At 36.2% G+C, this 144179-nt stretch overlaps 3 pseudogenes; 1 reads left to right on the top strand and 2 right to left on the bottom strand.

Moving 5' to 3' along the window:
* Positions 1-45014: 45014 nt before the first annotated feature.
* Positions 45015-52879, bottom strand: LOC105057881 (putative clathrin assembly protein At1g25240; annotated as a pseudogene).
* A 158-nt stretch (positions 52880-53037) lies between these two features.
* LOC109506604 (uncharacterized) lies at positions 53038-114607 on the top strand (annotated as a pseudogene).
* A 3798-nt stretch (positions 114608-118405) lies between these two features.
* On the bottom strand, positions 118406-119581 carry LOC140853794 (uncharacterized; annotated as a pseudogene).
* Between the last annotated feature and the right edge of the window lie 24598 nt (positions 119582-144179).

The raw sequence follows: 144179 nt of genomic DNA, 5'->3' as shown, positions 1-144179 counted from the left end.
TAGTTTTAGCATCAGAGCAAAAAATAATTATGTGCTTTTACAAAAAATAATTATGTGTGCCAAAGCATGTTTAAGAGTTGATTTGAAAAGTGTATTAGATCATTTTGAGTTTAAGATGTATCAGAGCAAGAGAAAAATAAATTTTGCAATGTATCAGAGCAAGAAAAATAATTTTACAATGTTATCAGAAAAAAATTTATAATGTATCAGAGCAAGTTAAAAAAATTTTAAGATGTATCAGAGTAAGTTAAATTTCTTAAGATGTATCAAGGTAAATAAAATTTTAAAAGATGTATCAGAGCAAGTTGGAATTTTGAAGTATATCAGAGCATATTTAAATTTTTAAAGCAAATCAGAGCATATGTAAAGAAGTAATTTAAAAGTTACTTATTTGCATTGTACTTAGCATTATATTTTTGATATTGTTCTTTAAATTCTCCAATTAATTTCTCATAATTTGTAGTTTTGCTTTTGATGGGTTGTTTTTTCTTAAATTGCTCATAATTTATGGTTTTGCTTTTGATGGATTGCTTTTTCTTTAATTTTTATTTAATTTCTTCCCCTTTTTGACATCATCAAACATGGTTAACTCCTCCTTTTTCTGAAATATTCTTTAATTTCTCCCCCTTTAGAGTTTATCACAGATGTTTGCTCCCCCTTAATACAGCAATTATTAACAGCAAACAACAACAAAGAGAAGACAATATTTCAACAAGGAGAATATATATAACCAAAATATGATCGACATCATTACAAAAGGTAGAAATATAAGTAAAAGATGATACCATAAAATCATAATTGTTTCAATACATAGTTCATAATATAAAAGTCAACCAGCTAATTGTCAATACATGGCCCCAAAATATAGATCCTAGAATAAGACACTAACACCTAGGATCTAGTAATGATCATGAGAAGTCATGGATCGGAGTCATCAGATATGGGATGAGAAGCTGATGGATCTCGATCAGAAGTGCATCCTCTACCCCGTCTACCTCTGGCACGAGCAGGAGAGTGAGAAGAACTGGGTGGCTGAGTACGCTGAGAGGCTAAGGACTGAACAGAAAGGGTGAGTCTGATGGAATCAAGTACGTTCAGTGCTCTGGAAACAGACTGAAGTAGAGCAGTGAACTGAGTGGATGCATGCTCACTCGATCCTCGGATCTCTCTCCTCAGTAACTCATATCCACCCTCCAGTGCTCCTCTGAGCCTGCCAGCCTCTGCAGTGAGGTCTATGACCTCAATAGTGGACTCCTGTGGCTTAGGATGGGCCAAAGCAAGGACTTGCCCCTGCAAGTCAAGAACTCTGCCAGTCAGTCTCCAGACGGTGTCTTCAAGCTGCTGAATCCGGATGGACTGATCTGATATCATCTGAAACACAGTGAAGATGTGGGGAGTCATGGTCTGATCAGAAGAAGTGGCTCCTGGTGCAAAAGTAGTACTGCTCCACTGACTAGACAGCAAAGAAGCCACACGCTGTGATATCTGCTCGATCTGATCGTCAGCCAGTCTGAACTCTAATTGAGGTGCTCTGCTCTCTGGCTGATACACTGGTGTGGGCATCCTAGTAAACTCTGAAGGGCCAGCCTCTGTATCAGGAATGAACTGGATATTTGGTGATGCTGCCCTGAAGTCATGGACAGGAGATGATGGACCTTCTTCTTCAGCTCTGTCTTCAACTCTGTCTTCAGCTCTATCTTCAGTTCTCTCCCCAGCTCTCTCCTCAGCTCTCTCCTCAGATCCCTTGATCCAACCACCATCAGTCTTTGTAAATCCCATTCGGTGCAGGGTGTGTTGGTTGAAAGTGTCCACATGAGAGAGCTTAGTAGAAGCCTCCCCCTCACAGCTAACTCCAAACCTCCTAAATACTCTAGTAAGGGCCATACCATAAGGCAAGTGTGCCTTGGATCTGTTCAAAGTCTCTCTCATGGCCTCTATCATAAGTGCAGGGAGGTTCAGGGAGGTCTGAGTGATGACATGAAACATGATACAAACATCTCTGCTGGAAAGTAAATCATGCCTACCACTCCTAGGAAAGAAGAGCTTCATTACCATCTGATGCAGGATCCTCATCTCAATGGACAAAATCTTTGCTTCCAATTTGCTTAAACTTTCTGAATAAGTTTCCCCTAGAATAACTCTGATCTCCTCTTCTTTTACTGGGAGTTCCATATAAGAGTAACCCTCACTAGGCAACTGAAGTATTTCTCCCAATATACTAGAATCCAAGCAAATATCAATACCCTTGACTGTTGAAGTCACTGACCCATTTCCATAATGTAGATTCTGGTAGAATTCTCTAACTAGATCAACATAGGTGACTTCCTTAAGGGAGCAGTAGAAATCCCATCCTTGGTTTTTAATCTTAGTTGCAAATGTAAAGCCCTCTTTTTCAAAGAACCGAAAATCTATATTCTTCCCGGGTTCGACTTTTCTATCAGAAAGAGGATTCTTACTGGGGCTTAGGAAGAATTGAGGGGGACCTTGAGCAGATACTGAAGCTGGAGTGGGAGCAGTGGAAGACTGACCAGCTTGCCTTTTCTTTCGGATAATTTCTTCAGGCTCACGGACTGACTTTCTTCTTTGGGGAAGCTTCATCTTCGGAGCCATATTCACTACAGTAGCAGGCAAGGAGACTTGGAGGAACAAGTGAATGAGTGGAGGAGGGATCACAAGAGAGTGAAGAGGGATTTTGGTGGAGAAAAGAGGTGGATTTGGGAAGAACGGTGGAGTGCTAGGGCACGCTCCAACCGTGCCAAACAATGAGAGAAAGCACAAAAATCCCTTTCCAAGGTGGCGATTTTTGGTGGAGAGGAGGAGGGAGAAGTGCCTCGAACTAGATCCTTGGATTTGGAGCAAAAAAAATTGGAGAAGTCAGCTTTTGGAAGGAGGAAGATGAGAGAATGAGTCGTCTCACGAACAGAATCCCGTATAAAAACAATGAGCCCGTGGGAAGTTTAAGGAAATAACAAGTTTGCCATTGAGTCGACTCATGGGGGTCGACTCATGAAGTTCAGAAATTCAGAAAAAATGTGAATAAATTCCAGAAAAATTTGAAATTTTGGGAGAAGAAGTTTTGCTCAAAGATAAATTTTTAGAATGATAAATTTGAGCTTTTTGGGACCAGAATAGATGTTGGAAATTGAGCTCTAAGAATTTTTGACATCAGTTCTTGGAAATTGAGAAAAATTTAGGCATATGGATCTAGAATTCCTAGATTTCTCCTAATTTCACAGAATTTATCCTCACTAAGGGCCTTTGTAAAGATATCAGCTAATTGATTTTCAGTGCAAATATATTCAAGAATTATATTTTTGTTTTAAACATGTTCTCTTATAAAATGATGTCTTATTTCAATATGTTTGGATCTTGAGTGTTGAATTGGATTTTTAGATAGATTTATGGCACTTGTGTTGTCACATCTTATTGGTGTTTCATTAAGTTTGATTCCAAAGTCTTCGAGTTGTTGCTTAATCCACAAGATTTGAGCACAACAACTTCCGGCTGCAATGTATTCGGCCTCAGCCGTAGACAGTGCCACCGAATTTTGTTTCTTGCTAAACCATGAGATTAGGTTAACTCCAAAAAATTGGCAAGTTCCACTTGTGCTTTTTCTATCTAATTTACATCCAGCAAAATCAGCATCTGAATATCCTAATAAATCAATTTGTGAGTCCTTAGAGTACCATAACCCTAGAGTTTGAGTACCATTTAAGTATCTAAGGATTCTTTTAACAGCATTCAAATGAGATTCTTTAGGATTAGATTGATATCTAGCACATAAACAAACACTAAACATGATATCAGGCCTACTTGCAGTTAAATATAATAATGAGCCAATCATACCTCTATAGTATTTTAAGTCTACACATTTACCTTCATCATCCTTGTCAAGCTTACATGAGGGACTCATTGGTGTGCCAATTGGTTTGCAGTTCTCCATTCCAAATCTTTTGAGTAGTTCCTTGGTGTACTTGCTTTGGGTGATGGAGATTCCCTCTTTTGATTGTTTGATTTGGAGTCCGAGGAAGAAGGTGAGTTCTCCCATCATGCTCATCTCGAACGCCCCCTGCATAAGCTTAGCAAAGTCTTGACAAAGGGATTCATTAGTAGACCCAAAAATTATGTCATCAACATAAATTTGTATAACTAGCATATCATTTTGATTTCTTTTAATAAAGAGGGTTGTATCTACATTACCTCTTGAAAAACCATTATTTAGTAGAAATTTGCTTAGCCTATCATACCATGCTCTAGGTGCTTGTTTTAATCCATATAAAGCTTTATTTAATCTAAAGACATGATTAGGAAAAGCATGATTTTCAAATCCAGGGGGTTGTTCTACATATACTTCTTCAGCAATATATCCATTTAAAAATGCACTTTTAACATCCATTTGAAATAACTTGAATTTCATAAAGCAAGCATATGCAAGTAGAAGTCTAATAGCTTCTAATCTAGCAATAGGTGCAAAGGTTTCATCAAAATCAATTCCTTCTTCTTGATTATATCCCTTAGCAACCAGTCTTGCTTTATTTCTAATCATATTTTCATGCTCATCTAATTTGTTTCTAAAGACCCATTTTGTGCCAATTATTGAATAATTTTTAGGTCTTGATACTAAGGTCCAAACATTATTTCTTTCAAATTGATTAAGTTTCTCTTGCATTGCATTAATCCAATTATGATTATTTTCAGCTTCTTCAAAAGTTTTAGGTTCAAGATGAGATACAAAAGCACAATAATTAACTACTTCTCTAAGTGAAGAACGGGTTTTTACCCCATGCATAGGATCACCAATAATTAACTCCTTAGGGTGGTTGTGAACATACCTCCATTCCTTGGGTAGGTCATTTGTACCTTGAGGTTGTTCTTGAATTTCTTCACCTCTCTCATCTTGTTTGTCTTCTTGATCCTTGTCTTCTGGAGTTGCTGAATCTTTCAGAGTGATCTCCTTCATACCTTCTATTAGTGGATCTGCATCATCAACACCCTCATTCTTTCTTGAAGGAAGATCGTTAGATTCATCAAAAACAATATGTATGGACTCCTCAACTACTAAAGTTCTTTTGTTGAAAACTCTAAATGCTTTACTAGTGGAGGAGTAACCTAGAAAGATTGCTTCATCTGATTTTGCATCAAATTTACCAAGTTTTTCTTTGCCATTATTTAATACAAAACATCGGCAACCAAAAACATGAAAATATGCAATATTTGGTTTTCTTCCTTTCCAAAGTTCATAGGGGGTTTTCTTTAAAAATTGTCTAATCAAAGCACGATTTAAAATGTAACATGCTGTGTTAATTGCTTCCGCCCAAAAATATCTTGGAAGGTTGCTTTCACAAAGCATGGTACGGGCCATTTCTTCTAAGGTTCTATTTTTCCTTTCAACTACCCCATTCTGTTGGGGTGTCCTAGGAGCAGAGAAGTTATGGCCAATTCCATTTTCATCATAAAAATTTTTAAAATCTTGATTTTCAAATTCAGTTCCATGATCACTTCTAATATTTTGAATTGAAAACCCTTTTTCATTAGTGACTTTTCGGTGAAATTTAGTGAAAATATGAAAAGTTTCATTTTTGTGTGCCAAAAAGAAAACCCAAGTAAAACGAGAGTAATCATCTATAATTACAAAGCCATATTGTTTTCCTCCTAGACTAGTGGTTCTAGTTGGTCCAAATAAGTCCATATGTAAGAGCTCTAACGGTCTAGAAGTTGAAATAGTATTTTTGGATTTAAATAAAACTCTAGTTTGTTTACCTAATTGGCATGCATCACAAATTCTATCCTTTTCAAAATTCAGTTTTGGCAAATCAAGAACTAATTCTTTCTTAATTAATTTTGAAAGAGAATGCATGCTAATATGTGCAAGTCTACGATGCCACAGCCAACTAGTCTCATTAACTTTAGCATTCAAGGATACTAGGCATTGCATGTCTAATTTGGCTAAATCATTCAAATCTACCATATAAACATTGCCATGCCTATGTCCTATTAATTTAATGCCATCGTTAATAGGACTAGTCACAATGCAAACAGATGATTCAAAAACAACTTTATACCCTTTATCACAAAATTGACTAATGCTAAGTAAGTTATGCTTTAAACCTTTAACTAACAAAATATTTTCAATGTATTTGGAGGGAGTGATACCAATGTTACCTATCCCGATGATCTTTCCTTTGCCATTATCTCCAAAGGTGACCATCCCTCCATCCTTAGCATCAAGCATGATGAATTATGATTCATCACCAGTCATATGTCTCGAGCATCCACTGTCAAGATATCATTTCCTGTTTCCTCCTTGGGATGCTAGACACACCTGCAAGCAAAGGTCAAGTTTCTGTCTTAGGTACCCAAGCTTTCTTGGGTCCTTTTAGGTTAGTCAAAATGGTTCCTTTTGGAACCCATATTTTCTTTATAGTTGTGTTTGCAGATTTGTTAATAAGGCATGTGTATGATTTATGTCCTATTCTACCACATTTGAAACAAGTAATATTTGTAGACTTGTTACTTGAATAATTTACATAAATATTCTTCAGAAATTTTTGTTTCTTCAAGGGGTTATAGCCAAGTCCAGCCTTATCATATACAGCTTTTTGATTATCAAGAATCATATTTAGTTTGTTTGAACTTAAGGTGAACTTATCTACTATAGGTTTCAGCTTGTTAATTTCATTCTTTAAGCTTTGATTTTCTTGAATCAAGGTGGATTTTTCAATTGAAAGGTTTTCAGCTTGTTTCACTAAGGACTGATTTTTCAATTTCAGTTCTTTGTTTTTCATCCCTAGTTTCTTTAATTCATCAATTAAATCATAGAATGCTTCATGCAATTCTTCAAAAGTAAATTCACTAGGAGATTCAGAAGTTACCTCATTTTCGTTGCCATAAGGCACAGGTTAGCTTGTTCTGTTGAGGTTTTCTCATCGGAGCTTGAGTCATCACTCGCACTCCAAGTCGCCATCATTGCTTTCTTTTTGAACTTTTTGGGACCTTTCTTCAGTTGTGGATATTCGGATTTGAAGTGTCCCAGCTTCTTGCACTCGTAGCATATAAAGGGTTGATCTTTCTCTTTCTCTTTGCTTTGTTCCCCTTTTGTGAATGACTTCTTTCTCATCCCCTGTTTCCTTTTTCTTAGAAACTTCTTAAATCTCCGGGTGATGAGTGCCATCTCTTCATCCTGTTCTTCATCTTCAGTGTCATCCGTTTCATCATCAGGCGAAGTTGTGGATTTGAGGGCAATGGTTCTTTTCTTTTTGACTTCATCCTCTTGATGTTGCTTCATGCTAAGTTCATGAGTCATCAAGGATCCAAGAAGCTCTTCTAGAGGTAGAGTGTTCAAGTCCTTTGCTTCTTGGATGGCAGTCACCTTGGCTTCCCAAGTTCTTGGCAATGACCTGAGAATCTTCCTTACAAGCTCACTGTTAGTATAAGATTTGCCAAGACTCTTCAAACCATTAATTATATCAGTAAAATGAGTAAACATAGCAGTTATAGACTCATCATGCTCCATTTTAAACAATTCATATTTATGCACAAGCATGTTTATTTTAGACTCTTTTACTTGATTTGTTTCCTCATGGGTTACTTTTAACCTATCCCATATTTCTTTAGCAGATGCACAAGTAGAAATACGATTAAATTCATTTGCATCTAGTGCACAATAAAGAACATTCATAGCTTTAGCATTCAATTGTGCCAATTTCTTATCAACCTCATCCCATTCTTTCTCGGATTTGGTTGACTCCTCACCATCTATAATCTTGGTGAGTGTGTGAGGACCGTTCACTATGATACTCCATATATCATAGTCGAGTGCTTGTATGAATATCTTCATCCGAGCTTTCCAATAGGTATAATTAGACCCATTGAAAAGTGGAGGTCGGTTTGTAGATTGCCCCTCGGCTAGAGAAGTTCCGACATGGGTTGCCATAGATCTTTGACTCTTTGATTGTTAGATCAAAGAAGGGCTAGAGCACCGGGCTCTGATACCACTTGTTGCCCAGCTATGCAACCCAAGAGGGGGGGGTGAATTGGGTTTTTAAAAATTTTAAGCTTAACTAACTACTTATGAAAAGTATTTGTTAAAAGCTTGATGAATGAGAAGAAAGACTTTAATTCAAGATTAATTACCTAAAGCAAGAATGCAAGGATATAATAAAGAAATAAAGAGAAACAATAAAGCACACCACAAACACAAGGATTTATAGTGGTTCGGTGCCAACCTTGGACCTACATCCACTCCCCAAGCTCCTACTTGGGAATTCCAATCCACTATACTTGTATTCAACCCGAATACAAACGTCGAAAACTCCGACACTAGCTATCCCAAGCTAGTCCACTTGTTTCCCGAGTACAAGCCAACTCAAAACACTCCGATTTCAGGTTCGGATCAACCTTCCCTTGTTTTGGAAACCCTCCAAAAACAAGAACAATTACTCACAAAGAGTAAGACAGTTTAGAGCACAAATAAGTACAAGAATAGCTCCTTAAATGAGCGAATATAACAATAAAAACACTTTACTCAAATGAAGAATCCCCTTTTTGGATTTCCTCAAGGTGGATGAAGAGTTGAATGAACGCTTGAGGAGAAGGTGAACTTTGATTGAAGACTTCTTGAAGGCTTTGAAAGAGCTCTTGATCAAGGTTGAAAAATTGGCTTGAAAAACCCTTTCTTTGAATGCTCTTGAATGTCCTTTTGAATGCTCTTGCTTTTCTCTTTCACAATCTCTCGTGTATATTGTAGATTCCTTGTCTCTCTCGTGTATATTGTGGATCCCTTTTCTTTTTCTCTCGTGTATATCGTTGATCTCCATTTTCTTTCACCTTTTGAAACCTTTTATAGCCTTAAGAAACAAGGGAAAACATTTTAGGCAGAAAAAGAGCCGTTAGAGCATTTTAAGGGAGCATAAAAGGCAATTAAAACGGACAAAAAACTAGCCGTTGCGGACGATTTTCGTCGCAGGGGTCGACTCATGAGTCGACTCATGCTTCAGGAGTCGACTCATGAGTCGACTTCTGCTGCAACAGCCAGAGATGTGGTTTCTGGATTTTTTGGCCCAAATCAGCAGAGGTCGACTCATGAGTCGACTCATGCCTTGTGGGTCGACTCATGAGTCGACTCACAGGTCGTGCCAAGCCAAAAAATCCAGCGTGCCAAGAAAAATTTTTGCGTGCCAATCAGCTCATTGTGCCATGAGTTGACTCATGAGTCGACTCATGCACTTCAAACATTCATAACTTCAAAAATATAAGTCCAAAAATAATGAAATTTTCATCAATAGATTACAAATCATTTGTTCTACCAAATGGTACTATCAAATCAGAATTTTAGTAAAATTACGATTTTGCCCCTGAAGAGCATAAAGACTTTTTCAATTTAAAAATATTTGTATCCCTTCAATCTGCTTTGTAATCATCAAAATCAATCTAGGAGCAACAAGATATTATTGACCTAATCTACCATCCAAACCAACACACCGTGAGTCAAAAAAAGCCCCCTCATCCCACCCCATCTCTATCATTCCCATCCTCCCATTTCTTTCTTCCTACCTCACCACCCACAGTTGTTCTCAAACACTCGATTTCCCTCCAAACACCTATATATATCCCTTCGCTCCACTCTTCTCCTTGCTTACAGTCATCACTTCTAAACTTTCATAGCTTGAATTATAAGCTTTTAAAGCTTTGAACCAAAGCCATGGCCACCTTGCCTGCTCTCTCTCTACCACTTGCTACCCTCACCCTCTCTCTCCTCCTCTTGTTCCACTCCTCCGCAGCCGCCTCCAGAAAGCTTATCTAGGTCTAGCAGCAGCTCTTAGTCCTTAAGTACCACAAAAGCCCCCTCCTCACCAATAACATCACCATCAACCTCCTTTGGTATGGCCGTTTATCCAACACCCAACACTCAATCATCGCCGACATCCTCCTCTCCCTCTCGACCACTTCTCTGTAGTCACCCTCCTTTGCAACCTCCTAGTGGCGCACCACCGCTCTCTACGGCGGCTCTGCCCCCCGCCTCTCCCTCGACCACCAACTCCTCGATGACCACCGCTCCCTTGACAAATTCCTCTCCCCCCACCTCTCCCTCTTAGTCTCTAGACCTAGCACCTCCCGCTGCAACCGTCGCAACCGCCACTACGATCGTGTGCTCCCTGTCCTCCTCCATCACCAACCTTGATGACCTACCATCATCGTTCATGGCCTCCGGCAATGTCTCCATCGGGAAGTGCTCCACTGACATGATCTCTAGCATCTCATTCCTCTTCGTCTCCACCTCCCTCTCTCTACCTCTGAAAATAATTAGACCCAGCTAAAGGGTATACTTGGTATTTTTTAAAGTAAAATGATGTCGAAAGGATATCCTATCATGGTAGGTCTAAAAGGAGGGACTGGGAGTTTGAGTTTTGGTCAACAGAAATTTTTTATTAGAGTGGTGTCAAAAGGGAGATCAGGAATTAAATTTCCATTTAAAGTAACATGAGATAATGAATTATTCGAAATACGAACCAAGAAGTAATAAGGGAATGATGGATTTACAAACAGTGAGTGCTGCCGTATATGCAATTAATCATGGATTCCCCAATGCATTTATGTTGGCAATTCTAAAAGAATGACATTTTTTTTTATTCTTCTTTTTCATTTGTTCATCAGAAAATTATGATTTTATTTTTTTGATTTGGTGTCTTTTTCTTAATTTATTCTTGTAGAATTTAGTAAACACAGTCTTTTTCCTACTGAACGACATTGCCAAGTTGCTAGTATCCGAAGGTTTGTGATAAGTGGTCCAATCTGAAATGCAATTGCCAAAACTATCTCAGAAGGTAATCACTAGACTAGTAATTTTGGTGCTCTCTATTCAAAACCAGATGATAACAAAACTGATACGCCATCTTAAAAGTAGAGCCTATGCATTGATTAGAGGCTCCAGGTTTTTGTTGCTACCTGCCCTTTTTTCTTGGGTACAATATCATGTACACAAAGAATAAATCTCCTGTACTTGTGACTCTTTCACAGCATATATTTTCATGATCCGGGTCCTTATGTTTTTCCAATTCTATTCTTGTTTAGATATTTAAACTGCTATTGCTGGGTCCCGTAATTGTTGTGATGTGCTTGATGAAGAATGTAACACCTTTCTCTTTATTGACTTAGCACATGTAAGTTTTATCAACTATTTTCATATTGTATCAGGGTGCAAAATCTCATCCTGCACATTGTCAGCTTCAAGAAATTGCATGACTTTGGACAAGGGACCAATAAGACACTTAACTTGGCATTTCACTGCAGAGACCAAGAGCCATGCCCTCACATGCCACTGGTGCTCTGTTTGATCTCAGTCTTGTAGCAAAACCCTGCAAAATGGAGGGCTGCTAATCTGATTGAAACTGAAACAGATATTTAGCCTCCATTCCAGAAGACTCAGATTCCAAAGAAACAGGAAGAATGTTATCTACATGTGAATCCAGCCAGTATTTAGTAATGCTTTATAAACTAATAATTCCACCAGTGTTGAAAACCAAGCTATTACTTCAGATATGAATAATTGACTATTGCAAAGAGAATGTCTAACCAGCTAGTTATGACACGTAGTACCAAACATTGAAAGGTTACACCTGGATTGTATCGACTACACACTACTTCACAGCTTGAAAATTTTGAGTTCGGAAAACACATTCACAAGTCTGACTATCTAATTATATGATGTGGGATATGGTATCTGACCAGAATCCACGTTCCTATCACTTTTTAGCATTAGCTTCTGATCAAGGCTTCAAATGTAATAATGGATTGTATTAAGTATGAGTATAGTGTTTGACTCTACTCATAGCCGTACTAACTATAATCTTGCTCACTGTAGTGTGCCTTGTTTTGTCATCATTAATTTTATATATTTTATTTTGCTTAATTGTTTCTTAGCACCCTTTATTATTTATTGTAATCATCTATGAACCACCTTTATTCAGGTTTCCTCATAGGCATCTTTATCATGATATCATATGTCCATATGAACATACACCATCCATACATATTTTTTTGCTTCCTAAATCTATCATAGCTTTATATCTTCTAGTTTCTAAACTATAAATCAGTTAGTAAACACAACTTGTAGTACAAGGATTCTATAGACAAAAACATCGCAAATTGATGATTGTGAAATGCATACTGTACTTCATCTACGCACTATAACAAGGAGGTTTGCCCTCACATTAGGGCTATGCAACTATTGCAGTCAACAAAAATAGGAGGGGCAAGGGTGGTGATGATGACAAACAGTGAAGCTGACTGCTTTCAGGTAGGAGGTAAAATATATGTGGTCAGCCACTTATTCTTATAAAATGATCCAAATAGGTCTGAGCCAACTATCTGTGATATATGGTATATTATTCTATAGCCCTCCGATGGCTATTTTACTTTGAATGCAATGGACTGGTGATGATTCTGGTTATTATTGGCTTCAGCAGTGATTTTTTTCCAATTCTGGCCATATGTCCCTTTTATATTATGGATGTTGAATGATTTATGGCTTTTGCTTTAGTTTCTATTGCATCTCGGAGAGTAGTATCAGTCAGTCTTCATTGTTAAGTATCGAAGGATGATTGTCTACAGAGTTTCCAATACCTTGCATTATTCTGTCATCATGGTCATTATTCTAATAAATTGATTTCTTTAAAGATCAATATTGATTTCTTGTTGGAACTTTGTTCAATATTTCATGAAGTTTTATTGGGATGATTACCACATTTCTTTAGTGGGTCATTTTATAAGTTTTTATATGCATGGACAATATCTCAACCAGATTAATGGCTGTTATGACATTTTACATTATATTTTTCATGATTGACTTCCATTTGAGAGTGCTGCATACAATTATGACTATTTGACAACCATTGCAATGCTAATTGACAACCAATCATGAAGTGAAGATGTCACACTAGCTTTTGATGGCTAACACCTAACATGATTGATGTTTCATTATGGTTATGAAGCTAATATGACTGAATGATGTTGCCAATCACAACGATCGGTTTATTCATCAACTACCAAACATTATGATTGGGTTGGCTGTACATTGGTGCAGCCCTGAACAACATGAAAGACTTGAAACAAATGCAATATGAACAGTGTAAGTTTTTTGTTTCCTTAAAATTTAAAATACATAATGATATCCACATTTAGGTGTTCTTTCATTTCATTATTATCTTCAATGATATAGTCCAATTATTGATTGAGTTGGTTAATTAGGCAGCCTTGCATGCTTATATAATCCATCTTGCGGGCATGCGGCATCTATTACAGTCTTGGTTTGGGGTGTGACACATGTTAGCTTGCTTATTGTTGTTGCTTGGTCCTATCAATTATGATAGTTGTTAGGAAAGTCTTATTAGCTATTTGATCCACTGCTCCTTTGAATACTTCAATCTCCCTTTTTTTGTTATTGTTTTGTTCAGCAGGATTGCTTACATGGTTGAAAGATGCAAGAAAGTTACAGTGAGTAGGGTTGTGAACAGTACAAAGAGACAGAGAAATAAAGTAACCCCTCCTTGCATCAATAAGAAGAAATCTCCAAGCTCCCTAGGCTTGTTTAAGATAAAGTTCTTCCATGTGTTCTAGAATCTATAGGTCCCATTTGTGCTAGAAGTGATTAGCTTGCATTAGAAGAAAAATTGCTGTACAACAGCCACAATGCTTGCAAGTTATATATATATATATATATATATATATATATATATATATATATATATAAATTTATTTTTCTATTGTAAATGATAAAAGGTACATATATATATATATATATATATATATATATATATATTTCTATTGTAAATGATAAAAGGTACATATATCATTTTTGCTATATAAAGGGAAGAGATTATCATTTTCTATCAAATATTGATATCATCTCCGAATAGTCTCTCTTCCTTTTAAACTTTTGTGGCTCGGTCTAGACGGTAGAGAAGTGATTTTTTTTCAATACAAGGATAGGACCTTTCCAGTTTGCTAATTTTGAGTCTCTATTTAGATGCTAGATAAGTAAAGAAAAGAAATGATCAAGAGATATATGGGGGTTGACAACTTATTGAGATGGTTATGCTCAGATTCCTTTGCTCATTGACACAAAGGGCATAAGAGCAAAGGATCTTCTGGGTTGACAACATTGCTAACCAATATGATGCCTCGATCACTTGCTAACAGTGACTTATGCCATTGAAATAAACAAGTTGACAGATCAATAGCTGTTCACCTATATATGTCTATGAAAATTCAACCTGAACTAGCATCTCAATCAATGCTGATAGTTTATAAGTTATCATAGAACTTTGCTGATGAAAAGAAAAGCAATGGACTGAGAAAGCACATTGGTTCAGACCCAGAAGCATGACAGATGCTGGGTATATTTAAGAATTTAAATATAAGAAAACAGCCCTTCATGAAAAAAAATCCTTTCAGATCAATAAATAAAAAAAAAATATTTCAAAAGCAGGAAGATGGTGCAGGGATAATTTTCTTCCATAAGTTGAAGTCTCCAATTTTTAAGGTACAGTATGAAAGATTCCCTTGCTTGAATGAACACACATACAATGTTTATAAGAAAAATGATTGACAAGAAAATCAATTTACTACTGGACATATTTGAGCGAGTTACCTGTAACAGGCTGTCTCAAAGCACCAATACTAATGGCAATTGTATGTAGATAAAGAAAGAGGTGTTGGTAATGTTAATGAAATTAAATGCTGCAACATAATTCACTTTACAGATCAATTGTTGGGGTGATATGCTCAAAATTAATGGCAAATGTGTGGATTTCCATTGGACCTAGCTCCAACACCAGCTTTGAAGGATCTAGAGGCCCTCTCCTGACTATAGTTTCTGCCCTCGAGCCCTCATATCTACATTTCAGCCTCTTTTCTGCATTGCAGTCCTCTCTTGATTTGCAATTACGTTTATTTCTGTTACTTTGTTGATCTGATGATATGTAAAATAAGAAACTCATTAGAGTAGCTCTATCGAAGATACCAATTAGGTTTCTAATTTACCTTCTCGCCCAAGGACATTTTCTTGAAGTCTACATTGGCCATGACAGAAAGATCTTTGTCCACCCCAACCTTTCAAATTATAGTGCAAAAAGATAGTCCTAGAAGTTATCCACAAAGAGAATAACAATCTCAAAGGTCATTCTTCTCCTTGATACCTAGGTCTTAGTTAACAAGCAAGGCACATAGTTAATATGACCTGGTGCACGGTTAGTGCCCTCTGACCATTATTGAAGAAGTTAAAAAAGAAGAAGAGATATACAGGAGAAAGTGGAACAAGATTTTTTTTCTTTTTTTCTTTCTTACTTTCAGCCTTAGGGATCCTCTCCTTTTTATACATGATTTTCATTCTTTACAAAAAAAGAAGGTGACAACCCATTCTTGGTTCCCCTAAACTACGAAAGACCATTCATGGCTATTACGTAAACTGAGAAAGGCCATGGACAGAAATCAGGGCAGGCTAGGCTGTCAACAGAAGAAGATGATAACTCAAGTTTCGATTTCAAACCACATATAAATGTAAAAAACCCCACTAATTTGACTCAGCCATTACATTGTCTTCAAGAATTTTGTAGTTTTCCCAACTTATGGTCAATGGCATCTTCTAAACATGTCTTCTATGGAGCATATAAAACTATGCAAAATAAGGACTCGTACCACTAAGTTTTAAAGCTTTCATCTTCTTCATTTTCCTTCCACGCTATGTTTTGAAAATTGAAATCCTTTATTCAGGTGATATCTGTGAGGTCACCGCAACTTCAAGTTAAAGTTCAATAGCAATTGCTGATTGAAGAAAGGATGGCCTAACAAATTGTATTGAGAGCTATCAAACTGCTTGCTGATTGAAGAAAGGATGGCTGTCTTCTAAGCAACTATCAACGGTCCACTGGCATTTCAGACCATTCTCAGTTGGCAGGACAAGGGGCTCTGTTTGTGAGATCTGTTGAACTAAAAACTTGTTGGCATTGATGTTGCCGTCATTATGGATCGAAGGTTGGTCTGAACTTGGGTGAAGATGCAGTTGGAGCCTGCTCAAAACTTGGCATATCAGGGGTGTTTTTCAGACATAGTAACAACCGAAAAGGCATGAATTCAGCTAGTATCAAGATTCAAGGATGTTATTCCTGCCCCCCTGGTTACATGGTTGTCCTTTAAAATATTGTCAACCAAATTATCTTCCAAAGTTCCCCATCTTCTTGGAACATTAGATGGTGCTCAATTTGAACATAAAAGACATCAGCGGATTACTGGGATGGAAATGAATCTGACCTTTTCATTGATTAATTCAAGATCAAATCACCATACTTATATACATATTGTTTTCTTGATAAATCTTGTATAAATACTGTTCATATATACAACCAGGTAGAAAGATAAAGAAATCAAATACAAAAGAAAAAAAGAAACTAGTTGGCAGTGGGCATGTGGTATCTGCAGATGGGGCAAGGATGGCTTTTTTCCAGCCAGTGGGTGATGCACCGGCTGTGGAAGGAGTGGGAGCACGGGATCGTACTAACTTCCGCTCCGGCAACGAAGTCCTCCAGGCATATCACGCACTCCTCCTCCCGAACGCCCTCTCCTTGACCATACGGCGACCGCCCCAGGCTCTCGATGAAAGATTTGCTCGCCGGCACGCCGCCAAATCCACCGTTTTCTTGTAGGTTGTAATCCTGCACGAAGGCCATCTCCTGCACCTGCAGAGGCATATAAAGCATCCACTCGTAGATCAGTTCGGTGTCTGGGGCAGCGCAGCCGGGTGCCAAGAACGTGCCGATGTCCACAAGCAGCTCGAGCGACGATCCAGCCGCCAACTCTACTGCGGACTGCGAAGCAAAGCGCAGCAGGTGATGCTCGCAGAGTCGCCGAATCTTGGCATCGAGGTTGGATGCCACGAGCGAGATGATCCTCGGCACAGCTCGGGGCAACGAGAGTTGGCCCAGATGGAAGCGAAGGGAGATCATCTCCGGAGAGATGGACAGGTCGTCGAACGCGGTGACACGAAGATGGACGACCACCAGGGGTCGGGCTTGCCGAACTCCACGGGCTTGAAGCTGGATGACGGTATCATCAAGATGGTGAGTCTCAAGATTTGCCTTCTCTCCCTCTGTCTCTCTTTCTTCTTTTCTCCTCTCCGAAATCTCAAAGATCACTCTCTTCTATCTTCCTTGTGTCGCTCTCTGTTTCTTGTTTTCTCCTCTCGGAATTGCTCTGAGAACCTCTCTGTTTAGTAGAATCAGGAGCCAAAGGGCATAGACTCTCTTTTCTATCGTTTTTTTGAATGTATTCTTGTTTACTTTGCTGATCCTTAAGTCTGGATTCTTGTTTCATCAATTCTAGTTTTATTTTTTTATACATAAAAAAAAAATAATAATAAAAAAAATATGAGATATATTAGCTCAGTAAGTAGATTTCTATTTTTTTACCGGATCAAACATAAATTTTCTATGATAATACATCATTTAGCAAATAATAATTACCGTAAAAATAAACATTTCATAGAACATATAATAAAACAAGTTATAAGCTCATCATGCATGCATAATATGAGCTACACTAGCTCAGTAAGTAGATTTCCACTTCTTTACCGGATCAAACATAAATTTTCTATAATAATACATCATTTAGCAAATAACAATTACTGTAAAAATAAATATTTCATAGAGTATATAATAAAACAAGTTATAAGCTCATCATGCATGCATAAATCATGTATATTTCACATTCATGAATCATAATTCGTGTCATGTTTCAAAAAATTACTCACAGATATTCGTGCTAAAGCCACTATTATACCCGTGACAGTGCCATATATTTTTAATCGATAGAGTTCTTAATTCATGTGCTAACTTTATATCCACTGGCAGGGCCATATTTCGTGTGGATGCTAGCTCCGGATGTCGACCTTTCCAAAGAGATTCATTCATAGCTATCTGAGAGCTTTTGAAATCTTTATATCTTTTTCTAAAAACATGCGTATACATAGATGGAAAGAAACAATGAAATTCATGCTTCAGAATCATGCTATTTTCATAAAATACATTCATGAAATCAATACTTATAATAAAACATGATTTTTGACTTCACATATGCTGATCCTTAATTTATGAAAAATATGATTTCATCAATAACAATTCTTTGCATGAAAATATGATCATTTAAAAAAATAAATAAGAAGCATAAGTTTCACTTACCTCGATCGTCCTAGACCTTTTAATTTTTTTTAAATGAATCAGACAGTCCTATTTAAAATATTAAATCATCATTAAATTTTATTTCATATATTTAATAAAATTACATAATATAAAAAGATGACTGACTTGATGATCAGTCCAATAAATCCCTCCCTTCGGCTCTAAATCGATTTAAGGTCATAGGTCCCTAGGAGTGGAGAAGATGGCCTAATAGGAGATCCATAGGGCTTCTTAGAGAGAAAAAATTTTTAGAGAGAGAAAAATTTAGAGAGAGAAAGTTCAATTCTAGAGAGAGAAAGCAATGGTTTAGACTTAAGAGAGAGAGATGAGAGAAACTTTCTCTCATATTTTTTTCTCTCTTTTTTTTCTTTTTCTTTTTCTTTTCTTTTCTTTTTCCCGTGGCCTTCTTTGGCCGAAACAGGGAACCTAGAGGTCCCCTTGCCTTTGACCGACCGATCACGGCTATACCCTGCATGGCGGCGGCCGACGGCAAGGGGGGACCCTCTCGAGCTCGGAGAGATCAAGGCCGGCGGTCGGCGGTGACCGTCGGTGCCATAAAAATCAAGAAAAAGAAGAGGCCGAACAGGGGCTTTTTTCTCCGACGAAATTCGACGACACCTATCGTCGGCAGTCGTGCCCACAGGCATGAGAAAGAAGGGAGAGGAGAGAGGAAGAGGGAGGAGGGACTACCTCGAGCTCCGGTGACCACTCCGGCGAGAAATCGTAGTGAGCACGAGTCGAGGGGCCGTGGCTTCAATCAGAGAAATCGGGAAGGAAGAGAGGGAGGAAGACCGGTGGGGGGTTCTTAGGAAGGGGGAAGGCCTTTTTATAGAGAGCCCTAGGGCCTCTGGTGGTCCTAGGACTCCCGATCCCATCGTGGCTCATCGGAGAAGAAGACTCCTATCGGGAGTCTTCTTCCCGATTTCTCTCTTCTCTTTTTTTTTGATGGGCTTCTGGGCTGGGCTTAAGGCCCAAAGACTGTTTATTACATTCCACCCTCCTTAAAAAAAGTTTCATCCTCAAAACTTAATGCACTTTATTTTCAAATAAGTGAGAATATCTTGACTTCATATCATTTTCAAGCTCTCATGTAGCTTCTCTCTCTTCATGATTACTCAAATGAATCTTCACATATGGAATGATGCGCCATCTTAGAACTTGCTCTTTTCGATCAATAATTCAGAAGAAAAATTCTTCATAGATTAAGTCTTCATGAACTTGCAATGGCTCATACTTTATCACATTATTTGGATAAAGTACAAACTTTCTCAGTAGTGAATTATGCAAGACATTGTGCACTTTGGATAAATCTAGTGGTAAAGCTAGTTCGTAAGCAACATCTCCTATTCGGCTTAAAATTTCAAAAGGTCCAATATATCGCGGACTCAGCTTGCTATGTCTCCTAAACCTCATGACACCCTTAGTAGGTGATACTTTTAGAAAAATATGCTCACCGACCTAAAATTTTAATTCTCTTTTTTTTTCTATCCGTCCAACTCTTCTGTCTATCCTGTGCTGCCTTGAGTCTTCTCTTGATCAGATAAATTTTTTTTCTAGCATCTTGAACTAACTCAGGACCTATTAATTTCTTTTCACCCACTTCATCCCAATACAGAGGAGATCTACACTTTCTTCCATATAGGGCTTCATAGGGTGCCATCCGGATACCAGAATGAAAACTATTGTTATATGCAAATTCAATCAGTGTCACATGATTATCCCAATATCCTCCGAAATCAAAAGCACAAGCTCTTAACATATCCTCAAGAGTTTGAATTATCCTTTCAGATTGGCCATCGGTTTGGAGATGGAAAGCAGTACTAAGCCTCAATTCTGTCCCCAAAGCATCTTGAAAACTTTTTCAAAATCTAGATATAAATTATGGATCTCGATCAGACACAATACTTATTGGAACACCATGCAGGCATACAATTCCATCAATATACATCCGGGCTAACTTATCAAGTGGAGTACCAACTCGAAAAGGTAGAAAGTGAGCTGATTTAGTAAGCCGATCAACAATCACCCACACTACATCATTTTTCCTTGCTGTCCTAGGAAGTCCTATAACGAAATCCATCGTGATATGCTTCCATTTCCATTCTAGTAACTCTAATGATTTTAGGAAACCAGCAGGTCTTTGATATTTGACTTTCACTTGCTGGCATACCAAGCATTGAGATACAAACCGAGCTATCTCCTGCTTCATTCTATTCCATCAGAAATATTATTTTAAATCTCTATACATCTTTGTACTATCAGGATAAAAGGAGGAACGAGATTTATGGGCTTCTTCCAAAATTTTCTTCTTTAGTTCAGGATCTCCTGGTATACATAATCTGTTCCCAAAATAAAGAGTTTCATCTGTATGTAGCCTAAGCTCAGTTCGTAACCCTTTCTCCATGTCCTTTTTAAACTAACACAAACGAATATCATTCTGTTGGGCCGCTTTTATCTGTTCAATCAATGCTGGTTATACCATTAAATTGACTAACACATTCTTAACATCGGTACAAGTCACTTCAATTTGCAAATCTTCAAGATCCCTCAGAATTTGTTGCTGAAAGGATAGCAGAGTCATTACATTTGCTGAAGATTTTCTACTAAGTGCATCTGCCACCATATTGGCTTTTCTAAAATGATATTTAATATTTAGATCATAATCTTTTAATAGTTCAAGCCACCTTCTTTGCCTCATATTCAGCTCTTTTTGAGTAAATAAGTATTTTAAGCTCTTATGATCAGTAAAGATTTCACATGATTCTCCATATAAATAATATCGCCAAATCTTTAAAGCAAAAATAATAGTTGCTAACTCCAAATCATGTGTCAGATAATTTTGCTCATAGGCTTTTGGTTGTCGAGAAGCATAAGCTATGACCTTATCGTTCTGCATCAATACACAACCTAATCCCTTCTTGGAAGCATCACTATAAATGACAAATCCTCCATTACTAGATGGTAAAGTAAGAACTGGAGCAGATATCAATCGTTGCTTCAGATCTTGAAAACTCTGCTCACATTCACTGCTCCATTCAAATTTTATTCATTTCTGAATCAAGCGGATTAGAGAAATTGCAATTTGAAAAAATTTCTTGACGAATCTTCTATAATAACCAGCCAAGCCTAAGAAGCTTCTAACTTCCATCACATTAGTCGGACGAGGTCAATTCACCATGGCTTCTATCTTTTTTGGATCGACTGAGATTCCTTCCTTAGATATTACATGGTTGAAAAAGACAATACTATTCAACCAGAACTCACTTACTAAGCTTGGCGAAGAGCTTCTTGTTGCCCAGCTATGCAACCCAAGAGGGGGGGTGAATTGGGTTTCTAAAAAATTTTAAGCCCAACAGATTACTTATGAAGAACAAAATAAAGACTTTAATTCAATATTAATTCCCTAAGGCAGGAATGCAAGAATATAATAAAGAAATAAAGTGAAGAGATAAAGCACACCACAAACACAAGGATTTATAGTGGTTCGGTGCTAACCTTGCACCTACATCCACTCCCCAAGATCCTACTTGGGAATTTCAATCCACTATCCTTTGTATTCAACCTGAATACAAAACGTCGAAAACTCCGACACTAGCTATCCCAAGCTAGATCACTTGTTTTCCAAGTACAAGTAAACCCAAAACACTCCGATTTCAGGTTCGGATCAACCTTTCTTTGTTTTGGAAATCCTCCAAAAACAAGAATAAAAACTCACAAAGAGTTAGAATATTTTGAGCACAGATTAATACAATAACAGCTCCTTAAATGAGCGAATATAACAATAAAAGCTTTACTCAAATGAAGAACCCCTTTTTCGGAATTTCTCAAAGTGGATGAACGCTTGAATGCTTGAGAAGAGGTTGATTGTTGATTGAAGATCTCTTGAAAACTTTGAACGATCTCTAGATCAAGGTTGAAACAATAGGCGTGAAGAATTCTCTCCTTGAAAGATCTTGCTTTTCTCTTTCACAATCTCTCTGGTATATTGTGGATCCTTTCTCTTTTTTTTTTTGGATTTTTCGTTGATCTCAGGCTTTTTCTTGTAGATTTTGGATCCTCTCTTCTGTTCTTCTCTTTTGATCTGCCGATTGATCTTCTTCTTTTTCTCTCCAATTTGATCTGCTATTTAAACTGCAATTTCTTTCATCATTTTAAGCATTTTGTAGCATTAGAAGCAAGAGAAAACAATTTAGGTAGATAAAGAGCCGTTAGAGGATTTTTAGGAAGCATAAATGGTAATTAAAACGGGCAAAAAAATAGCCGTTGCTGACATTTTCCATCGCAGGGGTCGACTCATGAGTCGACTCATGCTTCAGGGGTCGACTCATGAGTCGACCTCTGTTGCAAAAACCAGAGAATGCGTTTCTGAAAATTCTTGGCTCAAATTAGCAGGGGTCGACTCATGAGTCGACTCATGCCTTGTGGGTCGACTCATGAGTCGACTCACAGGTCGTGCCAAGCCAGAAAACTAGCGTGCCAAGGAGAATTTTTGCGTGCCAATCAGCTCACAGTGCCATGAGTTGACTCATGAGTCGACTCATGCACTTCAAACCTTCATAGCTTCAAAAATATAAGTCCAAACACAATGAAATTTTCACCAATAGATTTCAAATCATTTGTTCTACCAAATGGTACTATCAAATCAGGATTTTAGTGAAATTATGATTTTGCCCTTGAAGAGCATAAGGATCTTTTTTTTTTAAAATTATTTGTATCCCTTCAATCTACTTTGTAATCATCAAAATCAATCTAGGAGCAACAATCTCCCCCTTTTTGATGATGACAAAATATTTGAACAAAAATATTTATGTTAATGCATTAATTTCAAAAGAATCCATTATAGGTGTATATGCTTGAAAAGAGTATGATTCTTTTGGCATGTAATATAAATGCAAAAATAGTTTGTCCATTTTCTTAATGATTTGAAAAGGGTATTAGATCATTTTGAGTTTAAGATATATCAGAGCAAGAGAAGAGAAATAAATTTTGCAATGTATCAGAGCAAGAAAAATAATTTCACAGTGTATTAGAGCAAATGTCAGAGAAAATTTCACACTGTATCAGAGCAAATGTCATAATATATCAGAGAAACTTTCTCACTGTATCAGATCAAATGTTATAATTTATCAGAGAAACCTTCACACTGTATCGGATTAAATTTTATCATGTATCAGAGCAAGTTAAAAGAAATTGTAGGGTGTATCAGAGTAAAACAAATTTCTTAAGATGTATCAAGGTGAATAAAATTTTAAAAGATGTATCAGAGCAAGTTTGAATTTTGAAATATATCAGAGCATATAAAAAAATACTTATTTGCATTGTACTTATGATTTTGCTTTTGATGGATGACTTTTTGTTTAAGTTCTGTCTGATACCAAATTTCGATACCAAATTTCTCAAAGTTTTGTTTAATCTTTCAATCCTTGTTTTTGTTTAATTTCTCCTCCTTTTTTTCATAATTTAGGGTTTTGCTTTTTGTCTAATTTCAATTTTTTTTGTTTAATTTCTCCCCCTTTTTGACATCATCAAACATAGTTAACTCTTCCTTTTCTTTTTTTTAAAATATTCTTTATTTTCTTCCTCTTTAGAGTTTTTCACAGATGTTTGCTCCCCCTTAATATAGCAATTATCAACAGCAAACAACAACAAGGAGAAGACAATATTTCAACAAGAAGAAAATATATAACCAAAATATGATCATTACAAAGAGGTAGAAATATAGGTAAAAGATGATTCCATTAATATCATAATTGTTTCAATACATTATTCTTAAAAATAAAATTCAACCAGCTAATTGTCAATACATGGCCCTAGGTATAGATCCTAGAACAAGATACTAACACCTAGGATCTAGTAAAGATCAAGATAAGTCAATGATCAGAGTCATCAGATATAGGGTGAGGAGATGATGGATCAAAAGTGCGTCCTCTACCCCGTCTGCCTCTGCCACGAGCAGGAGAGCGAGATGAACTGAGAGGCTGAGAACGCTGAGATGCTAGGGACTGAACAGAAAGGGTGAGTCTAATAGAATCAAGTACGTTCAGTGCTCTGGAAACAGATTGAAGTAGAGCAGTGAACTGGGTGGTAGCATGCTCACTCGATCCTCGGATCTCTTTCCTCAGTAATTCATATCCACCTTCTAGTGCTCCTCTGAGCCTTCCAGCCTCTGCAGTGAGGTCTGTGACCTCAATGGTTGACTCCTGTGGCTTGGGATGGGCCAAAGTAAGGACTTGCCCCTGCAAGTCAAGAACTCTGCCAGTCAGTCTCCAGACTGTGTCCTCAAGCTGCTGTATCCTGATGGACTGATCTGAAATCATCTGAAATACAGTGGAGATGTGGGGAGTAATGGTCTGATCAGAAGAGGTAGCTCCAGGTGCAAAAGAAGTACTACTCCACTGGCTAGACAGTAAAGAAGCCACACGCTGTGAAATATGCTCGATCTGATCGTCAGCCAGTCTGAACTCTGAATGAGGTGCTCTGCTCTCTGGCTGATACACTGGTGTGGGCATCCTAGTAAACTCAGAAGGGCCAGCCTCAGTATCAGGAATGAACTGGGTATCTGGTGAAGCTGCCCTGAAGTCATGTACAGGAGAAGATGGACCTTCTTCTTCTACTCTGCCTTCAGTTCTGTCTTCAGCTCTTGTTTCAGCTCTATCCTCAGTTCTTTCTTCAGAGCCCTTGATCCAACCACCAACAGTCTTTGTAATTCCCATTCGGTGCAGGCTGTGTTGGTTGAAAGTGTCCACATGTGAGAGTTTGGTAGCAGCCTCCCCCTCACAACTAACTCCAAACCTCCTAAATACTCTGGTAAGGGCCATACCATAAGGCAAGTGTGCCTTGGATCTATTCAAAGTTTCTCTCATGGCCTCTATCATAAGTGCAAGGAGGTTTAGGGGGGTCTGAGTGATGATATGAAACATGACACAAACATCTCTGCCAGATAGTAGATCATGCCTACCACTCCTAGGAAAGAAGAGTTTTGTTACAATCTGATGCAGGACCCTCATCTCAATGGATAATAGCTTTGCTTCCAATTTGTTTAAATTTCCTGAAAAAGCTTCTCCTAAGATAATTCTGATCCCTTCTTCTTTAATTGGGAGTTCCATATATGAGTATCCTTCACTAGGCAACTGAAGTATTTCTCCCAATATCCTAGAATCCAAGCATATGTCAATCCCCTTGACAGTTGAAGTCACTGACCCGTTTCCATAATGTAGGTTCTGGTAGAACTCTCTAACTAGATCAACATAGGTGACTTCCTTAAGAGAGCAATAAAGTTCCCATCCTTGATTTTTGATCTTACTTGCAAAAGTAAAGCCTTCTTTCTCAAAGAACCGAAAATCTATGTTTTTCCCGGTTTCTACTTTTCTATCAGAAAGAGGATTTACACTGGAGCTTATGGAGGATTGAGAGGGACCTTGAGCAGGTACTGAAACTGGATCGGGAACACTGGAAGACTGAGCATGCCTTTTCTTTCGGACAAATTCCTCAGGCTCACGGATTGATTTCCTTCTTTGGGAAAGTTTCATCTTTGGAGCCATATCCAATAAAGTAGCAGACAAGAAGACTTGAATTGAGTGGAGGAGGGATCACAAGAGAGTGACGAAGGATTTTGGTGGAGAAAAGAAGTGGATTTTGGAAGTTCGGTAAAGTGCTAGGGCACGTTCCAACCGCGCCAAGCAAAGCGAGAAAGCACGAGAAATCCCTTTTGAAGGAGGCGATTTTTGGTGGAGAGTAGGAGGGAGAATTGCCTCAGAATTGATCCTTGGATTTGGAGCAAGAAGAGTTGGAGAAGACGGCTTTTGGAAGAAGAACGATGGGAAGATGAGTCGTCTCACAAACAGTAACCCTTATAAAAACAATGAACCCGTTGAAAGTTGGTGGGATTTACAAGTTTGCCATTGAGTCGACTCATGGGGGTCGACTCATGAAGTTCAGAAATTCAGGAAAAATGCAAATAAATTCCAAAAAAATTCGAAATTTTGGGAGAAAGAATTTTGCTCAATGATAAGTTTTTAGAGTAATAAATCTGAGCTTTTGGGACCAGGATAGATGTTGAAAATTGAGCTCTAAGAGTTTTTGACATCTATTCTTTGGAAATTGAGAAATTTCAGACAAATGGATCTAGAATTCCTAGATTTCTCCTAATTTCACAGAATCTATCCTCACTAAGGGCCTTTGTAAAGATATCGGCTAATTGATTTTCAGTGTAAATATATTCAAGAATTATATTTTTGTTTTGAACATGTTCTCTTATGAAATGATGTCTTATTTCAATATGTTTAGATCTTGAGTGTTGAATTGGATTTTTAGATAGATTTATGGCACTTGTATTATCACATTTTATTGGTGTTTCATTAAGTTTGATTCCAAAATCTTCGAGTTGTTGCTTAATCCACAAGATTTGAGCACAACAACTTCTGGCTGCAATGTATTCGGCCTCAGCCGTAGACAGTGCCACCGAATTTTCTTTCTTGCTAAACCATGAGATTAGGTTTACTCCAAGAAATTGGCAAGTTTCACTTGTGCTTTTTCTATCTAATTTACATCCAGCAAAATCAGCATCAGAATATCCTAACAAATTAATTTGTGAGTCCTTAGAGTACCATAACCCTATAGTTTGTGTACCATTTAAGTATCTAAGGATTCTTTTAACAGCATTCAAATGAGATTCCTTAGGATTAGATTGATATCTTGCACATAAGCAAACACTAAACATGATATCAGGCCTACTTGCAGTTAAATACAATAATGAGCCAATTATACCTCTGTAGTATTTTAAGTCTACGCTTTTACCTTCATCATCCTTGTCAAGCTTACTTGAGGGACTCATTGGTATGCCAATTGGTTTGCAGTTCTCCATTCCAAATCTTTTGAGTAGTTCCTTGGTGTACTTGCTTTGGGTGATGGAGATTCCCTCTTTTGATTATTTGATTTGGAGTCCGAGGAAGAAGGTGAGTTCTCCCATCATGCTCATCTCGAACTCTCCCTGCATAAGCTTAGCAAAGTCTTGACAAAGGGATTCATTAGTAGACCCAAAAATTATGTCATCAACGTAAATTTGTATAATTAGCATATCATTTTGGTTTCTTTTAATAAATAGGGTTGTATCTACATTGCCTCTTGAGAAACCATTATTTAGTAGAAATTTGCTTAGCCTTTCATACCATGCTCTAGGTGCTTGTTTTAGACCATATAAAGCTTTATTTAATCTAAAGACATGATTGGGAAAAGCATGATTTTCAAATCCAGGGGGTTGTTCTACATATACTTCTTCAGAGATATATCCATTTAAAAATGCACTTTTAACATCCATTTGAAATAGTTTGAATTTCATAAAGCAAGCATAAGCAAGTAGAAGTCTAATGGCTTCTAATCTAGCAACAGGTGCAAAGGTTTCATCAAAATCAATTCCTTCTTCTTGATTATATCCCTTAGCAACCAGTCTTGCTTTATTTCTAATTACATTTTCATGCTCATCTAATTTGTTTCTAAAGACCCATTTTGTTCCAATTATTGAATAATCTTTATGTCTTGATACTAAGGTCCAAACATTATTTCTTTCAAATTGATTAAGTTCCTCTTGCATAGCATTAATCCAGTTATGATCATTTTCAGCTTCTTCAAAAGTTTTAGGTTCAAGTTGAGATACAAATGCACAATGATTAAGTACATCTCTAAGTGAAGAACGGGTTTTTACCCCATGCATAGGATCACCAATTATTAACTCCTTAGGGTGGTTGTGAACATACCTCCATTCCTTGTGTAAGTCATTTGTACCTTGAGGTTGTTCTTGAATTTCTTCACCTTTCTCATTTTGTTTGACTTCTTGATCCTTGTCTTCTGGAGTTGCTGAGTCTTTCAAAGTGATCTCCTTCATACCTTCTATTAGTGGATCTGCATCATCAACACCCTCATTCTTCCTTGAAGGAAGATCGTTAGATTCATCAAAGACAACATGTATGGACTCCTCAACTACTAAAGTTCTTTTGTTGAAAACTCTAAATGCTTTACTAGTGGAGGAGTAACCTAGAAGGATTGCTTCATCTGATTTTGCATCAAATTTACCAAGTTTTTCTTTACCATTATTTAATACAAAACATCGGCAACCAAAAATATGAAAATATGCAATATTTGGTTTTCTTCCTTTCCAAAGTTCATAGGGGGTTTTCTTTAAAAATTGTCTAATTAAAGCACGATTTAAAATGTAACATGCTGTGTTAATTGCTTCCGCCCAAAAATATTTTGGAAGGTTGCTTTCACAAAGCATGGTACGGGCCATTTCTTCTAAGGTTCTATTTTTCCTTTCAACTACCCCATTCTGTTGGGGTGTCCTAGGAGCAGAGAAGTTATGGCCAATTCCATTTTCATCACAAAAATTTTCAAAGTCATGATTTTCAAATTCTGTTCCATGATCACTTCTAATATTTTGAATTGAAAAACCTTTTTCATTAGAGACTTTTCGATGAAATTTAGTGAAAATTTGAAAAGTTTCATTTTTGTGAGCTAAAAAGAAAACCCAAGTAAAACGAGAGTAATCATCTATTATTACAAATCCATATCGTTTTCCTCCTAGACTGGTGGTTCTTGTTGGTCCAAATAAATCCATATGTAAGAGCTCTAAAGGTCTAGAAGTTGAAACAGTGTTTTTGGGTTTAAATGATACTCTAGTTTGTTTACCTAATTGGCATGCATCACAAATTCTATCTTTTTCAAAATTCAGTTTTGGCAAACCGAGAACTAAATCCTTTTTAATTAATTTTGAGAGAGAATGCATGCTAATGTGTGCAAGTCTACGATGCCACAGCCAACTAGTCTCATTTATTTTAGCATTTAAGGAAACTAGGCATTGCATGTCTAATTTTGTTAAATCATTCAAGTCTACCATATAAACATTTCCATGCCTATGTCCTATAAATTTAATGCCATCGTTAATAGGACTCGTCACAATGCAAACAGATGATTCAAAACTTACTTTATACCCTTTATCACAGAATTGACTAATGCTAAGTAAGTTATGCTTTAAACCTTTAACTAATAAAATATTCTCAATGTATTTGGAGGGAGTGATACCAATGTTACCTATCCCGATGATCTTTCCTTTGCCATTATCTCCAAAGGTGACCATCCCTCCATCCTTAGCATCAAGCGTGATGAATTGTGATTCATCACCAGTCATGTGTCTCGAGCATCCGCTGTCAAGATACCATTTTCTGTTTCCTTCTTGGGATGCTAGACACACCTGCAAGCAAAGGTCACGTTTCTGTCTTAGGTACCCAAGCTTTCTTGGATCCTTTCAGGTTAGTCAGAATGGTTCCTTTTGGAACCCATATTTTCTTTGTGTTTGCATATTTGTTAATAAGACATGTGTATGATTTATATCCTATTTTTCCACATTTAAAACAAGTAATATTTGTAGACTTGTTACTTGAATAATTTACATAAATATCCTTCAAAAATTTTTGTTTCTTCAGGGGTTTATAACCAAGTCCAGCCTTATCATATATAGCTTTCTGATTTTCAAGGATCATATTTAGTTTGTTTGAACTTAAGGTGAACTTATCTACTATAGATTTCAGCTTGTTCATTTCATCCTTTAAGTTTTGATTTTCTTGAATCAAGGTGAATTTTTCAATTGAAAGATTTTCAGCTTGTTTCACTAAGGACTGATTTTTCAATTTCAGCTCTTTGTTTTTCTTCCCTAGTTTCTTTAATTCATCAATTGAATCATAGAATGCTTCATGCAATTCTTCAAAAGTAAATTCACTAGTGGATTCAGAAGTTACCTCATTTTCGTGTGCCATCAGGCACAGGTTGGCTTGTTCTGTTGAGATTTCCTCGTCGGAGCTTGAGTCATCACTCGCACTCCAGGTCGCCATCATTGCCTTCTTTTTGAACTTCTTTGGACCTTTCTTCAATTGTGGACATTCAGATCTGAAATATCCTGGCTTCTTGCACTCGTAGCATATAGGGGGTTGATCTTTCTCCTTTTCTTTGCTTTGATCCCCTTTTGTGAATTTCTTTCTCATCCCCTGTTTTCTTTTTCTTAGAAACTTCTTAAATTTTCGGGTGATGAGAGCCATCTCTTCATCCTGATCTTCATCTTCAGATTCATCTGTTTCATAATCAGGTGAAGTTGTGGATTTGAGGGCAATGGTTCTTTTCTTTTTGATTTCATCCTCTTGATGTTGCTTCATGCTAAGTTCATGAGTCATCAAGGATCCAAGAAGCTCTTCTAGAGGTAGAGTGTTCAAGTCCTTTGCTTCTTGGATGGCAGTCACCTTGGCTTCCCAAGTTCTTGGCAGTGACCTGAGAATCTTCCTTACAAGTTCACTGTTAGTATAAGATTTGCCAAGACTCTTTAAACCATTGATTATATCAGTAAAACGAGTAAACATAGCAGTTATGGATTCATCATGCTCTGTTTTGAATAATTCATATTTATGTACAAGCATGTTTATTTTAGACTCTTTTACTTGATTTGTTCCCTCATGGGTTACTTCTAACCTATTCCATATTTCTTTAGCAGATGCACAAGTAGAAATGCGATTAAATTCACTAGCATCTAGTGCACAATAAAGAACATTCATGGCTTTGGCATTTAATTGTGCCAATTTCTTGTCAACCTCATCCCATTCTTTCTCGGGTTTGGTCGACTCCTCACCATCTATAATCTTGGTGGGTGTGTGAGGACCATTCACTATGATACTCCACATATCATAGTCGAGTGCTTGTATGAAAATCTTCATCCGAGCTTTCCAATAGGTGTAATTAGACCCATTGAAAAGTGGAGGTCGGTTTGTTGATTGCCTCTCGGCTAGAGAAGTTCCAACATGGGTTGCCATAGATCTTTGGCTCTTTGATTGTTAGATCAAAGAAGGGCTAGAGCACCGGCTCTGATACCACTTGTTGCCCAGCTATGCAACCCAAGAGAGGGGGTGAATTGGGTTTCTAAAAAATTTTAAGCACAACAGATTACTTATGAAGAACAAAATAAAGACTTTAATTCAATATTAATTCCCTAAGGCAGGAATGCAAGAATATAATAAAGAAATAAAGTGAAGAGATAAAGCACACCACAAACACAAGAATTTATAGTGGTTCGGTGCTAACCTTGCACCTACATCCACTCCCCAAGATCCTACTTGGGAATTTCAATCCACTATCCTTTGTATTCAACCCGAATACAAAACGTCGGAAACTCCGACACTAGCTATCCCAAGCTAGATCACTTATTTTTCGGGTACAAGTAAACCCAAAACACTCCGATTTCAGGTTCGGATCAACCTTTCCTTATTTTGGAAATCCTCCAAAAATAAGAACAAAACTCACAAAGAGTTAGAAAATTTTGAGCACAGATTAATACAATAACAGCTCCTTAAATGAGCGAATATAACAATAAAAGCTTTACTCAAATGAAGAACCCCTTTTTTGAAATTTCTCAAAGTGGATGAACGCTTGAATGCTTGAGAAGAGGTTGATTGTTGATTGAAGATCTCTTGAAAGCTTTGAACGATCTCTAGATCAAGGTTGAAACAATAGGCGTGAAGAATTCTCTCCTTGAAAGATCTTGCTTTTCTCTTTCACAATCTCTCTGGTATATTGTGGATCCTCTCTCTTTTTCTTTTTGGATTTTTTGTTGATCTCAGGCTTTTTCTTGCAGATTTTGGATCCTCTCTTCTGTTCTTCTCTTTTGATCTGCCGATTGATCTTCTTCTTTTTCTCTCCAATTTGATCTGCTATTTAAACTGTAATTTCTTTCATCATTTTAAGCATTTTGTAGCATTAGAAGCAAGAGAAAACAATTTAGGTAGATAAAGAGCCGTTAGAGGATTTTTAGGAAGCATAAATGGCAATTAAAACGGGCAAAAAAATAGCCGTTGCTGACATTTCCCGTCACAGGGGTCGACTCATGAGTCGACTCATGCTTCAGGGGTCGACTCATGAGTCGACCTCTGTTGCAAAAACCAGAGAATGCGTTTCTGGAAATTCTTGGCTCAAATTAGTAGAGGTCGACTCATGAGTCGACTCATGCCTTGTGGGTCGACTCATGAGTCGACTCACAGGTCGTGCCAAGTCAGAAAACTAGCGTGCCAAGGAGAATTTTTGCGTGCCAATCAGCTCACAGTGCCATGAGTTGACTCATGAGTCGACTCATGCACTTCAAACCTTCATAGCTTCAAAAATATAAGTCCAAACACAATGAAATTTTCACCAATAGATTTCAAATCATTTGTTCTACCAAATGGTACTATCAAATCAGGATTTTAGTGAAATTATGATTTTGCCCTTGAAGAGCATAAGGACCTTTTTTTTTTTAAATTATTTGTATCCCTTCAATCTGTTTTGTAATCATCAAAATCAATCTAGGAGCAACACTTCTCTTCTCTCAAGGTCTGAAATACAATCCTCAAATGTCTCTTATGTTTCTCTATATTTTTAGAATAAACTAGGATATCATCAATAAAAACAACAACGAATTGATCCAGATACGGCTTGAAAATCCTGTTCATCATATCCATAAAAACAGTCGGTGCATTAGTTAGTCTAAAAGACATTACTAAAAATTCATAATGGCCATACCTGGTTCTAAGTGCAGTCTTAGGTACATCTTCATCTCTAATTCTTAGTTGATAATAGCCTGATTGTAAGTCAATTTTGGAGAAAACTTGTGCATCCTAAAGTTGATCAAATAAGTCATTTATTCGAGGAAGAGGATATTTATTCTTTATGGTTACCTTGTTCAACTCCCGATAGTCAATGCATAAATGCATGCTCCCATCTTTCTTTTTCACAAATAACACAGGAGCTCCCCAGGGTGATGTACTTGGTCGAACAAACTTTTTATTCAAAAGTTCTTGCAGTTGATCCTTTAATTCTCATAATTCTATGGGAGCCATCCGATAAGGAGGTTTTGATATAGGTCCGGTCCCTGGTGTGATATCAATTTTAAATTCAACCTCACGATCTGGAGGCAGTCCGAGTAGTTCATCTGAAAAATATCAAAAATTTTTTTGACAATTGGGATATTATCCAACTTTATCTTTTCCTTCTCGACGTCCACTACATGGACCAAAAATGCTTTGCATCCTTTCCTCAAAGCTTTTCTTGCATTCATGATTAAGATAATACTCAAAAATTGTTTGGATTCCATATTATGAACTTCGCCTTGAAAGAAGAATTGCAGTTCATCCAAAATTTGAAATACCACTCTTTTTCTAAAATAATCAATATGAGCATGGTACGAAGATAACCAGTTCATCTCAAGAATAATGTCAAAATCATGCATATTTAACTGAATCAAATCTGCTGCTAATTCTTTTTCTTCTATTTGGATTATGCAATTCTTAAAAATAATGTTAGCAACAATAATATTTTTAAGAGGTGTGCTAACATATAATGGTTCATTTAATTTCTCAGGCATATAATTCAAAGAAGTAGCAAACTTGAGAAATATAAAAAAGTGAGAAGAGCCGAAATCGAATAGCACACGAGCATGAATAGAATTGATTAGGATAGTACCTGTCATCACTTGATCACTTGCATTGGCCTCTTGTTGGTTGAAAGCAAACACTCGTGCATTCCCTTTCTATTTTTGATCAACTGGATTGTTAAGTCTAGAGTCATCTTTTCTTCTTATTTGGGCAATCACGAGCCATATGTCCTTTCTCGCCACATAAGAAGCGTGCTCCTATCCTCTTGAGACAAGGTCTATTATGATTTTTTCCACAGTATGAGTAGGATATAGATTCTTTCTTCTTATCAGAGTTATGAAGAAAAAATCATCTTTTTCCTTGTAGGATTTTCCAAATCTAATGAAATTTGGTACGGAATATTAAAAAAAAAAAATATCTTACGATATTTTAGATCTAAGATCCATTAGATCTGATTCCTATTATCTGATATTTAATCTAAAATTAAATCTAAAACTTGAGGATTAGAGAAATACCTCTAGGATAACTTGATTACCCTGTAGATGATCGCAGCAATGCCCGAGATTCTGATGTAGCCACGCAGTCGCTTGGCTTCTATCGGTATCCACTCGAGTAGGATTTGGATCATCTTCTTCTCGCAAATCTCTGCTCTAAAAATTAGATCTGGATCTGATCTGAAAAATCTTCAAAAGATCTTCTGAAGTTGGAGCAGCAGCTTCTCGACAAATCTCTGTAGCCTTCTGATCAGGGAGCCACCACACCTTGGACAAGCACCAGATGGATGCCCAACTTCTTAGATGTGAAGAGGGGAGAGAGAGGACTAGAAAGAGCATGGAGAGGTAGAGGGGTTTCAGGCTTTTGCTGGGTATTGAGCAGAATCTCTAAACCCTAGGCACAGATAGGGTTTAAATAGACCCAGCTGCGCCATGCAGTGCCACATCATTCGACCAATCAGAAAATTTTAATTAATTCTGAAAAAATTCTGATTGGTGGAGTGATGTCATCTGATCATATCAGATAAGAACCCCACCAAATCCTCCTACTGTTGGTGCCAACACTGGATAAACACAGTGAGATTGGCGCCCAACAGTTTGAGTCGATCAAGGCATAGAGTCCTCATCTCATGGGACTCTATCCTTATCCACTTGGGGCGCATGCCATATCTGATTATGGCACCCACTTTGAGAGTAAAATTAGCAGGTGGACACTCCACAAAAACTCTCCAATGACCTCTTGCCAAGTGGCCTTCAGTTCAAGATCCATGGGTCAACGTTTGACCGATGTCCTAAAATGAAAATGGCAGGTGATAGGAATTAGCAGGTGCTTGTCTTAAATTCATCTCATAAATTAAGATAATTTTTTTTTGAGCTGGACTGGCTCCAATCAGATTGAGAGAAACCTTCTCAAGGTTCTCTGGGTGAGTCAAATCATATTTGGCTCAGTCGAGATAGAAAAGATTACATGAGGAGAAAGTTAGGCTCAATCATGTGCTAGCACGATTTCCTTGAACCTAATTGGATCTAATCCAAATCAATCAAATTGGGCTAGCTCAATTGATGACATCCAGACCCTAACTCTTATTTGTGTGACCCAGTTAGGTTCATTTCCGTATGGTAATGAGACATGTCATGATCTCATCATCAACATCATCGAAACTTCTTTCGATGGACCAGAACTCTTCTGATTCAGACAATTAGAATGATCGATCATCAAGATCATTCTAATTGCTTCCAAAATTCACCAGTGACACCTAGCAGTATATGGTGGCAATCCATCAGAAATGAAGATGAATCTCTCGGTGCAGCTACCTGTGTGATTGAGTTCCTCTATCATGAGTTCCGACTGAATTAGGGTTAAGGTGAACTTGTCAAACCCAACATCAATCATATGAATCAATCGATCGATCCGAGTCCGATATGAAACTCCAATGGAAAACTCTTTTCATTATTTCACTCTGTCATGGCCATGGGCTTAAGGACTCGATCTTTCGATCATCATAGGACTACTCCTCTCATCTACCAAGGTTGATAGATCCCATCTTGGTGTAATCTGGTTCCTACAATGAATATGCTACAGCCAACATACACCTCAGGATTTCGAATGGCTAGGAGATCGGGTTATGGTGTAGTCAAACTATAACACACTCAAGGTGAACTGTCAATGCACCTCAGGTCAAAGAACTAGACACACAGCTGTAGCATCGAGCTAGTCATCGACGAGAAGGTAGACTTCCTTATGACTGCTCGAGGTGGTCATGCTCAGTACTCTCATTCTCAACGAATACCTGTACTCTCGCTTCGATGTCTCCACACCGTAGACTCAAGACACATCTATTATAAGAAAGCGATCGTACACCAACCTTCCGGATCGATCACCATCCTCGTGATGATCTTATGGTCAGGAGCTGTTTATAAGTTAGTTATGTAAATTCATGCCTTAAAATTTTCAACTCTTGAAAATATGAATCAACATTCCTACTAACTCAAAGGATGTATCACAGACATAATGTACACAATGTGATTGTAGAATAATCTTTTTATTCATTTATAGTCAAAATTATAAATTTTCCCTTAGATTTGTACAGGAATGTGTCAGCCAATCTGGCATCTAGAGCACACATCTAACAAACTCCCACTTGACCTAATGCCAATTGGCTACATATCTAAGTCCCATCTTCTCAAGGTGGGCTTCGATCTTCTACTGGCCTAATGGCTTCGTCAGCAGATCTGCCATATTATCTATGGAGTCGACTCTCTTAACCTTGACATAACCCTTTTCGAGGTAATCACGAATCAGATGGAATTGCTGCTCGATATGCTTGGACTTCTGATGAGACTTTGGCTCCTTAGCTAGGGCTATGGTGCCATTATTGTCGCAGTAAAGAGAGACGACATCCGATGACATCACTCCAAGCTCTGCGGTAAATTTTTTATACCAGAATGCCTCCTTCGCAGCTTCTGATGCAGCAATATGCTCTGCCTCTATGGTGGAATCAGCAATCATCGTCTGCTTGGAACTTTTTCAGCTAACTGTGCCACCATTACAAATGAACAAACTTCCAGATGTCGACTTTCGATCATCTATATCAGACATAAAGTCTGAGTCTGTAAATCCCTGAACCTGGAGTTCTTCATTTTCAAAGATTAGAAATATATCCTTAGTTCTTCTCAAGTACTTAAGGATACATTTCACAGAAGTCTGGTGCTCTTCACCTGGATTCGACTGATACCTGCTTGTGACACTCACAGCATGGGCTATATCAGGTCGTGTACATAGCATGGGATACATGAGGCTCCCTATTGCCGAAGCATAAGGGATCTTGCTCATGCATTCAATTTCCTCAGGTGTGCTAGGGTACATCTTCTTGGAGAGATGAATGCCATGTCTAAAAGGTACTAAACCTCTTTTGGAGATTTTCATGCTAAACCTTTTTAGCACCTCCTCTATGTACATTTTCTGTGAAAGTCCCAGCATCCTATTTGGTCTATCTCTATAGACCTTAATACCTAGTATAAAGGATGCTACTCCTAGATCTTTCATAGAGAACTCCTTAGACAACCATATTTTGACTGAGGTCAACATAAAAATATCATTTTCAATTAGGAGGATGTCATCTACGTACAGTACAAGGAAGAAAATTACATTCCCACTGACCTTCTTGAACACACATGGTTCCTCCTCGTTCTTGATGAAACCAAACATTTTGATCACATCATTGAAACGAGTATTCCAGCTCCGTGATGCTTGCTTAAGTCCATAAATGGACCTTTGCAGCTTGCAGACCTTGTGATCATCACCACTGGATGTGAAACCAAGCGGTTGTTCCATATAGATATCTTCCTCAAGATATCTATTTAAGAACGCCGTTTTCACGTCCATCTGCCATATTTCATAATCGAAATAGGCTGCAATAGCAAGTAATGTGCAGATGGATTTTAGCATGGCTACGGACGAGAAGGTATCCTGATAGTCAATGCCTTCGCGCTGACTATAACCTTTCGCTACGAGCCTAACTTTGAATATCTCCATATTTCCATCTACACCTTTCTCTTGAAGATCCATTTACACCTAATAGGTACAATACCTTCAGATGGATCTATCAAGGTCCAGACTTGGTTTGAGTGCATCGAGTCAATTTTTGATCTTATTGCCTCTAACCATTTCTCGGAGTCGATATCTGATATTGCCTCATCATAGGTCTTGGGGTCATCACCATGAACCCCATTTTCGATGAGGAACATTTCCTCTATATCCTCTTGTATAGTACCTAAGTACCTTTCAGGAGGACGAAAAACCCTTGTCGATCTACGAGGTGGAAGAGGTTGTGTTAGGACTGGTTCTAATTGATTGGATTCTTCAGATTCTTTAGCTCGTTGCTCTTGGGAGACATTCTCCTTGAGCTTAATTATTCTTCCGATGCCACTATCTTGAATAAACTATTTTTCAAGAAAAATAGCAGGTCGATTCACAATCACATTGTGGTCTTCCGGAATATAGAAATAGTATCCTAATGACTCTTTAAGATATCCTATGAACCGAGCTCTAAAAGATCTGAACTCTAACTTGTCCGCCTGCTGTCTCTTGACATGAGTCGGACAACCCCAAATTCTGAGATGACTCAGACTTGGCTTCTTACCATGCCATATCTCATACGGTGTGGTAGGAACGATTTTAGAGGAAACTCTATTCAATATATATACTGCTATCATGAGACAATGTCCCCAAAGAAACTCAGGGAGGTCCGTGAAGCTCATCATGGAACGAACCATATCTAATAGGATCTGATTTCTCCGTTCTGAAACTCCGTTGAGTTGTGGCATTCCAGGTGGAGTCCATTGAGAGACTATGCCATTGTCCTTAAGATAGTCTAGGAACTTTCGACTAAGGTATTCACCTCCTCGATCTGATCGAAGAACCTTAATGGGCTTTCCTGTTTGTTTTTCTACCTCATGTCTGAATTCTTTGAACTTTTCAAAGACTTCAGACTTGTGTTTCATTAGAAACACATACCCATACCTAGACATATCATCGGTAAAGGTAATGAAGTAGACATAGTTGCCTCTAGCCGGTACATCAAATGGGTCGCATACATCCGTATGTACTAGGACAAGTAGGTCTGTGGCCCTTTCCCCATGTCCTGTAAAAGGGAGCTTGGTTATTTTTCTTTGAAGGCATGATTCACAAACTGGATATGACTCGGAAGTCAACGGACTCAATAGCCCGAATTTCTCCAATTTGTTAACTCTGTCTTCCGCTATATGATCTAGCCTTAGGTGCCACAGATACTTATCATTTAGACTATCTCTAGGCCTTTTAATTCCTATGGCATTCACATTTTGCTCGATATTAAATACAGATACAGCAATATGTAGCTGATAGAGATCATTAATAAGAAAACCATTTGCAACTTTATTATTTTCATAAAATATGTTACAATAGTCCTTATGAAAGCTAATCACATAGCCTTCTTGTGCTAAACATGAAATAGAAATCAAATTCCTGCTTGCTGCAGGCACATAATAACAGTCTCTAAGAACTAAATCTAATCCTAATGGTAATCGCAGAGGGTAGGTTTCCACGGCCACAGCAGCAACTCTTACTCCATTTCCGACGCGTAGGATCATCTCTCCATCCCTCAGCTTCCTGCTCTCCTCAAGATCCTGCATAGAAGTGCACAAATGAGCACTAGAACCAGAGTCAAGTATCCAACTGGATGTAGAGGAAACCGTAAGATTAGATTCTATAACGAGCATACCTTCAGAAGGACCATCCTTCTTGTTCTTCAGGGTGGCCAGGTACTGAGGACAGTTTCGCTTTCAATGGCCGTCTGAATTACAGTAAAAATATTTTCCCTTTTCAGCAGCCTTTTTCTTCAGTTCCGTCTTCTTCCTCTTCCCATCCACCTTCTGCTTCTTCATAGACTTTTTCTTCTTTCCAAAAGACTTTCTCTTAGAAGAAGTCTGCTCCATAGTAAGGACTAAGCCTTTTGAACTTTTCAAAGAAAGCTTAGCCGTAACCAATATGTTCATTAACTCAGCCAAGGTACACTGCATCTTATGCATATGGAAGTTCATGATGAACTGACCATATGCATCGGACAAGGACTGAAGGATCACATCAATCTAAAAATTCTTGTCTAGGATGACACTGAGCTTCTCAAGTTCCTCAAGGTCCTTGATCATTGTCAAACAATGATCTTGGACTGACTGCCCATCACACATTTTAGCCTTAAAAAGTCTTTGACAGACTTGATACTTGGCTGCGCGACTTTGTTCACCAAACAACTCTTGTAGGTGAGCCAACATTTGGTGGGTAGTCATAATATTCTCATGCTGGTGCTGCAAGTCATCAGACATGGCACCCAACATGTAGTACCTGACTTTGTTATCTTCATCCATCCACTTTTTCAGAGATGCTCTCCGTTCAGTAGTCGGATGTGCTGGCATGACAGGTGGGTTCTGGTCCAAGACATGAGTCAATTTTTTGAAACCCAGAATAATTCTGTAGTTCCTCAACCAGTCCTTGAAATTGGGTCCAGTCAATCTGTGGGTGTCTAGTATTTTGGTCAGGGGGTTGGACGCAGACATGTTTCCTATAGAGAGTCAAGAGTTTCTAGTTAGATTTTGTAATCAAACTTAACCAATTTATTTAGAATTTTTATTTTTAAATAAATTAAGCTCTCACTATTTTTTTAGATCCCTACACTCCCTAGGTAGAGATGTAAAAATCTCCGTGATTAGTGATTTCTAATGGGTGGTGCGGTCTCACCGACTGGCTCACCATCTCACCTAACAGTTATTAGTGATGGGTCGATCGATGAGTGGACAACTCTTGTCCAATGATTCTCTAATCATGGTGCACCCACAACTTGGTCTCTAATTCATGAAGCTCACCATGCCCAGAATATTGCTTCAATCCTTAGTTAAGTCAGATTCACCATTTGCACGAACTAGATTCCTGATTGGGTCCCTCACCGTATCCGAAATATTAAGCACAACCCATCCTCTAATCCATAGCATCCAATGCCTAATGGACATGGTTGCATCTTTCCACTGCAACTGAGCCACTGTAACCAGCCGAGAACAATCAACCCTGGGAAGGGCCCGCACATCCACAATGGTGGAAGATCTAGACTTAATAATTTCTTAGGAAGATTTGATTTAGGTCTCATTAAACTTGACTTGACATAGTCATAACAATTATGACTAACCTAGTGGCATGGATTAGCTCGAATTATTAGCCACCTCAAATCAGAACTGGGTTGACACATATGGCCAAGTAAGTGAGACTGGTGGAAGAGATGTGCCATTAACTCGACAAGAACGCATTCGAGTCGAGTAGCTCTCAATTAAAAATCAATCGATCGTATCTACCCAACTTACCTTAGACACCAAATTGTCGAACCAGAATCAATTGGGTTAGCCTACAATCCAGGCTCTAACCACTGAGCCAAATTAGGTCTTAACTTGATCGAGTCACATCTGAATATGATTCGATCTTGACCTAGACTTAATCCTATTAGGCTGGTCAATTATTAGCTTTCATGATCCCACCTAACCAACCTTTGATTTGGTTTGATCAACCGCTAGACCTTATTGAGCTACCCAAGTTCGAACTCAATTTTATGAAAATGACTTAGATCTGAAATTCTCAATTTTAGAACTAATTTGATTTCGTAAGCTTAATTCATTAATTAAGTCTTGGGTTCATAAATAAAATATGTAAAATAAATCCTAGGATTTTGCAGAAAAGTAAGTTTGATTTCTGATTAAGGATGAACGCGCAGCACCCCTACACGCCATAAGAACATCCCATTGAATGGGAGGAGAGGATCTTAAACCCTACTTAGTTCTTATGACCGGATGGCCATGAGGAACACTTTAATCAGAAATATTGATTTAACTACAAAACTAGTTAGATCTAAGTTACATATCACATATATAATTTCAGATCTAACTTATACATGCTTTGCATACATCTCATGTATTAAAATCTGATCTAATTAGCATGCTTTCAGATCTGATACATCACATATAACATCTAAAAAATAAGATTTAAATTGAACTATTCAATATAAAATCTATTCTAGACAGTTACTAGAACAATTCTACAACTAGTCTAGGCATGCATCAGATCAATCTTAATGTATTAATTAGATTTTATTTTTTATTTTTTGATCTGAATATAATATTTATAATATCAAAAAATTAGAGAATAAATTAGATCTAATTTATATTTTAATCATATTAAAACATAAAACTTTAAGACTATTCATAGATTAAACTACTCCTAGTCTAGTCATGTATCTCATACATGTTAGATCTACTTAGATTTAATTTTAAATTTTTTGATTTCAGATCCTAGCACGTCTGATGTGGCATCTAAAATCTATTAATATCAGATAAATAAAAATAAAAATTAGATCTAAATTAGATTTGAAATAGAGCCATGAACCTGGCTCTGATACCAGTTGAAGGAAAAACCATTTTTTTCTTGTAGGATCTTCCAGATCTAATGAGATCTGGGGCAGAATATTTTTTAAAAAAAAATTTATCCTACGATATTTCAAATCTAAGATCCATTAGATCTGATTCCTATTATCTGATATTTAATCTAAAATTAAATCTAAAACTTGAGGATTAGAGAAATACCTCTAGGGTAACTTGATTACCTTATAGATGATCGCGGCAATGCTCGAGGTTCTGATGTAGCCACGCAGTCGTCTGGCCTCTACTGGTATCCACTCGAGTAGAATCTGGATCATCTTCACCTCACAAATCTCTGCTCCAAAAATTAAATCTGGATCTGATCTGGAAGATCTTCAAAAGATCTTCTGAAGCTGGAGCAGCAGCTTCTCGATAAATCCCTGCAGCCTTCTGATCAGGGAGCCACCACGCCTTGGACAAGCACCAGATGGACGTCCAACTTCTTAGGCATGAAGAGGGGAGAGAGAGGACTAGAGGGGGTATGGATAGGTGGAGGGGTTTCAGGCTTTTGCTGGGTATTGAGCAGAATCTATAAACCCGAGGCGCACACAGGGTTTAAATAGACCCTGCTGCGCCATGCAGTGCCACATCATTCGACCAATCAGAAAATTTTAATTAATTCTCAAAAAAATTTGATTGATGGAGTGATATCATTTGATTATATCAGATAAGAACCCCACCAAATCCTCCTACTATTGGCACCAACACTGGATAAACACAGTGAGATTGGCGCCCAACAGTTTGAGTCGATCAAGTCATAGAGTCCTCATCTCATGGGACTCTATCCTTATCCACTTGGGGCGCACGCCATATCTGATTATGGCACCTACTTTGAGGGTAAAATTAGAAGGTGGACACTCCACAAAAACTCTCCAATAACCTCTCGCTAAGTGGCCTTCAGTTCAAAATCCATGGGTCAATGTTTGATCGATGTCCTAAAACGGAAATGGCAGGTGATAGGAATTAGCAGGTGCTTGTCTTAAATTCATTTCATGAATTAAGACAAGACTTTTTTGAACTGGACTGGCTCCAGTCAAACTAAGAGAAACCTTCTCAAGGTTTTCTGGGTGAGTCAAATCACATTTGGCTTAGTCGAGATAGAAAAGATTACACGAGGAGAAAGTTAGGCTCAATCGTGTGCTAGCACGATTTTCTTGAACCTAATTGGATCTAATCCAAATCAATCGAACTGGACTAGCTCAATTGATGATATCCAGACCCTAACTCTTATTTGTGTGATCCAATTAGGTTTATTTCCATATGGTAATGAGACATGTCATGATCTCATCATCGACATCATCGAAACTCCTTTCGATGGATCAGAACTCTTCTGATTCAGACAATTAGAATGATCGATCTTCAAGATCATTTTAATTGCTCCCAAAATCCACCAGTGACACCAAGTAGTATATGGTGGCAACCTATCAAAAATGAAGATGAACCTCTCGGTGCAGCTACCTGTGTGATTGAGTTCCTCTATCATGAGTCCCGACTGAATTAGGGTTAAGGTGAACTCATCAAACCCAACATCAATCATATGAATCAATCGATCGATCCGAATTCGATGTGAAACTCCAATGGAAAACTCTTTTCATTATTTCACTCTACCATGGCCATGGGCTTAAGGACTCGATCTTTCGATCATCATAGGACTACTCCTCTCATCTACCGAGGTTGATAGATCCCATCTTGGTGCAATCTGGTTCCTACAATGAATATGCTACAGCCAACATACACCTCAGGGTTCCGAATGGCTAGGAGACCGAGTTATGGTGTAGTCAAACTATAACACACTCAAGGTGAACTATCGATGTACCTCAGGTCAAAGAACTAGATACACAGCTGCAGCATCGAGCTAGTCATCGACAAGAAGGTAGACTTCCTTATGACTGCTCGAGGTGGTCACACTTAGTACTCTCATTCTCAACGAATACTTATACTCTCACTCCGGTGTCTCCACACCGTAGACTCAAGACACATCTATCATAAGAAAGTGATCGTACACCAACCTTCTGGATCGATTACCATCCTCGTGATGATCTTATGGTCAGGAACTGTTTATGAGTTAGTTATGTAAATTCATACCTTAAAATTTTTAACTCTTGAAAATATGAATCAACATTCCTACTAACTCAAAAGATGTATCACAGATATAATGTACACAATGTGATAGTAGAATAACCATTTTATTCATTTATAGTCAAAATTACAAATTTGCCCTTAGATTTGTACAAGAATGTGTCAGCCAATCAGGCATCTAGGGCACATATCTAAGAAGTTATTATTTTTAAAATTTTTCTGCTGATCCTTTAGATTTCTTGCTGATCTCGATCTCTTCCTATCTCCTCTTTCTAAATCTGCTCTTTTCAATTCAGACTCCACTTTCAAAGCTCGCTTCAGTACGTCCTTGTAGTTATTTAAAATATGAGAAGACAGATGGGACCGAATTCCATATCTTAGACCTTGTTCGAATCTGTTAGCTTTACTCCTTTCGAACTCCATAAGCTGGGGGCAGAAGCGGCCTAGCTCATTAAATTTGTTAGCATATTCTAACACTGTCATATCATCCTTTTGCTTTAAGGCTAGAAACTCATTTTTTTTTACCAATCTCATTGTCCCAGAGAAGTACTGATAATAAAATATCTCTTTAAACTCTTCTCAGCATTCCCTTTTAATATAGGAACGATTAATCTGACCTTCACATTCTCAGGGTATTGCAGGGCATCAAACATCTTCTCCATCTCTCAAATCCATGTCTCTGCAGCCATAGGATCAGATCCACCCTCAAATAGAGGTGGGTTGAGCCTTCTGAATCTCTCGTAGTATGACTCCATAGATAATGTAGGTCGAGGAGCAGTTTGTGCCTACTACTGGATAAGCTGAGCCACAACTTGACATACACCAGCAATGTCTGCCTGAGTGGCCGGTGCATCAGGAGCCCGTTCAACTGGTTGATTGGCAGCTCTCCGCGACGTCAATCTTACTCCTCTTGTCCTAGCAGCCATATTTGCCAAGGTCTCGTCCTCCCTATCGCTCATCACTTTCTAGTCAAATGCTAACATTATTACATTTTTTTATAACAGAGCTGTAGTATGGTTAATAATTTTTTTTCCTTCTTTATTTATTTAAGTTAGAGTCTAACTATACTTAACCTAACTACCCACTGTTAGGTTTTAAGTTCTACTCATGATTAAACCTATCGCTCTGATGCCATAAAATATCATGTCCCAAATTTGGAACATAACACGGCCATGCTATCGAGGGATGGATCCACGATAATAAGAAGCTAAAATTCATCTTCTTAAATATAATAACAGGTGCATCATAAATAAATATAATAATAAAGTTTAATTTAAATATTTAATTAAACCAAAATTAGTTCAGAGCATCTAAATCCAAAGGTAAAAAAAAAATAATCCAAGCCTCAAAATTCATAATAGCTACAATCCATAAACATAAACTGAATTCTTAGTATAAAATTTTCAAGCTTACTTTGCTGATCCCCAAGCCTGGATTCCCTTTTCACCAGTCTTAGCCTTATTTCTCTGTACATGAAAAGAAAACAAAAAGAATATGAGCTACACTAGCTCAGTAAGTAGACTTCCACTTTCTTACCGGATCAAGCATAAATTTTTTATGATAATGCATCATTTAGCAAATAACAATTACTGTAAAAATAAATATTTCATAGAGTATATAATAAAATAAGTTATAAGCTCATCATGCATGCATAAATCATGTATATTTCACAATCATGAATCATAAATCATTTCTGTCATGTATTCGTGTCATGTTTCAAAAAATTGCTCACAGATGTTCGTGCTAAGGTCACTATTATACCCGTGACAGGACCATATTTCTTAATCGACAGAGTTCTTAATTCATGTGCCAACTTTATACCCATTGGCAGGGCCATGTTTCATATGGATGCTAGCTTCGGATGTCGACCTTCCCGAAGGGATTCATTCATAGCTATCTGAGAGCTTTTGAAATCTTTATATATTTTTCTTAAAACATACGTATACATAGATGGAAAGAAACAATAAAATTCATGCTTCATAATCATGCTATTTTTATAAAATGCATTCATGAAATCAATGCTCATAATAAAACATAATTTTTGACTTCACATATGCTGATCCTTAATTTATGAAAAATATGATTTCATCAATAACAATTCTTTGCATGAAAATATGATCATTTAAAAAAATAAATAAGGAGCATAAGATCCACTTACCTCGATCGTCCTAGATCTTTTAATCTTCCTTAAATGAATCAGACAGTCCTATTTAAAATATTAAATCATCATTAAATTTTATTTTATATATTTAATAAAATTACATAATATAAGAAGATGACTGACTTGATGATCAGTCCAATAAATCTCCCCTTCAGCTCTAAATCGATTTAAGGTCACAGGTCCTTAGGAGTGGAGAAGATGGCCTAATAGGAGATCCATAGGGCTTCTTAGAGAGAGAAAATTTTAGAGAAAGAAAGTAGAGAGAGAAAGTTCAATTCTAGAGAGAGAAAGCAATGGTTTAGACTTAAGAGAGAGAGATGAGAGAAACTTTCTTTCATATTTTTTTTCTCTCTTTTTTTTTTCTTTTCTTTTTCTTTTTCTTTTCTTTTCTTTTTTCCGTGGCCTTCTTTGGCCGAAACTGGGAACCTAGAGGTCCCCTTGTCTTTGACTGGCCGATCATGGCCATACCCTGCACGGTGGTGGCCGGCGGCAAGGGACGACCCTCCCGAGCTCGGAGAGGCCAAGGCCGGCGGTCGGCGGTGATCGTCGGTGCCATAAAAATCAGAGAAAAGAAGAGGCGAAACAGGGGCTTTCTTCTCCGACGAAATCCGACGACACCTGTCGCCGGCAGTCATGCCCACAGGCACGGAAAAGAAGGGAGAGGAGAGAGAAAGAGGGAGGAGGGACTACCTCAAGCTCCGGTGACCACTCCGGTGAGAAATCGCGGTGAGCACGAGTCGAGGGGCCGCGGCTTCAATCGGAGAAATCAGGGAGGAAGAGAGGGAGGAAGATCGGTGGGGGGTTCTTAGGAAGGGGGAAGGCCTTTTTATAGAGAGCCCTAGGACCTCTGGTGGTCCTAGGACTCCCGATCCCACCGTGGCTCATCGGAGAAGAAGACTCCTATCAGGAGTCTTCTTCCCGATTTCTCTCCTCTTTTTTTTTTTTTTTTTTTTTGATGGGCTTTTGGCTGGGCTTAAGGCCCAAAGACCGTTTATTACATTTATACTTATATAGCTGGGTCCTATAATCGTTGTGATATACTTGATGAAGAGTGTCACAATTTTTTCTTTATTGACTCAGCAAATGTAAGTTTTATCAACTGTTTTCATATTGTATTGGTGTGAAAATTTCATCCTGAATGTTATCAGCTTTGAGAAATTGTATGACTTGGGACAAGGGACCAGTAAGACACTTAGCATTTTACTATAGAGATGAAGAGCCATGTACTCACATGCCACTGGTGCTCTGTTCCATCTCATTCTTGTAGCAGTACCTTGCAAATAGGTGGGCTGTTAATCTGATTCAAACTGATACAGATATTTAGCCCCCATTCCAGAAGAGTCAGATTCCTAGGAAAAAGGAACAATGTTATCTGCATATGAATCCAGCCAGTACTTAGTAATGCTTTATGAACTAATAATTCCATCAGTGTGCAACCCCAGCTATCACTCCAGATATGAATATCTGACTATCGCAAAGGGATTGCCCATCCAGCTAGTTATAACATCCTAGTACCAAACATTGAAAGGTAACACCATTGTACCAAGAAAGAAAGAGGTAACACCAGGATTATGTTGACTAGACACTGCTTCATAGCTTGGAAAACTTGAGTTTGGGAAACTCATTGACAGGTCTGACCATCCAATTATATGATGTGATTATGACCTTCCTACTCTCAGCTACTAACTTGCTGCTAAAAGTAAGATGAACGATTACCAAATTAAGAAAGAGAAACATGAATATAGTTAATTGCAAACACATCTACGTGTGTGACTCAGGCAATCAACCCTTCCGGACATAATAACAGCTGAAAAGGTATGAATCCAGATGGTATCAGGTTTCATGGACGTGTTTACTGTCCTCTTGCTTGCATGGTCACACATTAAACTATTGCCAAGGTGCAGCAGATGAATTATGATTGCAAGTTTGCAACAAGGTAATTCAAGAGGCAGCATCATTTTGTTGGCTTATAGCGCAATTGCCAACTGCTTGCCTATTTGGAAAATTGGCATTGGACTGTCTGGTATCAAGTCATGACCACCAACCACACAACTTGAAAGCTTCTTCCTCATGCCCATGCAAGGCTTCACACTGACTAGCCATTAGTCCCATGTGGGAGGGGAGAGCACGAGACAGATGTTCCTGCCACCTGACCAGCTGCATGGAGTGCCTGGTAATATGTTAAAAAAAAAAAAAGAATAAGTGGGTGGTAAAAGAAAAATAAAGAAAAAAAGATGATGAGAATGATGTTCCTTATGTAAGCTGTCTAAATGGATTGCTTATTTATTTATTTATTTTTGTTCGCCGTCTAAGTGGATGTGCCACTAGCTTATGTAATTTGCCATTGAAATGAAAACTTTTAGCATTTTTACTTGGAAAGTGCAACTTCCAATGCAATCACTAAAAAAACACTAGTTTGCAGAAGTGCCTATAAAACAAATTAATTACAAACCTAAGTAATGTTGATTTATGATTCATCTAACTATATTTCTCATGTCAAAATATGCAATCGAGTATATCACCATGATACACTCAATGTTGAGAAACATGGTTTATAAATGGTGCAATTAGAGATGATACACTGTCCTTTACCCATGTCAAACCATGCCAAAATTAATATATCAAGGATTGCAGAATTGTGTAATGAGAAGCATATACACAGATTTGTTCAGAGGAAAACATACCAATTCTAGCAATTGGCCAACACAAATAATATTGGGCAAGGTTGGTGATGTAGGCATCTTGGGGAAAAATTTGTGAGTAACCATGGCTGGCAGTCACTGACTACTTCACCATCTATTGATGAACTTCTTGAACACTTATGCAATATTATAGAAAAGACACATCAACAATTTTCAAGTTCAAGATCTATAGATATCACAGCCAAACCAGGCTAGGACAGTTGCAGCAATAAGCTTTTTGCTCAGTCATCAGGACTTTCAACCCCATTAAATTTCTTAATAGAAAAAGGTGTGAAGCTAGTTGAAAACTGAAACTACTGTGATCTATTGATAAGATAAATTATGGTAATGCTTTGAGATAATGTGCTGTGGTACAATATCGTATACTCTCCTGCAAACCACTGACTATTTTGGATTGCTACTCGAGAATAAGCATTGTTATATTATCAATAGAAGATCTATGACAAATTTATATGTAGATGCATACTGGAACTGTAGAGCAGTCCTTTGCCCCATCATGAGACTTAGCTGGGATATTTAAAATGGAAAGCAATTCATGCTGCGACAAATATGCACCAGCTCAGTAATTATTCCCTCTTGACATCTTCTTTCATTTTTCTAATTAATTTCCAAAAATCAATCATCAGGCCATGGTACTTCAAATCATATTGATGCTTGACTTCAAAAATTTAGATTTAAGTATTAATGTTATAAGTAAGGTTCGCCATCATGGTACCAGATCCCATACCAATACCATATAGTATAGTGTCGATACACCTAGTACATGGTAGGTTCAATGTACCAAGACTTGGTACACTCTCCATTCTGAGACTCAATTCAATCCTAATAGGCATTATATACCCGATTGTGGCTACGTGCCGATACAGCAAATCTTGGTAGCAGGTACACCATATAAATTTTCATAACACTTAGAGAGACTCTAGTTTTTTTAAGAAAGTAAACACATCCACCAATCATGACCCAATGACACTATATATCCTAGGCATGGTCTGCTGTATTACCCTATAACACCTGCTGTGGGGCATATTGTACCGTATTGGTCTCATATGGAATACCTTGCTAGCACTCCAATACTCTAAGATTTAAAATCAAATGGAAGTAACAGGATAATTGGAGGCTATTGTCGATCTACCCACACTATCCTATCCTACAATTTGGACTATAACACAAGTGCTACTTGTACACAATTGCCTCCTCTCCTGCAAAGAGTGTAGGAGAGCGGCGTACGCTACTTGAAAGGAAGGATGGAGCTAGAGGTTTGAGCTTGAGCCTTCAGGTATGGAGGACTAGTACTATAATTGGTTGTTCTGATCACAGATGTCATCGTTGCCAATGAGAAGTCAGAAAAACCTTATTTTTCCTGAATAGATGGAGATAAAAAACTGTAATGTTTTGGTATCCTGGCTACTGGAGGAGCTCAAGAGCTTAAGTTTCTTTAATGATGCTTGTTTTAGCATTTGCAAATATCTAACTGGTATACATGATCGTCACTATTACCATTATCAAAATTATAGGAACACAAACAGGATAGTGCGGAAAACTGCTTATCACCTTTCATAGAAATCTGGGGGAATTGCCCATGTTAGCTGCATCCCTCCAAGAATTATACATCACCAATAGCCCTAAGTTACGATCCTTGCCAGGCCAGCTAAAGATCTCCCTGCTCTAGAAGTTCTAAATATCATAAAATATTTAAGTCTAACATCCTTGCCTCTAGGACCAAGGCAACTGACAATACTTCAGTTTTTGATAATCTGCAAGTATACTAGCCTTACACCCTTTCAGGATACATATAAGGCTCACTGCTACTCTGAAATTGAGTATCAGGTGCTGTGCCCAGTTGCCATCATTACCACGAGCACTCCAATGGTGATTCCAGAGCCTCCGTGGAACAGACATTCAAAAATACACCAACATATCGAACTTAAAGAGACGATACAAGAGAAGAGAGTACTGGAATCATTTTTTGGAATATAGGTTGATGATTCTCCTCAAGACAAAAGAACTATATAAGCTGATGATTAATCCTCTATCAACATGCAACCAGTTTTTAGAGTTTGCATCCCGGGAATCCTTTGAGGCTTTGACTATTCCAATATCATGAACTCACATTCATTCAGCATACAGAGATAAACTCCAGCAGAGTTATAGGTGGTTTCTTGATAAATTACTTTCAGATTATGATTGCATTCTCACTGTGGATCATATGTGGTACCATTGGATAATGTCAAAGTGCTAAAAGTGGTACTTCAATAGGTATCGATGATTTATAAATTATAACTCTTATCTTTGGATCATATGAGAGCTACTTGCTAACTTCCATATTATCAATCTTTTATTGATTATCTTAAATATGACATAGAAGAAATTGTTATGCAAGGCCAAGCGACTCCACTAAGTGAAAAATGGGTGAACTTTCTTGTGTGTCCAACTACATTTCCAGCCAATTGACTTTGGTAATATTTCTTTCGTATGTGTTAGATACATGTGTTTCGCATGCATGTACAAACACTTTAGATCCCAAAAACACTCGATTTATCTTAAACATATTTTTTAAAAATGAGACTGTAGGACCATGCCATTGAACAGAAACATCAAAGAGCTGAAAACAATGACAAATAAGCTGTAGCCACTATTTTACAGATATTCCACTCAAGTCTGATACTTCTATGTAGTATAGAGCATAACTGCCTATATCTCAACATATATAAATCTTATTGTATGTATCTTTGACCATCTATTTTTTTAAGATTTTAAAGTAGGAGAAATTAATGACCAGTCCATTTGTTGGCCATGCTTTAACTTTTAATCCTTGTGGACCAATTTTATAGCAACCGATCCCCGAGTAAATACCCTTGTAACTTTCAATCCCTGAAGGACAAGAATACCCTCCGTATTTCTTCTCCCCCTCCCATACGGGCTCTCCCTCTCGATGTAGGCCAAAAGTTGGGAGCTTTGCTCCACTATCCTCCTCCAATCCTCATCCCAACCTCCCCCTGCCACTGTCGCATCGCTCCTACTCCTCACCGCCCTTCCCCAACACGAACGGTGTAAGAAGCCCCACGAGAAAGCATGAAATGATGTGGCAGATCCTGCTATAAATTTCAAAGATCTTGATCAAGGCATAGTGCATGGCTTTGAGGATGAGGCCCACTTCCACGCCACCAGCATAGGGGTGGATTTGCATCAAGAGGTGGAGGAGGGCTTGGAGCCTTTCGAGCTACTAGAGGTCATAGTCAGAGTCTTCAGAGCTCCTATCATGGTCCCTTATTTCATATGATGGGAGGCAGGAGTAGAGGTTGAGGAAGTGGAAGCAGGTGCGGATGAAACCGAAGAAGTCGAAGGCTTGGGAGGGGAGGGAGGAGAGGTCTCGAAAGTTGGAGAGCTCAAAAGGAGGCAACCAAGGCAGAAGGTAAGGGGAATTCATTGGAGTAGAGGAGGACACCATGGGCAAGTATCAAAGCCTTGAGGGCAATGGGCTAGGAGCTGATGCAGCTTGCACGGGGAGCGATGGCCCACATCAAGGGGTCTAGGAGGGATGGTGAGGTGTGGGCCCAAGCGAGGATGAGGCCAGTGTTTTATAGTTGATGGACTGCTTGTCATGGCTTATCGAGTGGATCACCACTGCCTAGAGGGTGGCACTTTGGAGGCCTCCGAGACCGACAAGGGCATGGTGGTGGCAGCCACCGACGATGCAAAAGTTGTAGAGGACAATGCAGAAGATGTAGAGGTTGTGCTTGTCCTTAGCGACTGAGGCTGTGCGGTGCCACCACTGTCATGGCAACATCATGTGGAAAGGTGTGATCTTTTGGGGAAGTCAAAAGATGCTATTCAAGGATTACTATTCCAAGTGGTGGATGACATTCTTGATGTATCCCAATCAACGGAGGACTTAGGGAAAATGGTCGGAAAGGATCCCATCGTTGATAAGACTACATATCTAAGGTGATGGGGCTGAAGGAATCAGAGGGGTACATCGAGGAGCTGCTCAAAGATACAGTGACAAATTACTATGCACCATATGAATTTAACTGTGTATAATGGCAAATTAACTATGTACTATATTAATTTAATGGTATACAGTGGTAAATTAACTATATATCATATTAATTTAACTGTGTATTATGTAGATATAACTATATATAATAATAAATTAACTGTGTATCATATTTATTTAACTATGTACAATTATAAATTAACCATGTACTATATTTATTTAACAGTATACTATATCAATTTAACTATGTGTAATAATAATGTAACTATGTACCATATATATATATACTGTGTACAATAGTAAATTAGCTGTGTACCATATTTACTTAGCTGTGTGTAGTGTTAATTTAATTGTGTATCATATTAATTTAACTATATACGATGGCAATTTAATTGCATACCATTAATTTTATAAAATAAAAATTAGCTCGTACCATGTTTATTTAACTATATACATTGTTAATTTAATTGTGTAACATGTTAATTTAATTGTGTGCAGACAAATTAACTATGATCATGTTAATTTAATTATGTGCGGTGGCAAATTAATCATATACCATATTAATCTAATTATGCAGTAGTAAATTAACCATGATATCCAGCCCTAAAATCCCATCCCTTTGCATGAATCTTAGGGCATACAAAAGAAAACAAAAAAAGAAGAAACAAAACAAAAAAAATGGAATGTTGAAGACTCCCGTTGGGAGTCTTCTTCCATGCGAGCCCATCGAAGAGGAAGGCAAATCCGGGAAGGATTTGGCCTCCTCTCCACCCTATAAATCCCCTCCTCCCTTCTTCAAACCTGTCCATGATGAACACCAGCCTTCTCCATCTCCGTTCTCCTTAGATTCTTCCATTGAAGCCACGAACGCTGTCATCATGTTTGCCTTAAATCCTCATCGAAGACCTCATTGGAGCTTGAGGTAAGCCCTGGCCCTCCTTCCTTTCTTCCTTCCCTCCTTTTCATGGTACCGTACACCCCCACCAGCCGTTGGGTTTGCCGAAAAATCTACAAAAAGCAAGAATCCTATTTTTCCCTGTTTGACCAAACATTGTTCTCCCTTTTTCGGCCACAGGCACCATTGTTTGCAGTGCCTCACCACTAGGTCTGGCCCCCACCTTCTTGCCTATCTTCTCTGAAGGTCATGGCCACCGATGAGCGGTCAATGACTGGAGAAAATTCAAAGAAAGGGATGGTCCTTGTTTTTCTAAAGTTTTATGATTTTCTTTTATTGGCCGGCCGCTTGCCACCAGCCCTCCTTTGCTCTGCCACCATCAGCTACTTGCTATCATGACCTACTACTGATCTTTCGGCCAAGAACCACCACCCATGTCCCTCCTCTACTCCCCAAGAAAAAGAAGAAAAGAAAAGAAGAAGAGAAGAAAAGGAAAGGAAAGAAAAGAAAAGAAAAAGGAAAGAGAGAGAAGGGATCTCTCTCTTATCTCTCTCTCTTCTGTAGGATTTTTCTCTCTACACCATCTGTCTCTCTCTACTTGATCCATGAACCCCAATATAAACTCAAAATTATTTTTCTAAACAAGCCCAGCATCACTTCGATATCCATACAAGATGTCGAACCCCATCCCGACCATGTCAAATATTTTTAAAATTCTCTATTGATGAATCATGTTGATTGATCTTAGCCTTAATTCCAGTCCATACTTCATGATTTCTTGATTGAGTCATCTAGATTTGATCATTGTCTAGAAAATCTTGAATTATCCCAACATCTGAACTGCTTGTCGAATTGACCACCCGATCTACAATCTTCTTTCTTTATGATTTAATTAATAAATAAAAATTAATGAAGCTTTTAATATGTCAAATAGGTTTGATGAATTCATCTATCAAAGATTGAAGGGCTAGGATGAAAAAGATAAGTAATTCCGACACCTCTTACTTATTTTTGAAATTATTGACTATTTTATCATGAAAAGAATTATTCTATATTTTTATAAAATAAGGATAGAACATATGCATTGTGAAATTTATGATTTATCATAAAATAATAATTTATGAATAATTTAATATGAATAAATTTTTTTGTGAAATATGAACTCCATATTTATGAAATATATGCCTTGTTATAAAAAGAATGATTTTATGCTTGTTCACTGTTAAAGATTATTTATAGATTATGAACTTTATAAAATTATCTAATATCTTATTTATGCATGATTTAAGAGAATATGATTCGATAAAATATGATTTAAGAATATTTATTTTAAGAAATATAAAAAAAGACTCTTAGATAGCTATGTATGACTCTGCCAATGGGTAATAGTAAATGACATATGACCCTGCTAGTGGATAATAGTAATTGGCATATGACCTTTCTAGTGGATAATAGTAATTGGCATACGACCTCTGTCAATGGGTAATAGTAGTTGATTAAGGCCCTGTCACGGTATAATAGTGACCTTAGCATCTAGTCTGAGATAATTATTAAAAAATATGATATGATAAAAGGACAAATAATTTATGACTCTATTGATAAAGTTAACATAATTTATAATTTATGATTGATAGTAAAATGATATTAGAAACTATGTTTATGAAAATTACATGATTTATACATATGCAAGAGCATTATTAATTTATGATGTATTTTTATTATAAAAATTTTATGTTTCTATGATAATCATCTTCTCTAAATGATTTACTAATGCATGTATAAACTTATGCTTGATTTGGATAAGATAGTGTAAGGTTTACTTACTGAGCTAGTGTAGCTCATATTTTTTTTATTTTTCTTCTTACAGGAGAATAAGGTTAAGATCGATGAAAAATCCAAACTTGAGAATTTGCATAGCAAGCTTGGAGATTTTGCACCTGAACCTTAGATTATTAGATGACCATAGATTTGTACTTACCTATTTATGAAGTATGAGATATAGGTTGGCATTTGGTTTTGGATTTAGATGCTCTGAACCAATCTTGATTTATTAATTTGATGAATAATGAAATTAATCTTTTATTATATCTTATTTATGATGGATTTCAGCTGATTATGGTTGTTTGGCTTCGTGTTATAGAGGGCTGCACCTCTCGATAGCATGGCCACGTTATGTCCCGAATTTGGGATATGACAGAAATTATATCAGTGTAATAGGTTTGATCATGGGTAGACTTAAAGTCTAACAATGGATCGATAGATCTCATTTAGCAAGATCATGTTTAATTAAATAAGAATAGACAAGTTTTTCTTGGAGTTTCCATTGCTTAGTTAAAGAAGTTAATTAATGCTAGTATTTTTTTTATCTAGGTGACAATGAGCAACAGAGGAAATGAAGTCTCGATGAATCCTGCCAATCAAAAGAGAGGAGCAAGAAGGATTACAAGAGAAAATGTCAGTCAATCGGTTGAGCAAGCCCCTAATGCACCAGCCACTCAGGTAGACATTGCTAGAGTATGCCAAGTAGTGGCCTAGCTTATTCAACAACAGCAAACACAAATCGCTCCTTAACCTGTACCATCTTTAGAGTCATATTATGAGAGGTTTAGAAGGCTTAATCTACCACTGTTTGAGAGTGGACCTGATCCTCTGGCTACAAGGACATGAATTCGAAAAATGAAAAAGATATTTGATGTACTACAGTATCCTGAGGATGTAAAGATTAAGCTAGCCATTCCTATACTAAAAGAAAATACTAAGTTTTAGTGGGTTGCAATAAAGGCTACATATGCAAATAATGATAATCAATTGACAAGCGAGGAGTTCAAAAAGAGATTTTATAATCAGTATTTTTCTAAATCGATGAGATTAGTGAAAGAAAATGAGTTTTTAGATTTAAGATAAAAAGATGATATAACGGTACTGGAGTATACAAATAAATTCAATGAGTTAGGTCGATTTTGCCCCCAGCTTATAAAGTCTGAAAGAAGCAAAGCAAATAGATTTGAGCATAGTTTAGAATATAAAATTTGATCTCATTTGTCTTCTCATCTTTTTAACAACTATAAGGATATACTAGAATGAGCTTTAAAAGTTGAATCAGATATTAAAAAATCAGAAAAAGAAAGAAAAAATAGGAAGAGGTCTAGACCAACTGGGACTCGAAATGACCAGCATGATAACTTAGAGAACCACTCTAATAAGAAGAAAAGAATCGAGACTTGTGAGTACCGTAGTAGAAATCATAGTGGGCCCGGTTATAAGAAACTCAGAATGTGCTTTGAGTGCGGCAAGAAGGGATATTTGGCATGAAATTATCTTAATAAAATGAATGACTCTAAGTCTGCTAAACTCATTGATCAGAACCAAAAAGAGAATACACAAATATTTGCTTTGATTAAATAGGATGTCAAAATAGATGATCAAGTCATTATAGGTACAATTCTAGTCAACTCGTAGTTGCCCATATGTTGTTTGATTACAATTTTTTTTTATTCTTTTGTATCTTCTAAGTTTAACTACATATTCAAAGAATCGAATACATTATTATATGTGATCTCTTCACTTAAGAAAAGTTATTCTCACTGATGCTTTATTTAATAATTGCATCATAAGAAAACTAGGATTGACGGAAATTGATCTAAAGTATAATAAAGATAATATGAAGATAGAGTATCCTCACTTATTTGAAAATAAAGGTATGTCAAGTTTTGAGAACGAAACTATTTTTAAAGAACGTAGAATATGATATTCAGCCCTAAAATCACATCCCCTTACATGAATCTTAGGGCATAAAAAAGAAAACAAGAAAAAAGAAGAAACAAAACAGAAAAAAAGAATGTTGAAGACTCCCACTGGGAGTCTTCTTCCATGTGAGCCCATCGGAGAGGAAGGCGAATTCAGGAAGGATTCGGCCTCCTTTCCACCCAATAAATCCCCTCCTCCCTCCTTCAAAGCCATCCATGATGAACACCAGCCTTCTTCCTCTCCATTCTCCTTGGATTTTTTCATTGAAGCCACAGACGCTCTCCTTGTGTTTGCCTCAAATCCTCGTCGGAGACCTCATCGGAGCCTGAGGTAAGCCTCGGCCCTCCTTTCTCTCTTTTTTTCCCTCCTTATGGCATCGTTCACCCCCGTCGACCGTTGAATTTGCTGAAAAACTCATAAAAAGCAAGAATCTTATTTTTTCTCTGTTTGACCGAACATTTTTCTCTCTTTTTTGGCCACCGATGCTGTCATTTGTAGCACCTCATCCCTAGGTTTGGACCCCCACCTTCATGCCTATCTTCTCCGAAGGTCATGGCCACCGATGATCGACCAATGACTAGAGAAAATTCAAAGAAAGGGGCGGTCCACTATTTTTTTGAAATTTTATGGTTTTCTTTTGTTGGTCGGCTGCTTGCCGTCGGCCTTCCTTTGCTCCACCACCATCGGCCACTTGTTGTCATGGCCTGCTGCCAATCTTTCGACTAGGAACCACCACCCATGTCCCTCCTCTACTCGGCCAAGAAAAAGAAGAAGAAAAGAAAAGAAGAAGAGAAGAAAAGTAAAGGAAAGAAAAGAAAAAGGAAAGAGAGAGAAAGGGATCTTTCTCTTGTCTCTCTCTCTTTTGTAGGAACTTTCTCTCTACACCATCTATCTCTCTCTACTTGATCCATGGACCCCAATATAAACTCAAAATGATTTTTCTAAAGAGGCCCAGTATCACTTTGATATCCATGCAAGATGTCGGACCCCATCTCGGCTACGTCAAATATCTTTAAAATTCTCTATTGATGAACCATGTTGATTGATCTTAGCCTTAATTTCAATCTATGCTTCATGATTTCTTGATTGAGTCATCTAGATTTGATCCTTATTTGAAAAATTTTGAATTATCCCAATATCCGGACTACCTGTCAAACTTACCACCCGATCTACAATCTTCTTTCTTTATAATTGAATTAATAAATAAAAATTAATGAAGCTTTTAATATATTAAATAGGTTTGATGAATTCATCTATCAAAGCTTGAAGAGCTAGGACAAAAAAGGTAAGTAATCCCGACACCTCTTACTTACTTTTGAATTATTAACTATTTTATTATGAAAAAAATTATTCTATGTTTTAATAAAATAAGGATCGAATATAAGCATTATGAAATTCATGATTTATTATAAAATAATAATTTATGAATATTTTAATATGAATGACTTTTATTATAAATATGAACTCCATATTTATGAAATGTATGCCTTGTTATAAAAAGAATGATTTTATAATTATTTTATTGTTAAAGATTATTTATGGATTATGAATTTTATAAAATTATCTAGTATCTTATTCATGCTTGATTTAAGAAAATATGATAAGATGAAATATGATTTAAGAATATTTATTTTACGAAACATGAAAAAAGAATCTCAGATAGCTATGTACGATCCTGTCAATGGATAATAGTAATTGACATATGATCCTACCAGTGGATAATAGTAATTGGCATATGACCCTATCAGTGGATAATAGTAATTGGCATACGACCTTGCTAACGAATAATAGTAGTTGGCATACGATCCTACCAATGGGTAATAGTAGTTAGTATATGATTATGGCTCATCATGGATATAATAGTGACTTTAGCATTTAGTTTGAGAGAATTATTAAGAAACATAATATGACAAAAAGATAAATGATTTATAACTTTACTGATCAAGTTAACATGATTATAAATTTATGATTGATAGTAAAATGACATTAAAAGCTATGTTTATGAAAATTGTATGATTTATGCATATGCAAGAGCATCATTGATTTATGATGTATTTGTTGGTAATAGTGTCCCAAAGCCAATCGTCAGTCTGTTGACGGTTGTGCTCTTTGTTGTATTAGCACATGAATTATAAATTAATAAAAATTATTTTGATATTTTCCATCACAAATTGTTTCATCTTCTAATGAACTCCTGTATTGTGGTGAAGTCCTTAGGACTATTTAGACTCGACAAAAGAGGATTTGTCGTTTAGTCCTTAAACCAGTTTGCGACCAAATGATATGTTGTTACCAAGGACAACAACATTTATCAAGCATAGGTCGTTGTGTGCCATATGGGTTGGTTGTCCTCTTATTCAAGGAGTGTGGAGATACTGGTATGGCATACAGGTGAGATATAAAGATACATCTGCACTGAACGTGACCGACTCTGGAGCTTTTTCTGCTGTCAAGATTTATTCCGATGGGATTGTTAGATGTGTGCCCTAGATGCCAGATCGACTGACACATTCCTGTACAAATCTAAGGGCAAAATTATAATTTTGACTATAAATGAATAAAAAGATTATGCTTCTATCACATTATGTACATTGTGTCTGTGATACATCCTTTGAGTTAGTAGAAATGTTAATTCATATTTTCAAGAGTTGAAAATTTAAGGCATGAATTTACATAACTAACTCATAAACTGCTCCTGACCATAGGATCATCATGAGGATGGTGATCGATCCGGAAGGTTGGTGTACGATCGCTTTCTTAGGGTAGATGAGTCTTGAGTCTATGGTATGGAGACACCAGAGCGAGAGTACAGGTATTCATTGAGAACGAGAGTACTGAGCGTGACCACCTCGAGCAATTATAAGGAAGTCTACCTTCTCGTCGATGACTAGCTCGATGCTGCAGTTGTGTGTCTAGTTCTTTGATCTGAGGTGCATCGACAGTTCATCTTGAGTATGTTACAGTTTGACTACACCATAACTCAATCTCCTAGCCATTCGAAACCCTGAGATGTATGTTGGCTGCAGCATATCCATTGTAGGAACCAGATCGCACCAAGATGGGATCTATCAACCTCGATAGATGTGAGGAGTAGTCCTATGATGATCGAAAGATCGAGTCCTTAAGCCCATGGCCATGGCAGAGTGAAATAATGAAAAAGTAGGGTTTCACATCGGACTCGGATCGATCGATTGATTCATATGACTAATGTTAGGTTTGACGAGTTCACCTTAATCCTAATTCAGTCAGGACTCATGATAGAGGAACTCAATCACACAGGTAGTTGCACCAAGAGGTTCGTCTTCAGTTCTGATGGGTTGCCACCATATACTGCTAGGTATCACTGGTGGATTTTGAGAGCAATTAGAATGATTTTGATGATCGATCATTCTAATTGTCTGAATCAGAAGAGTTCTGGTCCATCGAAAGGAGTTTTGATGATGTCGATGATGAGATCACGACATATCTCATTACCATACAGAATTAAACCTAACTGGGTCACACAAATAAGGGTTAGGGTCTGGATGTCATCAATTGGGCTACCCTAATTGATTTGGATAAGATCCAATTAGGTTCTAGGAAATCGTGCTAGCACTTGATTGAACCTAACTTTCTCCTCGTGTAATCTTTTCTGTCTCTACTGAGCCAAATGTAATCTGGCTCATCCAGAGAACCTTAGGAAGGTCTCTCTCAGTCTAATTGAAGCTTGTCCAGCTCAAAAAAGGTTTGTCTTAATTCATGAGATGAATTTAAGACAACACCTGCTAATTTTTAGCACCTGCCAAATTCATTTTAGGACATCTGTCAAAAGTTGACATATGGGTCTTAAACTAAAAGAACTTATTGGAGGATTTTTATGGAATGTCCACATGCCTAAACCTAATCAAATTGGGTGCCATAATTAGATTATGGCGTGAGTCCAATTGGATTTAAGTGGGCACCCCAAATGGATAAGAACCAAAGAGTCCTGATAAACTTGAACTCTTTGGTGCCACTCTATTTGTGCTTATCCAATGTTGGTGCCACCTTTTGGAGATAAGGTAGGATTTTTATCTGATATGATCAGATGATATCACTCCACCAATCAAAATTTTTTCAGAATTTATTAGAATTTTTTGATTGGTCGAATGATGTGGCACTGCGCAGCATACAGGAATTATATAAACCCTGCTGCACCTAGGGTTTCGAGATAGAACTTGTTTTATGCAAAAAACCTATTAGCTACTGCCCCCTCCTCTCTTCTCTACATCCTCCCTGTTCTCATTTCTCCCCTCTTCATGTCCAAAAAGTTGGACGTTCATCTAGCAAAGGTACAAGGCGTGGTGACGCCTGGAACAGATGACTGCAGGACATCTTCGACAGGCTACTGCTCCAACTTCAGAAGGAGTTCTGAAGTACTTCCAAATTAGATATTGATCTAATTTTTGGAGTGTAGAATCATGAGGAGAAGAAGTTTTAGATCCTACCTGAGTGGATATTGATAGAGGCCAGGTACTTGCATGGCTACATCAGAACCTCAGGCAGTGCTGCGATCATCTACAGGGTAATTAGATTACCCTTAAGGTATGTCTATATTTCTCATACTTTTAGATTTAATTTTAGATTTTAAATATCAGATAATAAAATTAGATCTAATAGAAATTAGATATAAAATAGCATAGGATAAAAAATATAAAATTTATTCTGTCTCAGATTTGGTGAAATCTGGAAGATCCTACATAGAAAAAAGGCGGTTTTTCCTCTCAGTGGTATCAGAGCCAGGTTGTTGGCTCTATTTTAGATCTATTTTAGATCTGATTTTAATTTTAATCTATCTGATATTAAATAATTTTAGATGTTACATCAGATGTGATAGGATCTAAAATCAAAATATTTAAAATTAAATCTAAGAAGATCTAACATGCATGAGATGCATAACTAGACTAGGATTTATTGAATCCATGAATAGTCTTAAGTTTTATATTTTAATGAGACTAAAATATGAATTAAATATAATTTATTCTCTATTTTTTTTATATTATAATTATTATAATTAGATAAAAAATAGAAAATAAAATTTTAATTATTTCATAAAATTGATCTGTTGCATGCCTAGACTAGTTGTAGAATTGTTCTAGTAACTTGTCTAGAATAGTTTTTATTTTGAATAGTTCAATTTAAATTCTATTTTTTAGATATTACATGTGATGTATCAGATCTGAAAGTATGTTAATTAGATTGATTTATGATCCATGAGATGTATGCAAAGCATGTATTAGTTAGATCTTAAATTGTATATGTGATATGTTAATTTAGATCTAATTAGTTTTGTAGTTAAATTTATATTTCTGATTAAGGTGTTCCTCATGGCCGTCCGGTCATAAGAATAAAGTAGAGTTTTAATACCCTCTCTTCCCATTCAATGGGGTGTTCATATGACGTGTAGGGGTGCCGCGCGTTCATCCTTAATCAGAAATCAAAACTTACTTTTTTGCAAAACTCTAGATCCTGAAATCCTAAGATTTATTTTACATGCTTTGTTTATGAACCCAAACTTAATTAATGTATTGAGCTTATGAAATTAAGTTAGGTCTAAAATTGAGAATTTCAGATCTAAGACATTTTCATAAGATTGGGTTCGAGCTTGGGTAGCTCAATTAGGTCTAGCGGTTGATCAAATAGAATCAAGAGTTGGTTAGATGGGATCATGAAAGCTAATAATTAACCAGCCTAATAGGATTAAGTCTGGGTCAAAGTCAAATCACATTTAGATGTGACTCGATCAAGTTAAGACCTAATTTGGCTCAGTGGTTAGAGCCTGGATTGTAGACTAACTCAATTAATTCTGGTTCGACAATTTGGTGTCTAAGGTAAGTTGGGCAGATGCGACCGATTGATTTTTAATTGAGAGCTACTCGACTCGAATGCGTTCTTGTCGAGTTAATGGCATATCCCTCCCACCGGTCTCTTTACCTGGCCATATGTGTCGACCCAGTTCTAATTTGAGGTGGCTAACAATTCGAGCTGACCCATGCCACTAGGTTAGTCATAATTGTTATGACTATATCAAGTCAAGTTTAAAGAGACCTAAATCAAATCTCTCTAAGAAAATATTAAGTCTAGATCTTCCACCATTGTGGATGTGCGGGCCCTTCCCGGGGTTGATTGTTCTCGGCTGGTTATAGTGGCTCAGTTGCATCGGGAAGACGCAACCATGTCTATTAGGCATTGGATGCTACGGATTAGAGGATGGGTTGGGCTCAATATTTCAGATACGGTGAGGGACCCAATCAGGAATCTAGTTCGTGCAAATGGTGGGTTTGGCTTAACTAAGGATTGGAACAATATCCCAGATACGGTGAGCTTCATGAATTAGAGACCAAGTTTTGGGTGCACCATGATTAGAGAATCATTGGACAAGAGTTGTCCACTTATCGGTTGACTCATCACCAATAACTGTTAGGTGAGGTGATGAGCCAGTCGGTGAGACTGCACCACCCACTAGAAATCACTAATCATGAAGATTTTCACATCTCTACCAAGGGAGTGTAAGGATCTGAGAAAATAGTGGGAGCCTAATTTGTTTAAAAATAAAAACCCTAAACAAATTGGTTGAGTCTGATTACAAAATCTAACTAGAAACTTTTGACTCTCTACAGGAAACATGTCTGCCTCAAATCTCCTGACCAAAATTCTAGACACTCATAGACTGACTGGACCAAATTTTAAAGACTGGTTGAGGAACTACAGAATTGTTCTGGATTTTAAAAAATTGACTCATGTCTTGGACCAGGACCCACCTGTCATGCCAGCACGTCCGACTGCTGAACAGAGAGCGTCTCTGGAAAAGTGGACAGATGATGATAACAAAGCCAGGTACTACATGTTGGGTGCAATGTCTGATGATTTGCAGCGCCAACATGAAAATATTTTGACTACCCGCCAAATGTTGGCTCACCTACAAGAGTTGTTTGGTGAATAGAGTCGCGCGGCCATGTATCAAGTCTGTCAAAGACTTTTTAAGGCCAAGATGCATGATGGGCAGTCAGTCCAAGATCATTGTTTGACAATGATCAAGGATCTTGAGGAGCTTCAAATTGATATGATCCTTCAGTCCTTGTCCGATGCATATGGTCAGTTCATCATGAACTTTCATATGCATAAAATGCAATGTACCTTGGCCGAGTTAATAAATATGCTGGTTACGGCTGAGCTTTCAATGAAAGGTTCAAAAGGCTCAGTTCTTACTGTGGAGCAGACTTCTTCCAAGAGAAAGTCTTTTGGAAAGAAAAAAGAAGTCTGTGAAGAAACAGAAGGTGGATGGTAAGAACAAGAAGACAGGACCAAAGAAGAAGGCTTCTGAAAAGGGAAAGTGTTTCCACTGTCAGTCAGAAGGCCATTGGAAGCAGAACTGTCCTCAGTACCTGGCCACCCTGAAGAACAAGAAAGATGGTCCTTCTGGAGGTATGCTCATTATCAAATCTAATCTTATGGTTTCTTCTGCATCCAGTTGGGTGCTTGACTCTGGTTTTAGTGCTCATTTGTATACTTCTATGCAGGATCTTGAGGAGAGCAGGAGGCTGAGGGATTGGGAGATGATCCTACATATCGGGAATGGAGCAAGAGTTGCTGCTGTGGCCGTAGGAACCTACCCTCTGCGATTATCGTTAGGATTAGATTTAGTTTTAAGAGACTATTATTATGTGCCTGCAGCAAGCAGGAATTTGATTTCTATTTCATGTTTAGCACAAGAAGGCTATGTGATTAGCTTTCATAAGGACCATTGTAACATATTTTATGAAAATAATAAAGTTGCAAATAGTTTTATTATTAATGGTCTCTATCAGTTACATGTTGATGTATTTGTTTTTAATATTGAGCAAAATGTGAATGCCGTAGGAATTAAAAGGCCTAGAGATAGTCTAAATGATAAGTATTTGTGGCACCTAAGGCTAGGTCATATAGTAGAAGACAAGGTTAACAAATTGGAGAAATCCGAACTACTGAGTCCGTTGACTTTCGAGTCATATCCAATTTGTGAATCATGTCTTCAAGGCAAAATGATCAAGCTCCCCTTTGTGGGACATGGGGAAAGGGCCATAGACCTACTTGTCCTAGTACATACGGATGTGTACGGCCCATTTGATGTGCCGGCTAGAGGCAACTTTGTATACTTCATTACCTTTACCGATGATATGTCTAGGTACGGGTATGTATTTCTAATGAAACATAAGTCTGAAGCCTTTGAAAGGTTCAAAGAATTCAGCCATGAGGTAGAAAAATAAATAAGAAAGCCCATTAAAATTCTTCGATCAGATCGAGGAGGTGAATACCTTAGTCGGGAATTCCTAGACTATCTTAAGGACAATGGTATAGTCTCTCAATGGACTCTACCTGGAACGCCTCAACTCAACGAGATTTCAGAATGGAGAAACCAGACCCTATTAGATATGGCCCGTTCCATGATGAGCTTCACAGACCTCCCAGAATTTCTTTGGGGACATTGTCTCATGACAGCAATTTATGTATTGAATAGGGTTCCCTCTAAAACCGTTCCTATCACACCGTATGAAATTATCCTATAGAATAATATATATAGGATCAGGATCTAAGCTAATCAGTCTGTAAATGCTTGACATAAAACAAACACTCTCAAACCCTAAGGCAAGAAAGTATCGGCTTATGCCTAGTCCATATCTCATATAGATCTTTGCAACTGATTAATTCAGAATTCAGTTCAGAATATGACAAGTAGTCTCAAGAGCATAATTTTAAAAGGACACTGACAGACTTTTAAACCCCATCATAGATCGAACTATGTCTAACAAAGTCGATTCTAATAAGAGAGAATCCTAATCTCTTCTAGATATGTCAAAAACTTATCGGAAGGGTATTCTCCTCTTTGGTCTGATCGAAGAGTTTCAATTCTCTTCTCAATTTATTTCTCTATCTTATTATAGAATTATTTGAATATTTTAAATAATCTAAATTTATGGCAAATATTTTTGTAGATCCAATACATCAGTATATATCAGATTCAGAACATCATTTGCTCGTTCACCTTTTTCAGTAAAAGGTAACTTGGTCATCTTACTAAAGAGATAGGATTAACAGATTGACAATGATTCATAATTATTGACTTCAAGAATTATCTCCTGTTGATCTTATTCTTGTTTAATGACCGAACCTAAATTGTCAAAGATAAATATTTGTGACATTATCTACTTTACGGTTTATTTGTTGTGTACATTACACTAATAGGCTGTGACTATTCATAAATATCATTTCTTAGTTATCCATATGATTTTGACATCATTCATAATGATATCACAAAATCATTAGACAGTAGTGACAATCACTAAAATAATATTGTTAGAATTGAAAATAGGCTCGATGATTTCTAAAATCAGGATTGGAACATAACTTTCAACTCTAATGTTTAAAATTTTTTTGTTGTTTTCAAACTTTGTACTAACCTAAAGTCATTGCAACAGTTTGTATAGACTTTCGATATCCAATATCTAGGTAGTAGTATCACAGATAGAGAAATCACAAGGTGTTATCATATAAATATCTTGTCCAGCAACCTTTTGCTGATTTCTTTTCCTTTACCTGTTCGGATCAAGGGACTCTGCCAGACTAGGTTAATCTTAGACTCTTTTGTCAGTTTAGACTTATTAGCCCAAGCACTACTCTTTGCACCTTCTTTTTCTTTTTCTTTCTTAAAGAATTATTATCTCACTGAAGATACATCTTCAGAGGTGCAAAAAGAACTCCTTCAATATTTGAAGGATTTTCTCCCACTAAGCATCATCGAATTTACAACTAAATTCATATTTTTCGCTGCTCTCAAAAATACCACATGGTGATTTGATCATGTGGCCACTTCTGATAAGTGCTTTTGACCGCATCGCATGTGTTGGATGTGAAAATTTTAGGTGCTGAATCCATAATCATATTTACGATCTATTCATGCTCTAAAACTATTTGCAACTTTCGATATCAATTATCGAAGTTGAGTCCTATAAATTAGTCACTGTCAAACAGTGAATGAAACAACGGATATCTAGCCATAACTGAAAGAAAAATACAAGATCTCTATGTTTATGAATTGATCAAGCCTAAAGACTTGAACTTTAGTCTAAAGATTTTCTCACTATTTTAGTCGAATTGATAGCCTCTACCTCCACTCTGAAAAATTATCTTAATTTTTTAGCAGGTACTAGAATCCACACAGACTGCATACAAGCCCAAAGATGGCTCGGTCAACCCATGTGTATCTATGGGTAGGTTCTCAACTAATTGTTTCTCTAAATAATTTTTAGTAATTAATTTTTACTCTAGATTTTATTTTAGTAGGTGATGGGCCTCCATTAAAAATTTTGATTAGGTCAAACCATTAACATGAACCTACTCAGTATTTTTCACTAATGATTAGACCTGAGGATGGCTCGGTCAATCCAACCATCATCAGATAGTACAATAGAGTCATGATATGATGAATGATAATTTCATCATTTAGAGAGAACACCAGACAGATGGCACTTGCAATGTCAATCAGAAATAATAGACCCATTATCATTCACCTTAATTGGAGGCTATGATCTAGTTATCCCCATAACTAGCTCATATTATGGACCTAATAATTTAAAAGATTTAAGAATCAGTTTAAAGAAGAGATGATAAGAGATCAATCAGTAAACCACAATCCTCCCACTAACTTCACTAAGTCATTGAATTAGATCAGGGTCATACTAGTTGAAATGGTACCTAGATCAATCATACTAATCAACCTTAATGACATGGATCAACTTGAATCACTTAGTAGTCTAATCAAGACATAATTCATCAAATTGGTCAGGTAAGTGAGATCGGTGGGAGGGTCTGCTAAGCTTGCCTAAGACATCATCGAAATGGCCAGATAAGCCACTCTCAATTAAAAACTATCGATCAAAATGTCAAATTTATCTTAGACGTCAATTGGTTAATTAGTTTTGATTTGACCAACCTAATGATTCGGGTTCAACTACTGAACCACAATCAAAGTCCATTTGGTCTAATCAAAGATATGAACTTGACTATCTACAACTATTGTATTGATTCTAGAGAAATTCTAATTTAATCTAATTCAACACTTGATTAGATTTAATCAATTTCTTTAGTTAGTCCATTAACTCTTTGATTCTAACATTAGATCTAACCCAATTCAAAGGATCTAATTTGAGCTAACCTATGTCTCCATGTTTTATACAATGTCATTAGATCTTAAATTATAATTCTAGATCTAATCGATTTTATACTTAATTCTCAATTAAGTTCAGCATCAACATGTGTTGAGGTTATGGTTTGAAACAATTTCAACCTTTCATTTTGTAAACAATTTACAACAAATATTATGTAAAGATTTTCTATTCTGAAACTGGCTTGACTCAATTAACATTGAGCCAGCTACACAAGAAGACTGAGTCAACTCAGTTTAAAATTGGGTCAGCTCAGTAATTGTGTTAGCACGATTCAAGGAGTTTCAGATCTGAAAATTTTTACATAACAATAAAATAAAATCAATCATAACACTTTTAGATCATATCTAAAATTTTTTATGATTCAAAATTTTATTTTTTTATGATTAAAATAATTTTAATCATATAGATTAGATGTCTTACATTTCATACAACTTTGTATCACATACAACAAACTTAGGATTTCAAGATCTAGGGTTTTACAAAAAAATAAGTTCTTTCTTTCATATTTTTTTTTCACGGGATCTAATCACATAGCATCCCTATACATCATAAGAGCACCCCATCGAATGAGAAGAGAGGGCCTTTAAACCCTTCTTGCTCCTATGACCGGACGGCCTGGTGATCAACCCAATCCAAGTACTTGCAATTCAGATCATCTAATCTAATCACATATCATATATGCATGAATTTAGATCTAATCTAAATTATATCAGATCTAATTATAATTTTAGATCACATCTAAATTAGATCATAAACATCATATACATGACATAAATTAGATTTTATCAAAGATCAGTACAAACTAGGACAATCTGTTCCCTATAAGGGGTAAACCCTACAGTAGGACAACCTTATATCAGTCTGTGCGATTCATCATTAATTAAATTTAAATCTAAATATCACATATCAAAACTAAATAAAATTAAATTTTATATTTAATATGCACATAAATCATGTCATATCGAACCTAGGCTTTGATACCACTGTTGGAATACATAGGTGATTTCATGTATGTATTTTGAAACTTTTTTGAAAAAATTACAGTGAAAGATAATTAGATTAATCAAATTAATCTAATATGTATATGATCTAATTATCAAATCAACCTACTCTAGGATCTATGATATGTTATGTTGCATATAAAATTTGAAATAATCTAAAGATAAAATTAGCATGCATACATGTGAGCAGTAGATCACATCTACATCTAATCTGAGTTCACAACTCGATACCTAAGCACGATCGATGATCTCCACTACTAAGAGACATGGTAGAAAGGATTCTTGCTGGTTGTTCATAGCCACACATGCATCTGACCTCTACGAAAAATTCACTCTAAGCCTCGATCTGATCAGTCTTCTCGAAAGTGCTAGCTTGTGCGAAGACCTTCTTCTTGGTTGATCTAGATCTTTTCTTCAAATCTCTAAAACTTTTTCAGAGATTGAAGATGAACTTTTTGAGGAGATGAATAGGTGAAAGAAAGATGAAAAAAAAATAATTTTTCTCTAATTTATTCTCTCTTCCCAAACCCTTAGAACCAAAAATCTGAAATTCAGATTTTTATGCACACCCCAAGAGAGAGGACCCTCATCTCTATTTTTCATGCCATGAACTATACCCAAACTTTCTTCACATGAAGATCTCTCTTCTGGTATCTTACACATACAAAATAAACCATAAAAGCCCCTTTTATAGGCATATAAGGGGTGGGATGAAGAGTCCTAGTGATCATGGACTCTTACAAGATTCCATCTCCCTTCACAATTCCACATCCCAAAATATATCAAAAAAATATAAAACATCCCTTCTCATATTTTTTATGATAAATCAATTCTCTAACTAATCTTTCACAAAAAATCTCCTCAAAATGTTGCACATATAAGGAGAAAGAAATTTATTGGCGTTGAGAGGTTGATCTGGATGAGAACAGATTCTCCTAATAAGGAATATTTTGAAATCCAATTTTAGAACCTTCCTTTTATCAAAACCAAATCAAAGTTAGACATGAGATAGAGAAGGGAAAAAACTCTTTTGTGTGAAAAAATCTCATACAAAATAATTTTGTGTGTGGAGATATATGGTGTGCAAACTGGGTTGGTGCAAAGGAGAGGAGTCATATTCCAATAAGGACTCTAAGTTTTCTTATTTGGATCCAAACCAAATCACATCTGGTTTAGTCCAAATAAAATATATAAAATTTAATCTAATTAGGTTCATAAATTTTTAATCAAATCACAATCAAATTAGGAATTGATTGAATCAAAATTCTAATCAAATCAGGGATAATCTCCTTTAGTGATTAGGTCATCTTATAACCTAATCAGATCAAACCTAATTGAATCCAATTCAATTAGATTTTATTTAATTCTCTTTGCTCAATCAAATTGATCTAATCGGTAATTTAATTACTAATTAATTTTTTATTAATTCACTAACACTTAGTAAATTAATTTATTACAAATTTTGTATAAGGTTAACTATCAATCGAATTGACGATTAAGTCCTTGAACAATTCTCAATCGTTGATCACCCACATGATTAGTCAGAAATTTCTTTTGAGTATGATTCTATAGGTTTGAACCTAAGTCGGTAGCATAGGAATAACTTTCTGAACCAATTGATGTAACCATCTAGCAATGGTGACCTGACATCTGAATAGGTCGAATGAAGGTGAAGCAACATTTAAGAACTTATTGGCATATGGTTATCGTATAATTCATCTTTTAGATCCTAATACTCGAGGATGACCTAGGATTTAACTGTCAATCCTAGATAAGTCATCCACATTGTATTTCAATCTTTTTCAAATCCATCACATGGATTATCCGAACTCAGGTTTTGCTAAATTGAAATACACTGATACATATCTTCTACTAATTTGGAGAGATCAATCCTATCTTGACTCACGTACCGACTTGACAAATACTTAACTATACCCAGAAACCTTCCGTCACTGAATTAAAAACTCAGTTAGTCCGATATCAAAATACAGTGAGTTGCTTGTAAGTCACCGTGGTGATCTCAGGTCGGAGAGATACTTATATCCATACCCTTCGCGAGCTACCCTTGATAGCAGAGTGCTCTACAGTTAGTCATGTTCAGTGATGATGTACCCCTATATCTCACTTGCATATCATACTAGTATCTCCATACCATTTGGTTACAAGGACAATCAACGCATATGGCACATCGACCTACACTTGATATCGCTATTGTCCTAGTAATAGCGTATCGTTTGGTTGCGAATCAGTTTAAAAACTACACAATAAATCCTCCTTTATCGATCAAAGTAGTCCTAAGGATTTCATCATAATATAGAAGTTCGTTAGAAGATGTATCCTTGTGATTAAAATTATCCAATAATTTTTATTATTTATCAATTTATATATATTTATAATTAGCACAATCATCATACGATTGGCTTTAAGACACATTTTTCAATAGTTAACCATTAAAGTAGTTGAAAAGAATATCAAATTCATACCAATTTGAAGGATAATGAAGTTTTTTATAACTTCATTAGAACAAGAGGGAAGTTTGATGACTAATCCTAAATTACCATTAAAAAGAGATTAAAAAGGAGGTATTATTGGGCTTCTTTTCAAGACAATGAAGAAACAAGTGAAAGAACCGAATAGGCTAGTTGCATTTGAAGAGGACATTTTATAGGAGAGTATCACATAAAAACATTATAATCAATTTTTATGTGATGTGCATTTTCTAACAAATATCATCAAGTTTTACAAAATGAATTGTGTTATGACATTACATTTTTACTAATTACCTTAATTACCTTTTTGTTTTGTTCAATGTTTTTTGTACATCTAGTTGTAAAAGGTTAATTGAGGAAATCTATTGACTTCATCAATCAAAATATTAGATGAATGGTTTATCTCATTATTAATAAACCATGGTTGCCACACAGTTTTTATTACTTCGTTAACATGTTAGATGGCTAAGCCATATTGCAATAAATTTAAAGTTTTGTTAGCTAATTGATGCTTTTCAAATATTTAGGGTTTAAGCGTGAATAGCCTGAACTTGAAACGATATCATTGTAATTTTTTTCTTTTTAGCAAAATAAATGTGTTACAAATTAAATAGATGTTAACTGGATTTTGCACTAATATCCTGCAACCACGCATCTCCTTTAGTATCACACTTATACAAACTAGAGTATGGAGTACAATATTACTTATTTATTTAAATAAATAGATGATAAAATCTAGAACAAGGATTCAAACCTTTGGCCATCTGTTTAACAACCACATGCTCTAACCAATACAAGGTGGAAAATATGGATGCCATGCCAAATGGAGAAACATTGGAAAATTAGTTGCTGGTCAGACATATACGCTGGAGAGTGGAGACCAAACAATCACGACGGGCATGTCCAGCACTACTCTTGTAAAAGGGTCATCTTTGATAGCGTTATTAAGAGGAAATGAGCTAACTTTCAACTTAACTCATTTATTCATTTATATAGTTTACATATTTTTTATCGCCCTTTCTCATTGATGTATTTATATCAATACACTTTCCAATGATAAATATATCCCCGTCTAAATCTAAATGCTTTTCTTCATTCACTTGGCTATTTGAGAGTGAACAAGGAATTTATATTTTGGCAGAAAGGATGGATGCATGTAAGAAGGAAGCAAAATTAATGCGTTATGGAGAACTTCAGAGTGAACAAGGAATTTATATTTTGATAGAAAGAATGGAGGCATATAAAAAGGAAGCAGGATTAATGCGTGATGCAGAAATGCAGGAAAAGACGATATCTACGCACATCCAACCGACGACGGGGCAATTAGGGGTCCACGCGATATGAAAAGAGAGAGAAATAAAACGAAACTAAGGTTTCTGACGTCTTAGTTTTGGAACCCGTTCGAAAGAGAGATGCTTCAAATTAAAGGATGGTTTTCCGTCAACAAGATCGGAAAATGATGCGTTTGTTTTACATGTACTTGAGATCCGGCATTCAAAATTATAGACGTCAAGAGTCAAAACTAAGCAAAAGAAACACTGGGGCTCACGTCTATGAACAGCAGAGTTCTGCGCATGGCACAGGTGATCCCAAATACAATTATATTCGTCATGGACATGGTAAATATATTGCCATTGCATTGCCGTAAAAAGCTACGAAATAATGGGGAAATGGGCAAAGATGTGGAAAATAGGTGAATTGGAGATGTAAATTTGATGGCATCATGGATTACCGAGTTACATTGTAAAAGGAAGCAAAAAAAGGAACAATGTTCGAGACAAGAAGAAGCATCATTTTTTGGATCAGAATTTTGGGCTCATTAGCATATGATCAAAATAATAAAATAAAAAAAAGGCGCAAGGGTTAGTGTGCTTGCTGCTCCGGCTAGGATATTGACTACCGCAGTTGGTATTGGACATTGGTACCAAGATCCAAGGTTTGGATCCCACCCACCCTCGGAATATGATTTCTTCAACTTAGGTTTTTTAGAAAAACACTAACTCTGGTATATGTTTTTTAGAAAAACACTAATTTAGGTTTTTTAGAAAAACACTAACTTAGGTTCTGATTATATCTTTGGCACGAAAGAATGATTCTTTTTTTCACAACGTCAACCATCGGATTACACAATTCTGCTTTGAGATCCATACACATCGATAGAAAAAAAAAGATTCGAGTGTTTTGAAGTTCATGCAAAGTGCAATCCAGCGGTGGATGTTACAAAAAAATGATCAATTACTCTTTGATACAGCCCAAAATCGTTATTTGCAAATGATACTGTGTTTAACTGCTGGAAAAATGGGATGTCCAAATATATAGGAATGTTCAAAATAATAATGGTTTGAAGGCACCAAGATATAGCAAATTAACAATGGAGCACGTGCCCTCGTGCTAGTCATTCGTTCGGTCCATCTGACATTTTGATTAGGTTCGGGTTTGAATGAGTGTGGTCCTTACCAAGATTCCATGGGAAAACAAACTTATTTCATGTCATCTAGGGGTACAAATGGATTGAGTCAGGTTGGATCATGAGTGATCTCGATCCGACCAAATTTTTTGATCAGTTTCTAATATTGAACTTAGATCCAACCTAATAGAAAATCGGATCGAATCAGATTGGATCCACAACTAAAGTTTTCGATCCAATAGTTCATTCGGATTAAGTCGAATCCATGTATTATCCGATTCCAAACCGAATTAATTACTACATAGCTAACGAACATTAATCATAGAGAATACATAATAGACAATATTGCTCTCTAAACAAATTAAAGTATAAAAATGATTTTAAACAAATCTTTATATCAAAGATAATGCTCATATAAATCTTAAATTATAACTTGGAGGCTCAAAAAGGACCAAATTTTAATGGAATACCGAGTTCGGATCAAATTGTGATAATCCGACCTGATGGGCCAAAAAGCCCACAAAACCCATTTAAAAAAAAAAAAAAATAGGGAGGAAGACTCTCGATCGGAGTCTTCCTCTTCTCCGATTCTGATCAAGAATCGGAGTCCTAGGGCCATTAAAAGACCCTAGGACGAGCTCTATAAGAACCTCCCTCCTCTCCTCTAAGAGTAGATCCATCAGTCACTGATGATCGTCAGAGTTTTTCTCCGATTTTTCCGATTGAAGCCGCGGCCCCTCGACCTATGCTCACCGCGATTTTATGCCGGTGGAGGTCATCAGAGGCTGTGGTAAGGCCTCCTTCCTCTTCCTCTCTTCTCTCCATTCTTTTCCGTGCCTGTGGGCACGATTGCCGGCAACAAGTGTCGCCGAATTTTGTCGGAAAAGAAAACCCCTGTCCGGCCTCTTCTTTTCCCTGATTTTTCGGCATCGACGATCACCGCCGACCGCCGGCTTCAGCCTCCGAGCACGGGAGGGTCGCCCCTTGCTGTCGGCCACCGTCGGGCGGAGAATGACCGTGATCGACAGGTCAAGGCATGGGGACCTCTAGGTCCCCTGTTTCGGCCCAAGAAGGCAGCGGGAAGAAGGAAAAAGAAAAAGAAAAGAAAAAGGAAAAAGAAAAAGAAAAGAAAAGAAAATGCAAAATAGAAAAAAAATAAAAATAAGAAAATAAAATAAGAAAAAATTTTCCTCTTTCCCCTCTTTCTCCCTCTTTCTCTCTCTTCTCTCTCTTTCTCTCTCTATTTTCTCTCTCTAAAAAGAAAAAGAAAAAGAAAAAGAAAGAAAAAAATATATATATAATAATAATAATAATAATAAATACATGTGAGAGAAAGTTTCTCTCATCTCTCTCTTAAGTCTTTCTCTCTCCTCTCTACCTTCTCTCTATATTTTTTTTTCTCTAGATTTTCTTCCTATTTTCTCTCTCTAGATCTTTTTATCTCTTTTTATGGATTTTGTCTCTCTAGGATCATTCTCTCTCTCTGATTGCATCACAGATCCTAGGAGAAACTTGAGATGAAAATATGATAATCTGAGACTGCTCCGAAATTTATGCAGTAGATCGGATCTCGATCCGATCCTTCTTCGAAATTTATAACATCGATCATGGTTAATCCATATTAAGTCACCCTGATATAACCTCTGATGATCTCAATCATGATTGTCACTTTTGAAGGATACGAAGATTCTCTCTCCACTTTCTCTCTCTACTTTCTCTCTCATGATTGACTTTCTCTCTCTAAGAAGGTCTATGAATCCTGTATCGAGTCATGCCTTCATCTTTTAGGGGTTCATATTGACTCTAACAAGATGATCTGAAATTGCTTTGATATCCGTGCTGTATGTCAACCTCATCTGATCGTATCAAAGATCTTTCAAATTTATTATTAAAGAACCCTATTGATTGATCTTGACTTTAATTCGATCTGTGCTTCACGATTTCTTGATCAAGTCACTTAAATCTGACCCTCAGATAAGAGATCCTGAATTGCCCTGGTATCTGGATGGTCCGACACATCCGGACAACAGTCCTCTTTCCTTATGATTTAATCTTATTATATTTATGGAATAGAAATTGACGATGATTTGATATTTTAAATAGGATTAGCTGATTCTTTTAACGAAGTCTGAAGATCTAAGATGAATGAGGTAAGTGGATCTTATGCTCCTTATTTATTTTTAAATGATCATATTTTTATGTAAAGAATTGCTATTGATGAAATCATAATTTTTCATAAAATAAGGATCGGCATATGTGATATGAAAAAGCATGTTTTATTGTGAGCATTGATTTCATGAATATGTCTTATGAAAATAGCATGATTATGAAGCATGAATTTTATTATTTTTCCATCTATGTATATGTATGCTTTAAGAAAAAGATATAATGATTTCAAAGGCTCTCAGATGGCTATGAATGAATCTCTTCGGGAAGGTCGACATCCGGAGCTAGCATCCACACGAAACATGGCCCTGCCAGCGGGTATAAAGTTGGCACATGAATTTAGAACTCTGTCGATTAAGAAACATGGCCCTGTCACGGGTATAATAGTGACCTTAGCATGAATATCTGTGAGCAATGTTTTGAAACATGACATGAATATATGATGAAAATGATTTACGATTCATGATTATGAAATATACATGATTTATGCATGCATGATGAGTTTATAACTTATTTTATTATATGCTCTATGAAATACTTTATTTTATATTATCTGTTATCTTCTAAATATTGCATTATCATGAAAAACTTATGCTTGATCCGATAAGAAAGTGCAAGTTCTACTTACTGGGCTAGTGTAGCTCATATTCTTTTTGTTTTCTTTTTGTTTGAACAGAAAAATAGGGTTAGGATCGGCAATAGGAATCCAAGCTTGAAGATCGACATAGCAAGCTAAAAAATTTGGCAACAGAAGTTTAATTTATTTTATAATCATGGATTTGTAGTTATTTATGAATGTTGAGATTCGGATTAGTACTTGCTTTTGGATTTAGATGCTCTGAACCCATATTGGTTCGATTATTTGATGAATAATAGAATTGAATCTTTTTATTTGATGGATTTTAGATGATTATGATGGATTGGCTTCGTGTTATCGTGGGCTCCATCCCTCGGTAGCATGGCCGTGTTATGTCCCGAATTTGGGGCGTGACACAAATTGGATCCAAATTTAGTAAATTTAGATCCAATCTAGAAAATAGAACAAATGTAATTTTAAAACACAGCATGGCTCTACAAGTCCTTTAAAATAGATCGGATTGGATCTAAGTGAGTCGAGTCTGATCAGATCATGGGTTAATCCAATCCATTTGCAGTGTTAATGTCACCTGCCTCTTTTCCGGCAAGAAACTAGTCCCATTTACCCATCTGTTGGGACATACCAACCAACCCCTTTCACGCCGACTCACCCTTGGGCCTGTCTGACCGGCGCCCGACTCTACCGACCACACCGACCGACGACTGTCGACCACGGCCACCGACATTATCCGACCGAAGGTATGTCGATCGGCCAGACCCGTTCTGTTCCCGACTAGCCGAGCGGCGGGACCCGACTCTACCGACTCGCTGTTAGGCGGGGGTGGTGGCCAATGTCCGACTCCCGCCATGCACCAGACCAGCCGACGGTGTCTCCGGATCTTCACCCAACGTCCCGCAACCAAATACCAACGTATGGTCGGTCGGCTGCCTCAAACACCGTACGACTGTTGTGGGCTGCTGTCCTGACAAGGACATACGGCATGGCCGCCCTGAGGCATTGTCCTGCCAAGGACATAGATTAATAATCCCAGCGATTTGACAGCTCATGGCGACTTGACAGTCCGCGGCGACTCTGACAGCCTCCGACGATTTGACAATTCCCCCAGTTGTCTGCGCCATTAATAGCGGCACCACGCCGTGCTCTACTATAAAACGGAGAAGGCAACAGTACTGCGGGGAGGTCGATCTCGAAACTTTCTCTCTCGCTGAGTCCCCCTGATTTTTTCCTACTGTTGCCTAGTCTCCTCTCTGACTTGATCGTCGGAAGGTCCCCGCCGGAGACATCTCCGGTCAGTGTGGATTTCTCTTGCAGGTGCTCGTTTCCGGCGACCAGGCGACGAGGAGATTGGCCGCAACAGGTTTGGCGCGCCAGATAGGGGGCACCCGCCCCCTCTCCGCACATGTACCCCCCAGAGTGGGGGGACCTCCCTTAATAGTCCCACATCGGACAAACTCTGAAGTGTCATGTGCTTAAGAGGGATACGAGCACACCTTCCCTCACGAGGCATCTTTTTCCGTCGAGGGTAAGGACAAAACCGTGAGGCCGCCTGCGTGATGCTGGGTCGGGGAGGTATAATCCCCGGTGGGCCCGATCAGGGGCTCCAGGGACAACCCTCGATGGGGACCATGGGGCACGCTTCCTATCTGGACCTAGGTAAAGTGGGCAATACTTCGTGGGGCGGAGCGTGGTTGACTCCGATGATCTACTTGACATGTATGTACAACAACATCCAATAGTCATTTAGAAAAAGGGAACAAGAAAACTTCCGATTAAAAACACTGACATAGGAAACAATATATATATATATATCAAATAAACTGAGGGCTTTCTCAAGTCAAACAATCCATAGCGGTTACAGATGCTTTCAACACGCCACCATTTTGCTGTACACATTGTAATCGGGGACATTCAAACAACCTTTCATCGTACCCAAAAAAAAAAAAAACACCTTTCAGGAGCACCCGTCACGTATTGCGCTCTTTTTTATTTTGTCCGTCCATGTGTCTGCATGTTGTTCTGCAGTTGGACATATCCAACGGCTCAGCTGTGACTTGATCCAACCAAATAGCCACTCCATTTGGGGCTCTGGGGAATGGGACCAAGAGCATAGTATTGATTCCTATTATTAAATTTATTGCTCTCAAAGTGTATCTTAAGGAACTATTTTCATAAGTCTCGTATACTTCATCAAAAGTGGAAGTGCATATGAGTAAAATTAATATTACATATGTGCATAAGCCAGCACAGGTTAAATTAGTAGGACCGTCCAGGGACAGGTTCTGCTCGGCTCCAAAAACATTAAACACATACTCTTATGCATCTTATTATTGATTCAGGTCCGGGTTTAAGCCAGGTGTAACTTCACTGGACCCAAACTTGATCAAAAATTTTTAATGGTTGTGGGTGTGCCTCGATCATGGAGGCCAATCACCTTTCTTGCTATCAAAGGCAATCAAATTAAGACCTCCTATTACCAAATGATAATATCAAGAATGGACATAATTAGATATCTATGCGCACAAGCATTATTTATTACCTTTTCTATTTACTATTTCTTGTAGCAATTCATTTAAAAACGTCTAACGTTCCATTTGACTTTGTGCAATAAGAGGCTAAAATCCACATGCATACTAAAGTCCGTCTTATTGTATAGTTTAACATATTAATATTATTACTACAATCGATGTTATTTTTACCATTTAGTGTACAGATAAAAGATCTAAAAAATGCATGACTTTTGACTTCCTGCTAGTTTTTTGTGCAATAGATTTTTATCAATGATATGGACTCTCGATTTAGAATATCCATCATTGATTTTGGTTGGTAGGATTAAAGCATTAATTCTTTTGATGGGAGTGTATACCAACTCCGTTGACCATAAAGCCTAATGAGCGTGGACACAACTTGGATTGCAAGTGATGACACACCCCTCGCAGGTGTAGGAAGCCATGAATGGCCACAATTTTTGCCTTCTCTAAAACAAGAGTAAAAAAGCAGGCCTCCTTTAGAACCACCTATCTACTTTGTTCAACAATAATGCTGATAAAAAAAATTCGAGCCTATGGAATAGAACAGGTTACCACAACCCATGGTGATCAAAGAGATAAATCACAAAGTGAACTTTCAAATGAGTTATTAGACAAAATAATTAATTATTGCCTGATTTGGAGCCCTACCAAAGCCAATTCTACTTGCACTACGATTTATCTCATTTTTCAACCAAGCATATCAAAGATGTTCGCTCTTGATCATTACTGAGCTGATAATTATGCTTCATATCAACTTGCCACCAAAAATAAAAGGCCAGTAACCAACATCCAATAAGATTGCAATTAATTAGACTATCAAATGATGGACTATCGTCATTTGTTGAATGGAGTTCTGCGGGTTGATATATTTCATTTTTTCATTGACGAGGGACAGATTTTACTCTTCTCTAGAAATATACATGATTTGTGAAAAGATGATTAAATGTCTAGATTACATCAGATCAGATAATTTCTATACTTTTTGCAAAACTATCATTTAGCCAGCATTTCACATCTTTTTTAGGCTGACTTGTGAAGATTGTGAAAAATGTAAAAGGATGCAGATGACAAGAAAATGCAGACCGAGTAACTAAGAAGATCCAGTCCCGTGGCTCTTGTAACTATTTTGCTTCTTTCAAACATCTTTACCAGAAGGATCATGACAATAACATGTCCTACTTTCATTTTCAATTTATCAAGGGAACTTATTTTAAGCCATTTTGGCTTCTCTTGCATGACAAAAGAAACAAAAGTTTTAATTCTGCCTTTAACGCAGTTTGGCAATACTGGGCACTTTCAACTCTGTTTCTTAATGAATTTACAAGGATAATAATCACTGGGTGCTACAAATTGTAGCAAACAATAAAATATTGAGGTATAATTTATCAAATATCTGTACTCTATAGTTAAGATCAAGGAGTTCCGATCGATATTCAGGATATCATATCATGCTTGTCAACAAATGAAAGTGTTCTATTTGATGAACAAAAGATTGCTTAATAAGCTTATAAAAAACATAATTAAGTTATTAGCAGATAATGCTTGAAGATATCAAATAGTAATTTTGATGCAGACATCTTGGCCAATCAATACCCTGATTCGATTAACTGGCTCCGAAAGGATAGAAAATCAAGCGGATTACATCTGATCCTGTCAATTTTGATACTGCTGTGCTAGAACGGCCATAGTTTTCTCATTCGATGTCAGAATCACTATTATAACTCTATTTCAGAAAACTCATTTCATGCTCTACAGGTCTAACCACTTTACCATTATGTCCGATTTCAGAGTCGGATTCTATTATTTAATAAATCAATGGGAGCTTAGAAGAATCCTAGTCGAATTAGGAGTTTTAAGCCTTATGTTAATCTTTTTTCTATTTTGTTTCATATTCCTTTTGCTATTAGGATAGGACTTTTACTCTATAAATAAGGCCGGCTAATGTTGTAATCAGTTTAGATTATTTCATGATTATTGAATCAAAACTCTAGGAAAGAGAGTTTTTTTTTCCTTTGCCATTTTCTTTGTTTTATGCATCTTCTCTCTCCATTGAAACGCAGCTTAGGCGGTGTTAGTTGGTATCAGAGCCCAACGATCCTTAAGCGGAGCATCATCCCTGCACTTCAGATGGCAGGTGGTGGTTGCAAGAAGGACCAACCTGCAAATTCAGACGGCGACAACCCATGATGAAATCACGCAGTGAGAATGGAATCTGATGATTGAGTGCGAAGATTTGAGAAAACAAGTGATAGAATTGACTGCATATCTTATACAGTTGGAAACTCAAGAGGTGAGATTTGATGCTGATCCAGAAGATTGCAGATCTAATGAAGATGCTTCAAATTTTGAAAATCCCTTCCATCACGATATTCCCAACTATCGATGTGAATGTCGAGAAGATTCGTTTAAGCATCGAATCCGCTGGTTCGATTTCATTAAAGTAGATCTATCTAAATATTCAAATAGTCTACAAATGAAGGTGTTTCTCGATTGATTGGATCAGATCGAGCACATCTTCAAATACAAGAAGGTCCCAGATGACAACAAGGTGAAGCTTATCACATTGAAAATGATAGATCGGGCTTCTACCTGGTGGCAATAGCTAAAGAAGATCAGAGAGCACATAGGCAAGTCAAAGATCTAAGACTGAAAGAAGATAAAGAAGGCATTGAGAGAGTAATTTTTTCTCTTCAACTACACACAGTCCCTATATCAGTACATGCAAAACCTCCGATAAGGACCTAGATCTATGGATGATTATATGGAAGAGTTCTACCAATTAGTCGCATAGAACGATTTGACAAAAAGCAAGGAGTAGCCCACCCACAGCGTGCGGCCCAGGACACGTGGACCACCATGCGGTGGGCCATGCCCGCACGTGAGGCACGTGGTGCACACATGATCCGCGATGTAGAAACACACCCAGGCATTTTGCGTAGTCCATAGGCCGTTTCACACAGTCCACGTCCTATTTTGTGCAATCCACTCGTGGGAAGGCACAATCCGATGACTGAGGATGCTAATCGGGTGCTATTTTTTGTGATCGGATGGTCAGAAACACGAGCGAATGAGATCATATGGTCAGAAGGAATTTTTGAGTGCAAACAGGAGTATGGATGCGATTGGAACTCGATTTAGACTCTTTAAAAAGAGCCTGATGGCCTGTGGAAATAGAGAGTGAGCCTAAGGGTCTTGGTGAGCGGTAGAAGATTTTCTATAAGATATTTTGAGAGCATTATAAGGGTTAAGAGTTTCTTGTTGAGAGAGAGATTGATGTATGAAAGTTAAAAGGGTGTGATCTTTTCTTATATTTATTTTTTCTTTCATAGTGAAGCTTTACATGCTCCATAGAGGTAAGCTTTGGACTGATCCATGTATTTGATTGTATCCTTTTTATCTTCCTTCTTTCTTCCTGTTGCAGTATCGATATCATCACCTGGGTTAGTGATCTTGGGTGAAGGATCCATATTCCGCACTCGTGAGGGATCCTTCCTAAGATCGCTAACCTAGATGATGATGTCGATACTGCAGTAGAAAGAAAGAAGAGAAATAAAAAAAGCACAATCAAATATATAGATCAGCTCAAGACTTATCTCCACGGGATATGCAAAGCTTCACGATGAAAGAAAGAACAAATACAAGCATCAATCCCTCACTCTCTCAACAAGAAGCTCTCGACCCTCCCTTACAAAGCTCTTAAAAAATCTCAAGAAAAATCCTCTGCCTCTCTCCAAGATCCTCAGGCTCGCTTTCTATTTTCACAGACCATCAGGCCCCTTTTAAAGAGTCCAAATTGAGTCCCAATCGCATCCATACTCCTGTTTGCACTTAAAAATCCATTCTGACTATCTGATCTCGCTTGTTCGCATCCCTAACCATCTGATTGCTTAAAACAGCACCCGATTAGCACCCTCAACCATCAGATCGAGCCTTCCCACATGTAGATTGCACAAAACGACCAGTGGACCATGCGAAACGGTCTGTGGATTGCACGAAACATCTAGGCACATTTTCGCAACATGGACTGCATGCGCTGCGTGCCTCACACACGGGCACGCTCTAGACCGCATGTTGGGGGAGGGCCTGCATGCTGTGGACGGGCCTACGTGTTGCGAGACATGCACTGCAGGCTTGCACGCTACAGACCTGGGTGCCTGTAGGCCTGTGCGCGGCTGTTCACTGTGCCTGTGGATCTCCTCCATCTTGAGCTTCACTGTTGTGTGTTTTTTTGCTATGGATCGAATTTTGAGGTGCCAAAACTCAACAATCTCTTCTTCGACTCGATATTCGGCCTCCATATAGCTTTGAGAGCTTCTAAATGATCTCGCCCCTATGTCCTGAGATAAATATCTAGCTGCTCATAGATGGGCAAACATGAAGCTTGAGCCAAACTGCTCGATTTCATCTCCATCATATACTGTGATCTGTCTGATCTGAGACATGCTCGGGATAGCCTCCTACGATAATAGAAATTTCACCCTATGATATCACCTATCATCCTTTCGAGTCTTTCATCTCATGTCCAATCCATCTGTACCTAGAGCTCCACCTTGTTTTAAGTTTTCACTAGCTTCTGAAGCTCTATCTCGCACTGAGCTCCCTATCAAGAGGTAATGTTCTCCATACCTCTTCTCCTTCAACACAACACTACTACTGTGCAAAATCTTTAGGATTGCATCATCAGCTCTCCATCTATAGCTGCTCGAATCTAGTCTACTTAATGAAATCAGATTATTTCTGAGATTGAGTATGTATCGGATCTTGCTCAATTTTTTTACTGTGCCATCATGAGTCTATAAGCTGACAATCCCAATTCCTTTGACTGCATAGCTCGATCCATCCGATAGATGAATAGTACCCTCACTGTTCTCTAAAGAGTCAAATAGCTTCTCTCTTTAACAAACATGATGTGAATATGTAGAATCTAAAATCCACTATGAAAAAAAAATAGATACTCATCAGACACCAGAAGAACATCATTACTTTTTTCTATATCGCTACTTTGAATCACCACCGCAATAGCCTTCATCTGATCTCTGAGCTATGGATAATCTCTGACTCAATGCCTCAACTCATCATACTTGTAATATCTGATCTTGCTGTAGTCCCTTGATTTGGACTTGGACCGTCTATCTTGCGATCCTTTGCCCCTTCATCTTTTGCCACCACCATCTCTAGTCACCATCATAGCTGAGTCACCACCTGAACTCGAAGCTCAGTTCTTCCATCTAAGAATCTTATTCTGGAGAAGTGCAGGAGTAACCTCATTCATTTTGACGGTACTCTTCCTCATAAGAAAAGCAGTCATCAAAGACTCAAAAAAAAAGAGGAAGCGATGAAAGCAAGATCGATATCCTAGTCTTCTCCTCGATCTTCTCACTAATGCTGAAGGAATCAGTGAGGATCTTTTGAAAGTTGCTGAGATGCTTCTGCACGCTTTGCCCCTCATTCATCCGCAACTGATAGAACTACTTCTAAAAAAAAAGAGCATTGGTGAGTGACTTCACCATATACATCTCCTCGAGCTTCGTCCATATCACCATCGAAGAAGACTCGCTAAGCACATAGATCACCACATAAGTGTCTGGTCTCTACGGGTATCCATACGAGACTTTGATCTGATAAAAAAATTTTTGATCTTACCAAGGTGCTAGCTCTCTTGCAGAGATCACATCTTGATGGTTGAAAAGTCTTCTTTTCTCTCAAGACACTCTTAGAGAAGAAGAAAATAAAAAGATGATGATCTCTACGTTAGAGATTATGAGAAGAACCATTTTTTCTCTTTTCTTTCTAAAACTCATGCACCAAATCTCTGTGCTAGATATGTAAGAATTTTATCCAACTCTTGGATAAGGAAGAGAGAAAAATCTCATATCCAAACTAGGACAAAAGAGAGAGAGAAAGTCCTAATAACCAACCTTTGGTTATTGGTAAGAAAGAAAGGATAGGAATCAAAACAAACCTCACGCCCATGACCTTCATCCCGTGCCTCTCTCTTCCTTGGATTTTTCACACACGCCTCCAAGGATTTTTGGCATCAAAACCTGATTTCATCCGGTTGTTTATCGGCCCTTATGGTGCCACGTTTAAATAGGAAGTGGAGATAAGGAGATAAGAGTCCAATCTTCCTTGGACTCTAACACATGATGCCGCCCAACACCAACTCTTTTTGTGTGCATATACCTCATGGAGAAAAGGGAGTTCTCTCTTGGATTCTTGCACGCACAAGGAGAAGAGGGTGTGAGATATATTGGCATCCAATATTGAGTGGGCGTAGGCTATTTTGTGGCGTCCAAATATAAGTAGACGTGGGGCTTCTTTATGGCACAATGAGAGGTAGAGTTCTAACACTTTAGGACTCTTCATTAAGTAGCTGATTTAAATCAATTTAAACTCTAACCAATTCTAATCATATTAGAATTGATTAGACCCAAATAAATTGATATCCTAATCTGATTAGGAGCCCAAACTATTTAGATTAAATATTACCTAATTAGAGGAGGAATCCTAGTCTTTTTGGACTCTCTCTTGGTGCTTGAGTCAAACCCAATTTAATCCCAATCTAATTAGGATTTAGTGCACTCATGAAGAAAAAATTTTTTAATCCAAACAAGAATCTAAACACTCTTTATTAGATCCTAATCTAATTAGGAATTAAGTCAAATCCAAGTCTTAATCAAACAAGAAATTATTCTTTCATGCAATTTAGTTATCTCATAACCCAATTAGGCTTAATCAAATCAAATCTATGTCAAGTCAAATTAAATCTAATATAATTAGACTCGATGCAAGTCCTATTGCTCAATCAAATTGAACCAATTAGCAATCTAATTACTAATTAATCTTTCGATAACTCACTAACTCTTTAGCGAGTCACTTAATTGTAACTTTTTGCATTGGATTAATCATCAATCAAATTGATAATCAAATTATATCACGATTCATAATCGCAATTCAATCAAATTGATTATCAATCAAATTAGTCAAATTTGATTATCAATCAAATTGATAATCAAATTCTATCATGATTCATATCACTTAACTGATTTCATCCAGTTGTTTCTCGGCCCTTATGGTGCCACATTTAAATAGGAAGTGGAGATAAGGAGATAAGAGTCTAATCTCCCTTGGACTCTAACACATGATGCTGCCCAACACCAATTCTTTTTGCGCCCATATACCTCACGGAGAAAAGGGAGTTTTCTTTCGGATTCTTACACGCACAAGGAGAAAGGGCATGAGATATATTCGCATCCAAAATTGAGTAGGTGTAGGCTATTTTGTGGCATCCAAATATAAGTAGACGTGGGGCTTCTTTATGGCACAAGGAGAGATAGAGTTCTAACACTTTAAGACTCTTCATTAGGTGGCTGATTTAAACTAATTTAAACTCTAATCAATTCTAATCATATTAGAATTGATTAGACCCAAATAGATTGATATCCTAATCTGATTAGGAGCTCAAACTATTTAAATTAAATGTCACCTAATTAGAGGAAAAATTTTAGTCCTTTCGGACTCTCTCTTGGTGTTTGAGTCAAACTCAATTTAACCCCAATCTAATTAGAATTTAGTACACTCATAAAGAAAATTTTTTTTTGTCCAAATAGAGACCCAAACACTCTTTATTAGATCCTAATATAATTAAAAATTAAGTCAAACCAAAATCCTAATCAAACAAAAAATTATTCTCTCATGTAATTTGGTTATCTCATAACCCAATTAGGCTTGATCAAATCAAATCTATGTCAAGTCAAATTAAATCTAATTTAATTAGACTCGATACAAGCCCTATTGCTCAATCAAATTGAGCTAATTAGTAATCCAATTGCTAATTAATCCTCCTATAACTCACTAACTCTTTAGCGAGTCATTTAATTATAATTTTTGCATTGGATTAATCATCAATCAAATTGATAATCAAATTCTATCATGATTCACAATTGCAACCATCTGATCAATCAAAAGTTTCTTTGTATATGATCCTATAAGTTCTATTCTGTCTAGTAGTAAGATATATTGTGATCCCTACCATAATATCATTAAAACTCCTTTCAATAGATTGGAACCATTCCAACTCTGTCCATCAAGGATCATCGATCATCGAGATGATGCTCGTAGATCTCACAATCCATCAGTGACACCTAGCAGTATATAGTGGCAACTAAGTAGAATAAAAGGTGATGAACATCTAGGTGCAGTTAACGTATGATACAGTCCCTCTATCGTGAGTCCCGATCAGATGGTAGGTCATGGATGAATCGTTAAACCGTATCATCGATCATATGATAGATTCAATTAGCTCAAATCCATATGTGATTCTCATGGAAACTCTTTTTCATTATTCACACTGCTATAGTCATGGACTTAAAGACCCAGCTTTTTAAATCCCATAGGACTACTTTCTGCTAGGATCGATAGATTCTATCTAGATGTATACCCTACTCCTACAGTAGATTAACTGTCGCCAACATCTACTACAAGAACTCATTGAGTCAATATTTATGTATAGTCAAACTCTAGCAGTCTCACTGCGAGCAGCTGTAGCACCACAGATCAAAGGACAGTTACACTACTGTAGCATCAAAAAAGTCACTAACGAGTGAGCAGACATCCATGTGACTTCTCGTATTGGTCACGCTCAGTGCTAGTTGTTCTCTAACAACCATCTGCACTCTTGCTCCAGTGTCACTACACCGTAGACTCGAGACTCATCATGCCGGTTGGGCCGCCTCGAAATATTTTTTGAAACTAAGATACATGCCTCTAATCTTTATATATATATATATATATATATATATATATATATATATATATATATATATATATATATATGTTGGGCCGCCTCGAAATATTTTTTGAAACTAAGATACATGCCTCTAATCTTTATATATATATATATATATATATATATATGAGAATTTTTTTGTGCACTGCCCATGGTGTAAAAAATCTGACATGGAGCGCACTGCTTCATCTTATTGGACCACCTAACCATCGCTTTTCAATGCACATTTAATGTATGTAGTTCTACTTGTTTGTTTGAAATTTTGAATGACAAAAATATTCTTTTTCTTCTAAAAAAATTATGACATCTTGTACTGTTATTATGACATCATGTGAAAAAATATCCCTACCTCTTTGTGCCACCAATTTTTCAATCATGAAAATGCCCTCCACTCTTTATGACATCACGTGAAAAAATTACGACATCCTATGCAGAAAGTCATAATTTCAATCCATAATATCAACACAGAATGTCATAATTTTTTCAGAAGAGAAGGGATATTTTCGTAATTCAAAATTTCAAATGAAAAAATAAAACTACGGAGATTAAATACACATTGAAAAGTGGTGATCACATGATCCAATAGGATGAAGCAGTGCGCTCGACATCAGATTTTCTACACCATGGCAGTGCACAAAGAATTTTGCTAATATATATATTAAGCGTGTCTCCCTCCCTCCTTTTTTCTTAGATTTTGATTTTTGGCTCGCTCATTATTGGATTTTGCCCCAGAAGGGGGGGGCACTCTATTCCGGTTCTTTTATTTTCTCTTGCTTCTTTCTTCTTTTCTAATCATCTATGCTGCCAGTGCTTGTCGATGAAGCTTTCAATTGGTCCCCTCATTCTAATCAAGCTCCTTGCTAGAGCACCAGCTACCAATGAGCAACTGGAGTTGGGAAACCCACCACATCCCCTGTTCAACCGACCCTTTTTCCAATTCATTTCTATGCCACTAGCCACTTGTTGTCATTGGCCATTACTCACAGTGGTGTACTATCGATCCTCCGACTCAACGTTACCATCAATGGTCCTCTTCTTTCCCTATGGGAGAGGGAAAGGCCTTCTTTATCTCTATTCCATCTCTTTCTCACTCTCTATCTTATTTCTATCTTTACATGTCTACATATATTTTTTCTCTTTGCTATCTCTCTTCGATTTGTTGGATTCATTAGAAGGCACTTCTTGATGATCTAGATCAATCCTGATAAAGGAGGGTCCTGACCCATGTCGTCAAGCAGCATATAGGCCTTCACCTTAGCCCTTATCAGACACCAATATATTCGGTCACTCTTAATCTCTATTTAGCTGTCTGCACCCTATTCTAATGTTGATTAGATGAATTATCTTACTCGGACAAATCAAGATGTTGAGCACTTCTGCTTAACCAGCCCGTTAAGGGTGTTGGAACTTGGGATTCCAATTCTTAAAATAATCATGGCTCAATTTCTTATAAGAATATATGTTTGAATATTAGACTCTGAGGGAGATTTCTGGAGCTAATTGGATTTATCGATAGATTCCACTCACAAGATAAATAATGTAATCTTTTTTTTTTCTAAATATATCAATAAATTGTAAGATATTTTCTAAGTCTAATTTGATTTATAAACTTGATGCATAGAATTTAATTATTAAATATGCCTTTTTATGAAATATTATATGATTCTTGATCAAATGTGTTGATTCCAATATGGATTATACTCAATTGATGTTGATATCATATGGTTTAGAATGTGGAATATATTTTTAAATAAAAAATTGATTTGAGATGGATTTGCACTTGCAGCCTTATTGTGTATGAATACACCACCATTGGAGGTTTGCCTAAACTGAGCATGCACAACTTGATCCTGGAAGTGTAGGGCAAGTGATATGGCTCGAATTTGCAATGCCTAAAATCTTACCTGAAAGCTCAGCCCGCCAAATCAAATGAAGGCATTCATCCAATGAAATCAATGACCAATCAAATTTCTGACTAATTATTGTGATCGGTTATATTTCGATGCAATCTCAATCCATTCAAAAAGAAATATCTTAACCAATCGGCAAATAAGAAAAGCACTCAATCATAGCACACCTAAAAGAGAATATCCTGATCACCCCAATTAGTAGATATGCAAATAGCTCAACTACTCATCCGCAACTCTCGTGATCACACTATATACTCTCTAACTTTTATCTCTTTTTTATCTCTTTTATTTTCTCTCGATACTCCACCTAACTTAAGCAATGGAGGACCCCCAATCGAACATGTTCTAATGAGTTCTTAATTTTTTTCTATGATTGTAGATTAGCTTCGGCATGGTGCTACACTCCTCTAAGTCTATCGAGCATAGCAACTCGCCTGTCCACCTGTCAAGTCAGGTTTTGAGCGATAACATCAACAACATATTTTTAATAAAACTCTAATCTAAAATAAAAAGACTAGAACTCTTCTTCTTTTCATTCTCTCAAAATATATCCTCATGCCATCTTAGTTCTTAGGATTTGTTAAAAATGTAAAATATCAGATAATGAGCTACACAACCTAGCAAACAATGAATACTTTAACTAGATAAATTAGTAAATAAAATAAATAATATATTATAGAAAATAAGCATATGAAATATATCAATTCAAAACCAAATATAGATATGTGGCATTATCAAAATATTCTACATATGAGTCCAATCTTTCTTAAACTTGATTTCGTTCATAAATTTAATTTCTTTTAAAACATCAAATTCATCTTGTTAGTTGTGAACTATGACTATATTTACATCTTATGACCAGACCAAATAATGGCCTTAGAAATAGTCAATGTAAATGCATAACCTCCATAGGTAGGGTATCGATCTATTAGCATATACCCACTAGCAGGGTATCGATGTACTCGTCTATAATCCCCGCTGACAAGATATTGATGCACTGGCATATAACACCCACTAGTAATATATTGATATACCAGCATACAACTATTACTAATAAAGTATCACTATACCAACATACAACTCCCACTAGTAGAGAATCAAAATACCAATATACAACCCCTACTGATGGGGTATCAATATTCTAATAAATAACCCCTACTAATAGGCTATCAATATACTAGTACATACTCTACATTAGTAGATTCATTCATCAAATGGGCTAGCCATGCTGAGTTCAAGTTGTTAGATTAGCATTAGATGCTTCTGAAAACTACATTTAATGATTGGCACATTTTTGCGGAGTTGGTTCCATTTTTTAAGCATCACGTGTACGGATGAAATTTTTGCTATTACACTCATTCCTTCTGGTTTAAAAAAGATCCATGTGAGCCGACAACCTTCGAATGTTGAGCTTACATGGGACAACTAATTGTTGGATGATTGGATGAGCAATAAGATAAGCATTGCTTGAGGCTCTATATAAGTTGTGGAAGCTTAGGACAGATCCTCCTACTTTGCAATCACCTTTTTATCTCTTGGAGCTTTCTATTTGGTAGAAGTTTCGACCCTTGTTTTTTTGTTCTTTCCCCATTCTACTTCCAGTATGGCCTTTCTATGCATCGATACCCTTTGTCTATTTTGTTTCGACCCTTTTACACAATAGAAGGATTGATCACTTTCCATGGCATGCATCCATTTTTGATCGCATAGCCACTGCTTCAAGATCTATATGGGCAAATGGATGAAAGGAGATAGAATGGTCAACAATGTGAAAGGAGATCAATTATTCTTTTGCATGAAAGATACAACCTGAACCCCATGAGAAGTGGACTAGTCACATGGATTTGTGTGAAGGAAGGGTTCTTTTCCTTTCAAGATGGCCATCAAGATGGGGGCGGCATGTGGGGCATCCCATTCCATCAAAACTAGGGTGCCCCTATCCCATGAGATTGAAAACCTTAGTCATAGGAGATCTTAAAGCATAGTACACCTAACCCAAAATAGGACTCAAAAACTAAATAATAGAAACACCTAATCTTCAGCAAAAGCTCTAAAGCTAAGACTATGGCATCCCACCACAATAGGCCAAACTAAGACTAGGCTCAATCCATTTGACTGGCCCACAAGCAATAGTCAGCTTAAATGGTCCAAAAAAGGCCACACAAATTTTAAAGCTCAAGAAAAAAGATAGGGAGATGATAGGAAGAGTCCTGATGGGAGTCTTCTTCCTCCCAATCCCATCGGAGGAGAATGACCTCAAGAAGGATTGGAACTCGATTTTGCTACCATTTAGAGGCACCTAAACCCTTTGTTCTCCTCATTCAAAAATCATCACAGCCACCACTATTTCCCTCCTTTTCCTCTTAGAAGATAACCAATCTAGTGAAGGAAAAGCTAGGTAGTTTCATGCATGTTTCTAAAAATTGTAGCGGAAAGAAGCTAGATTAAACTTTTAAATCTATCATGCACTAGATCTGATCAATAAACTATCTAGACAAGATCGATGACATGACATAAATGTATACAAAATCTGAAATCAAATCACAGAACATATCTAACTACTAAATCATATCTACTAAGATCAGATCTCATACTAGAGTGTGGGTCGAAATTCACCACAGCTAATTATCATGGATTTGAGGTTCTTTCTATTGCGCAGCAACCACACTGACATCTGATCTCTGCAGGTATCCACACAAAATTCTTTATCCAATCGAAGGTTTGATAATCGATCTCTTCGGAGTGCTAGCTCCTTGTAGAGACCCTCTTGATGGATGATTGACCTCGTTCTTCAGATCACTCAAACTCTTCTAGGATGAGAAGAAGGGCTTGAGAGGATGTGAAGTGGAGGAAGAAAGTGAATAGAGAAAACTCTTTTCTCTCCTCTTTTCTCTCTTCCTAAAATCGTAGATCGAACCCTAGGGTACCCACAGCTTAGAGTCTCATGCCCACCCTCTTCTCTTTTTCTTTCTCATAGTGAAACCCTTATTTCTTTCATGGTGAAGCACTCACTTTTGTTGCACAAAATGAGACCCCATCTTATGGTGGGCGACAAAGGATTAGATAAGGGTTAATTTTGAGTTCAAATTCAAATCCGATTTGGATTCAAACCAATCCTATCCCAATCTTGTTTCAAATCTGAATTCAAACCAGTTTTGAATTCAAACTCCATCCTAATCCATGAGAGTGAGTGACAAAACATTCAAATTTTGGTGGAGAAACATCATGCAAATCTGATTTAGTGTGAAACAAAATGCCATGGAGAAGGGAGTTGGCGCAAGGGTAGGAAGTCCAATTCAATTGGACTCTTAGTTCTTTGTTATTTGGTCCCAATCCAAATCATATTTAGTTAGACCCAATTAAATGAGAGAGCCTAATCTAATTAGGCACTTAACCATCTCAATTAAATTCTAATCCAATTAGAAATTAACTGAGCTTAAATCCTGATCCAATCAGAAATTAATCTTTCTTAGTGATTAGGTCATCTCATAATCTAATCAAGTCAAACTCAGTCAAATGCAATTCAATTAGACTTAATCTAAACTTCATTGCTCAATCAAATTAAACTAATTAGTAATCTAATTACTAATTTAATCTCCTATAATTCACTAACTATTAGTAAATTATGCTATCATAACTTTTGCATAGGGTTAATTATCAATCTATAGATGATTACACCCTTGAATAATTTATAATCATTGATCAGCCATCTGATCAGACAGAAATCTCTTTTGTATGTGACTCTATAGATTTGAATACTAAGTTAGTAGCATAGAAATAAATTTTTGTACTAATTGAAGTAACCATCTAGCAATAATATTCGACGTCCGAATAGATCGAATTATTGCAACGTAATATTCAAGAATCTTTGGTATATAGTTACCATATAATTCATCTTTTTGATTCTCAATGCTTAAGATAACTTCAAAGTAAAACTTTTAACTCTTAATTAGTACATCCAGATTACATCTTAACCTTATAAATCATATCATTCCTTACAAGAATTATCCTGGATAAGATTTTACTGAATTGAAACATATTGTATCATTAACTCTTAAAATCAGGAGAGGTAAATCCCATCTTGATTCACACACAGACTTCACCAGTATTTGACTGTGCTTAAAAATCATCCATCACTATATTAGAAATATAGATAGTCCGATACTAAAGTATAATGAGTTTCTTGTAAGTCATCATGATGATCTCAGGTCGAAAGGATACTTATATCTATATCTTTCATGAGCTACTCTTGACAGCAGAGTGCTCCATAGTTGGCTCAAATTTAGTGTAAATGTACTCTTATATTTCACCTGCATGCCATATCAGTATCTCTACACTCCTTGGTTATGAGGACAACCAACCCATATGACACACAATAATCTATACTTGATAAATATTATCGTCCTAATAATAACGTATCATTTGATCATGAACAATATTTAAGAACTACATGATATATCCTTCTTTATCGATTAAAAGTAGTTTTAAGAATTTCATCATAATATAAGAGTTCAATAAAGAAGATACAAAATTTATGATAAAATTATCAAAATATTTTATAATTCATATACAATTTATAATATATACAATCATCTATAGATAGATAATTCACTTTAGGACATATTTCTCAACAATTTTTACTTGGATTAAAGCAATCAGAATAGTATCTAATATAAATCTTCTATTTGTGTTCATCAAACTCCTTGATTTTGAGGGCTTTAGTAAATGGGTCAGTCAAATTTTTTTTCCATCAATCTTTTGAAGCTCGACATCATCTCGATCCACGATCTTACAAACAAGGTGATGGCGATGCATAATATATTTAATTCTTTGGTAAGACTTTGGTTCTTTCGCTTGAGCTAGGGTTCCAGTGCTATCGCAATATAGTAGAACTAGATCATCGATAGTAGGTGCCACTCCAAGCTCACTGATGAATTTTTTTAACCAAACAGCTTCTTTAGCAGCATCGGATGTCGCAATATACTCCATCTTGCATATAGAATCAACTATAGTGTACTACTTGAAATTTTTTCACTATATTGCTCCACTATTCAAGATAAATACATAATCCGATATATTTTTACTATTATCATGATCTGACTGAAAATTAAAATCGGGATATTCTACAAGTTTTAAGTCAGATTCTTCATAAATAAGTCATTGGTTCTTAGTATTTCTCAAATACTCAAGGGTTATTTTTATAACTTTCTAATAGTTCTCATCCAGATCAAACTGGTACCTACTCACTATCCCTAGTGAATAGACCACATCTGATCTTATATATATCATGGCATACATGATAGATCCCACTACCAAGGCATATGGAATTCTACTCTCTCTCTTTTTTATAGAATTATCGTATAATCCTTCTTAGAGAGAGAAATTTTTTGGCCTGTTGGTAGATAGCCCTTCTTGAAATTTGTCATGCTGAATCGTTTCAGCACGGTATCAATGTACGTGGATTGGAACAATCCAAGCAGTCTTTTAGATCTATCTCTATAGATCTTCATCCCTAAGTTGTAGGATGCTTCTTCCAAATCCTTCATGGAGAACTGTGATGACAGTCATAGCTTTACACTTTATAAAGCAGAGATGTCATTTTCTATTAAGAGTATATTATCTATATACAATACAAGAAAAATAGCTACAGAATCATTAGCCTATTTATAGATACAGGGTTTTTCTCCATTCTTAACGAAGTCATATATTTTGATCGTTTTACCAAAATACAAGTTCCAACTTCATGATGCTTGCTTCAACCCATAAATAGATCTCTAAAGCTTGCACATCTTTGATTCATCTGTGGATGTGAACTCTTCAGGCTATATCATATATACCTCTTCATCTAACTCTCTATTTAGAAAAGTCATCTTGACATCTATTTGTCATATTTTGTAATCAAAGTATGCCACTATCATAAAAATTATCTGAATGGATTTGAGTATTATTACAAAAAAAATATCTCATCATAATCAATACCATAACGTTGATGATATACCTTGGCAACCCAATGGATTTTGTAGGTCTCCACCTTTCCGTCTATGCCCCTTTTTCTTTTGAATATCCATTTGCACCCTATGAATTTTATCCCTTCAGACGGATCAATGCGTATCCATACATCATTGATCTTCATAGATTCTATTTCGGATTTCATGGTTTCGAGCTACTTATCAGAGTCAGATCTCTATATGTCATCTATGCAGATAATCATATCCTCATTATTTTCATCAAGCTCAATAGGATCTTCATCTCGGATCAAGAAACCATAATATCTGTTTAATTGATGTGGTACTTTACCAGATCTCCTCAAAGGTGCCTCTACAATAGGCTTTGACTTTGTTCTAATCAAATCTAGTTGTGAATTCTCATTTATCAGTATCGATTTTTCTACCTGTCGAACTTCATCAAGTTCAATTTTAGTGACATTAGTTTCTTCTCTAAAGAACTTCTTTTTCAAAAAGATTGCTCTATTGCTGATGAACACCTTTTATTGTTTAGCAAGGTAGAAGTAATATCTTCTAGTTTCTTTTGGGTACCTAATAAATAGACATCTATTAGCCTAGGTTCAAGCTAATCTATCTTTAAACACTTACATAAGTTCGACACCCCCAGATCCTGAGATAAAAAAATACCAGCTTATGCCCTATCTATATTTCATATAGTATTTTATTTATAGACTTGCTTAGAACCTTATTAAGTATATAACAAGCTGACTCAAGAGCATACCTCCAAAAAGGAGATCGACAGACTTGCAAAGTCTATCATGGATTGAACTATGTCTAACAGAGTCTGGTTCTTCCTTTTAGACATCCTATTGTGTTGTGGTATTCTAAGAGGAATCCATTGAGAGAGAAACCCATTCTCTTCTAGATATATTAGAAACTCACTAGTGAGGTATTAATCTTCTCATTCTGATCGAAGAGTTTTAATACTCTTTTCAGTTTATTTTTTAATCTTATTATAAAATCGTTTGAACATTTTAAATGATTCAAATTTATATGTCATAAGATAGATGTACCCATACCTAGATAGATCGTCAGTGAACGTAATGAAGTAGTAATGCCTACCTCTAGCATATGTATTTATTGATCCATATACATCATTATGTACTAGACTTAAAATTCATTTGCTCGTTCATCTTTTTCAGTAAAAAATGACTTTATCATTTTTTCAAGAAGACAGGATTCACAGATCGATAATGATTTATAATCATTAATTTTGAAGATTTTCTCTTTGGTTAACTTGTTTATCTTATTCTTGTTAATATGACATAGCCTATAATGCCAAATGTAGGCATCCATGACATTATTTAGTCTAGAACATTTATTTAATGTGTATATTATACTAATAGGCTGTGATAAAATATAAATATCATTTCTCAATTATCCATGTATTAAAGTAACACCATTCACAATGATATCATAATTTTTTTTATTGATAAATGATAACCATATTTGTCCAAAAGGCCTATAGAGATTACATTCATTAGGAAAGACGGACAATAATGTCAATCATCTAAGACAATGATATTTTTAGAATTGAAAATAAGCTCGACAACTCCTAAAGCTAAGACTGAAATATGAATTTCATCTTCCACATTTAGGAATCTCTCACCATCTTCAAACCTCCTACTGACTTAAAATTCCTGCAATGAATTATCAATATTAATAGGACTTTCAGTATTCAATACTCAGATATTAGTATCATAAATAGAGAAGTTATAAGGTATTATCATATAAGTACCTTGATCAGTAACTGCTTGCTTCCTTCTCTTCCTGTTTGGATCCAGAGAAGCAATATATTGAGGATAATTCTTCTTCTAGTGATCCAGCTTCTTATAGTAGAAGCATTCTGCCTGGCTCTTAGCAGCTTTGGACTTTTTGGTTTGATTGAGGTTTGATGCCCCAACACGTTGCACCATCTTCTTCTTCTTCTTCTTCTTCCCTTTCTTAAAAGGATGATGCCCAACAAAGGATTGACCTACCATATTCATCGGCTCCTTGAGGAGCTAATGATCCTTCTCAAAGGTCTATAGTAGCTATAGCAAATCATGGTACTTTACTGCAGGCTTAGTCATTTTATAATGACTTAAGAAGAGGAGGTAGGACTTGAGCATTGAGTTCAGTATAGCATCTTTTTCTAGCTATTCATGCAAGAAAATTTTGAGTTTGCTCAGACGTTTGATCTGCTCGATCATATACAATACATGATCCGTGGCCGACATCCCTTTACGTATGTGGGCATTGAAGATAATACAAGAGATTTTGTGCCTCTCAACATTATCAAGTGTGCTGAAGGATTCATTCAACACTTAAAGCATTTTCTTTAGTTGAGCATCCTCAAACTTGCGATTAAACTCACCATTCATAGCCGCTCTCATAATACAACACACTGTGTATGGTCATTAAGTTACTTCTGGTAAGTATCTCTGACCGCATCACGAGCATTAGGAGTGGGCTCTTCGGATGCAGGATCCATAAGTATATACAGGATCCTTTCATGCTCTAAAATAATCTTGAGTTTTCGATACCAGCTATCAAAATAAGATTTCGTGAGCTTGTCACTATCGAATAATGATCGAAGTGACAATGTACTAGCCATTATTGGAAAGATAAGAAAATAAAAGATCTATTAGTATATGAATTATTTAATCTTAAAGATTTAAACTTTAGTCTAAAGATTCTCTCACTATTTTATATAAATTAGTAGCCTCTACCTCCAATTCGAGAAATTACTTTAATCCCTTAGCAGGTACTAGAATCCACGTCAACTGTATATGGGTCTGAGTATGGCTCGGCTAACCCATGTGCATCAATGGATAGGTTCTTAACTAATTATTTTTTCAAATAATTTTTAATAATATATTTTGCCTCAGGCTTCTCTTCAATAGGTATGGGCACCTCCACTGAAAATTTTAGTTAAGTCCAACCATTAACATGACCATACTCAGTGCATCTAACTAACGAATGATTAGATCCAAGTGTGGTTTGGCCAATCTGATCACCTATCAAAAAGTCACAACTGATTCATCATATTATAAATGATAATTCTAATAGTCAGATAAACACCAGACGTGTGGTACCTCCAATGCTTATTCAGACTATTGGAATGATTATCATCCACCTTAACAAGAGACTATGAACTTGTTATCCCCATAACATTATCATTTTAAACATCTATAATTTAGAAAATTTAATTATTTATTTTAAAATCAAGAGAAGAGATTAACTAGTAATCAACAGTCCTCCCACTGACTTTACCAAGTCTTTAAAGAGGACTAGAGACTCAGCTGGTTCGAGGCCACCTAAATCAATCATATTAATTAACCTTAATGGCATGGGTGAACTCGAATTATTAAGCGACCTAATCAAAATCAAAATAACCATATTAATCAGGTAAGTGGAGATTGGCAGGAGGGTCCTCATTTCTTTACTTAGACACCAACATAATTGGCCAGGAAAGAGAACGGTTCCAATTAAAAATTTTTTTCATCCACTTGTCTTAGACACCAATTGGTTTATCAGTTTAGATTTGATCAACCAAACGACTTAAGCTCGACCACTGAGCCACAATCAGGTCCATTTGATAAAATATGGACTTGATCAACTACAATGAGTTTGATCCAGAGTGACTTTGACCTAATCTAAATTAACTTTTAGTTAGATTTCATCAACTACTCATTTTAGTCCATTTGTTTTCAATCCTATATCTAATCCAGTTAAAAGGACCGGATTAGAGCTAACCCATAGTCCCATATTTTATAGAATGTCATTAGATCTTATATTCATATTTCTAGATCCTTTAATTTTATATCTTAATTCTGAATTAAGTGTATGAAATTAGATATTTAAATAATTTCAAAGGTAAACTCCTTTACATAAAATGTTGTGCAAAAAATATTCAATCCAAAAAATTTGAGTCAACTCACCCTGGACTGAGTCGGCTCAGCATAGTGAGTCGACTCAACTCTGAGACATAGTCGACTTTTTGGTGATGAACAGAAACATTTATCTTCAGCCTATACAACTGAGTTGGCTCAATAGAAAACTAAACTGACTTATCAAGGACTTGAGTCGAGTCAAACTAAAATTGAGTCAACTCAACAGGCATGCCAGTAACAATTGAAAAGTTTCAAATCTAATATTTTTGCATGAATAGCAATAAAATTAATCATAAATCTATTCTAGATCTAATCTAAACTTATTTATGATTCTAAATTTTATTTACAATAAAATAATTTTAAAATTTTTTATTGTTCTTCTTCATGAGATGTGATCACAGCGGCACCTCTATACACCATAAAAGAACCCATCGATTGGACAAGAGAGAGACTTTAATCTCTACTTTCTCTTATGATCGAACAGTCTTGGTGATTAACTCAATCCGAGTACTTAACTACCAAGAAAAATAAACTACACTATATATCATATATGTATGAAATCAGATCTTGATAGCATATATATTCATGTCATGCAACCTAGCTCTGATACTAATTGAAGAAAAAGCTAGGTAGTTTTATACATGTTCTTAAAAATTTTGTAGCAGAAAGAAACTAGATTAAATATTTTAATCTATCATGCACTAGATCTGATCTATAAACCACCTAAGCAAGATCGATGACATGACATAAATGCATACAAAATCTGAAATCAAATCACAGATCATATCTAACCATTAGATCATATCTACTGAGATTAGTCTCATACCAGAGTGTGGGTCGAAATTCACCACAGCTGATTATTATAGATTTGAGGTTCTTCCTATCGCACAGCAGCTGCACTGACGTCCGACCTCCACAGATATCCACACGAAGTTTTTTGTCCAATCGGAGGTTTGATAATCTATCTCCTCAGAGTACTAGCTTCTTGCAAAGACCCTCTTGATGGATGATTGATCTCCTTCAGATCACTCAGACTCTTCTAGGCTAAGAAGAAGGGCTTGGGAGGATGTGAAGTGGAGGAAGAAAGTGAACAGGGGAAACCATTTTCTCTCCTCTTTTGTCTCTTCTCAAAACCCTAGATCGAACCCTAGGGTACCCACGGCTTAGAGTCTCTCGCCCACCCTCCTCCTTTTCTTTCTTATAGTGAAACCCTTATTTCTTTCACAGTGAAGCACTCATTGTTGTTGCATAAAATGAGACCCCATCTTATGGTGGGCGACAAAGGATTAGATAAAGGTTAGTTTTGAGTTCAAATTCAAATCCGATTTGAATTCAAACTCAAAACTTTCCCAATCTTGTTTCAAATCTGAATTCAAACCAGTTTTGAATTCATACTCCATCCTAATCCATGAGAGTGGGCAACAAAACATTCAAATTCTGGTGGAGAAGCATCATGCAAATCTGATTTAGTGTGAAACAAAATGCTATGGAGAAGGGAGTTGGCGCAAAAGTAGGAAGTCCAATTCAATTGGACTCTTAGTTCTTTGTTATTTGGTCTTAATCAAAATCATATTTGGTTAGACCCAATTAAATGAGAGAACCTAATCCAATTAGACACTTAACTACCTCAATTAAATCCTAATCCAATCAGAAATTAATTGAGCTCAAGACCTAATCCAATCAGGAATTAATCTTTTTTAGCAATTAGGTCATCTCATAATCTAATCAGGCCAAACCTAATCAAATCTAATTCAATTAGACTTAATCTAAACCATATTGCTCAATCAAATTAAGCAAATCAATAATCTAATTGTTAATTCATCCTTCTATAATTTACCAACTATTAGTAAATTATTCTATCGTAACTTTTATATAATTTTAATTATCAATCATATTGAAAATCATACCCTTGAACAATTCATAATCGTTGATCAGCCATCTGATCAGATAGGAACTACTTTTATGTGTAACCCTATGGGTTCGAATACTAAGCCAGTAGCATAAGAATAAATTTTTATACTAATCAAAATGATCATCTAGCAATGATATCCGACATCTGGATAAATTAAATTATTGCAACACAATATTCAAGAACCTTAGGCATATGGTTATCGTATAATTTACCCTTTTAACCCTCAATGCTTAGAATGACTTTAGAATTAAACTATCAACTCTTAATCAATACATCCGGATTATGTTTTAATCTTATAAATCCTGTAACTCCTCACAAGAATTATCCTGGATAAGATTTTACTAAATTAAAATATATTGTAGCATTAACTCTTAAAATTAGAAGTGATTAATCCTATCTTGACTCACATGCAGACTTCATAAGTACTTGACTATGCCTAAAAATCTTCCATCATTGTATTAGAAATATAGATAGTCTAGCACCAAAGCACAGTAAGTTACTTGCAATATAAATATATTTCTATATTTCACCTGCATGCCATACCAGTGTCTCTATACTTCTTGATTACAAGGACAACCAATTCATATGGCACACAATGATCTATATTTGATAAATATTATCATCCTAATAATAATATATCATTTAGTTGCGAGCTATATTTAAGAACTACATGATAAATCCTCTTTTATCGATTGAAAATAGTTCTAAAGACTTCATCATAATACAAGAGTTCAATAAAAAAGAAACAAAATTTATGATGAAATTATCAAAATAATTTTTATTAATTTATAATTTATATATAATTTATAATATGTACAATCATCTACATATAGACAATTAATTTTAGGACATATTTTCTAACATCTAGCTCACTATGATCGATAGAATTTGTGGTAAATCCCTTGTCGAAGCCAAGATAAGTTTTGATCTTTTTTCTTTGCTTTTCTCTCTTTGCTTAAGCTTTGAATTACCATCAGTGGCTTCAATTTTATTGGAATATCAAAAAAAAACCTATTTTTAGATCTGATTTGCAGCCTTGTTTCTCTTTTCCCACCATTAGCATGTGTCACCAAAGTTCTTGACCAATCCTCCATGCCAAATTATGCCTATTGTTGAAGCTCTATTGTCTATTAAAGGAATCACATGTTAAAGAGCAAAGTCCTATTTTATTTTCTTTTTCCTTCATTTGATCTCCTCACCATCGATCCATTGTCACCATCAGTTGTTGCTCACAATGATCGATCGTTGGTCCTCCGATCAACAGCCACCACCACACCTTTTTTCCTTCTTTTTTCTTATTCTAAGAAGGGAGAGCATATGCTCCCTTATTTTGCTTAAGAAGGAAAAGAAAAGAAAATGAAGAGAAGAAGGGAAAAAAAAGGAAAAATAAAAGAAGAAAAAGAAAGGGAAAAAAAAAGAAAAGAAAGATAGAAAAAATAACTTTTCTCTCTTTCTCTCTCCACTTTTTTTCTATTTTGTCTCTCTAGTTTCTCTCTCAATAATTTTCTTTCTTTAGTTTAATCATATTTTGATTAAATCATCTTGATCAGATCCATCAGGATGTTGGATAGTGTTGCCTGATCAACCTTGTTTCATCTTGTTAATTTTTGTTTCCTCTAGCATTCTCTCTCTATTTGATTTATGAATCCAGTAAAGGATCCCTAATCCTATTGCTTTGAATCCGAGTTGATCCGATAAATAGACTCCGAACCATCCTATTGGTCGGACAGTGTATCCACACCACCCAGCTAGCTCCTTATTAAGCATTACAAGATCTAGTCTTAATTGATCTTTATCAAATTATTTTATTTTAAGTGATCCTAATTAATGAAGTTATTTAATTGAACTAACTTCTGATCATTTGGTTGCATACTGACCTCCACCTTGATTCTTGTCAGATATTACTAATTTGATCATCTTCAACTCTATTGAATCACCTTTTTTTTATCCTAATTTTGATCAATGAAATTATGATAATTGGATCGATCCAAACCATTGGATGTGACTATCCCTGAATTCTATCTTTCCATAATTATTTGTATCCTTCTTAATTATAGAACTTGATTATGTATAGTGGTATGATCTTCTCAATAAGAAAATGTCTAGTAGTGGATTCTATAATAGGATTTGATGATTTGAAAAGAATTTATGAAATTGCTTGAATTTGTAAAAGTATTTGTAAGATAAGTAATGCTTCACTTTCTTTAGATTTATTATAAAAATATAAAATATTTTTTGACATGATTTATGAAATTGATGTATAAATATGATTGTAAGGACATGATTTTTTGCATCAATCTTAAGAAGAAAAAAAAGAACTAGAGTCTCAATTGGACTCTGTTTCTTTCTCCGAGCTCATGACAACAAGAACTCCTAGGGCTCATCAAAATCCAATGAAAGTCTTAAGAATTGGTCTATAAAGGTCCCCCAAATCATTCCCCGACACATTGCCTCCCATCTCTGATTTTTCATTTGCAAAATAATTGGTCTTCTTCTTGACTTTCCATTGAGAAGGATTGGAGAGATCCCATTGCATTGCTGTTGATCCACCATCAAAGTCGAGGTAAGAAGGGCCTGATTTGATGTCTATCCTCTCCTAGTTCCTTAGCCATCATCAATGATCGGATTGTTACCGACATGTCATCGGATTCAATTGATATGAGATGCTCTACTTTCTGTCTCCCTATTTTGGTTTCTCCACTTGATTCCCTGAGATCTGGGTTGAGGTTCTCGATTGAAGGGCTTCTAGCAACTCTATAATTGTAGCCAAACCCCAACCATCGGTCGATGAGCTGCAATGCCCCAACATTTCTTGTTTGAGCCGATCTAACCTTGGCTACTGCCATTCGCCATTGCCATTATCATGGAGATCTTCATCGAAGATTGTGCCTAGACGAACACCCAACATCACTGTAGGTTGCCGACCTTGGCCTTTTTGTTACTGAGTTTGAAGAGAAAAAGGGGTGGGGGAGGGGGTTCCCCTCTTTTGAAGAAGAATGAGAGAGAAAAAGAGTTGTCTCTCTTCTCTCTCTCTCCTCATTCTCTATCTTTTCTCTCTCTCCCCCCTCTTCTCAATCTTTCTCTCTCCCTTATCATTCTCTCTCTTATGTTCTCTCACTCTAAGTTTCTCTCTTTGTATGTTAGAGGGTCAATGGAGGATCTCTAATTCTTTCTATCTAGACTATGGGTTGATTTTATTAGATCCTGAATTGACATTGATGCAAGCACCATTACGCAAACCTTCATCCTAATCATTGTTGAATATTTTAAATCCTACATTTGACAACCTCTAATCCACTATCCTTATATAGATGGATTATTAGTTTCCTAATCTGATGAGTTAGATTATATCATTCTAATTCGGATCCTAAGAGTTGTCACCTGATCCATCTTATTTTTTTTCAAATACACATCTCTTCTATATCTGGCTTTGATTTTATGGACAAGTGCAGTCACCTATCAAGAAGATATGCTAAGTAAGGATATTGACATTCTAATCCCTAAATCAAGATAAATCATTAAATCTTGGTTTATTAATTAGTCATGTATTAGATAGGATCGAGAAATTTGAAGATTTAGAGCAATTCAGTATTAAAGCTTTGAAACTAGAAATCTAATAAAAATTTATGCTATGGTTGCTTGAAGGTGAGTTTAAATTATATCATTGAGTTGTATGCTAGTCATGGATTGGTAAATCCTATTCTAGAGTTTGGCATAAATAGAGATAAGAGTTCCTAGACATTGAATATCTATTTATATAAAAATTATTTTGTGCATTAGTGATTTGATTTATACAGTTTTAATAGCTATATGCTATTTTAATAGCTATATGCTATATACATATTTGTTAAGTATATGTATGATTCTATATGAAGTTATATGTGATATATCACTAATTCTAATTTGGATGGATTTTGGTAATCATGTGCACTAAATTTTGTAAAGGAGTATAATCTTGAATTATATACTTAACAAGCATATAACGGAGTTGTATGACTGTATATGGGGTTGTGGGCTCTGGGCTAGCTATGTTGTCGATGTCCGATCATAGGTCGAAAATATGATTCTCATAGTCCGTGGGACTAACCACTGTATTGGTGCCTCACCATGGGCTAGAAACATGATTGTAGTAGTTCAAAGTGGAGCATTTATGATCCCTCAAACTAGCCACTATATTGGTACCCATCACAAGCTGAAAATATGGTTGTGATAGCCAGAGTTGAGCACTTATAGTCCTTTGGACTAACCATTATTAGTGCCCCATCACGAGTTAAAAATATGGTTGTAGTAATCCGCAGAACTAGCTACTGTATTAGTGCCTCACCATGGACTAAAAATATTAGCTATGATATTAGTGCCCTACCATGAGCTGAAAATATGGTTGTGGTAGTCTAGAGCCGAGCATCTTCATATGATCGAATTTGATATATATTGATTTTGAGATAATTATATGATATGACTCATTACACAAAAAATATATTGTTATACATATTGTATGAATCATGATATTTTTTAGCATGTGATTTGTATAAGTAACAATCATTGTTAGTTTCTTATTTATTATTATTATATTGATGTTGGTATATGAAAATTCTTACTAAACTATAAAACTCACAACTCTTTTCTTCTCTTTTATTTTTTAGAGTGATAGCATGCTTGTACTTGGCTATGGTTGGGATCATGGATGAAAGAATTGATTAGATAGAGCATCACTAATATCAATCAGATAATTGCATTTTAAAAATTGAACAAGTTTTATTATATGTCAATATGGAGTATTTTATTATGAATTGAGATCATTGTGTTCACAGATGCTCGAGATTGTAACAAATTTTATAAGCTTTGTATATTCTTTAGGGCTTTCTCTAGAGAATGTGCAACCATCATGTGCCGATGTAGATACTAAATTTAAGATGTGATAGAGTGGAATCAGAGCTTAAGGTTATGATTACTTGGGATTGTGATATAAGTGGAATCAAAACTTAAATTAATGATCACTAGAACATGATTAAAGTAGTAGAAAAGATTCAAAGTTTGGATTTTGGATCACTATGTATTATGATAAAATTTATATATAAGTGGCATATGATGTGTATAACAGAACTGAATGAGTTATATCTTGATTTTCAATAAGTAGGGCTTCACCTAAGCACAATAGGTGTTGACCTTTGGACATAGGATATTATATTAATAAATTATTATATTAATAAGAGGTGTTGTAGTCTGCACTTATTCAATCATTATTCAGATGATTTTGAAATTTTAAATTTGATGCGGGTGCAAACCATAATAGCCTTCCCTAGTCTTGTTGTTGATTGTTTGGTTGCAAATTTTGTGTTTAGCAATAAGCCAGAGTGTGGAATGTTCTTCGGGGATTGCACCTATTGGTAGATTATATACTATATTGATATTGGGTTCCATTGATTACTTTAGATTTTTACTAAGAGGACATGAGATATACATCATGATAGAATCTTTTTTTTTTTATGGAGCATGATAGAATCTTTATGATAATTTAAATTATCAACTATGGATCAACTTACTTGATTTTTCTTATATTTGTGGAGAATATTGGGTATGTTAGGTTTCAAGTTAGAGTTTAGGTTTCTAAGCTGAACTAAGGTATCTTACTATTGTTATCAAATTAAGTTAAGAAATATTTTTTTGAAAGACTTATATGAGTTTTAACATATAAGGGATAAGATTTTATGTGTCGATTTATTTATGCTAAGGGTTGTGATGAAAGAAGTTCTATATGGAATAATTGAATTGATTCTACTTATAAGGATGTTGATTTGAAGTCTTCTAATTTGTTGAGATTTGGAGTTAAATCTTATTTTTAAAAAGAAAGATCCATTTAGAATTATCTAATTGATTATCAGGTAATTTTAGGGTTAAGTTACTCCAAATTAGTTCTAGGTTTATGGGATTTTAGATGAGTCATGGAGCTTATATAAGGGCTTCAAATATGGAAGTAAATTAAGATTTAATCTTGATTTGATATGCTTGAGTGACAAAGAAATTTTAAAAAAATTGTTTTAAATCTAGCAAAAATGTGAAAGATTAGATCTTTTTTAGATTTTGATGTAAAATAGTATTCTTGTCAGAAATTCATCTGATAAATCTGAAGATTCGAAAGATTTAGATCAGAGTATACAACAGAAGTATGGGGGTTGGCTTTTATTGAAACTAGTTAAGAATACTAATTCTAATTCAATAAGTGTCATGAATGGAGACTTAATTTTTAGTAAAAGAGACCACCATTAATAAATGAAAGGACAAGATTGTTGATCCTTTGCCTCATCTAGATGTTTTAGTACTATCTTCAATGATTGGATCTTTTATTATTGGTAATAGTCAAAAGAATTTTGAGCATCTTAAGTTTAGGATTAATAGATTAACAATCCTTGGTTAAGCTCGGATATGGAATGTTTTGAATATAAATATCTTTTTCTTAGCTCTAACATTATTACTCCATTTGTTTGAATGGATTTGAGGTTTTTCAATGATAAGAGTTTAATTGTTACATCATGTAAGAAGATAAAATGATAAAGAAGGCTGTAGATCATGAGCATATCATGCTCCATCACTCTTCTATTTTTATTAAGATTAGATTAGGTCGATTATGATTTTCACGTAAAATTAATTAAGAGCAAATAATTTCATGGGCAAGGAATTAGGCATTTTAAGTTAAGATTAAGAGATCAAGAAAATTTGTTATCTTATGGATAGAAAAGATCTAATTTTGAAATGCTATATAATTATTTATGTTGAAGACTTATGGAGTGAGCACTTTGAGATCTAGACTAATTGGAAGCTCAAGGACAATATGAGGGCTATGTACTTTCAATGTTTTAAATTTTAGGTATGTCAATTTCGAGAATAAAATTATTTTAAAGGGGAGAGAATATAAGGATCTGATTTTTCACATGAATCTAAAAAATAAAAAAAAAAAAGAACTACAATCCTGATTGGACTTTATTTCTTTCTCCAAGCTTGTGATGATAAGGACTCCTAGGAGTCATTGGATTCTGACGAAAGCCCCAGGAACTAGTCTATAAAGGGCCCCCAAATCTTTTCCTAACACATTGCCTCCCATCTCCGATTTTCCACTGGCAAAACCATTGGTCATCTTCCTGATTTTTCATTGAGAAGGTTGGAGAGACACCATTGAATTGCTGTTGATTCACCATCAAAGTCGAGGTAAGAAGGACCTAATTTCATCTATACGCTCTCCTATTTCCTTAGCCAATGCCGACAATCAGATTGTTGCTGGCAGGTCACTATATTATTGCGGGCAAGTTATCGGATTCAGTTGATATGGGATGCTCTATTTTCTATCTTCCTATTTGGATTTTCTCCACTTGATTCTTTGAGTTTTGAGCTGAGATTGTTGACTAAAGGTCTTCTAGCAATACTCTATCATCGTAGCCAAACTCAGGCCATCAGTTGGTGAGCTACAATGTCCCAACTTTTCTTATTTGAGCTGATCTATCCTTGGTTGCTGCCGACCACCACTACTGCTGTCGTCAAGATTTTCATCAAAGACTATGCCTGGATGGACACCCAGCACCACTGCCGGCTACCGCCGCAAGTTATTGGCCTTGTTGGCCTTTCTGCTACCAAGTTTGAAGAAAAAAGGGGGGGTTCCCTTATTTTGAAGAAGATGAGAGAGAGAGAGAGAGAGAGAGAAAGTTATCTCTCCTCTCTCTCTCCTCATTTTCTCTTCTCTCTCTCTCTTTCTCTTCTCAATCTTTCTCTCTCCTCTACCTTTCTTTCTCTTATTTTCTCTTACTCTAAGTTTCTCTCCCATATATGTTAAAGGGTCAATGGAGGATCTCTAATTCTTTCTATCTGGACTATGGGTTTATTTTGGTAGATCCCAAATTGCCATTGATGCGAGCACCATTATGCCAACCTTCATCCCAATCATTATTGAATGTTTTAAATCCCATATTTGACAACCTCTAATCCACTATCCTTATCTTGATAGATTATTAGTTTCTTAATCTAATGAGTTGGGTTATGTCATTCTAACCAATTCAGATCTTGAGAGTTGCATCTGATCAGTTTTGTTCTTTTCAACATACACATTTCGTGCATATCTGGCTTTAATTTTTTGGACAAGTGTGGTCACATATCAAGGAGATATGTTGACTAAGGAGATTGATATTCTAGTCCCTAATCAAGGTAAATCCCTAAATCTTTGTTTATTAATTAGTCATGTATTAGACGGGATTGAGCAATTTGAAGATCTAAGGTAAGTTGGTATTAAAGCTTTGAAACTAGAAATCTTATAATAATTTATGCTGATGGTTGATCAAAGTTGAGTTCGAATTATATCATTGAGTAGATATGCTAGTCGTGGATTGGTAAACCCTATTCCTAGACATTGATCACCTATTTATATAAAAATTATTTTGTGCATTGGTGATTTGATTTATGTGGTTTTAATAGTTATATGCTATATATTTATTTATTAAGTGTATGTATGATTTTATTTGAAGTTACGTATGACATATCATTGATCCTCAGTTAGATGGATTTTGGTAATCATATACATCAAATTTTGTAAAAGAGTGTAATCTTGAATTATAATACTTAACAAGCATGTAATAGAGTTGTATGACTGTGTGTAGGATTGTGGTGCTCTGGATGAGTCATATTGTTGATGCCCTACCACAAATTGAAAATATGGTCTTGGTAGTCCGTGGGACTAGCCTTTATATTGGTCCATACCACAGACTGAAAACATAGTTGTGGTAGTTTAGAGTGAGCACTTGTGGTCTCCTAGACTAGCCACTATATTGGCACCCTACCATAGGCTGAAAACATGGTTATGGTAGTCAGAGTTGAATGCTTATGGTCTTTTGGACTAGCTACTGTTAGTGCCCCACTATAGACTGAAAACATGGTTGTAGTAGTTCGTAGGACTAGCTACTATATTGGTACCCCATCATGGATTAAAAATGTGGTTGTGATAGTTCACAGAATTAGCTACTGTATTGGTGCCCTGCCATAAGTTGGAAATATGGTTGTGATAGTCTAAAGTGAAGCATTTTAATATGATTGAATTTGATGCATGTTGATTTGAGGTAATTGTATGATGTGACTTATTGCATAAAAGATATATTTGTTATGCACATTTTATAAATCATGGTATCTTTTGGTATGTGATTTATATGAGTAATAATAATTGTTAGTTTCTTATTTATTATTATTATATTGGTATTGGTGTATAAAAATATTTATTGGACTGTAAAGCTCACAACTCTCTCCTTCTCTTTCTTTATCATAGTGAGAGAAGGCCAGTACTTGGCTATAATTGGAATCACGGTTGAAAGTATTGATTAGATAAAGCATCACCAAGATCAATCATATGATTGCATTTTGAAAATAGAACAAGTTTTATGGTATGTCAATATGGAGTATTTTATTATGAATTGAGATCACTGTATTCACGGAAGTTTGAGATTGTAACGAATTTTGCAAGCCTTATGTATTCTTTTGGGCTTTCTCTAGAGAATGTGGCCATCAAATGCCCAACTTGGGTGCTGGATTTGAGGGTGACAATGATGAATGATATTTTGATATTTAATGTATTTTATTTTGAAATATTATGATGATATTTAATAGAAAGTATTGATTTTATGAATTACACTTAATTGACTTTGATACCATATGATTATGTGAATTTTTATCAAATTGAAATATAAAATGTGATTTGTGAAAATAATTTTGATTCAAGATGAATTGAATTCTTGGCTTAGCTGTGTTAAGGACCCTACCAATAGAGCCTACTACATTGGCATTTGATTTAATTGTCCTGAAGGTTTTATATCGTAAGAAGATATGTGACATATCACAGGTAGATACGTGATTCCTTAGAACTTTGTTGTAAGATGATACATAGCATTCTGCAAGTAGACATGCGATTCTAAAAGATTTTGCTACATGATGACATGTAGCATATCGCAAGCAGATGCACAATGTTGAAGAACATTTCCATGAAATGATGTGTGACACACTGCAAACATATTCATGGTCATGAATGATTTTGCTGCAAGATGATATGCAACACATCACAAGATGATACACAGTATTATGACTCCATCATAGAAAAAATATAGCCATAGCTCCTAGTTGATAAGATGAATCTAACAGTTTTGAAAGGATTGAATTCGCGAAAGAAACTTAAATTTTTTGAAAATGATTGAATTTGACATGCAAAATATTTCATAATGTAGTATATTGAAATTTGATTCGAATTGATGAATTCTATATGCTTCTTTTTTATAAATAATTATTTATTTTATTTTTTGATTTAATATAGTTGAAATGTTCATTATTTACTAGGTTGTCTAGCTTATTTCCATATTTTACTATTTTTATATATTCAAAGAACGAGCTCGATTTGGGGATTCATCATAGGAGAGTGATTAGAAATAGAACTTTGATTACTCCATTTAGATTATAAATTTTAGTGAATTTTGATGTAAGATCATTTGAATATTATTGAATTTTGTGAAAAACTAATGTTTGAATTTTAGTTATTTAAATATAAATTTACTATTTAAATTTATTCTGCTATTTGCTTAATGATATCGTAAAGAGATGTCTTGCATACTTGTGGGGAGAGTTCTCCTTGAGTATGTAATGATTGCCATGACTTCTGGTTCACGATGTTGGATCGGAGGCATGACAAAGACTTTGAAGAGCTCATACAACATCAAATTAACCAAAAATAAATCCAACAGAAAATTAATAAATCTGAATTCAAACCTAAACTTCAAGACAAGGATTTGCTATGAAACTTCCTGTTCGATATGAAATATGACCCGTTTTACCCACATATGATACATACTAAAAAAATCCAAAACTTTGCTGTTCCCCATTTGCTGTCATATAAAATTGCACTTGCATTAGAATGTAGGGTGAATCCGTCTTGGCTTACCTTATTGTGTTTCTGACGTCTATTGGTCCTCATTCTCACTGCACATTTGTAAACATATTACCAGTACACTGTTCTTTTCCTTCCTGGTGGGTTGCTTGCATTTCCGTTCACAAGAGAATAAAGTGTAAGAAAGAAATGATGTAAGTTTTAAAAGAGATGGTCATGAAACCATCAAAATGGGCTGACTAAACTTAGTTGCTTATCTTGGTGCTGATATTACTTGGAATTCTTGTTTGTCTTAACAAATCTTTCATTGTGGGAAGCATGTTCCATCAAAGTTGTCAGGTTCCTTAATGAATCTATATTTCCATCTGCAGCTGGAACCATATGTTTTGCTCCATGCTAGCCAAGATCCTGGTCCTGGTGACGAATGCAGTGCAAATCAATTGGGAAGTGAAAAACAGTTTTGTGATGCTACAGCATCATGGGTTCAGGTTGTATCTTTCATGCGAAAGAGTGATACCACTTCTTTCATAATGTCAACTGTTGGATTGCATAACGACTGCTTTGAAATCTGTGCAGGGAGATGGAATAAAGATAATGGACCTTCGAAATTTGTGGAAGGAGAGATCCAACGTTTCACAATTGTAAAAGAAGATCAATCATTCTTTCACGTGAAAGATGCAACCTGAACCCCAGCATCAGTATAATGCTGATGTGTCCTTTAGTGTCAATATTGATGTTGCCACCAAACATACAAAAAGCATTGATTGTTCCTTATTAACCAAAGCATTTATGGTTGCTTCTAAAGAGAAACTAGTGATTAAAGGAATGTTCATGGTACTATGCCTGTCGATGATACAGAAGTAGGGAACTACCAAAAGAATGATAGTGGTGGGGACATGCCTCCTACTGCTCCCAATCTACTTGGTAATCCTACAAGTGATTCCTCTGTGGTAGACTCACAATTACAGAAGATGGATCATCCTACAGCAAACACCCTGATTAAGTTTCTGCAAATATACAGGAACCTAACTCAATTGCCTGCCATGCACAGGAAGAGCAAACTAATGAAGAAGCATAACTATATCAAATGAAGTAATATCCAAGGCGGATCATATAAGCAATTCTTCAATTATTGAAACGAAATCTGAATTTTGCATAAACCTTTATGTCCAAGGTCTTGAACTTTATAATTTGCCCATTCCAAACAAATTTTAAAGATAACGTACCTTGATCCATCATAAAATGCTTGAAGATTGTTTGACCACAAGAATGTCCTTTCTAAAGAAACTGTATTTCTCTCTCCTGGCCTTCTTGATCTTGAGGTCCGGTTTTCTGATGGAAAGAAAACTGTCTATTTCTTTGGCAGAGAGAGGACTCAGTTTTAAATAAGATTTTCTTTAGGAGTCACTTTCCATCAACGTGAAAGTTATAATTTAAAACAATATCTCCTTAACTGACCAATAGGAATTTAACACTTAATTTATTAAACCATAATTAAATAACCCTTTTATCTCCTTAACTTGGCCCATGTGATGTTATCATGGTTTAATAATAAAACCTACTATGCATAGTAAAAGCTAAATCCTTTCATATATTGGTCATAACATTAATCATCATTAAGCCAAAATTATTATGGATCATAACGGTCTTATGTCATTAGGTTAACATAATTCCTTCTATGTATCACGATATTAATTCAAAACTTAACATGACCTATAATTAGATATACCATAAAAGACCAATAATAATGTCTTCGTCAAAGACAAATCCTGCTAATCTTCACATAATTCCAGCATGTATATATAACAACAATAATAACAGGATGTTTAAATATTAGAAACATTACTTAAATGAGCTCAGAGTGCCAAATACACAAAACAATAACATAATGTCAATAATGGTACCCAATAATACCCATTCTTTCGACATGTTCATTAAATGCCTTTGGCGGCAATCCTTTTGTTAATAGATCTGCAATTATAAAATTAGTGCTAATGTGCTCGATTGACACTCTTTGTTTCTGAACTTCTTCCTTAACGGCAAAGCATTTTACTTCCATGTGTTTAGCATCCTTTGAATACTTGTCGTTTCTTAAAAAAAAGACTGCTGCGGCATTATCATAATAAATTTTTAATAGCTTGGCAATACTGTCGATAATTTCAAATTCTGAAATAAAGTTTCGTAGCCATAAACTATGAATGGTGGCCCTAAAGTATGCCACAAACTTAGCTTCCATAGTGGATGCAACATGACAGACTGTTTCGCACTCTTCCATGAGATTACTCTTCCAGCTAAAAGGAACAAATACCCAAATATGGATTTTCTTGTGTCAATACATCCAGCATAATCTGAATTTGAATACCCAATCACCTCAAGATGATCAAATCTCCTATAAGTGAGCATGTGATCTTTCGTTCCTTGTAAGTATCTTAATACTTTCTTTGCAGCCTTCTAGTGATCCAATTCTGGATTACTTTGATATCTGCCCAGCATTCTAACAGCAAAACTAATGTCTGGTCTAGTATAGGTCTGTGCAAACATCAAACTCCCAACAATAGATGCATAAGGAATCTTTTCCATTTCTATACATTCCAATTCATTTTTTGGGCATTGCATAAAGCTGAATTTATCGTCTTTTTGAATTGGAACAATACTTGCAAAGCACTTTTTCATCTTGAATCACTCTAGAGCTTTATTGATATATGCTTTTTGAGACAATCTTAACAACCCCATATCTTTCATTTCAAATTTTTTAGAGAGAAATTTCTTAGTCTCATGTAGTAAGCCAAGATCATTAGCAGCAAGCAAAATATCATCAACATATAGAATCAAAAATATAAACTTGCTCTCACTGACCTTCAGATATATACACCGATTAACTATGTTTTCTTTAAATCCAAAAGAAACAACCGTATCATTGAACTTAAGATACCATTATTAGGAAGCTTGTTTAAGTTCATATATTGATTTCTTAAGTTTACACACCATGTGTTCCTTTCCTTCAACTAAAAACCCTTCGAGTTGATCCATATAGATTTCTTTCTTTAAATTTCTACTAAAAAAGATAGTTTTCACATCCATTTGATGGAGGTCTAAATCATAATGGGCTACCATTGCTATAATAATTCTAAATGAGTCTTTTTTAGAAATAGAAGAAAAGATCTCATCATAGTCAATGCCATCTTTTTGAGTATAACTTTTAACAACGAGTCTAGCTTTATATCGTTTGATATTGCCACTTGAGTCGCATTTGGTCTTAAAGACCCATTTACAACCAATTTTTTAACAACCTTCAGGCAATTCAACAAGATCCTAGACTGCATTACGATTCATGGATTTTAACTCTTCTTTCATGGCATCTAACCATTTAATTGAATTTTCACTTTTAGTGGCCTGTGAAAACGAAACTGGATCTTTGTCAATTCCTAAGTCATTTTCTAACTCTTGTAAATGAACCACATAATCATCAGAAATAGTAGATTTTCTCAGTCTTTGGGACCTTCTTAATGCTATTTTATGTGGTTCATCTACTACAGGTTCATTGGCAACAACTTCATGATGCGGAGTTTGATCGTTCATTTGTTGTTCTTGCAAGTTGTCAAAGTGTTCAACAATCATAGGAACAAAAATTTGAGAAGAAATTATAGGTAAAGAAACTTGCACCCAAACTTCTTGGATTTCCACTTTAGATTTTTCTGGATAACCAATGAAGAATCCATTGGTTGTCTTGAATCTATTTTTTTTTTCATGTGGATTATAAATTCTTACTTCCATTGAACAATCCCAAATATGTAAGTGCCTCAAACTGGGTTTCCTTCCTATCCACAGTTCCTAAGGAGTCTTTGAAATTGCCTTAGTAGGAATCCTATTTAATAAGTACATGGCAGTCTTGAAAGCATGCATCCCCAATGATAAGGGTAAAGAAGAATAACTCAACATACTCCTAACCATGTCTATTAAAGTATGGTTACGCCTTTTTGTAACACCATTCTGTTGGGATATACCTGGCATTGTGTATTGAGCACATATGCCACTCTTTTCAAGAAACTTAGCACATAGATCAGAACATTGTCCAATTTCATCATGCTTTCCATAATATTCACCACCTCTATCAGACCTCACAATTTTCATCTTTTTGTCTAGTTGTCTTTCAACCTCATTAATAAACACCTCTAAGGCATCTACTGACTGAGATTTTTCATGCAACAAATAGATATAGCCATAACATGAAAAATCATCAATAAAAATAATAAAATATTTTTCTCCATCAAAAGATGGAACATCAAAAGGTCCACATATATCAGTGTGTATAATTTCAAGAAGCTGTGTGCTTCTTATGGCTTTTTTTTTAAGTGTGTGTTTTGTATATTTTTCTTTAATACAATCCACACAAATACCAAGATCAGTAAAATCTAAATCTAGAAGGATTTTATTCTTTACTAATCTTACTATTTTTTCTTTGGATATGTGACCTAAACACTTATGCCACAAGTAAACTAAACTTTCATTCACTAAACCACGTTTAGTACCAATATTATGATGCAAGGTTAATAGAGTTTCAGCAAAAAGATTATCAGACTTTAATTTATACAAACCATCACAAAGAACACCAGAACCAATAAGATGATTATGTTTAAACAAACCGAAACATCCATTTTCAAATTTAAAAGAATATCTAGCTGTATCAAGTTTGGACAAAGAGATAAAATTTCTAGAAATAGAAGGAACATAAAGAGTTTGGAAAAGATCTAAATGGTGTTCGGTATCTAAAATCAAATGATAAGTTCCAATGGCTTCAATTGGAGCTTTGACTCGATTTCCTATGAAAATAAACTTTTCATTTGGATTTATGGTTTGGATTGTAAGGAATCCCTACATCATATTAGTAACATGAGTGATACAACCAGAATCAATCTATCAAATATTATAAGAAATTTTTGCTAGATTAGATTCAAAATATACAAAAGCACTAGGCTTACCTTTCTTTTCGAACCATGCCTTACGTTTCAAGCAATCTTTCTGATAGTGTCCAAGTTTTTTGCAGAAATGACACTTATCATTCTTCGGTTCCTTCTTGTGGATTGGAGCAGACGATACATTAACCTTATGTGTTCCTTGCTTGCCCTTTCTTTTCTTTTTTTCGGAATTTTTTCTACCTCCTTGCTGACCCATGAGATTAATTGAGTGAATTCCTTGCTTCTTAAGCCTTGCTTCCTCCTAAATAAGCACACTTTGTTGTTCATTCACATTCCACTTGTCCTTTGTAGTATTGTAACTCATTTGGAATGGACCATATTCATAAGGCAATGAGTTTATGATAAATTGCACAAGGAAACTTTCACTCACTTCCATCCCCATGGACCTCAATCTTGCCGCTATATTTGTCATTTCAGTGACATGCTCATGCATGGTACGAGAACCATCAAACTTAGTGGTGGTTAACGTACCCATTAGTGTCCCAGCAAGTGACTTATCAGCAAAATCAGACTGGGAGATATCTTCTACATACTTTAGGTATTCCTTAGCATTTTCAGTTTTGGGAATTGTAGCCTTAATGTTGCTAGCCACAGTCATTCGCATAAACATTAAGCTTAGTCTATTTGATCTTTCCCAAGCCTCATGGAAAGACCTTTGTTCCGCACTACTAGACTCAATAAGAGCAGCGGGCTTATCAGTTAGGAGTGCCAAAACAAGTCTTAGAACACCTAGGTGAAACTGAATTTGTTCACACCATTCAGAGAAATTAAGCCCATAGAATTTCACTGTAGACGCAGCTTGCGAATGAAGAGCAACAGAACTAGATGCTGCAAAAATACATTAAATGCATATCATACATTAATGCTTTGAGTTGTAATTTAAACACATAAAGCAGAGTCAAATATCATTCATATAAACAATACGTGCATATTGAAGTTCTCCTTTGGGTGAAGCAACAACATACAAAAATAAACATAATTGATGCTTAATTTTGTTTTCACATAATTGGTAATTATATATACTTTAATTAAACATGTTTGCTATCTTTGGATAGACTAAACATATCTAACTAAGTATACTAAGTAACCACAATCATGTTCATCGACGTAAAATTAATTAATCAATCTTTGGATGATTCTTAAATATTTTATAATCAATGAACTTCAGTATACCCATTACATATATCATCATGTCATCTAAGCATCACATAATCATGAGTAACTGAGTTATTTAATTTGATGTTAATTAAAACTTTCCAATTTGGCCACTTTAGTGACTAACAAATTGTTCATAATATAAACATCAAATTAAATAATAATATAATTATACAATTTTATAGACAATAATGATAATACAAGCTTTCGGTCACAAGGTGCTTATTATTCTATAATTCTTTATACATGCAACTATCAATCAATAAATTAAATACTTACCACTAATAAATTGATAACCTAAAATAGTTGCAGAATGATGGATCAAAATTCATTTTCGGATATAAGCATTGCTAGAAATAGAATAAGGGTGAGTGACTGTATAGCATTATCCGGTCAAGAAATCAGGATTCAAAGAGGATGCATAAAGGCAACCATGCTGAGACCCAAACTATGCTAACAGAGGAAGATTTGGCCTCTGCCAGCGCAGGTTTAATGGGTAAAAGCAGTAAGACATCAACCACAAACAGTGTCCCCACAAAACCTTTTTTTTTAAAAAAAAAAAAATCACATTCAATCTAATATGCGGCCAACAAAACAGATATATATTCAACATGAAATCACAAGTAGAATATTACAAGTGATCAACTCAAAACAACAACACAAAAATTCACACCAAGTTTAAACAGCAGCGGAATCGTAATAATAATAAGTTAAAGTTCTTGTAATCAAATTCTTAAAAGAAATTATAAATTCTCAAATCTGATTCTGATGCCACATATAAGCAATTTATCAATTATGTAAACGGAATCTGAATTTTGCATAAACCTTCATGTTTAAGGTCTTGAACTCTATAATTTTCGCATTCCAAACAAATTTTAAAGAAAACGTATCTTGATCCATCATAAAATGCTTGAAGATTGTCTATTTTTCTCTCTTGGCCTTTTTGATCTTGATGTACGGTTTTCTGACGGAAAGAAAACTGTCTATTTCTTTGGCAGAGAGAGGACTAGGTTTTAAATAAGATTTTCTTTAGGAGTCACTTTCTATTGACGTGACAGTTATTATTTAAAACAACATCTCCTTAGCTGACCAATAGGAATTTAACGCTTAATTTATTAAACCACAATTAAATAACCCTTTTATTTAACGTGGGCCACTAAAGAAATAACTAACAGGTCATGCCTTATGGAAAATAATGATGGTGACTATCTGGATGGTTCTGTTCGCTGTGATCAATGTGAGTATCAAAACGGGAATCCTGACGAATGGAAAAAGAATGGGAATGAACAGGAGAATATGGATGCGTTACAAATGCCACCAAACACTTCTGAGGGAGAATTTTTTTTGAAAGTGAAGCTTGGATTGAGGATCATAGATCTGCAGAACCAAATGCAACTGCAATGGTGCTGAGTCTGGAAATAAGTTAAATTATCATATAGAAGGTGTAGCCCCTGAAATAGTTTCATTGGTGGAATTTGACAATGTTGCCATTACCCTTCAACCAATCAAGTTCACAAGACCAATCCTCCTTATGGGGTAATAGTATAAAAATGCAGTCAATGAGCTGCATGCTGACCAGAATCAATTGCATCCATTCCTTTGGAGAAGGGCTTAGGTTTACAACTTAATGAATACATTTCCAGCCACTTGGAGGATATAACTAAAGATCATTCAAATCAAGTAGAACAGCAAAAAGAACTTCAGGTAAGGTTTACAGAAAATACAGCTGGTGATAATACTGATGATCCTGATGTGAGAACAAAACACAAAATGGGCACATGAACACAGAAAATAACCTCTTGGAAGAACTTCATGAACTGAATGATCGAAAAGTTCAGACTGAGCATGTGGAAAACATATCTGGATCTCAGCTGGAACCTCAGAATGGTTTTCAGGAAAATTCAATAGACCCTTCGACAGTGACTGTCACTATTCCAGAAACAGGTATTCAGATTCCTCACATTCAAATAGAAAATGGTCTTGCCAAACCATCTAGTAAAGAACCAAACACCAAGGAAATTAGTGATGTTGGTTTATCTATTCACAGTGTGTAAGATTAGAGGCTTGAGGGGAAAGTTGCTTGATCAACATTAGTGGAGTCAGAGTCCAAATTAAGCTATTAGTAGCAAATGTGCTCAGCACCTCACATCTATTATGTGGATCATGCTTCTTGACAGAGTACGTTTCCACACATCGGTAGTCGGTAGTGCGTTAGAATGGATCAGAGTAGCGCCCAAGTTTGGTTAATTAGAACAAATGGAATAGTCCAATAGAATAATGCAACAATTGCGCTGATATTAACAGAATGCAAAAATCAAATAGATTATAGCTAAGTGAAACTTTTTGGAAAAGCTTTGTTTTTTCAAACTACTAAAAACATCCAAAATAAGAAGCATCAAAAAAATGTTAGACCTGGAAAGTTTACATACTACATACCAAGGGCTTGCCTCTTGTGGTACAAGGACATATATGAAACAAATTGAGAGTTGTTTTGTATTGCAGCACCATCTAATCATTCCAATTCACTTTCTGAATAATCTACCCACAATAAATTTGCTAGAATGACCTCCAAATTAATAGAGTTATTTGTAGTTCTCATTTGAGAAGAATCCCTGGAACCGCATGGTATCAATGCATTGCATCTAGTGGCTATTGATGCGATGCCTTGAGGCCTATTTGAAATTTTAGCATTTAAATGCAAACAATGGACGACAACACCAGCTTGAACAACTGAACCGACTGGTTTCAAGAAAAAGTTTAAGACTAGCTTTAATGTTATTAAATAACAAAAGAAATCAATAAAACACTTGTAGGGTTGACAAAAAGAAACAGCTAATCACCCAACATTAGTGAAAATGACTCTCCCACCATATCCTATGGTCTAAGAAAGAGATACAAACCATCTTGCAAAGGCAATTAAGAAGAGGAATAGAAGAAATATGTAGAATCAATGGCTGATCTTAGAGAGATTATAACTATAGGGGTAAGTCAATCAACCCCCGATTCAAGTCAACCAACACCGACTTCGACTCAACAAAGGCTGACCGACTGAACATACAACTCCGACTATTCTTCGATTGACTGGACATATCATACCGACTCATTGTCGGCAGACCGACCGACATTCGGCTACTGATCAACAACAGACAACTTGAATAATTTCCGACCCATGACCATCATCACATTAGAACTACTAGTCGATGGTCGCTCGGACCTTCTACCGACATATCAATACTACTGACGTATAGTCGGCCAATCTGCTCAGTATACTATAACCGCTATAAACAGTAATCGACTACATATCATAGCAATTAGTGAGAATTAACAACCCACTAACTCCACAATTATGGCCCAATAATTTAGCATCATAAAAAGCGGGACTACGTGCTCGATGGTTACATCAGAATCATCTATAAAAGGGGGGGTAAGTGAACAGCACTGGTAAGACATATTTGAGCCAGAGCTCTGCTACTCTCGACATTCATAAATCTACTATTCATCAATTTTCTCTCTGACTTAAGTATCGGAGGGTCCTCGCTGGATACAACTTCGGTCTATGAGGATGTTGTTTTGCAGGTGCTCATCATCAGCGACAGACGACAGGGAGTTGGCCGCAACAGATTGACGCGTCAGGTAGGAGAAAAAATCTGCAGTCGATCATGCCTAAAATCAGAGCCCAACTTTCAACCAGTTCGGTGAGGCACTCTTCCCATTGAAAAGATCCTCCTTCCCCACCTCCAGTAGCAGAGCCTAGTTTCTCGCATCTCGTGGTAACCACAGACATCCAGATCGCTGTACTTATGCAGCAAATGAATGTTTTGACAGAGGTGGTCAAAAGCCTCCAACAGCAGCAAATCCAACAGTAAAAGTAGCCACCGGCGGAACAACCGATGGCACAGTCAGTGCCTTCCAGGCACAGCCACCATCCTCTACGATGATCACCTTCTTCCTCCTCAAAGTGACTGTCTCGACACTCCCATCGAGATGGACGATCACATTCTCGGCACTCTCATCGTGCCATCCACCACTCATGATGTTCTCTCTCTCCTTCCCATCTCCATAGTGTTAGGAAGGAGAAACGACCGTGGATGCCTTCTGCTTCTCCTTCAAACTCGTCGGGAGGTTCCACTTTCAGGATCTCCCGACAACGGCGGTTGGACGACTATGAACGCAAGTTTCAGGAGATTGACCACCAACTTGTCGGACTTCAAGTGGAAGGTTGGAAGTCCTCTAGTGACTACGTCTTTCACACCACCCAGCCTCTCTCTCAGCACATCTTGGATGAACTGATCCCGTCTCGATTTAAGATGCCACCGGTGAAAGCATACGATGGCTCTACCGACCCAATTGACCACCTGGAGAGCTATAAAGCTCTCATGATGTTCTAGAGGGCAACCGATGCCCTCTTATGTATCGACTTTTCGGTAACTCTTCAGAAAGCTGCTTGGACTTAATATTTCGAGCTTCAGTCGGGAAGCATCGATTCTTTCGAGCAGCTCGAACATTCTTTCGTGGCCCACTTCAGCACTAGCCGAAGGCTGTCACAAACATCTGACAGTCTCTTCTTAGTCAAACAAGGAGAGACTAAGACTTTAAGAGACTTTGTGGCCCGTTTCAACAAGGCCATACTTGAGGTCAGGGACCTCAATGAGGACATAGCTATATCGGCCATGAAAAGGGGTCTAAGGAGATCCAAATTCTCTTACTCTTTGGACGAAACTCTCCCTCAGACCTATGCTGAACTTCTCGAATGCACATACAAGTACATATGTGCAGATGAGACTACTTTTGACTGACGTCAGACAGAAGGTAAAGATCAGAAGAAAAAATAGAAGAAGAGTGAAGCTCCGGTCGAATCAAGTCGGCCACCTTCCAATAAGCGAGCTTCACCCCAACGACGGAGTTCGAAGCCCAACTACAGCAGGTATGACTCCTATACTCCTCTCTCTGCTTTTCGTGCATAGATTCTCATGGAGATCGAAGGAGCAGAGTACTACGGCACCCTCCACTGATGAAAGCATCCTCGAGGAACCGTGATCGGAGGAAGTACTATCGGTTCTATCATGACCACGGTCATGATATCAAATAATGCATCTAGCTCAGGGATAAGATAGAGACCCTGATCCGATGAGGCTACTTCAAGAAGTATCGACGAGATCAGCCAACTCAACCTCCTACTAACCGATGACCTCAGCCGCAAACTAAGGAGGCCATCAATAATCAGCTGACTGCAAGGGTGATCAATATGATCTCCAAACAATCTAACTGAAAGGCAACTTCCGAAGAAGAGTCGACGAAAAGGTGATGACTCAATGATGTAATAATTTTTTCAAAAGAGGATGTTCGAGAAATTCAAACTCCTCATGATGATATCGTTGTTGTTTCGGCAACAATAGCAAATTATGATCTTAAAAAAATCTTTGTAGATAATGAAAGTTCGACTGATATTCTTTTTTACTCGATTTTTTTTCGAATGTGACTACCGACTGATCGACTCAGAAGAGTCTCGACGCCATTGGTCGGTTTCACTGGAGATGCTGTTACTGTGGAAGGAGAAATTTCTCTCCCCTTAACTACAAAAACTGAACCACTACAGAGTACTATTCTTGTTACATTCACGATTGTTCGGGTTTCTTCAGCCTATAATGCCCTACTCAGATGACCTAGCTTTAATGCATTGAGAGCAGTGGTCTCAACATACCATCTGCTAGTTTGATTTTCGACAAGGAATGGAGTCAGAGAAATGCATGGAGACCAATAGTTAGCCCGACATTGCTTCTTAGTCTCCACATAAAATAATAAATCTGAAGACTCTCTATCCGTCGATAAATTAGACCAAAAAGAGAATCAGGAGAGGGGTGAACTAGCTGAATAATTGGTTTCCATCCCATTAAAAGAAGATCCTGAAAAGATGATCCAAATTGGATCGCAGCTGTCTGATTTGGATCGACAGCAACTAATAAATTTACTAAGAGCAAATATCGATACTTTTACTTGATCGGCCACCGACATGTCGGGCATTCCTCTGGATGTAATAACTGACAGACTCAACATCAATCCGAATGTCAAGTCGGTGAGAAAGAAGAAATAACCTTTTGTCCCCCAAAGATAAAAGATTATTGATGAAGAGATCGATAAGCTCCTCGCAGCAGACTTCATCAGAGAAGCTACTTATCCCGATTGGCTTGCCAACGTAGTAATGGTGAGAAAGGTCAATGAAAAATGAAGAATCTGCATCGACTATACAGATTTGAATGAAGCTTGTCCAAAAGATAGCTTCCCACTGCTGAAGATCGATCAATTGATTGATGCGACTTCAGGTCATCGACTTTTAAACTTCATGGATGCCTTCGTCAGATACAATCAAATTCGGATGGCATCTGAAGACAAAGAGCATACAATCTTTGTAATCGATAAAAGCATATATTGTTATAAAGTGATGCCTTTCGGTCTGAAAAATATCAGAACCACCAACCCTTGGCCTTCGGATGAGGTCAGAGGATAAAGAAAATATGAAAAAGAGAAGGATGAGGTTCGGTCGGCAGTAACCGACACAATAGAGTAAAATTGATTATTAGTCGGACTGAATTTGATGCCAGCAGGGCAGGACAAAGACCATAATAGTCCAAAATATTTCGGATGAACTCCAGAATAAAAAATTGAAGACCCACTCGAAGATCTTCGACATAAAAAGCCACCTGATCCGAAGGAGGGGCGTTCATCCGACCATTGATACCAGGGGCAAAGAGCTGAAATTGCTCCGAAATGCGATATTACTCCTGGAGCCAATCGATGTTCGGTCTCGAAAGTGAAAAAACCTCCACTTTCAGGCCCGACAGGGAGTCGTCAGTCGAATTCTCCGACCGACCATCTCAGGAAGAGGAACCCCTAGCCATTGGAGAAAAAAAAACTAAAAAAGGACAACTCAAAAAGATAGGGACTTAACTTGAGACTCAAAGAAGAAGAAGACAAGGAAAAGAAGTCTTCAGATGTTAGGACGATTCTCTGACAGAGCTTTTGCAGCAAAGAAGATAAATAAAAAGTAAAAAGTTGACTGAAAGCGATCCTATATATATAGGATTCCTCAATGGTCAGGATCGAAGCACTCAAATCAAGATCTCACCAAATGTTAACACATGGTGGCATCTGAGCCAACCATTGATCGGATGATTCGATGCACCTACTCCAAATCGAGTCACGTCACTACTATCCATGTGAACAGCTCCGACCCAATGACATTCGAACAGTGGCAAGGATCTACTTGTCAGAATCATATCATCCGGTGCTGAATTATCTTCTCGAAATGACATCTGACACTGGCATCCGATACCGAATCATCCTATCAATATGACAGTCTAATGATAGTTTTGTACTCATCGAAACAACAAAACAGCCACCGCTCATATCTCAAAAAAACTACCAGTCAAATCGGGGTTCGATATGACACAAAATAACTTCTTTCATCCAACGTGACAAAACTACGTGATGGTACATGATGGATCACCTTGGACTTGAGAGTGGGGGCCAACTATTGGGATAAGTCAATCAACCCCCAACTCAAGTCAATCAACACCAACTTCGACTCAACAAAAGCTGACCGACCGAACAAACAACTCCGACTATTCTTCGACTGACTGGATAAATCATACCGACTTGTTATTGATAGACCGACTGACATTCGACTACTATCGATCAACAACAGATGACTTGAATAATCTCTAACCCATGACTGACGGTACATTAGAACTACTACTCGATGGTTGCTCGGACCTTCTACCGACATATCAACATTACCGATATATAGTCAGCCAATCTTCTCAGCATACTATAACCACTACAAATGGTTATCGACTACGTGTTATAGTAATTAGTAAAAATTAACAACCCACTAACTTCACAATTATGGTCTGATAATTTAGTGCCATAAAAAGCAGGACCACATGCTCGACGGTTACATCAGAATTATCTATAAAAAGGAGATAAGTGAATAGCACTGTTAAAACATATTTGAGCCAGAGCTCTGCTACTCTCGACATTCATAAATTTATTGTTCATCAATTTTCTCTCTAACTTAAGCATCGGAGGGTCTCCATCGGACACAACTTCGGTCTGTGAGGATGTTATTTTGTAGGTGCTCATCACCGGCGACAGACGACAGAGAGTTGGCCACAACAATAACAAAGGCGTATATGTTCTTCCATATATACTCAAGCATCAGCATGACTTTCGAAAAGTTTATTGTAGCGCTTAGAGAATAACTTGTAAATAGCAAACCAAATTGAAAAAAATACAAGCAGATAAAAAAATGTGATCACATAAGCATATGACCTAATTGAAGCAAACAAAGTCTAGATTTCCATATTGACATAGCAAAAGTTTCACACATAGTCTTTACAAGAAGACATGGCAATATCTTCCAAAGGAGTAGACAAAAGAACTCCTACCAAAGGTACGAAGTAAAATTCACAATTTAGATGGGAGTATATAAAATCTGCATCCTCTAACGAAATAAAAGTTTATTAATTTAATAGCATGGGGCAAAATCCAAAAATTTATGATAATTGTATCAGTAAAAATCTTTTAACTAATGTAAACAATATGAGAGACCATGCCCGATAAGTAATGGTGAAGCTTTCAATTGATGGCAAAGATTGGAACACGAATATAAACAAGATGGGGAAAAACTCACCTAGGAGAGATTTCGAAGGACATTTTATCACCAATATTTTTTTCAGAGTATAAGGATATAGAAAGAACAGAAATTTATTAATCTTAAAAAAAGAAATATGAAAATTAGAGAATATGAAGCTAGATTTATGAAGCTTACTAAGTTTGTTCCAAGGTTAGTCGAGAATGAGCATGATCAAGTGCATAAATTTGAGTTGGAACTGAGGATAGAAATTAAAAAGCAAGTGATGCCATATGAAATTAACTACTTATGCAATTGTAGTAAGTAAAGCATTGATAATTGAAAAGAAAGTCAATGAAATACATATAGGAAGAGAAAAAAAATTAAAAGAAGAAAAATATATCAAATGAATCTCAAGTGCAAAATAGTAAAAATATTGAGAATTCAAACAAGAGATCAGTAAGTAATAATTCTCAATCAACTGATAGCATCAAGTATTTTAGATGTAGTTTAGCTCATGATAAAAAGGATTGTCTCTAGAATACTAGTGTGCTTTGATTCTAGTCAAAAAGGCCATAAAATAGTTGAACACCTACAAAGAATGCAAAGTCAACCTATTCCAATAATTGAGCAAAATAAAGATGAAAACTTGAAACTCTGAATCTAAGGAAAGGTCCATACTGTTACAAAGCAAGATATACAAGAATCTAATTCAAAGTTGATGAGTTCTGAGAGGGATTCTGAAAATTAATTTAATCAATTGCTTAGTTTTGCTTGCAAGGTAAGTAATGCTTCACTTTTTCTGTATTCATCGATAAATTATAAAATACTTTTTGTATTCAATTATTCATGATTATGAAATTGATGCATTATATTTTTAGTTACTAAATATGGCTTTCTTTAGAATTTTAAATGAATTATTATCAAATGTATTGAATTTGATATGGATTATCGAATTGATTTTGATATCGCATGTTTTATGAATTATATGATTTGAAATATGAAATATGTTTTTGAGTAAAAGTACTTTGATTTGTGAGAAATTTTGACTTGTAGTCTGGCTATATATCAAACCCTACCAGTGGAGATTAAATGCTGATATTTATGATCCCCTACTAGCGGAGCTGTTAAATTCTGGTACTTTGATATCCTACCAGTGAGGGTCGTATGCTAATATTTCGATACTCTGTTGTAGGATGATTAAATGCTAGTAATTTTAATACCCTACCATGGAGGTCACGCATTGCTACTTTGATTTAGTTTATAATTGTTAAGTTGAACGTGATCTTTTGAAAGAAGTTGATTAACAAACAAAATTTGAATTGTGAACAGATTACATCTGCATACTTTCTATTCAAAAAGTATTATATATGTGAATTGGATTTTGAATTGATAGACCTTACATATTTTTTTCAATATATGATTATTGTTGAATTTATCTAGCTAATATGTTCATTGCTTATTAGGCTGTCAGTTCATTACCTCTTTTTTTTCAGATTTAGATACTCAATTTCATAAATGGATACTACTTGAGAGAGAGATTAGAAGTGAGATTCAGTATCATCAATATTATTTAGATTTAAATCTATTTTTATTATTTAAAAATTATTAATCAAAATTTATTTGATATCAAGACTTTCAAATATATTTTTATTTGTTAATTAAATATTAACTTTAGTTATTTAAATTAAGTCTATTATAATGCATTGATATCATGTTTGGAATGCCTCACATGCTTGTAGAGAAGGTTCTTCAGGAGTATGCGGTGGTTGCCTTGCATGATTCTTTGGCTCACGATATTGGGTCGACGGCATGACAATCTTTGTTTAACTTCTTTAAGAGAGGCGGAGAATTCTTTCATATGGCTTCCAATGTTTCATATACCATAGAATCCATCCTCTTCTTTTCATCTATTGCTTATGATTATTTTAGAGAACTACTTGCTCGGTAGTTTAGAGTGACATCATCACTGCTTTAGGTATTTGCCAAGTCCTTGGACTTCGCTTTTATATTCCCCCGGTCCACTTTTTAATGATATGTCACCTACCGTTATCTTATATAGGATGACATGATGAGCACTGCTAGGCCTGGCTCCTTAGCATCACCCTCCTCAGTTGTAGTGAAAAGCCTAAGCCTGCCCCGTTGATGAGTAAAATGCATTACATCACAAGAATCATTGATCATAGATGTAAACTAAGTATCTAAACTAAGCAATAGGGTGGCATTACTGTAACAGCCTTCAATTGCCAACCAGTAATACTACATCATCCAAGGTGCATTTTGAACAATGTCTAATTCCAAAATTTTTAAACAACCCAGCACGTTTGATAACTGTCCAAGTGACATCACTAGCTTGACTGACAAAATTGTATGCTGAGTTTAATCATGTGTAGAGTGGATATTGGTGCGTACCACTTGAAGATAACTATGTACATAATGGAACTCAGTATGTGCAGGGACCTCTTTTCTCTCCTGCACTCTCTCCTCCATGGAAACCTGCCCCTGTGCCCTTGTGAGAGAAGGTGCAACTACTCCCTAGGCTCTAGCTTTTCGAGCACTTGACGTTGATTAAAAAAAAAAAGGTTATACGTGTTGGATTATTTCTAATAGGATTAACTGCATGATTATTAGAACATCGAAATAATTAAGAATACTTATTTGCACCATTGTAGAATACATAAATGTATATTTTATGCTTGGCCTTTCTCTCTAGAAACCTTGCTCTAACGGTGGCTATCAATGGGGCAAGCATCTAAAAATTAGGTTTCGGAGAAGAGACCAAGTCTATTTATAATAGTTTACTGGTCCCTCCCATTACGGCTACATTAAAATCCAGTAGCCCATACTTACCCTCCAACTAGACTTTAAATAAGAGGTGTATTGGACTTTTAATTTTATGATCACAAACAGCCCATAATTTGATCTCATTGGATCATGTCACAGCCCGATTTTATTAAATACAAATCATACAATTAATGAAAGCCCAAATTTTAATAAAATTTTCGTCTCCCACTTGGGCGACATTAATTATAGCTTTTTTTAAAAAATAATAATAAAACTGACTCCTGTGGTAGATGATAAAGTTTTGATGTGGCTATATTTTAAAAACAAAAGATTCTAAGATAATACCTCAACAACAATCCAGCCAATATGACCATTAGTAATGAATCATGGTAATCATTATGGCATTCTATTGATGCAAGACCAATCTATAGTTACAATTACTAACAACCATATCGACACAGATCACAAGCCTAGTAGTATGGCAGGAATAGCATCCAACAAATGATCTCAAAATATGTGCTATATCTATATCGGTCCTCATCATGATTTCTCTTTAACCTCATGCCTTAATACAAGCTAGAGAAATCCCACGACTTCAAAAGAAGCTTGTATCGCTTCAAACAAAATGTCGAGATCTCATAATAGTAAAATGAGACATATCCATACAACTATCATTCTCAAGACAAATATTTATTCTTGAGACATCATGTTGTATTTTGTTTTATATGTGCATATAAATCATATAAGAACAAAATCCATCAACTAATAAAGCAATCAATCATAAACAAAATTTATCTATCAAGTCAACACATAAACTCGTAAAACATTAAACTCCTACTAATCCAAAAAATTGAAAGACTCTAAAATATCCATGTTCTCGATATGTTTCATGAAAACTATGGGTCTTAGCCCTTTGGTTAGGGGATTAGCAAGCATTGATTCTATACTAATGTATTCTACTAGAATGTCTTCCTTCTTTATTAGATCTCCGACTGTAAGATATTTGATCTCCATGTGCTTCGATCTACAACTGATCTTGTTGTTCTTCGAATAAAAGACAGCAGCACTATTATCGCAGTAGATCACTAGTGGCCTTGAGATGGAGTTGACCATAAAAAATTCAAAAATAAAATTTTTCAACCATATAGCTTGACAGGCTGCTCCATAGTATGCCACAAACTCAGCATACATAGTTGAAGATGCTATCAATATCTACTTGACACTTTTTCAAGATATGGCTTCTCCAGCAAGCATAAATATGTATCCTAAAGTAGATTTTAGATCATCTAAGCAGCCACCAAAATCTGAATCAGAGTATCCAACCACTTCAAGATTATCCAACTTTTTATATACAAGCATAAAATCTTTTGTCTCTTGTAGATACCTCATGACCTTTTTAGCTGCAATCCAGTGGTCATGTCCTGGGTTTGAGAGATACCGACCAAGAACATTCACAACAAAAGCAATATCTGGTCTGGTGCATATATACTTGTGCATACATCAAGCTTCCAATGGCACAGGCATAAGGGATGTTTTTCATAGATTCTCTTTCAATATTATTCTTAGGACACTGTTTGTTGCTGAGCTTATTTCATTTCACAATAGGTGCATCTCCCGGCTTGCAGTTTTGCATGTTGAATCTCATAAGCACATGCTCAATATAAGCCCTCTGAGACAATCCAAGTAGGCCACGAGATCTATCATGATGAATCTCGATACCGAGAATAAAGGATGCATTTTGATGTATTTTCAAGATCTTTCATATCAAAAGTCTTGGACAAAAAATCTTTGGTCTTATGAAGCTGACTCATATCACTACTAGCAAGCTGTATGTCACAATATAGAGTATAAGAAAGATAACTCTACTCCCACTGACCTTCATATATACACATTGGTCAAACATGTTCTTAGTGAAGCCAAATGATGTCACAACCAAATCAAATTTGAGATACCATTATCGAGAAACTTGCTTGAGCCCATAAATAGACTTCTTTAGTTTGCATACCATGTGCTCCTTTCCTTCTTCTTTAAACCTATCAGGTTACACCATATAGACTTCTTCATGAAGATCTTCATTCAAAAAGGCTATCTTCACATCTATTTGGTGAAGCTCCAGATCAATATGAGCTACCAATGTCATCACTATCTTAAATGATTCTTTAGTAGAAACTAATGAGAAGGTCTCATTGTAATCAACGCCCTCTCTCTGTGTGAAGCCCTTTGCAACAAGTCTGACTTTAAACTTGTCAATCCTACCTTTAGAGTCTTTTTTAGTCTTGAATATCTATTTGCAGCCTATAGGTTTGTAACCTCTAGGCAATTCCACCAGTTCCCAAATAGAGTTATCTGCCATAGATTTCATTTCCTCTTTCATCGCATCTAATCATATGTTAGATTGAGGACTTGAGATAGCTTCATCATAATTTATAGGATCCACAATCTAGCCAATATCATAATCTGCCTCTTTAAGATAGATACAGTAATCATTGGAGATTGCTGATCTTCTCTCCCTTGTGGATCTCCTCATAGGAACCTCTGTAATAGGCTCATCTATAACAGAAGCTTCTTCCAAAGCAGCTTCAAAATCTAAAGGAATCTCATTAATAGCAGGCATATCTTGAGTCTCTGCCTATGCTAACTCATCCCTTCTGTAGGTTCTACCATAATATTATCAAGTTCCATAGGTAAGGGAATTGAAACAGAGGTGCTTGGTTCATCCTCAATCATAGGTGAAAAATAGCTTTCATCAGCTATATCAAGCTCTAAGAACTCTATTATCATTGAATCAACTACTCTGGCACCTCGAGTTAGGCAATAAAATTTATACCCTTGGAGTGCTCTAGGTATCCAATAAAATAACAGCAGACGATTGTAGGATCTGGCTTTCTCTTAGAAGGATTGTAAACCTTACTTTAGTAAGACAACCTTAAACTCAAAAATGACTCAGACTAGATTTTCTTTCTATCCATAATTCAAAAGGAGTCTTGGACACAAACTTGCTTGGAACTTTATTTAAAATATACAGTGCTGTCTTAATAGCTTCTCCCCATAAATACTCTGATAGATTAGACCTACTCATTATGCAGCTCATTATATCCTTCAGGATGAGATTACGTTTCTCAGTCATGCCATTCTATTCAGGAGTCTCAGACATGGTATATTGGCCAACAATCCCACAGTCTTGCAAGAACTTGGCAAATGGACCCATCTGCTATCCAGCTTCATCATGCTTGCCACAATACTCTCCGCTGTGATCAAATATAACTATCTTTATGACTTTTCCTATTTACTTCTCAACTTCAGTTTTAAAAATTTTGAACTTCTCAAGGGTGTTGGACTTCTCTTTTATTAAAAAGACATAGCCATATCGAGAGAAGTCATCAATACATATAATAAAATATTTATTATCACATAAGGTGGTGGAGTAGATCTCACTAATATTTGTATGTATGATTTCTAGAAGATCTTGACTGTATGTTGTGAAAGAATAAGTGCCCTACAAGTCAATCACAAGGGTTATGTGATGGGACTTATTCATATATTTTTTCAGTTTATGTAAAGATATTTGTTATTGATATAAATAAATATGAGGTATTTTTGATTCATCATTTCAGTTGCATCTTTTTATATTAAAGATTATGATGAACCCCATAGATTAGGATAATGATTTTAGAGGACATGAATGGGTCATGCCTATGAGATCTAAAATCTTAAAATTTTAATCTTAAATATTTCTAATCATAAAAATATTGAGTCAGAAATCAATATTCAGAAAGACTGACACATCCTTTGTATGCTCGATAGAGAGGATGGTTGATCTCACAAGCCACTTGTGTGCGAACACTAATACAAAGGTGTGGGTACTCATTAAGGAATGAGTTTACTAAATTGACCCACGATCAGAGAATATCTTATGGAACCTTACTTACATGTCAAAAGATAATTCTCTAAATGGGAGTTGTGCAAATAGTCCTTAGACCTGAGACCACCATGAAATCTTATACATATGAATTCATATTTTGGTTCACACTCAAACATGATATTAAATTATATATAGAGTATTCTGAATATGGTGAAGTGTGCACAGAGATTGTGAGTAGGTCAACAAGGAATTGATCACTCTTAGTAAAAAGAGATGACATCCAACGTATTCTTTTCTCTTAATAAACTCAGGAAGACTTTGGCCAAAGCAAATGAAGGTTAGATAAGGATTCTAATGCTTTATTAGAGTTATTATTGATTTATAAAGAATTAATAAGAATATGTATTGAGTTTGATATGATTTCGTACTCATAAATATATTCATAATGTAGGATGATCAAAGGACTGGATTGCATGGTAACTTACCACTAAAGGGTATATTTGATTTTTTTCATCAAATTTTATATCTTCTAGGTAGTCATGATACATTGCTAGACGTCAATCTTGACTTATGAGTTTGATCAAATTAAAGATTTAATTTGATCACAAATTAGACAGGGTTCTAATTGCTGAATTCAGGTTAGTTTGTTTCGGACCTAAATTGATTAGAAGGGTTCTAATCAAATTTGATCCACTTGCATCTGGACCTACTGCTAGCTAGATGAGGAACCCAATGGATCACACATAAAAGAGACTAATCAAGGATCTAATTGGATTAGATTAAGTTTGCAGAATTAACATGCTAGCACATGTTGCAAACACTAGCTCCTAGAATCAAATCGGTTTCAATTTTGATTGTAATTTGAATAGAATTGAGTTAATTAAGCTCATGATTTATTTGGGTCTGATTTAGATTAGCCAAATATTGGCACCTAATTGAATTCCTCTTATTTGGTTTGGCCTAATTGGATTGGGTTAGCTTTGACTTGGTGTTATGGATAGATATGGACTAAAGAGTCCATGTGGTTATGGACTCTTAACCAAACACCCACGCCACCTTATTTTTGAATTTTTCCATGACCTAAAGAGCTAAATGGCATCTCCAATATAAGCCCTTGGATGGCATGAGGTGCTGATCTATGGTGGAGAAGGAGGGTGCTACAAATTGTTGCTACGCGACTCTTTGGAAACACTGATAAAAGACCGCATAGACTCCTTCTACTTTAAGTCTCTTAGGTGCCACTTATATCAAATAATCTTCTGGTTGTTATACATTTAAGGAAAGAGTTTTCATTTGTAAAAATCTGAAAATAATCTGATTAACGAAAATATGCTTATCACATCTTTTATTGGGTGCGTGAATAAAACATCGTATCTGATAAGAGAGTTTCACTTGCAGAAGGATACTTATCAGATATGATTTTTCCTCTATTTAGGATGTGGAAAGACCTCTGAAATTTGATTTGGGGCATGTGGATTAGATAACACCCGTTGATAGGTGTCTCCACACTAATTATAAATAGCGTGGAGTCTCCGATGTTTTGGCATTCAGAAGTCTCTCTCTTCTTTCTTACATTCATCTCTAGTTTGTCCAATTTCTTTCTTCCTTCCCTTGTTAGGACAAATCCAAATATAGTAAGGACAAGTCCAATTTAGGACAAGGGCTTAGGAAGATAGTAAAAGAAGACAGAGATAAGAAAGGTAGAGAAAGACAAGCCAAGAGAGGAGGGTGTTTAAGAAAACACAAGAGGAGTGTTGTGCTGCCCAAATTAGTGAAGAAAAGTCTTGAAGAAGCTTGTGTCTTGATCCAATCTCTGGGTGGATCACCATTGGAGGGAGAATGCTTGGGCACCTAGTGGAAGCTCTGCCAAAATTTTTTTTATTTTGGATTTAGCGATACAGGTATTCTTCTATATCTTCTGTAGTGTCATGCATGTTTAGATATATGATTGTTAATCACCAAGGAGGTCTTGACTTAGGATTTGATAATTATGATTTCATTATGTAAAGTTATGAAATTCATACTTCCACTGTGCTATCATAACCCAACAGTGGTATCAATGCCAACCTTGATTGGTTCAATCATATGAGCATGTCTCTATATAGAATTATATATACATGCGAGTTGCATGCATATGATATACTGTATGTGTTATATTATGTAAATGACTTTGTTATGATTTATTTAATATATATTTGTTAGATCATAATCATGCAGTTAAATTTTTAAGGATATGCTTGTGACCACTAAAGCCCTCATAAAAAATTATATTAAGTCATAGTGATCAGAACCAGTGGCTAACCAATTCTTGAGTCAATTAATCAATTGGTGTCTAGGCAAGTGTTACAGGTGGTTCTTTAATTGATTCCATTGACTGACCTGGCCAATTTATTGATATTTAAGGAAAGCAACGGGAGGACCCCCACCTACTTACCTGGTCAATTGGGTTAGTCTAAATCTTGAATTTGATCTACTCAGTGTTTATTACACTACTAAAGCCTTCCTTCATGCTAAGATGATTATTATTTTAAAAATCATAGTAAGTTTGTTGTGCTATCCACAAGACATACTATGGGACTAATATAATAAAATCTTGGTGCATTATGAATGCTTATGGTATATTTGAATTATTATTACTTTGTTATGCTATCCATAAGAGCAATATTAATTTCAAATATGGCTGTATGGAAATGAAGGATTTGACTTAACTAAAATATTATGGTTTGTCATGCTATCTACAAGACTATAAATATTTTAGAGGTAGTTTATGTTGAGAATATAATTGGAAAGATTTTTCTGCCTTTGATCTCACTGAAGTTTGTTGTGCTATCCATAGGACTTCTTTGAGGAATAAGGATCTCAACTCCACTAAGAGACTGATTTAGGATTTCTCGTCTATCATAGAGAGGGCTATGGTATATGATAAAATAGTGAGAGCAATAACTAGAATAAAAATATCTCATCTAGTTATATATGTCACCATGAATTATCTGCTTATATGATTATTCTTAATTTTTATAGATTAAAACTTTGCATTATGGCTACTTTACTCTCACTACGTTGCATCCTTGATGCAAATAAGCTGACTGGTCCCAATTATGTAGACTGGCTAAGAAACTTACGTATAGTGCTTATGCAAGAAAAGTTGTCTTACATTCTGGACACACCTAACCCCGATCCAGTCAGTGAAGATACTTCAGAGGAGGAAAAGGCCATATATAAGAAATGGCAAAATGACAGCATGGTTGTTAAATGTATAATATTGATCTCTATGAGTAATGAATTACAGAGGCAACATGAGAATATGGATGCTTCTTCCATATTGCTCAATTTAAAAGGGCTATATGGAGAATAGAGTCAAACTGCTAGATATGAATATCTAAGCAGTTGTTTCAGGCTTGGATGACTGAGAAAACTCTAGTTCAAAATCATATGCTGAAGATGATTGACTTGATTACCAGATTAGATCAATTAGGATTCACTATGGATGCAGAATTTAGTCAAGATCTAATCCTCCAGTCTCTCCCAGAATCCTTCTCCCAGTTTGTGGTGAATTACCACATGAACAACTAGATATTTCTCTGTCAGAGCTATGAAATATGTTGAAAATAGCTGAAAATCATATAAAGGGAGAGAAAGGTCCACTTCTTGTGGTGGACAAAAATAAATATGGTAGGAAGAGTTCAAAGAAAGGAAGGGAATTGAACCCTAAAAGAAGCACCTTCAAGAAGAAGAAGGCAAAGCATGTCCCTACAGATATGACATGTTATCACTGTGGCAAGACGGGATATTGGAAAAGAAATTACAAGAGTTTTCTTGCAAAGATGAAAGAAAATGCAAGTGTGACACACAGAGGTATGTATATGATATATACTATATTTTCACTAAGTTCTTCAGTAAGTAATTTATGGGTATTGGATACCGCATGTGGTTCTCATATTTGCAATTCGTTGTAGGGGTTACAAAGAATCAAAAGACTGAAGAAAAATGAGTTCAAGCTTTTCGGTGCTAGTGGAGAATCAATATCTGCTGAAACTGTGGAAACTTACCTACTGGAGCTACCGTCAGAAAAACTCTAGAATTAAAAAAATATTATTACATGCCAAAGATTTTGAGAAATATTATATCTGTACCTCTTTTAATATAATGTGGATATGAAATAAAATTTATGGGCAGTGGTTGCTCTATATTTTGTGCAAATGATTTTTTTGGTAATAGATATTTTGACAATGGTCTTCTAAAATATTTTTCATATTCATGAAAATATAAAAAGGAAGAGAGAAGATATAAATATGTCATTTCTCTGGCATTGCCATCTTGATCATATTGGTGAGTCAAGGATAAGCAAGTTGTACCAAAAAAAATTTTTTGAACCATATAATTTTGAATCATATGGAACTTATGAATCTTGTCTCATGAGAAAAATGACCAAGACTACATTCTCTGGATATGAAAAAATGGCAAATGAGTTATTGGCCTTACTATATTCAGATGTATGTGGACCCATGACAACTTTAGTCAGAGAAGGATATTCTTATTTTATAATTTTTATAGATGACTTATCAAGATATGGATATGTGCATCTCATGAAATATAAATCCAATGCATTTGATAAGTTTAAGGAATATCAAAAGATGGTCAAAAAATAAATTGGAAAAGGTATTAAAATCTTTCGATCTGATCGAGATGGCAAATATTTATCCAGTGAATTTTTTGATCATCTTAAAGGATAAAAAATTCTCTCTGAATGGATACCACCTTATACGCCACAATTGAATGGTGTAGCAGAAAAGAGAAATTGTATTCTTATGAAAATGGTACGGTCCATGATGTACTATGCTGATCTTTCAATATCTTTCTGGGGATATATCCTAGAAACTGCTGTATATATTCTTAATAGAGTACCTTCAAAATTAGTACCTAGCAGTCTATATGAATTATGGAATGGTAGGAAGCCCAGTCTTAAACATCTCAAAATATGGGGCTGTCCTGCTAATGTTAAAAATATTTTTGGACATAAGCTAGGTGCAAGGTCGGACAAGTGTTTATTTGTAGGATATCTTAAGAAAACTAGAGGATATTATTTCTACCACCTTACTGAACAAAAGGTAATTGTCAGTAGGCATACCATATTCTTAGAAAAAGAATTCATCGAAGAAGGAGGCAGTGAAAAGAATATTGAACTCAAGAAAGTTCAAGACCTACAAAGTGTTCTAGAATTACCAATGAAAGTTTCTCAATCAGAAGTACCTAGTAATATGGTACATCCAAAATATACACCTCCTCTCCGAAGGTCAGATAGAGTGCATTATGCACCCTCAAGATATGGTTTCATCATAAAAAATGATAATGAGACTAGTATCATTCAAGATGATGATCCATTGACTTATTCAGAAGCCATCATGAGTAAAGACTCTGGCAAGTGGCTTGATGCTATGAAATCTGAAATAGACTCAATGTATTCCAACCAAGTATGGACATTGATTGATGCACCTGAGGGTGTAACCCCAATAGGATGCAAGTGGGTCTTCAAAAAAAATATCGGAGCAGATGGCCAAATTGAAACCTACAAAACTAGATTAGTGGCAAAAGATTTCAGACAAAAGCAAGAGATTGATTATGATGAAATTTTTTCACCAGTGGCTATGCTGAAGTCTATACGGATTTTACTTACTGTAGCTGCATATTATGATTATAAAATATGACAGATGAATGTCAAGACTGCCTTCCTTAATGGTAATCTTGAGGAAGAGGTCTATATGACTCAACCAGAAGGTTTTGTCTCCAGTGAGAGGCCAAACCAGATATGCAAGCTTAAAAGATCTATTTATGGATTAAAGCAGGCATCAAGGAGTTGGAATATCTGATTGATATGATAGTCAAAGAGTTTGACTTCATAAAAAATATGGATGAACCATGTGTATATAAGAAGGGAGTGAGAGTGCCTTAGTCTTCTTAGTATTGTATGTCGATGACATACTATTGATTGGGAATGATACCCCAATACTTCAGTCAATCAAAACTTGGCTATCTTACAAGTTTTTCATGAAAGATTTGGGTGAGACATCCTACATTTTCGGTATAAAGATCTATAGAGATAGATCTAAAAGGATGCTAGGGTTATCCCAATCTAAGTATATTGACTTAGTATTGAAGAGATTCAACATGGAGGAAAGTAAAGAGGTTACTTACCCATAAGTCAAGATATATATTTCTCTAAGAAAATGTGTTCAAAGACATCAGAAGAAAGAGAAAGAATGAATTCTATCCCTTATGCTTCGGTAGTAGGATCTATTATGCATGTCATGTTATGTACTAGGCCTGATATGACTTATGCATTAGGCATAGTCAGCAGGTATCAAGCTGATCCAGAAGAAGATCATTGAAAAGCTGTGAAAAATATTCTTAAGTATCTGAGAAGAACTAAAGATATTTTTCTAATATATAGAGGATTAGAATTAAAGCTAGAAAGATATACAGATTCTAGTTTTCAATCCGATCCAGATGATAGCAAGTCAATTTTAGAGTATATTTTTACTCTGAATGGAGGAGCAGTGAGTTGAAAGAGTTTGAAGCAGAAGACAGTAGCTGACTCAACTACTGAAGCAGAGTACATTGCTACTAGTGAAGCTGCTAAGGAAGTTATCTGAATAAAGAAATTCATCATGGAGTTAGAAGTTGTTTCTATGATTGAAGGACCAATGCCTCTTTATTGTGACAATACTGGTGCTGTTATTCAAGCTAAAGAATCAATGTCTCATCATAGATCAAAGCATATCTTCAGATGCTTCCATCTCGTTCGAGAGATTGTCGAAAGAAAAGATGTTATATTAGAATGAGTAAAAATTAAGAATAATATAGCAGACCCATTCACTAAGGCATTACCATAACAACTGTTTGATCGTCATCTTGATTGTTTGGGATTCAAATACAAAGGCGATTGGCTTTAGTGCAAGTGTAAGATTGAAAGAATAAATACCCTACAAGCCATCACAAAGGTTATGTGATGGGACTTATTCATATATTCTTCTAATTCATGTAAAGATATTTGTAATTGATATAAATAAATATGAGGTATTTTTGATTCATCATTTCAATTGCATCTTTCTGTATTAAGGATTATGATGACTCCATAGGTTAGGATAATGATTTTAGAGGGTTTGAATGGGTCATGCTTGTGAAATCTAAAATCTTAAAATCTTAATCTTAAATATTTTTTATCGTAAGAATATTGAGTTGGAGATCAATGTTCAGAAAGACTGTTACATCCTTTGTATGCTTGATAGAGAGGGTGATTTATCTCACAAGTCACTTGTGTGAGGATACTAATACAAGGATGTGGGTACTCATTAAAAAATGAGTTCACTAAATTGACCCACGATCAGAGAATATCTGGAGTCTTACTTACATGTCAAAAGATAATTCTCTAAGTGGGAGTTGTGCAAATAGTCCTTAGATCTGAGACCACCATGGAATTTTATACATATGAATCTATATTTTGGTTCACACTCAAATATGATATTAAATCATATACGGGGTGTTCTGAATATGGTGAAGTATGTATGGAGGTTATGAGTAGGTCAACAAGGAATTGATCACTCTTAGTAAGAAGAGATGACATCCTACGTATTCTTTTCTCTTGATAAACTCAGGAAGACTTTGGTCAAAGCAAATGAAGGTTAGATAGGGATTCTAATGCTTCATTAGAGTTATCATTGATTGATAAAGAATCAATAAAAATATGTATTGAGTTTGACATGATTATGGCTCATAAACATATTCAGGATGCAGGATAATCAAAGGACTAGATTGCATGGTAACTTACCACTGAAAGACATCTTTGATTTTTTTTATCAAATTCTACATCTTCTAGGTAGTCATGATACGTTGCTAGACATCAATCTTGACTTATAAATTTGATCAAATTAAAGATTTAATTTGATCACAAATTAAACAGGGTTCTAATTGCTGAATTCAGGTTAGCTTGTATCGGACCTAAATTGATTAGAAGGATTCTAATCAAATTTGGTCCACTTGCATCTAGACCTACTGCTAGCTAGATGAGAAATCCAATGGATCACACACAAAAGAGACTAATCAAAGATCTAATTGGATTAGATTAAGTTTGCAGAGTTAACATGCTAGCACATGTTGCAAACACTAGCTCCTAGAATCAAATCAGTTTCAATTTTGATTCTAATTTGAATAGAATTGAGTTAATTAAGCTCATGATTTATTTGGGTCTAATTTAGGTTAGCCAAATGTTGGCACCTAATTGAATTCCTCTTATTTGGTTTGGCCTAATTGGATTGGGTTAGCTTTGACTTGGTGTTATGGATAGATATGGACTAAAGAGTCCATGTGGTTATGGACTCTTAACCAAACACCCACGCCACCTTATTTTTGAGTTTTTCCACAACCTAAAGAGCTAAATAGAACCTCCAATATAAGCCCTTGGATGGCATGAGGCACTGATCTATGGTGGAGAGGGAGGGCGCTACAAATTGTTGCTACGCGACTCTTCGGAAACACCAATAAAAGACCACATAGACTCCTTCTGCTTTAAGTCTCTTAGGCGCTACTTATATCAAATAATCTTCTGATTTTTATACATCTAAGGAAAGAGTTTCCATATGTAAAAATTTGAAAATAATCTGATTAACAAAAAGATACTTATCACATCTTTTATTGGGCGCATGCGGGAGAAGAATAAAACGTCGTATCTGATAAGAGAGTTTCACTTGCATAAGGACTCTTATCAAATATGACTTTTCCTCTATTTTGGACATGGAAAGACCTCTGAAATTTGATTTGGGGCATGTGGATTGGATAACACCCATTGATAGGCATCTCCATGCTAATTATAAATAGTATGGAATCTCCGGTGTTTTGGCATTCAGAAGTCTATCTCTTGTTTCTTACATTCATCTCTAGTTTGTCCAATTTCTTTCTTCCTTCCCTTGTTAGGATAAGTCCAAATATAGTAAGGGCAAGTCTAATGTAGGATAAGGGCTTAGGAAGATAGTAAAGAAAGACAGAGAGATAAGAAAGGTAAAGAAAGACAAGCCAAGGGAGGAGGGTGTTCAAGAAAACACAAGAGTGTTATGCTGCCCAAATTAGTGAAGAAAAGTCTTGAAGGAGCTTGTGTCTTGATCCAATCTCTGTGTGGACCACCATTGGAGAGAGAATGCTTGGGCACCTAGTAGAAGCTCTGTCAAATTTTTTTTTATTTTAGATTTAGCGA

This window comes from Elaeis guineensis, chromosome 14 (assembly GCF_000442705.2).
Source record: "Elaeis guineensis isolate ETL-2024a chromosome 14, EG11, whole genome shotgun sequence".
Lineage (NCBI taxonomy): Eukaryota > Viridiplantae > Streptophyta > Magnoliopsida > Arecales > Arecaceae > Elaeis > Elaeis guineensis.
The sequence above is the reverse complement of the archived record's forward strand: the minus strand, read 5'-3'. Positions and strand labels throughout refer to the sequence as shown.